The sequence below is a fragment of the Saimiri boliviensis genome, chromosome 7 (genome assembly GCF_048565385.1).
Source record: "Saimiri boliviensis isolate mSaiBol1 chromosome 7, mSaiBol1.pri, whole genome shotgun sequence".
Lineage (NCBI taxonomy): Eukaryota > Metazoa > Chordata > Mammalia > Primates > Cebidae > Saimiri > Saimiri boliviensis.
Genome location: NC_133455.1, coordinates 757,109 through 879,004, shown reverse-complemented (window position 1 = coordinate 879,004; position 121,896 = coordinate 757,109). Strand labels below are relative to the sequence as shown.

The 121,896-nt window shown below is 62.3% G+C and overlaps 1 protein-coding gene across 12 annotated transcripts; it reads right to left on the bottom strand.

Moving 5' to 3' along the window:
- Nucleotides 1–300: 300 nt before the first annotated feature.
- On the bottom strand, nucleotides 301–82,964 carry FBRSL1 (fibrosin like 1). Of its 12 annotated transcripts, none has more exons than XM_074401992.1 (20): nucleotides 82,258–82,914; nucleotides 66,895–67,092; nucleotides 55,494–55,598; nucleotides 53,421–53,456; nucleotides 32,522–32,551; nucleotides 17,009–17,054; nucleotides 14,591–14,918; nucleotides 14,099–14,313; nucleotides 13,565–13,633; nucleotides 13,177–13,394; nucleotides 12,390–12,440; nucleotides 12,097–12,192; nucleotides 10,127–10,195; nucleotides 9,966–9,995; nucleotides 9,791–9,862; nucleotides 7,812–7,944; nucleotides 3,499–3,594; nucleotides 3,199–3,282; nucleotides 2,772–2,979; nucleotides 301–2,171 (listed from the first exon to the last, which is right to left on the bottom strand). In XM_074401992.1, the coding sequence occupies exons 1-20, from the start codon at nucleotides 82,546–82,548 to the stop codon at nucleotides 1,580–1,582; spliced, it is 2,967 nt and encodes a 988-aa protein (XP_074258093.1). In that variant the 5' UTR covers nucleotides 82,549–82,914; the 3' UTR covers nucleotides 301–1,579. The 12 variants fall into 12 exon arrangements, with proteins under 12 accessions (XP_074258093.1, XP_039327719.1, XP_074258092.1 ...); XM_039471785.2 differs by having other exon boundaries at nucleotides 12,384–12,440; nucleotides 82,258–82,913; XM_074401991.1 differs by having other exon boundaries at nucleotides 7,812–7,941; nucleotides 12,384–12,440; nucleotides 82,258–82,913.
- Between the last annotated feature and the right edge of the window lie 38,932 nt (nucleotides 82,965–121,896).

Sequence of the window (121,896 nt, the reverse complement as noted above, 5' to 3'; positions counted from 1 at the left end):
GGCGCGGGGGGGGAGAGGGGGCACGGGGGGGGAGAGGGGGCGTGGGGGGGACAGGTTGCATTGGTGGGGAGGGGGCGCTGAGGGGAAGAGGTGGCGCTGGGGGGAGGGGCTTCGGCAGAGCCGGGGTGGCAGCGGGGCCAGGGAGCCAGGACCTGTTCACCTCCGGGGCGATAGCACCCACCATCGTGGGGCCGCTGAGGCGCCTGGCATCCCAAGGCACCCGCAGGAGGAACCTACGGCTGTCAGGGTCAGCCTGGGAGAGTCCAGCGCCCCAACGCCACACAGAACACACGACCACAGTTTCATCCAAATCAAGGCTGTATTTACATAGTTACTGATCGACACGGGGACAGAATTAAACGAGCGGGGTCCACTGTGGAAACGTAGCTGAGACACAGAACTGAACAAAGCGAGTGGCCCAGAGGCCGACGCTGGGTGCTGGGAACGCCGGCGGGGACACCAGCCCGACGCGGGGGATACAGAAGGCCTCGGGGAGGGCAGGACGTGGGGGCTCACGTGGGTGAGGGCGAAACCCAAACCGAGAGGCGGCCAGGCCAAGGGCCTGGGAGGCGGGGGCCGCGCTGAGGCGACGCTGACGCCTCAGATGGGAGAAGACACAACAGCAGGTTTGTTTGTTTGTTTGTTTGTTTTTGTCATCAGCCTTTAGACTCCTGCACTTCTAAAACTCCACCAGTCTGGTCTGCAGATTTTGAGAACACTGCACCATCCACACAAACGTCCACGGAATCGCCCTTGTGGCTGGAGCCAGCCAGTCCTGAAGCCCACGCGAGCCACCCAGGAGTGCTGCTCTCCGATGGCCCAGGGGCCCTGCTGGGGGGACCCAACCCCTCCACGGACCCAGGGGCTGGGGGGTCGCAGGAGGAAGGTTCCTCTGCCACCAACAGAGCCGCCGCCCACCGAGGAGCGCTTGCATAGTTGACGGAAAGCCGCTGCCAGTTAGCTTCTGAGCACGCTGACGACTGGCAGCGCCTGGGTTTTTGTGACCATGTTTGTTAGACAAACAACCAGAGGGGTTTCTGGAAACCGTTTTTATAAAGCCTATCTACGTTAAGAATTTAATAACGTCATACATTTGTATCAACAGACTATTTACACGTTCCGGTTGCTTTTTAAAAAACAAACCCAAAACTCCTCTTACACTTCTGCATAATAGAATAAGGCAAAAAGCAAAGTTGTGTACACCGTTATTATTATTTTAATATAGATCTGTAACTTCGGTTCCAAGTACCAGGGGGCCAGGGCGGGCCTGGGCGGGGCCTCACAGTGCGCTGGACAAAGTGACCGGTTTTTCTCCATAAATAAGACAAAGAGACCCTGGGGACGTGGAGGAGGAGCGGAGGCCGTCGGACTGCAAATCCCAACCGAAAACGAAGAAGCCAAAGTTTCTTTTTTGGTTCTTTTAAATGTCTAAAGAGCATAAAATTAAGAAAAATACAAATCCATTAAAAACACTTCTCATCTGTGGGGGAAAAGGTACAAACACATTTTTTCCGCCGAACCCCGGAGGGCGGCGGGGCGCGGAGCTGTGCTGAGTCCTGGGATCGAATCCGGCCCGGGACTACCGCGCCTCCACCTCCGGGGGGTTCCGGGACGGCGAGTAGTCGCCCCCCAGCGGCGTAGTCCGGCTCCGCGGCGGCCCGGGGGGCGTGGGGGGCGCGGCCGCGGTCACCAGCGGGGGCGGCGCGTTGTGCAGCGCGAGGCGCGGGAAGTGCAGGGCGTCCGGGGCGGGGGGCGGCCGCAGGCGGTCGGGGCTGAAGCCGCGAGGCTCGCGGTCGCGGTAGGGGCGCTCCGGGGGCTCGAACCCAGCGGCGGGGAAGGCGCGGCGGGGCAGCTCCAGGCCGCGGAACGGCTCCCACGCGAAGCGGCCCGGGCCGGGCTGCAGGGGCGCGGGGTGCGGGGCGCCCCCCGGGGGCTCGGGCGCCTCGTCCTCCCCGCGCTCCTCCTTGACCCTCACGCCGTGGGGCGTCCTGGCGCCGTCCTCCCTGGCGGGCGAGCGGCTCTCCTTGACCCGAGGCTCGGCCTCGCGCTCCGCGGGGACCCCGGCCCGGCCCGGCTCGCCCTGGCCGCGGAGCAGGAGGCCGCCGACCGCGTGGCCGGCGTGGGTGGCGGGCGAGGCCCGGCTCGGCAGGCGCGTCTTCTCCGGCAGGTCCCTGGGGCGGCGAGGCGGGACCGTCACTCCCGAGACCCCACCCGGCGGCGCCCACCCCGCCGGCACCCAGGACCCCCCCAGACCTCAGCCCGGGGGAGACAGAGGCAGGACGAGCCGCTGCAGCGACCTCGGCCCCCTCGGCCCCTCGCTGTCCCCCCGGAAGGACGGGGGCCTCCCGCAGAGCCCCCCCCACAGCCCGTGGTGGGACGTGGTGGGACCGCAGCCACCTGGAGGCCCCCTGACGGCAGGTGTGGGCTGCCTGTGGGGGGTCTTTCACCCCCTCACCCTTCCCCGGGGCCTGGCCGCCCCACCCCAGGGAGACGCGGGAGCAGAGCTTTGGCCCTGTCGGGGCTCAGCACTCAGCTGGACAGCGGGTGGGTGGGGAGGGAGCGGGGAGGGAAGCGGGGATCCGGAGAGGGGGAGACTGGAAGAGGAGAGGAAACGGGGATGGGGAGGGTGAGAGGGGCTGGGGGAGAGGGAACTGGGGGAGGGGGAGAGGGAACTGGGGGGGAAGGTAACGAGGGGGAGGGAGAGGGAACTGGGGAGGGGAGGGTAACGGGGGGAGAGGGAACTGGGGGCGGGGGTCACCGGGGACACTCACCGTTCCTGCTCCTCCTTGCCGTTGCTGTCCAGCTCTCGGTCGTGGTTGGTCAGGGCTGACACCCGCTCGGCATCCACAGACTTGGGCCACGGAGGCGGTGCAGGGAAGGAAGGCGGGGCCCGGTGCAGGCGGTTCCAGGCGTCATGGGGGCTGGGCAGGCCGTGCACGGAGGAGCCCTCCTTCGGGGCAAAGATGCTGCCGCCGGGAGCTGGGGACAGAGGCCAGGGAGCAGGTCAGGTCTGTCCCCTCCCCAGAAGAATCCAGCAGGGGTTTCAGGTGGGCTGACACTGAGAAGGGGTACCCCAAGGAGGCCCAGCCCAGAGAGGAGGGAGGTCAGCCAGACACCAGGGTTCCTGCAGAACACACAGGTGTGGGGGAGGGGCGTGGGCAGCAGGGAGGGGGAGGGGGCACAGGCCGGGTCACTCACCCAGTGCGTGGCTGCCCAGGCCCCCAAAGGCGTGGCTGCTCAGGCTCCCGAGGCCCCCGAAGGTACTTGGTCTGCTGAAAGGGTCTGTGGGGGTAACCGCGGACTCAGGTCTGTGAGGCCTGGGCTGTGGCTTCACCTGGCTGGGTGGGGCTCCTGCAGAGGCTTTGGGGCTGGCAGGTGCTGCCCACACGACCCAAGGGGCTCCCCGCCGGGGCTCGGGGCCACCTTTCCTCCCACCTACTTCCCCCACCCCGAGGCCACTGAGGAACCAGCCAGGCTGCATTGGTATGAGGCACCCACCTGTCAGGGGGCCAGTGGGCAGGAAGCTGCTGGGATGGGCTGAGGGTCCAAATGGGTTGGAGACAGGATGGGCGGCACCTAGGGGTGGCAGCCAGTCTTCACAGAGGCCAGGAGAGAGCACCAGGGCCTCTCGTCTACAGCCCTGCTCACAGGGGAACCCCAATTTCCTCTGTGAACCTCCACCCCCCACCCACCGTTGTCTCGCATGCCCTGAGGGGTGAAATGTGTCCAGTCAGAGTCAAGAGGTGGAATCTACCCCACGATCTGGGGCTTTGACTTCGGGCTGCAGCGGCAGCCACCCTGGGACCTCAAGGGGGGAAGGAAAGAGGGGCTGAGTGCGGCCCTTGGAGCAAAAGAGCCCCAACTTGGGCAGAGACAAAGTCCACAAGTAAGACGCACCTGGATCGGACTGCTCCTGAAGCTCTTATCCCAGAGTTTTCACCTGGGAGCAGATAAAGGGTCCTCACTTCTTACTGTGGTGCTGGGCCTCAGGCCCGGATGCACATGATTCTGTCTTGGGTGCTGCACATGGCAGCTCCTCATGGCATTCCTGGGCACAGGCCCGGCCCACAGCGCCATGGCAACATTGGCCCTGGCCCCCCAACAACCCTCTGAAAGCCCTGGAATCCAGTGGAGAGCAACCACGTGCGGCCCCGGCCTTGGGAGGAGACTCTGCTGTTGGGTCAGGGGCTGCCCTGCGCCTGGGGGCGGGCCTCCCTCACCGCAGAGGGCAGGTTTCTGGTAAAGACCACGAGGGTGTCGTCTCTAGGTTACTGCAGCTCCCTCCCAGCCCTGATCCTGGGGACCCCACAGCAGGGTGCTCACACCTCCCACGTGGGGTGCTGCAGGTGTGGCCACAGCTTCTGGTCACCACCCAGCTCTGGTGGTGCCCGAACGCTAATGGCACTCTTCTAAACTAACAAAGACGACAGCCCGCCCCACGCCGTGAAAACACGGCGGTCGAAGCGAGTGTGGCAGGTGGGGGAGGAAGTCAATCGCCTCAAATGCCTGCGCTGTGCGAAGCTCAGGAGTTAATACTGTCACCCTCCAGATCGAGCTAGAAAAGGCAGGACCCAGAACACACACAGAGAGGGCAGCATGGCCAGGCTGCTCCTTTATAATGCGGCTGACGCTGGCCGGGCAGCGTGGCTCCCGCCTGTAATCCCAGCACTTTGGGAGGCTGAGGCGGATCACAAGGTCAGGGGTTTGAGACCAGCCCTGCCAACATAGTGAAACCTCGTCTCTGCTAAAAAACAAAAATTAGCCGGGCGTGGCGGCACACGCCTGTTAATCCCAGCTCCTTGGGAGGCCGAGGCAGGAGAATGGCTGGAACCCAGGGGGCGGAGGTTGCAGTGAGCTGAGATCATGCCACTGCACCCCAGCCTGGGTGACAGAGTGGGACTCTATCTCAAAAATAAAATGAAATAAAATAAAATAAGGGTGAAACAGACCAACTGCTGGTGAGATTAATGAAGAGAAACAGAGACGGCCAGCCAAGCAGTGTTAAGAATGACTGGGGCCTGCAGGTTCGGGCGTGACAGGTGAACAGCGACAGAGCCGGCCCAAAATCCACTCACTAGAAACACTCAGATCACTAAAACGGACTCAAGAAGAAACAGAACGCTGCGGAGTACCATACCCCAGGGGAAAATCAGTCCTTCAGACTAGAAATGAGCCTGCCAAGCCTTCAAAGCAGTGAGGACAGGATCTCTCACGAGCTCCTCCGGACAACAGAAGAGGAAACTCCCTAACTCACTGAGGAGGGCTAATGCGGCCTCCCTGGCAGTGCAGGAAAGGAGGCTCATCTGAACAAAGGGCAGGGCGACTCCAGCCAGGGAGCAAACGGTCCACTCCTACACGTGGCTTTCCACACACAAAGTGTACGGGAATTGACACACTTCTTTGCATTGGTAAGAATTTAGCAAGACTGCCAGTCACAAAATCAGGAGATGGCACACACATCTGCAAAACGGACATGCCCTTCTATTTTCTAGCAACAGCTTGAGCAATGTAACTTCAAGATTCCAATCACAGTATTGTAAAATATAAAGCATCGAAGAATAACTCTACTAAGACCTAAATAAATGATACGGCATGTTCAGGAATAGGAACATGACACCAGAGAGATACGGATTCCCCTCAGGTTCACGTATGCACCTTTAACCCAGCTCCAGCAAAAGCTGGAACCCAACAGGCAGGTTTAAAGTTTACACAGAAGGGAAAAAAGAGCAACAAGGAATGACCCTGCCCCCGCCAGCCAGACATCGAGACCTGCCATGCACGTGGAGGCAGATGTGGCACTGGTCTGCAGGACGGAGGAGGCCCCACCTTGCAGGACAAATGGCAGGACACTGAGGGACAGCCACCAGGGGTCCAGAGGAGGGAAGGGAGGCGGGGAAGGAGCAGAGTCAAGTGTGGTGGGCAGTTTTTGGGGAGGGCCCCAAACTGGACACTGAGCAGGTGTCCTGGGGGCTTGAGCCACACTGCGGAGAGCCGGGAACTGCAGCCCGGACGTCCGCTTTCTGAGAAACCCAGACTAGTGGGATGCCACTGCTGTCTACACCACTGTGTACACGTGGGTGCTGGGGAAGGTTCTGGCAGGACAGGCAGCACAGAGCCCACGTGCACCCGTGTGTGTGTGTGTACGTACACGTGTGCATGCAGCTGACCCTTGAACAACACGGGTTTGAACTGCGCGGGTCCCACTTGGACACGGATTCTCCCCCATCCCTGCTGCCCGAGACAGCAAGACCAGCCCTTCCTCCCCCTCAGCCCACGCAGCGTGAGGATGAGGATAAAGGTCTTTATCCTCTTCCACGCAATGAGTGGCACATCTATTTTCTCTTCCCTGTGATTTTTTTTTTTGAGACGGTCTTGCTCTGTTGCCTAGGCTGGAGTGCAATGGTGCCATCACGGCCCACTGCAACCTTGGCCTCCTGGGCTCCAGTGACCCTCCCGCCTCACCTCCAGAGTCGCTGGGACCTTGGGTGAGCACCATGCCTGCTCGTGCTGTTCCGTGAGGTTCTCTTGTCTTTAGTTTACTGTGTTGTAAGAATACAGTCCATTGTACGTGAAACACACGGTCGGTACTCATCAACTGTTTATGCCATTGGTGAGGCTTCCTGCCAACAGCGGCCTGAGTTAAGGTTTTGGGGAGTCAAAGTTATACCTGGATTTTCAACCGCATGGTGGGGACTGCCCCAGCCTCTGTGTGGTTCAAGGGTCAACTGTATATGGAGGAGCATGCTTCACATGTGCACACCCATGCACGTACGTGTGTAACCATGCCTGCATGTGGGTGCCTCACGTGTGCACACGTGTATGTAACCATGTCTGCACATGGATGGAGATGCCTCACATGTGCACACGTGTGCATGTAGCCATGCCTGCATGTGGATGCGGATGCCTCATGTGTGCACGCGTATGTAGCCGCGTCTGCACGTGGATGTGGATGCTTCATGTGTGCACACGTGTGTTATGTAACCGTGCGTGTATGTGGATGGGGGTACTTCATGTGTGTGCACACCTGTGTGTAGCCGTTTGTATGTGGATGGGGGTACTTCATGTGTGTGCACACAGATGTATATGTAACTGCATCTGTATGTGGATGCTTAATGTGTGCGCACACACGTGTGTTATGTACGCGGCTGTCAGACGACACGTGTGGTCACATGCGCTGCTGGGGGGCTGGGGTCTTAGAAGAGCAGGGAAGCCCCCACTGCTTCCCACAGACCCCACCCCGGCCGAGCCACAGAGGACAGCATATGCCAAGTCCTGGGACTCTTCCCCAGAAATCATCGCAGCTGGACCAGTCCTGGGACCCCTGGAGCAGCCGTGCACGTGAGAAAGGCACGCTGCGGGGTGGGCCCGGCCATCAGAGCAGCTTCCTGCTGTTCAGCAAGAAGCCAGACTCCTCCAGGGAAAGCTAGGCTGGGTGACGGAAGGGGGCAGCCTGGCACGGGCCTGGGTCCTTGCCACCCGCTCCTTTGCCTCTGGTGCAGCCGGGTGGTCAGAACAGGGAGCTGCAGAGAGGAGGGGCACCCAGGACCAGCCACCTCAGAGCCACGTGGAGTGGGCTGAAGGCCCACCAGGACACACTGGGCGGGACGTGGTGGGGAGGAGCACCAGTCCCAGGCCCCCATCTGCTCTGTGGAGGCTGGTGGGGAGCAGAGGTGGGCTAGTGGTCAGGCTCTGACCTGGCATCAGTGCCGAGGTCCAGAGCACCATCACTCCGGCACGGGAAGGCGGGCTCGGCCGGGCGGCAACGGGAGGTTTCTGTCCCCGCTCCCTACGTGGCTCCGACCCAGTCTCACCTGTGCTGGGGAAGAGGGGCCGGGCCAGGTCCTGCGGGTAGTGGAGCCCGGCAAACACGCCCGGGGCGGGGGCTCTGCCAAACAGGTCCAGCTTCGCACCCACCTCCAGCTTGTGGGGCTCCAGTTGCATCTGCTGGGAGGAGAGCGTGTCACGGCCGCCTGCCTGGGACCAGGCCTGACCACAGCGCCCAGGCCTGGGGGCGCCGCAGGGACTGGGTGTGAGCCACAGTCCAGAGGGGAACCAGGTGGAATCAATTGCAAGGGTGTGTTTTCTAACTCAGGCTGACCGAAATGTGACACATGATCAGCAAAAAGGGTTAAGTCTCTGAACACATCTCAACTGGGATGCCGCAACGTCATGGAAAATAACTTCCTTTTTCTGGCCGGGGGTGGTGGCTCACACCTGTAATCCTAGCACTTTGGGAGGCTGAGGCAGGTAGATCACGAGATCAGGAGTTTGAGAACAGCCTGGCCAAGATGGAGAAACTCTGTCTCTACTAAAAATGCAAAAATTAGCCGAGCGTGGTAGTGGGCGCCTGTAGTCCCAGCTACCTGGGAGGCTGAGGCAGGAGAACTGCTTGAACCTGGGAGGTGGAGGTTGCCGTGAGCCGAGATGACGCCACCGTACTCCAGCCTGGGAGACAGAGTCATCAAAAGAAAAAAAAGCTGAAAAAGCGTACTCACACGCGCAAGTTGTTCCAAATATGCTTAAGAGTTTCTCAGTGACAGAATCTGGTTTCAGTTTTCAAAGTTAAATTTGTTAAAATTACACAAAACTAAAGTGTGTGCCCCTCACTTGCACTGGCCACACCTCGGGGGCCCCGTGGCTACCAGGCTGTGGCCACTGCACTGGCCGGGCAGCTCCAGCAGCTGTGGGAGGCAGGGCCAGGCTTGGGGGCAGCCCAGGGCCACCTGTGCCCTCCTCTGGGAGCAGAGGGGCCCAGAGCCAGGAGGGGCGTGGCCAAGCAAGACCCCGTTGGGTCCTGGCGACTCTGCTGCCTGCGTCTGTCCTGCCTCTGACCCGCACTCGGGCCAGCCTGGCCCGGCCCCTCCTGGTCCCTGTCACTTATTCTGGCACTGCCGTGCTTTTGCTGGCTGTGGTGATGTTGGGGAGCTCTGGCCCTAGGTGGGGGCAGGGCCGACCGCGCGCGCCCTCTCCCTGGACCTCTCATGGGATCTGACCTCCGCGGAGGAACAACTGCACCCCAAGTTCCCGAGGACGCAGCAGGTGTGATGTCTCCCAGCAGTGCTGCAGGCAGCCCCCCGGGAGCACCTGAGTCCTCCGCTTCACCCTCCAGAGGCCCCCCAGACATGCAGTTATAAAGACAGAAGATTCCGCTCTGACATCTCCTGCTGAGGCCTCTCCCAAAAGGTACCGAGGATGTAACGGACCTTAACGCGCGGAGGTACGTGAGTCTTCGGAACAGTGCAAGCCCCACGTGGCTGAGGCCACCGTCCCGCTGTCTTGTCCTCCCAAGACCCTTTCCCGCCCTGAAGCTCCCAGCCCCGTGGGGCCTTCACAAGCTGCCCATGGGGCCACCTCCTTCCTCAGCCTTCCCAGGAGCACAGCAGCCGTGAGTGTCCAGGGTCTACCGGCATCACTGCTGAGGACCCAGGAGCACGGCAGGCACTCAGTCACGTAGGGAGCAGAGGAGGGGCAGGGCAGAGGACCCCGGTGCACCCCAGTGACGTGGGGAGCTGGTGCGCCATCCCCATGCCCCTGCTCTGCTCCCCGCAACCCAGCCAGCATCCCTCACTACAGGAAGGGCCTGCGGCCCCAGGCACTCACACCGCCCCGCGGCCTCACTGACTCGTGTAAAGCAGAGGAAGGGACAGGCACCTCGCTCGAGGGTCACATCCACGCACCGCGTGCACACACACAGCCTCACACCTGGCCTAGGCCCCACCCAGGCTGGCGAGGGCTCCACACTCGTCCACACACGCGCGGCACCAGCCTGGGCGGCGCCCTCGGGCCTCACCTTCATCTTCTGCTGGTGGCGGTGGATCTGCCAGGCGATCTGCACGTGGACGGCGCACCACCTCCCCGGCTTCTGCAACGGGACGGCGGCTCAGCGGGCACACGCCACCCCCACCCGCGGCCACCCCGGGGCACCGGGGTCCTCCCCTGCCATAGGCCTTCCCGCCCACACTCACCCTGACCACCGCCCGGTACGGGTCGGACACCTGTGGAGACAGGATGGGAGCGTTAGCTGCGGGCCCCTCGGGAGGCTGAGTCCTGGGGTGCAGGGGACACACGGGGCTGGGCCGGGGCATGACATCGCCTGGGGCGGGGCCCGGGCGCCGCGGACACCTACCCCAGGCGCTTTCTGCAGGAGTGTGTGAACCGCACCAGCCCGGCCGGCCGCCTCAATGGGGCTTGAAGTCTGAAGGGAGAAAGCGAGCTTGTGTGCGTGTGAGGCTGCCCAGGCACGAGGCCTCAGGGGCTCCTGGTTCTGGCAGGGCCTGTGCCCCGCTTTTCCTTGCTGTGGGGCCCCCCATGCTGTCACCCAGGAAGACCGCACCCTCAGCCCGCCAGTTTCCACCATGGTGAGAGGGTGCTCCTGCCAGGGTGAACGGGCAACCTTCCCTGGGAAGCCACTTGCTGCCAGGGGTCAAGTCAGGTGACCCCCACCTCCAGCCCAGAGGAGCTGCTGTGAGCCTGGGCGGGCTGAGGGGAGACGAGCCACGTTCCCCACCAGGGACTCCAGGGAAAGGAGGTCCCACGGCAAAGACTGGCCGCCACGCCTCGCACCTCTCCTGCTCGGACTGGCTCATCCGCCCCTTCCCTCCGGGCACCGCCTTCCCCAGGAGCAGCTGTGCTGGGGCATGGCCGGGATGCCCCCTCTCCCAGACTCAGGGCCTCAGCATCCTGGCTTCCCGGGCTCAGCGTAGTGCCCCTCAGAGTCCCAGTTCGGGGACCCCTGCTTGACACCTGCAGTTGAACCACGTGTCCCTTCTCCATTCGTCCTCTCAATCCCTCAACCGCGGTGGCCTGAGGGCCCCAGCCCCTCTGATGCCCAGGGCTGCCTCGTCCTTGGAAGCTCTATCTGCCCATCCATGACGTGGGCATTCCAGGTGAGCCCGGGTGTGCGTGCTGGGCTCTTCAGGGCAGCTGTGGGCAGTGACTGGGAGGCTGCAGCATCCCGTGAGGCCAAGGGCTTGGCAGGCACTGGGGATGGCCCCAGCCGTCTTCAGAACCCAAGGCCCACAGGTGAGGAGACTTCAGGGCTAAGGGCTGTGCACCCCTCCACGGGGGATGGGTTACAACACAAGGCCCGGGACAGTGATGAGGGCCACAGGGTTCCCTCTCTCCTGGTGGACATGGCACATGACCTCCTGCTGCTCGGGTTCCCTGTGGTGTGGACGGCCCTGTAACATCAGGGGCCCCTGCAGTGTGGACGACCCTGTAACATCAGGGGCCCCTGCGGTGTGGATAACCCTGTAGGGCCTGGGTCTCCTTGTGTTGTGGATGGTCCTGTAAGACCTGTGTCCCCTGCAGCAGTGTGGGAGGCCCCGTAAGGCCCAGGTTTCCTGCGGTGTGGACAGCCCTGGTCTCCTGTACGTGCGAAGCATAAAAGATCCAGGACCGGCCAGGCACGGTGGCTCACGCCTGTAATCCCAGCACTTTGGGAGATTGATTCGGTCAGATCATGAGGGTCAGGAGATTGAGACCATCCTGGCCAACATGGTGAAACCCCATCTCTACTAAAAGTACAAAAAATTAGCCAGGCTTGGTAGCTCGAGCCTGTCGTCCCAACTACTTGGGAGGCTGTGACAGGAGAATAGCTGGAACCCAGGAGGCAGAGATTACAGTGAGCCGAGATCACACCACTGCACTCCAGCCTGGCGACAGAGCAAGACTCTATCTCAAAAGAAAAAAAAAAAAAAGATCCAGGACCTTTGCAGCCTAGATGGTCCTATAAGAACCAGGTCCCTTGCAGTGTGGACAGCTGGGGAGGCTGCTGTCCACGCTGGGACCTCCTGCCGAGAACCGGTGTCTTCTGTGTGGAGGCTGCAGCCCCTCGTGGGCGACCACCACCTCCTGGGGCTGCTCCCAGTCCGGACCCCTGCCCCTCCCATGGTGGCCACATAGAGAGCAGAGCCCCTCACCCCAGCAGAGGCTACTCATGCCAGCGCTCAGATTACAGCGGGCACAGGGAGTGGGGCACAGGGAGGGGGCACAGGGAGGGGGGTTGTGGGCAGAGAGTTTGCTGAGGTTGTCGTGCACTCCCCCAAAATCCCACCCACCTGCTGTGCCCGCCCCACCTGCCAAGGGCAGCGGTACCTTGGGCTGAAAAGCGCCCTGCAGTGACCCGAAGGGGCCGGGGTGTGGGAGCAGGGTGGGCAGTCCCGGGATGGCAGGAGGGAAGGACGGGAAGAACTGAAAGAGAAGGAGCGCAGATGGAGGGGCTGGCCCCATCACCGGGGTGACGACCCGGATCCCCAAATCACCCTCTGCCTGTAACCAGGAGGTGGCACCCACGCAGCAGGGACCAGGCCAGGCGAGGAGCAGCCCCACCCTCTGTGGCCTGGGCCCATGTACTCAGCAACGGACCTCTCAGGGACACTCACACTCACGCTGGAATGTCGGAAGTAGGGGCTGTCCAGCTTGGGCGCATACTTGTCAAACTGGAAGGGAAGGAGGGGAGGGTGAGGCCCCCCACACACACACGACACCCTCGCTGGGCCCTGGCCCCCGCCCACCTGGCCGGGCTGGGCAGTGACCAGGATGGCACTGTGCTTCCCGAGGCGGCGGCCAGCTGTCCCAGGCTCCTCTAGAGCGCCAGCCCCACAGCTCTGACCTCAGTCTCGGACCAGGGTCCTCCCCCATTCTAAGGGTCCCCTTGCAGGGGATGGGAGCTTAGCTGTGTGTGCCTGGCTGAGGCTGGAGGCATGAAGCCTGGGCTGCTGGGTCAGGCTGGGGATTCAACGGGTTACTGACAAACCGGCCAGTTTCCAAACAAAACCCAAGAGTGGAGGAGACCTGAGCCCCCAGCAGCTCCCTCCTTAGACCAGCCTCCAGGGCGGGGGAAGTGGGAGGCACCCTGACTCCTGGTCCCTGTGCCCCCCAGGCCTGTCTGGGCCTCCAGCGCTGGCACTGGGGACCGAGTACAGGTGTAAGGGTGTCCCACGCACGTGGGCACAAGGTGCCTGCCTAAGCCCAGGAACACAGCCCAGGGTGGGACCTCAGGGCATGACTTGGGGTGGGGACGCCAGAGGGTGTGCTGGGGATCGGACAGACAGAGGTGCTGCCGGCCCCTGCCTTCTCCGGGGCTGGTGTGCGTGCGAGCGTGTCTGCGTGTGCCTGCTGCGTGTGCCCGCCCCACACCCACCCCGCCCCCTGCCAGCACGCGGGCCTACGCACCGGCGGGGGTGCGGCGGGCGGCGTCGGGGGCAGCCCCGCGGGGAACGGGGCGAATGTGTGTTGGTGCTGGTGTGTGTGTTGGTGCGTGTGCTGGTGTGTGTGCTGGTGCTGATGGAACTCCGCCCGCAGCAGAGCCCCCGGGCCCAGGGAGGCGCCAGGCCGCTCGGCGCTCTGCACCAGAAACCGCGTGTTCAGCTCTTGCCTGAGCAGCTCGTGATCTACAAGAGAAAAAGAGAGAGAGACAGAGAGGCACGTCGGCCGCGGGCTCCCGGTGGGGCGAGGCGGATAGTCACCTGGCACTCCCGGGGTCGGCAGGCCAAGCCGGGGTGGCCGCTCGCCACGTGCGGGCCCAGGGGTGCAGGTAAGAGAGGAGCCTGTGACCAAGTACCAATCAGAATCCCCGAATGAGGCTGGCAATACATGATTGGCTGGCTGAATGAGACCGACAGGCTGGCATCTAGAGGCAAGAGAGAACACGGTGAGCCCCTCCCCGGGAGCCAGCGTCCTGGTCCCATCCCGGGACACGGGGCTGTCCCCAGCCTGGGCAGGGTTGACTCGGAGCCTGAGGAAGCGCCTGGGGCCGAGGAGGAGGAGGCGGCCTTCGCGGTAGGGGTTCCACTGAGATGGCGCCTGTTTGCCGTGCGCCCCCTCCTCCCCCACCAGAGGCCACCTGGGCGCACATCTCATGGCGAACTCGCGTCTGTCCGTGTGCGCGCACCTGTGTCCTGCCCGTCCCTGCACTCATACGGCCCGTGGACCAGCGGGGACCCCTGGGGAAAGGCCCACCGGTGAGGCCAGAGAAGCGCCCAGGGTTCGCCGAGCCCGCAGCAGGTGGAGGACCAAGCTGTGTGCCCCCTCCCCGGTGGCCGCGTCCCCTCACCCCCATCTCTGCCCCGGGGGAGAGCGCGGCCAAGACACCTACCGGCCGGGTGTCCTGGGAGGACCAGGCTGCTGGCCGGCAGCGCCGGGGGCGGGGGCAGTGTCGGGGGCGCGGCGAACATGGCCGCGTGGTGCTGGTGCTGCGCCTGGGACCGGAGCGCCAGGTGTGAGGTAGACAGGTGGGGGCCCGGCCCGTGTGGTGACAGCGACACGTGCTTCCCCAGGCCCAGATGGGCGTTGCTGCCCACGCTGCTGCTCCTGCGGCGGGACACGGGGCTCAGCGCCTGCCGGCCCGACCCTGCGGAGCCCCCCAACCTAAGGCTGCGCAGGCCCCATCCCCGTAGGCCCCGCCCCCGCGAGGACCCACCCGAGGCCGCACCAGCTCTTCCCCCGTAGGCCCCGCCCCTCTGGGTCCTGCCTCCCGCGGCGGTTCCACCCGGGGCCGCACAGGCCCCGCCCCACCCAGGGACCCCACCCGAGGCCGCGCAGGCCCCTGCCCCGCAGGTAGGTCCCGCCTCCCGCGGGGACCCCCCACCTGAAGCTGTGCAGGCCGCCGGCAGCCGCCTGGCCGAGGCCGTGGCCCGCGAAGGCGCCCAGGGACGCAGGCACGTGTGTCGGGAGCGGACCGCGGGGCTGCGGGGGCGCGGGCAGCGGCTGCGGGGTGTGGCGGGGCGGGGCGGGGGGCTCCTTCTTCACCAGGGGGCTGGCGCGGGCGCCGGGAGGGGGCCCTGGGCGGGGCGCGGCAGGGGCCGCGGGGCTGCCCGCGGGCAGGAAACACTCGGCGCTGAGCTCACGGCTGCGCTCCAGGCCCGACACCTTGGGCACCGCCACGGCCTTGGCCTCCGACTTCGAAAGCGCTGGGGCTGCGGAGAGAGGGCGGCTGCGTTCAGGTCCGCAGGGCCTCGTCCCTGCCCCTCCTGCAGTCCAAAGAGCTCCGGAAGGTGCCCCGAAGGTGCCCCGGCAATGTCCGGGTTCCCGCTGTGCCCCCACTTAGGATGCGGGGGCAGGCCCGGAGGCCACACAGCCAGCGGAACCTCACTCGAGGCTCCAGGCCGACCCAGCAGAGGGAGCTGGCCCGGGAGTCTGGGGAACCGGCAGCCCACCTGCCCGGAGGCACCTCACTTGCAGGGACAGGGACAGGCCTTGCAGGAATCAGTCCCAGGGTGGGCGCTATGACCTCATTTTACAGACAAAACTAAGGTGCATCAAGGACTTGGCATGAGAGAGGAGAGATTTGAACGCAGGAACCAGAGCCCGTGTGCCCTCGCCTCACGTCCATGGCCCCTGGATGTGCCCCTGCCCAGGGTGTGTCCACCCCACCCAATAGCAGCGCTCACAGCTGGTGCCCACCTTTTCTTAATGGAACCCCCTGGTGTAAGGCTTGACCACTTCCCAGAAACCTGGGCAGGGGCTGGGTGGGAGGCTGCCCCCACTGTGACCGCCCGTCACAGCCCTCAGCCCTGCTCCCTGCCCACCCTCTGCCTATCTAGGCATGCCCGCCCAACAGGTCCTGTGGACCCTTCTGCGCCCCTGGGGCCTGGTTCCCCCGAAGCACGCCTTTTCAGGCCCCTGCAGGCAGGTCTCAGATCAAGTCCCCAGAAGCAAGGAGAAGGCAGTGTCCACACCAAGGGGCCCCTGTTGCCTGGGGGGCGGGGGAGGGGGACTGCCGTGGCTAGGGGTCCCAGTTCTGCAGGAGGAGCAAAACCAGGCTCCAAGCGTCGCATCTCCTATTCACGTCCCTGGCAGCCCCTGCTTCCTTCCTGGGGCCTCAGGATGGCGGAGCCAAGGCCACAGGGACAGCTGCTGCCGTGCCTGCCCATGTGGCCGTGGGGCCTGGTCTGCCGGGGCCTCAGGGAGCTCCTCCCAGGCAAAAACGGGCAGCAGGAAGCAGCCCCAGTTTCACTCTTCATCTGGGGCCAGGCCTTCCACAGCAGCCACCACCCAGCGACGGCAGAGGGGCCACACGGAGGACACAGGAGAGAGGGTGTGAGCAGCGCTGTCTCCCCGGCTTTCCCAGCGCCCGGCGTCGCCCACCGGGACCTCCCGCTCCCGCATCTCCAGGCCAGTCCTGTGCAGTCACAGCAGCGCTCAGGACGCAGGGAGGCTCGGGCCACGCAGACCGGGACCAGACCCCACGTGCGGGGCCTCCTGTGCCTTCTAGCGCCTGCAGCCCGCACTGGACAGCGTCTGTGCAGATGCAACAGCCGTGAGCCGAGTATTCAACAGCCCCGGGATGCCAGCTGCCGCTCCTGCTGGGGCCCGTCGCACACACGCCCCTTCCGACACCACCCCAGCTGTACCTGCTTTGCTGCGATGCTCTGATGTGAGCAGGCTTCCATCTTGAAGGTAACGGCCACGCCTGCTACAGGGCAGCAGGGCCCATCCCTGCCAGCAAGGCCTGTCCTGTTCAACCACATTTGGCGGAAGCCACCCCAGCAAAAGGGCAGTTCCAGCTGGAAACCCAGGGAGGCGAGGAGCTGAGGCCCCATGGCTCCTGGCTTGGGAATGCCGGGATCCCAGAGCCAGGAGGCCCTAAGAAGACGCTGGGCTCCCCGATCTGGGATCTGCTGGCCTGTGGACACCTCGCCCCACAGCTCAGACATGGGTCATGAAGGCCTGGCCAGGAAAGGCCAAGGAAGTGTCTGAGTCCTGTTTCTCTTCAACTCAGAAGCCACAGTGGTGGGTGGCCCTTCAGTGCCAGCTGCTCCCCTGAGGGTCAGACCCCACGAGCCTGGGGAGGGGCCTGAGAACATGCATTCCTAATGGTTCCACTTTGGGAACCAATGCTGTGAGGCGAGCCAAGGCCATGCCGATGGCTCAGCACTGTCCTCTCCTCTCCCCTGCTCCTGGCAATCACAGCATTCTAGTCCCACCCAGAGGTACATCTGCCACCAAGACCCAGGCACACCATGTCCCTTGAGAGGCCCAGGAATTGAGCTGAGGAGACACTTACCTCTGTCGGTTTCTGGGGCAAAGAGCTTCTCGGAGCCCACCGATGCCTGGAGAGAGAGAAGCAGGTCAGAGGCGGGCCGGTCAGGGGGCTCCTGGTCGTCGCGGCCCCTGCACCCGATGCCTACACACAAGTCTGGGTGTCTCCAGCAGGGCCAGGCGGGATGTGCCCTTCTGGACGCCCCCGTGTACTAGGTGAACACGCCTGGTCTTGAGCTCCGTGCATGTCTGCACGTGTGCTCACACTGGCGGCACACAGCCCCTCTCTGCTCAGAGCTGCAGGCTTCAGAGGGGTCTGAGTGAAGATGGGGTTTGGGGGTGTTGGGAACCAAGGCTGCTGCTGGCATGGCCTGGGGGAGCACTGGCATCTGGCACATCTGCCCTCCTCCAGACGGAACCAGAACCAGGAGCTGTGGCCCCTTCTGGGCCCCCACCCATCAGGCCAGAGGCAGATGACGAGAGCCCCAGGACACACCACCTGCTTCCAACCAGGGCCCAGTGGAGGTGCCCTGGCAAAAGGGAGACCCAGGACACCAACTGGGCTGGAGATGTGGCTCCACAAGGCCACGGGACACCTCGCTACGCGCCTGGGGCCAGCGGAGCTCCAGGCCTGGTGCCGAGTTCCACAGGACGTTGCATTATGTGCCTGGGGCCAGCCGAGCTCTAGGCCTGGTGTCCAGTGCCCATGGGACACAGTGCTAGGTGCCTGGTGCCCAGTGCTGCTGAGGCAGCTGAGGGTCCCAGGCAGTGTGGGGCGCCCTCGGAGGGGCCGAGTGTCCGGGCGGTGTGGGGCGCCCACAGATCACAGCAGCTGCGCAGCCCCACTACTCCGTCTCTTCCAGAGAAACTCACTCAGTATTCGTGGGGGTGTGAATGGGCAGCAGCCACATGCAGGTGGCCAGGGTGAGAACGTGGCCTGTGGCCACTGATGGGGAGGGGTGGATGGAGGGGCCCATGCTCTGAAGGGCTTCACAGCAGTTTACAGGAATGAACTTGGTAAGAATGACCTTAAATAGATATTTTCCTCCCAGCTCCTTCTTTGTTTTTGTTAGACAGCTTCACTGAGTTGTGGACTGAATGTTTCTGTCTGCCTGGAATTCACATGTTGCAGTCCTTACCCCCCAGGTGATGGCATCAGGAGGTGAAGGCTGATGAGCTCCTGAGCAGGACCAGGGCCTTACAAAGGTCCCAGAGAGCCGCCCCGCCCCTTCCACCATGTGAGCCAGGAAGGCCTTGCCATGCCCTGACCTTGGACCTGTGGCCTCTAGCACCACGAGCTGTGACTGTCTACTGTGGACGAGGCACCGTCTGGGGTGGGTACTGGGCCAGAGCAACGGCCACGGACTCAGACTTGAGATACAATTCACGTACCATACAACTCACCCACTTAACACAACTCAAGAGTGTTTAGTACATTCACAGTGATGCATCTATCACCACGATCAATTAGAGAACATTTTCATCACCCCCAAAAGAAACCCTGAGCTCCAGCCATCACCCCCAACCCTGGGAAACCACAAATCCCTTTGTCTCTACAGAGCTGTCCTTTCTGAACTTCCCCATGAACTGTCAGGCAGCAGGGACCTTCCGTGATGGCTACTCTCATGGCATGGCTTCTGAGCTTCACCCACACTGCAGTGTGCACCCTGGAGAGATGGAGGCACTGCGTGGAGGAAGCCACTGCAGAGGTACCGTGGCGTCTGGACACACGTGCCTGTGTCTGGGGGCACACTCTCAGCTACGTGTGCGCGTGCTCTTGGTTATGTGCACCTGCGCACACCCTCAGGTGCGGGCACACTCGGGCACATGTACATGGGTGCACTCAGGTATGTGGGCGCATGCACTCGGGGGTGTGTACCTGGGTTGCTGTGTGTGCGTGGGCATGTATGTACTTGAGTATCACGTGTGCTTATGTAGGTGTCCATGTGTCGGCGTCTATGTTGGTTAAAACTCTGAAAGGGTTGGAGGTCACGTGTCCACCAGGAGATGGCAGTCCCCTCTGGGGATGGTGAGGGTGGGGGACACAGAAGACGTGGCTTAAACTCTGATATTTTAAGTTCTTAACAAAGGAGACCGAATTCTGGTAATACTTACATAACTGAACTGTAACAATGACAAAGGTAATAGAATAAACAGCTTTGCTGTGACAGGGAGGGATGGGCCCGGCTTGCCTCAAGGGAGTGTGGCTGTGAGTGGCCAGGGCATGGGAACATCTGACTCAGAGGAGACGGGGGCCCTGTGCCTGTCTGTCCCCCAATCTGTGACTCTGAGGGTTAAAACAATAAAAGGGGCTTAGGAAGTCAGCTGCTGATAGGCACGCAAGACTCATAGCTCTCTAACCTGCTAAAACCTGCGGGGGCGAGGGCAGAGGCTTCCCAGGCAGGAGCCAGCCTGGAGGGGCACTTGGTGCTGGGAAAAGACCTGCTGCCCCTATGCCACAGCAAAGGGTTCCTGTCACCTCAATCAAAATCCCAAGCAGGTGTCTGGAACACACACCTTACTAGGTCCTCCCGGGGGGCTGCTTCCCCTGAATCCCACACAGCCAGCCAACGGAGCTGCATGCTGTCCAGGGCGGAGAGGAGGTGGCTCGGGGTCCACTGGGACCTGGGATGAAGCCAGATCCAGCTGCCCAGAGGGCGGGGATACCTGTGCCAGCAACTGGCCGACGGTCAATGGTGGGTGTGTGACCAGGCAGTGCCCGCCTCAGCCCCACACGCAGTAGCAGCTGTCGGCACGAGCTCCTCAAGGCTCACAAACCTCACACCACAAAGAGCACGCACCCGAGTGACCATGAGCGCGGCTCCAGCTACAGCAGCCGGAGGGATGCAGGGGTCGCAGGACAGGTGCTTGGGGGTCTAGGGGCAACAGTGGTGGGTGTGCAGTCACAGCTGTGTGTCAGAAAGCAAACTGCACACTGAAAATAGGTGCATTTTACCGAAAGTAAATGACAGCACCGGAAACCAATGAGAAGATGTGACACTGATCCCGGGACGGGGTGGCAGGGGAGACCCGAAGAGTGGAGTGAGGGGCCCGAAGCCCCCCATTGTGCGGGACAGACAGAGATCCGCAGGGGGAGTAAGGAGCCCCAGATGTGGTGCGGGCTGCGGAGCGGGTCGTGGGGGGCCGGGCGTGGGGTAGGCCCTTCAGAGCAGGCTCCTGTTTCACTTCCTGTCTCAAAGTAACTCCAGAAAGATCGCAGACATGGAAGTGAAAAACCATCAACATATCCCAGAAGGCAGGGTGTGGGTCCCACCGCCTCACTGGAATGGGAAGCCCTTCCTAGTCAAATGGCAAGAACGTGAACCAGAGACCGGTGGCCCCACACCTGTAAGACGGCAGGAGCCCAGGAGGCCCTGCCACGGCCACACGTGCCCAAGGTGCCTTCGGAGGGAGCTGGGCCTGTGAGGGTAGCGGTCTGGCCGCATGCAGGGCAGCTGGTCTGAGGGGATGCCAAGCTCCTGGCACTGACGCCACACCGCCTGCTCACCCCGTGCGGTTCCTAGGCTGAGCAAGGGGTGCGTCCACCTGCTGAAGGATGGTGGGGGTGGGGTCCTGCAGCCCATCCTCCTGCTGGGTGAAACATCAACTCTGTGTCCAGTCCCCCAGCCACTAGCCTCCAGGGAGTGACGTGGGACCTGCTTCTGAGAGGAGGAGCTTCTGCTCAGACCCAGCTAAGCCATGCAGGGGCCGGGTCCCATGGAAGCTGGGAGACTCCGGCACCCCATGCAGGGACCCTCCCAGCCCCCTCCCAGCCCAGGGCCCCCAGGACCCTCTCCCTCCCCCAGCCTTGCAGCTGCCACCCCTGGAATCCTGGCTTGTTACAAAGAGAGAGGACAGGAACCCCTCACCCCTGGGAAGCCAGGGGTCTGGGAGGTTGGGGCGTGTGGCTTTCTCCCCTCTGCTCGCCTCAGTATCGTCCCCCAGAAGTGTGGCCTCCCTGGAGTCAGCCTCCACCTCCCTGCTCCGTTCTGCTGTTCCTGGTCACCCAGGCCTCACAGCAACCGTCCCAGCGTCAGAAACAGGAACGGTGAAGGGGCCCACTCGGGTGGGCAGGGGGGAGTCCAGCTCAGGCTTTGGGTTCGCAGGGGGCACTGGGGCTCCCCAGAAAGGCCTCAGCACCTCTTTGGCCGTGCCTACCTCCTGGCAGTGCCAGCACCCAGCGCTCCCTGGAGCCAGGCCCCCAAATCTGGGCCCCTCACACAGGACAGTGATGACACACGGTATGAACCAGGCACTGAGGGGCCCAGCCTGCCACGACCCCCAAAGCAACTGCCACCCTCCATCCTGTCTGCCAGCGCCCGCCCAGAACCCCCAGGCCTTCAGGACGCTGCCTGGGTCTACAGAAAGCTGGGCCTGGGGTCCGGGCTGTGTCCCAGGGCCTTCTCCTGTGTCCCCATGACTGGGGCTGGCTTTATCGCTCACAAACAATTGTGCAGATTGGCGGGAGCGTCTCTGACACCAGGACACAGGAGCCACCGCCACCCCAGCATGCCATCAGCTGCCTCAGCCCCGAGGCCCCCGCTTCCATCCAGGGCTCCTCAGCCCGCCATCCCCCTCCCCTGGGGCCGTTCCATCCTCCCGGGAGACCTTCCGGACCCTCGTCTAAGGGGCTGCCCCGGCTACGGCACCCACGTGAGCCTTCTTCTCGGCTGGCATCCCAGGTGTGAGTGGCCTCTTCACCGGGTGGCCCACCTGTTAGCTGCCCCCTCTGCGGTTCGGGGAGCAGGCCCCACCATGCTGCCAGGACCCTCCACGGGCCGGAAAGCAGGCAGGTGCTGAGGCTTCCCAGATGGGCAGGGAGAGGAAGAAGCCAGCCTGGCCGGTAATTTGACAGCCAACCCAAAAGGCAGACCCCAAAGCACAGCCCCCAAAGCCAGCCCACGCCTCTAGGGTAACCACAGGTTGGAGGGCTCTTTCGAGGATGGGTAACCTGGGCTGCACCCTGCCCTGTCTGGGCCCCGCTGCCCTCACCCCAACTGGAGTGGCGGGTTCCGCTCCACGGCCTGGGCTGGAGCACAGGTTCCCAGGGGCTCCCCAGATACCGGCGAAGCCACAGGGACTGCGGGGACGTCCTGCTCACGGGGTGGGCGCGCGCGCCGCCATGCGGCACCCATTCTGCTCACGCCACGGTGGGGCCTACCCTTAGCAGACAGGTTTGCTCAGGGAAGTTGCAGATGGATGACTGAGGGGCCTCGACCCTAGCAGACGCCCCAGAGCGCAGCTGGCCTCCACCTCGCAGTGAGAGTCTGGACACCTGGCCAGGTGCAGCTACGCCCATCCGGGAGGGCTCGGGGGTCTCCGGGGGCCTGGCCCAGGCTCCAGCCCCTTCCTAGACCAGACACAGGAGCTGCGCCTTCTGGGGCTCGTTCCCCTAGGACAGGGCTGCTGGGGCGTCTGGCGGACCCGAACGGGTTGCAGCCCCAGGGGCACCAGACCCGCGTTAACTTCCCAGCCACGGTCTCCAGGGGCGTGACCCCAGCGCGAGCAGCCGCACCCGCCTCCTATCCCGGCGCTGAGCCCGCGTGGGTGGGAGGCTCAGGGTCTCTGCGGAGGGACGGGCGTCAGCCCCGCGAGGAAAACAATCCTGGCCGCGGGCGAAGGTCCGGGGGCGCTTTGTCTTCGAGGACCCGACCCGCGTGCAGCCCCGGCCAACCGCGCCCCGCCCCAGACAAAGAACTCCAAGTCGGGGCAGGTGAGCGCGGCGCCGGGAGCCTGGGGGGCCGATTCCGCACCCGGGCGCAGACAAAGGCGCGCGCCCCCCACGACGCTCGGGCCCTGGACCCTCGGCCGCGCCGCGCCCCCGCCCGCCCGCCACGGGCGCCCCCGGGAGGACGCTGTCTCCGCGCTCGGCTCCGAAAGAGACGGGGTGGGCAGAAGGCCCCGGGCCTCGGAGGCGTCCCGCGCTTCTGGGGGGCGGTTTCTCGCCCGCCCCGCGTCCCCCAAAGTCCCGATTCCCTTTCTGGAGCCCGCAGTGCACACTCACCTCGCCGGCGCCCCAGGTCCCGCGCGCCCCGCAGGCGATCGCCCCCCGTCCTGGGGCCAGAGCCGGGCTGCATGGACGCGGGCGCGGAGCGCGGGCCCCGGCAGGCCCCGGAGACCCCTCTTCCCGCGCGCCCTGCTCAGCCGGAGCTCCGGCCGAGGACGCGCATGCCCGCTGCGCCGGCTCTGCGCGCTCTGGGTGCGTTTGGGCCCTGGGTGCGTTTGGGCCCCGGGTGCCGTCGGGCTCCGCGTGAGCCCCGAAGCGGCGGCGGCAGGCGCGGAGCTGGGCGCGCGGGCGGCGGGAGCGCGGCGGGCGGTGGCGAGGGCGGGGGCGGGGCGCGGGCAGGCCCGACTAATCCAGCCCCGAGGCGCGGATCCGCCCGCCCCGCCGCTGGTCCGGGGTCCGAGCGCGCGGTCTCCGATCGCGGCCACCCCGGGCAGGGCGCACAGCGCCGGCCGCACTGAGCGCTTGGTGGGCGCCGCTCCTCGGAGCCTCACAGCCACAAGTGGCGGACAGCTGCCGCCCCACTCCCAGAAGGGGAAACTGAGTCAGAGAAGGCGACGGCGGGGCGCGGTGGCCGGCGCCTGTAATTCCAGCACTTTGGGAGACCAAGGTGGGTGGATCACTTGAGTCCAGGAGTTCCAGACCAGCCTGGCCAACATAGGGAGACCCCGTCTCTACAAAATAGAATTAGCCGCAGGTGGTGGTGCCGCCTGTGGCCCCAGCTACTGGGAGGCTGAGGTGGGAGGATCAATTCAGCCTGAGCGGTGGAGACTGCAGTGAGCCGAGATGGCGCCGCCGCACTCGCCTGGCTGACAGAGCAAGACCCCGTCTCCAAAAAACAGCGACATCATTGCCACTGCGGAGAGGGGGACTTGAAGGGAGGAGGAACCCCCCCACCCCCAGCTCCGCCCAGACGCTGCCAGCCCGGCCCCTCCTGAGCCTCGGTTTCTCCCTCTGTGAAACGGGTGCAAAGTTGCAGTCAGCTCTGACTCTGCTGTAGCTGCAAACAGCTGTGTGGTGTGACCCCCGAGACCACCACTCCGAAGCTACCATGAGTTTACACGCAGGTGGCCGGGAGGTGCAGGAAGCGCCTGGCTCTCCCTTAGGGTGGGGCGCTTGAATTCGGATCCAGGCCCAACCACAGCTTCACACGCCGACCCAGTGGGACCTTCCCTCCCAGCCCACTCAGACAGAAAACCAGGACCCCAGCAGCAGAACTCAGATCTCGACAGGAAAACGCCCTGAGTGAGGGGGGGTGGGGCACAGCTCTGGATCTGGCAGGAGGCATTTAAGGACAGGTTCTTCTAAGCTTCGGTGTGGCTGGGGACACACGGGGAGGCCAGGGCAAGACAACTCCAGCGCGTTTCAGGACTGAGGTGGGGGCTGGGGCCACGTTTCTGTTTCTGGACTTGAAAGGCCTGGCTGGGCAGGGCCCACAGGTGGCCAGGTCTAGTGGAGCCTGCGGCCATTCAAATCCCAGGAGCAGCTCCAAGACCCGGCAGGGTAGAGCCCTCTGCAAGCTGGACCAGCACCTTCTGCTCCCAAGGGTGCTGACGGGCACAGGACATCTCCAACGGTGCAGGAGGGATCACCAAGGTCAGCCTCAGCCAGGGAGTCCAAGGTCTCCAGTTCGATTTGAATGATTTACCAAATGCACGTCCTCCCTTTAGCAGCGAGTCACCTGCAGAGTGCTGCTATTTCCTGCCACAAAAACACACCCGCTGGTCTCCACTTGGGCACATCCAGGCTCACCATGCCATGGCCACAGCACCCTGAGGCTGTGCTCTGAGGGCTTGGACAAGCCACCGCTCACCTCACTGACGAGGAAACAGACATGCTGTTGGTGTGGCTGGTCTGCGGCTGAGCTGGACTGAACCGGCGGGCTGGCTGTGGGGCCCTTAGCTCAGCAGGAACACCTCCTCCAGGAAGGCAGTAGGCTGCTCCTGAGATGGGTACAGGGCCACTCCATTTGATATGTGGAGCCCTCAGGGAGATGCCAGGGTCAGGGTCAGGCCTGGGGTGCTGGCCTGGCGAAGCCAGCCAGGAGGGGCCCCACGCCGAGGCCATTTCTGTCCACTGGGGATTCAGAGGGTGAGGCCCACAGAAAGGGAATGGGCAGGGGGCGGGGAGGAGAGAAGGCAGACTCAGGCACAACCCGAGCTCAGCCCTCCCTGCGTGCCTGGCCCTGGGGAGGATGCCACCCCCACCCCCGCCCCTGGGCCCTGCTCTGGGGCCCTGCACAAGCTGGGCCGAGGCATCTTCAGCCCCCGAGAGGTTGTACTGTCACCATCTCCTTCTCCGGGTAAGAGTGCAGGGGAGGTGGGCACAGGAGCGGGCACCCAGCAGGCCAGGGTCCTGCCAAGCTGTGCCCACTCTCCCCACTTACTGGAGACCCCAGGGGGGCTGGAAAGCGGGGAGCAGGAAGAAGGAAGTGGGGCAGCAAGTGGCCAGCTGCGATTGGGCCACGGCCACAGTCCACACGGCCGGCTGCTCTCCTGGGACCTCACCACTAGAACCACGGGAGAAGCCATCTTCCTCCCACGAACAAGGCTCCAACCTCGCTTCCGAGGCCACCTTCAGCACTGACCATACTCCTGCAGGCTGAGATCCCGGCCCGGATTCATGGGGCCAAAGAGCCAGCACTGAGCCCCGCCCCACAGCCCCGCATCCTGATTTGGGGTGAAATTAGACTTTGAGAACCTGGGGCAGGTCCAGGTTTGATTTTGTTTAGGATGGAAGGTAGCGCCGCTGTGAAGGATGTCATGAGGTTAGAAGGCTACGAGGAAGCGTAGTGGGGACAGGCTATCCAGAGAAAAGAGGCGTGTTCCCTGGAGAGTGCACTGGTATTAAATGTCAGGCTTCCAGACCAAACAGGCATAAGCCACTTAGAGGCTGCACGGAGGTGCTCAGAGGCACATTTATCCAAAGCTGTGGTTCGGCAGCCAGCGTTGTAACCATGTCTGTCATCGTTCAGAAGTGGGGGTGTGGGGAGTGTGTCACCACAGGAAGGTGCTGGAGGCCCCAGCCATTACCAGGGAGGGCAGGGTACACAGGGTCCTCTCAGCCTGGCTGCCCCAGCCACCCCGGGACAGCAGCCCACCCTGGGAGCAGCCCCAGGGGCACCCAGCCTCCATATACCCACGGCTAGCCAAGTTCCCTCAAGGCCGCCACTCTGCGGGCAGTGTGGCCCAGTGACTGCGTAGCTGCAGGTCCGAGGACAGGTGGGCAGCACGCAGGGCCTGAGAGGAGCTCCCACAGGACGAACACTCAGACGCGCCGGGCACCCGCAGGCCTGGAGTCAGGGCCTGGGGGGTGGTTGGGCCTGCGCCTGCTGCTGCCCAGCCTGTGCAGGCCACGGCCACGTAAAGAGTATGGCTTTGCCATCAAATCACTCTGAGGTCCTGTGTGTCCCCATCCAGAATGTGGGGAGCAGAAGCCAGAACCACCTAGAAATGCTCAGAGCGGCTCAGCATCCTGGAGGCTGCCAGCCTAGAAATGCAAATTCAGTGTGAATTTCAGCTCCATGGGGAAAGTGAAGAAGGAGCTGGAACTCTGAGAAACAGAGAAACCCAGGGAAAGCCTCTGAGGAGAGAGGACCCCAGGGGCTGGGGGAAGAGCCGAGGGACGTGGTGCCGGAGACCCTGGATGGCAGCGCCTCCTCGAACCCCGAGCCACAACCACTGTTGCAGTTCGCATGCACGAGTGCCCGTGGGGAGAAAGGAGCGGCCGATGCAGGCCCCAGGCCCAGCCCGTCCTGACCCTCGGATGGGGCCCTCCCAGCCTACCCAGGCAGACCCTAAATCCCAGGAGTGGCGTCATTTTGAGGAGAGGAGACACAAAGACACATGAGGAGGGGCGCTGTGAGGACGGACGGAGGCAGAGACGGGAGCAAGCAGCCACGAGCCAGGGATGCTGGGGTCACCAGGAGCGGGAAGAGGCACGAAGGATGTTCCTCTGAGGCCTCCAGAGGGAGCGGGAACCCGACACTGTCAGGCCAGCCTTGTGGGTGCGGCCTCCATGCGCATGCTGGGTGGGGATCCCACACCCCGTGCTGCCCGCTGGAGAAAGCTGTGACCCCTCCAGAGATACACGCTGGCTGCACTCCCACCCCTGGGGAAGCGTCATGCACAGCGGGCGTTTAACATTCGTTAAATATTAAATCACAGGAAACGCATACCTCCCCCAGATGCATTTCACCACAGAGCTGCCCAGGCAGGCCCTGTTATACCCCATTTTAGAGGCGAGGAAACCGGGACTCAGAAGGTCTTCAGGGAGATCGTCCCCAGCGGGGGGCAGGATTTTAGGCCACACAGGCTTGTCTTCAGAATGTTTGGTTTTCAATTTCAAGATATACTTCCAACTGCACATTTCATTTTTTGGAGACAGAGCCTCCCTTGTTGCCCAGGCGGGAGTGCCGTGGCGCAATCTCCACTCACTGCAGCCTCCACCTTTCCGGCTGAGGTGATCCTCCCTCCTCAGCCTCCTGAGTGGCTGGGATTACAGGTGTGCACCACCACACCCGGCTAATTCTGTACTTTTTGTAGAGATGGGGCTTCACCATGTTGGCCAGGCTGGTCTCCTGAGCTCAAGCCATCTGCCCGCATTAACCTCCCAAAGTGCTGGGACTACAGGCATGAGCCACCGCACCGGCCCAATTACCCATTTTAGAAAAGTATTAGGATGCATGTTTAACATCAATTAAGTTACATTTGTGTGACCATACTCGTGAAGACCCACCTTACAAAGCGTTGTTTCTGACACCCTGGTCTGTTCAAAATCCACTCGGGGCCGCAGTGAGGGTCTGAACGGGGGACCTGTGTTGCTGTTCCCTGCCACCACCCAGGGTCCTCTGCTAACTGCTGACCCCTCCCAAGGCTCCAAGGCCCTTCCCAACACTCCAAGGGCCTGACGTCTGCAGCAGTGTGTGTGGGACCCCCAGGTGCCCCGTGACGGCCGATAGCTCTGAGCCCCTTCTCTGGACTTCTGGGCTTCCAGTGCATCCTAAATCTTCCTCTGCTGTGACAGGGACACCACGGGGCCCCCGGAATGACCCAGGCTCTGTTCTCGGAGCCCTGTAAGCAAGCACAGGCTGTGGGGTGGAGCAGCTGCCCAGGAACAGCCATGTGGGGCCTCTTGAGCTGGGAAAGGCAGGAAACAGATTCCCCTGAGGTCAGCACCTTGACTTCAGCCCGGTGAGACCCATCCGGGACCTCCGGCTCCATGATTTCCACCTGCCCGGTGAGACCCATCCTGGACCTCCGGCTCCACGATTTCCACCTGCCCGGTAAGACCCATCCTGGACCTCCGGCTCCACGATTTCCACCTGCCCGGCGAGACCCATCCTGGACCTGTGGCTCCATGACTTCCACCTCCCCGATGACACCCATCCTGGACCTCCGGCTCCATGATCCGGCTCCATGACTTCCACCAGCCCGGTGAGACCTATCCTGGACCTCCAGCTCCATGATCCGGCTCCATGACTTCCACCAGCCCGGTGAGACCTATCCTGGACCTCCAGCTCCATGATCCGGTTCCATGACTTCCACCAGCCCGGTGAGACCCATCCTGGACCTCTGGCTCCATGACTTCCACCTGCCCGGTGAGACCCATCCTGAACATCAGCCTCCACCATAACCACCTGCCCGGTGAGACCCATCCTGGACGTCCTGCTTCACGACTTCCACCAGCGTGGTGAGGACCGTGCTCAGGGTGGTGGGCAGCTCTCCCCTCTGCCCAGGCCCCACTGTGGCGCCACTGTGCAGACAGAACACGGAGACCGTGGATGGTGGGCTGCTGGTGGGGTCTGCCCCACGTCATAGCTGACCCCGTGTCGCTGTCCGAGCCCTGCCCCTTCCAGGCTGGTGCTTACTTCCTGGTGGGCTCCTGGAGGCAGCCGCAGTGGCCACTGGTGGCAGGAGGAGAGAAGCCGCCACCACCTGGTGAGACCCAGAGGCTGCTTAGTGAGCCCCAGGCCATTCTTCACCCCAAGCTTTTCCAGTAAAAAACCAGTTGGACACAAACCACAGACTTGCAGAGGGGCCGTGTGGCCGCTGCTCCTGAGCCTTCCGCCCGCTGCCAAGGGCCAGGAGGGGCTTTGCAGGGCGGGCAGCCTCTGGGGAGGGCAGCACTGAGCTATGCTGTGTGAGGGAGGTGGTGGGGGTGTCAGCCTGTCCATGTCGAGGAGGGTGGTCCTGGTGTCTGCACCTTGAGCGGCAGCAGAGCCCAGGGTGAGTCCCCAAGGGGCGGCTGGCCTGGTGGGAGCTGGCACCCCAGACGGAGCTCAAACCCGAGATGGGCCCCGCACCTCCGCACACCCCGTCCAGGAGGCCCTCCTCCCGTGCCGTCCCCACTGTCCATCTGAGGCCCTCATCCTGCACCTTCTGTCCCAGAGGTCTTCCTTGGGGTTTACTGCCCCCTGCCCAGGCATCCACTTCCGTAGGGAGGGCTGTGACCGTTCCCTGCACATCTGCTGGGTCAGCACCCACAGACCCCACCCGGGACGCTGTCTGTGGCTTCTCCATCTCCCGCCCACCAGGAGCGGCCAGGCCACGTCGGCCATCAGCTCCCCAGTTCTGAGTGAAGGTCTCCAAGGATCCCTGTGAACGTGGGCATTCGGGGGCCTTCTTTCTGCATCCAGTTCCAGATGGGTTCTGCACAAGTTGGGCTGCTGAGGGGCTCAGGGCATTGCTGGCAGCGAAGCGCTCATGTTCCCATCTCAGACACAGGAATCCTGCCATCCAGACCTGCAGGTTCCATCCCTCCTGCCTCCCCAGCTGCTCCCTGGCAGGGGGGCCTGGCTCACAGAGCGGCACCCAAGGACGAAGGTCTGGGTGCCTCTGCTTTCGGTGGGTAGGGTGGAGGGCTGGGGACACGCAGTGGGCGCCAGCAGAGCTGCCACCCCTGCTTCAGCCTCTGTGTGCGTCCGCGTGGGCTCCGCACAGCCTCTCCTGACCGTCTGAACCCGACACTGGTTGCCGAAGACCAGGAGGGACCTGAGGCCTCCTGCCCTCCTGCCTCTCCCAAACTCAGGAAGCAAACTTCCGAGCCCAGGGTGTGGATGCCACGGAGAAGCGGAGAGGCCTGGACGAAGGTGCCATGCGGGGCGCCATCACACACGCTCAGAAGGAAATGGAAACGCCGGCCTTGGCCCCGGGCTCCTCCCTCTCACCGCAGCCTGGGATGTGCTGCCGGCTCCCGGAACGCACCAGGGTTGTCCCCACCTCTGACTTCCGTCTCAGTCAGCCTGGGACACACAGCTCAGAGCCCACCCCAGGGTCACACAGAGGACAGGCTGACGGACCAACAGGAGAGGCTCCCTTGGTTTTCCTGGCCCACCCCACCCCAGGGGGCTTTTTAAAGCATGGCTCCTCTGCCCAGCCCGGGAGCTTCCCCCCAACAGCAGCACCTGGGGCAGCAGGCGGGCCTGCTCACTGCCAGCACTGTGCCCCTTGTGCGCCAGCCCTCAGACTCTGCCACCGGCAGAAGGAGCTGCCTTCCCCCCCCGGCCCCCGACTAGGCCCCTCTGCTCTCCCGAGTGACCGTGGCCTGAAACGCTGCCCAGGACACAGGCTGGCAGCCCCTCTCCCGGGCCCCTGCCGTCCTCCGCAGGCCCCATGGCCGCGACGCCCCGGAGAAGCCCCAGCACCGCCGGCACTGCACGCGGACCCCGTCCCGCCAGGACCTGTGTGCGCAGCCCTGGCCTGGGCCCCGGCCTCCCGGCCTCAGAGCGGGCCTCCTCCCCGCGGCTGCTCGGGTGTCTCAGAGACAAATGCCCAGGGTGCAGACACCATCTGACCCCGTCCTAGAGCCCTCTTCAGCCCGTGCTCTCCCATGGACCCCTGTCCCCCAGCCGAGGCAGGGGTCGAATTACCGTGGGCACAGCCCACAGGCACCTGTGGGGTCCCGGAGGCTGGCGTTGCCCTTGGTTGCTGGATGTGGGCGTGTGCGGTTATGGGGCAGCTGTCAGCTTCTCCGCCAGCACCACCTCCTCCAGCGAGACCTGCTCTCATCTCTGCAAAGCAGGTGGGAGACGAGAGGGAGCCCCCAGCAGCCCCCAGGCTCCCGAATCCCCTCCTTCCTGCCTCTTTTGGAGCAGCCCTTGGCTGAGGAGAGTCTTCCCCTACAACTGCTTTTAAATGAAAGGAGGTAGGGGGTGGGGTAAGTGCCCGCGACCTCATTTCACTGCTGAGATCAGGATGAATGTCACTCCTGTGAAACGCTGGGCTGTCGGAGTTGGGCGAAGGAGCAGTGAGCTGGGGCTGAGGACGAATCAAGGCCACGCGGGGTCCAGGTGAGGCCACTCCTGTGGGCTTAGTGACCCTCCCCGGACAGGCGAGGGGAAAAGGGACACTGTGGCTGGAAGCAGCCCAGGAAGCCAGATCCCAGACACGGCTGAGCCCACACGGTGCCTTTGCCAGGACCCAGGCCACGGCCACCAAAGGAGCCGGCCCAGGCCGGCCTCTGGCTTCCACGTGACTTACCTTGACTTCCTGGAGCCTCACAACCAAATGGCCCAGCTCTTCCTCCCCCGGCCACTGCCACTCTGGCTCCAACATCTGGACCCCCACCAGGCCCTCAGCTGTGAGACCCCACAGAGCCCAGACAGCTCCTGCCAGGACATGGGCCACCAGGGTGCCCCCCCTGCGCAGACCCCTGTGGAGCCATCCCATTCATAAAAACCTGCCTGGAAGCCTGGGGCTGCGGCGCCCTGCCCCAGGGCAGAGAATCACTGCGCACGTGTGGTCCGACTTGGGCCTCTGCAGGGCCGTCCCCAAGGCTGGGACGTCCATTCCCCAGCACATCTGGCAGGGCCCTCACCCCCATCCAGGTGCCCCCAGGGGACCCTTGGCAGTCACGAGAGACAGTGAGGTGAGTGGTCACAGGCCAGGGCCTGGTGCCGCCTGCCCCTCCTCACCCTCCCCGGCCTGGGCTCCTCGGCCATAGCACGTGACAGCTTTGGGACAAGTGGGAGGGCCTGGACCCGGAGCTGTCTGGGATGAGAGCCCCATGGAGGCTGCCTCTAGGCCCTGAGAGGGCACGGCCTGGGGCTGCTCCAGGCTTCCTTCCTGGCTCAGGCTGCAGAAATCTGCACTAGCGGGGGCTTTGCTGCTCCTGAATGCTGCGGGGCACCGTGGCATGGTAATGGGCCGGGCATCGACCTCACGGTTCTGGGGGCTACAGGGTTCAGGGTGGGGGCTAGGCTCTGCCCACGTTCCCTCAGGGCAGGTGGGGCCAGTCTCAGGGCACAGGCCCAGCTGCCCTCTGCTCCCCAGGAGCTGGAGTGCCCGACCTCACAGCGGCCCTGCCCAGGGCACCTCCCAGCTGGGGCAGCACTGACGACCTGGGCCTGCGTCCCACCAGCCATGGTACCAGCCCCAGCCCTGGGCAGGCTCTTCCACAGCCGGGAGAGGCCGGTGCCCCACGCCTGGGAGGCCCCTGCACCCCACCAGGCGGGAGAATCCCACCAATGCCTGGTCTCCAGGGCCCACCTCGCAGAGCCAAGGTCAGCAGGGGAGGGCAGGATGCTGGGCTTACCTTGTCATCCGGGCCGCTCTCGCTGTCACACTGCAAGGACAGAGAGAGAGAAGTGAGTCAGGGCCCCACACCCACCAGTGTCACTGCCAGGGCACAGTGGCAGCCAGGCTGCAGGGGCATGGGAGGGGCAGCCCTGGCTGCTGTGGGAGAGGGAGGTGCCAGCAGGTCCAGGTCCAGGGCGGTCAGGAGGAAGCTGGGCCTGGGCCCGGGGCTGCACCAGGTGCCAGGGGATGGACAGAGGGGCACTGGCAGGCCGATTCCCCAGCAGCAGGGGCAAGACCGGCCCTGTAGCCCAAGAGGAGGCCTCACCGGCCAGACCCTCAGAGCAGTCATGGGGTCCCAGGGCAACCATGAAGACCCCCATCACAGGCCAGCCAGAACCTTCCCTGTACCAGGAAGGAGGCAGCCTCCTACCCAGGCCAGCCCTGCTGTCCCCTGTGACCCTTAGGGGATCGATGGCGCCACATGGGCTGGGAGACCCGGGACCCCCAGTGCCTCATGGTGGTGGAGCCTGGGAGCCCCTGGGGTCAGAACAGCCCGGGGGCCAGCGGCACAGGGAGGGCCTAGCCGCTCAGGGTTGGACACAGGAGACCAGCACCCTCGGTCAGCTCAGCTGGTTCGGGTGGGGGTGTGATAATCCCGAAAACAAATTTCTGTTTTCCACGTTCAGTAGGCAGAGCTTTACTGAGGACACAAAACTATCGGAAACCCAGCCGTTTCCCCTAAGAAAGTAAAAAAGGGGAAAAACCCCTTGCTAGCAACTGCAGTTATGATGCATTCACGTCATATGAATGGCATGGGGGGAAGTATCTGCCCAGCGCTCAGGAGGGGCGAGCTCCGGTCAGACATGCGTGCAGCACTCTCTCGTGGGGGTCCACACAAACGCGTGGCCACCCACCATGCCTGGCACGGCTGCAGTTTTCAGTGATCACGTTCCTGGCACTGTGTGAAACGCTTTAGCTGCAGACACTCTGCAGCCATAAAGTGCCACTGCCCGAGAGTGGCGAGTGACACCCCAGGTCCTGGCCTGGGACCCCTGGGTGAGCCGGGCAGCTGGGGTGGGCCCCTGGGGGGGTCCTGAGGCTGACAGGCTCCCCCAGGCTGTCTGTCCCCGCTGTGTGCTGCTCTGGTGGGCCAGGCTGAGACTCCCAGGGTGGGCGTCCTTTCCCACACAGGAGGAAGGTGGGAGCCTCTTCTGGCTGCACAGCCATGGCTAAGCCCTTTCTGAGGGTCCCCCCAGTCTGGCCTTTAGGGTGACAGACAGAGAAGAGCCTCAGCCCCTCCTGCACCCACACAGCCAAGCCCACCACACAGGCACTGAGGAGTCTGAGTCAGAAGTGGGCCCACCCTGCCCCGGAGGCCAAAGGTGTGGAGCTCACCAAGGGCTGGGCCACAGACCCCAACATGCAGACCAGCCTTGCTGGCAGCTCTGGGCCCCTGGAGGCCTCCATCTCTGTGCTGTGATATGGGACAGCCTTGGTGTTTAAGAGGGAAAGTATGGAACGAACTGCCCAGGCTCAGCCAGGAGCAAAGGAAGCCAAGACCAGGATGTGGGGCCAGGGAGGGCCCAGGCTAGGCACGCAGCTGCGTGCAGGGAACAGAGGAGGAGAGAAACACGCCAGGACGGAGGGGACCGCCAGGGCTGGAAGAGGGCAAAGCAGGAGCTGTGACTGAGCTGAGGGTGCCCTCTGCGCACGGGGAGGCTGGCAGGGCAGAGCGGGGGCACACCCTAGAGGCAGGCTAGGAGGTGGCCCTGCCGGCACCCGGAGGCCTGCAGGGGCATCAGGTGCCAGTCTGACCTCAGCGTGGGACTTCTGGGGACCCCAGTAAGGCCTCTTGCAGCTCAATTTGCACTGCAGAGCCCTCAAGTTGGGAACTGCAAACCCACCAGACCATCAGCGTATTGGCCAACCAGACCTCGAGAGTGGCCTGACACATGGGGCCACCTGGGTGCACTGGCGACCTGTGGGCACCTGACCAGTTCAGCCCCTGCTGCTGTCCCTGCACCCAGATCCCTGCTTGAGCCTCAGTTGGCCCCAAGACCCATGAGCCAGAGCCAGTGGCTCCCACAAGCCCAGACCTGGTTACAAATCTCCCCACAGCTTTCAGGTCTTTGGCTGGACCCAGCCAGGCGGGTCACGCAGGCCAAGGTTTAATGTATCCAACAGCACGGAGGCAGTGAGGGGTGCTGTCCAGCAAGAGGATGCTGCGGGGACCCTCCAATTAACCAGAGGCACGGCACTGTCAGCCAGGCGCAGGCAGGGGCAGGAACGAATTCACGTTATTAGGTCCTACTGAATTAATGTGTAACTGCAGTGGAGTCGGCGTTGAATGAGGCAATTAATCAGGGTGAGGAGGAAAAGGAGACTCGTCTGCCCTCGGGAGCTGCCGGCGTGAGGCAACCTCCCCGGGGCTGGGGCTGGGCTCGGTGGCCAGGGAATGCTACCCTGGTGTGGGTACGGGATAGGCGGGGATGCCCAGGAGCAAGGACAGACCCAGGCCCCAAAGGGACACGCTGGGCACAGCCGGGAGGAAGACCCAGGCTCCAAAGAAGATGCCTGTTCCGGGCCGCACTGCACCTACACTGGGCAAGTCCCTGGACCTCTCTGTGTCTCAGCTGATGCTTCTGCAAACAGGAATAACTTCCAGGGTTGCCACTGACAGCTCATTGGATTATCGTGTGGCTTAAATAAGCGAGCGTGTGCAGGGCACTAAAGCAATGCTTGATGCAGTGTATTAAACACACACGACGGTGTCACCACCACCATTCTCATCGTCACCATTCTCGTCACCACCACCATCCTCATCGTCACCATCCTCATCGTCACCATCCTCATCGTCACCACCATTCTCATCACCACCACCATCCTCGTCACCATCCTCGTCACCATCCTCGTCACCACCACCATCCTCATCGTCACCACCATCCTCATCGTCACCACCACCATCCTCATCGTCACCATCCTCATCGTCACCATCCTCGTCACCACCATTCTCATCACCACCACCATCCTCATCGTCACCATCCTCGTCACCACCATCCTCGTCACCACCACCATCCTCATTGTCACCACCATCCTCATCGTCACCACCACCATCCTCGTCACCATCCTCATCACCACCACCATCCTCATCGTCACCACCATCCTCATCGTCACCACCACCATCCTCATCGTCACCATCCTCGTCCCCATCACCATCCTCGTCCCCATCACCATCCTCGTCCCCACCACCATCCTCGTCCCCACCACCATCCTCGTCCCCACCACCATCCTCGTCCCCACCACCATCCTCGTCCCCACCACCATCCTCATCGTCACCACCATCCTCGTCACCACCATCCTCGTCACCACCACCATCCTCATCGTCACCATCCTCATCGTCACCACCATCCTCATCACCACCACCATCCTCGTCACCACCACCCTCGTCACCACCACCACCGTCACCATCGTCACCACCACCATCCTCGTCATCACCACCATCCTTGTCACCACCACCTTCATCGTCACCACCACCACCGTCACCATCGTCACCACCATCCTCATCACCATCCTCATCGTCACCCTCCTCCTCAATGGCACTATCATCACAACCATCTTCACTGTCCCCACAATCACCATCAGTCCATCACCATATTATCCTCACCGTCACCATCATGTCACCTTCATCTTCACCACCGTCATCATCACCATCATGAATGTCTGCTCACAAAACCCAGAATGAGACACCATCTACCCTGGATTAGGGGCCCCCTCGCCCGGGGGTTTTAGAGGTGACTCCGTGGATTAGGGGCCCCCTCGTCTGGGGGTTTTAGTGGTGACTCCGTGGATTAGGGGCCCCCTCATCTGGGGGTTTCAGAGATGACTCCGTGGATTAGGGGCCCCCTCGTCTGGGGGTTTTAGAGGTGACTCCGTGGATTAGGGGCCCCCTCGCCTGGGGGTTTTAGAGGTGACTCCGTGGATTAGGGGCCCCCTCGCCTGGGGGTTTTAGAGGTGACTCCGTGGATTAGGGGCCCCCTCGCCTGGGGGTTTTAGAGGTGACTCCGTGGATTAGGGGCCCCCTCGCCTGGGGGTTTTAGAGGTGACTCGGTGGATTAGGGGCCCCCTCGTCTGGGGGTTTTAGAGGTGACTCCGTGGATTAGGGGCCCCCTCATCTGGGGGTTTTAGAGGTGACTCCGTGGATTAGGGGCCCCCTCGCCTGGGAGTTTTAGAGGTGACTCCGTGGATTAGGGGCCCCTTGCCTGGGAGTTTTAGTGGTGACTCCGTGGAGTAGGGGCCCCTCGCCTGGGGGTTTTAGTGGTGACTCCGTGGAGTAGGGGCCCCGTCGTCTGGGGGTTTTAGAGGTGACTCCATGGATTAGGGGCCCCCTCGTCTGGGGGTTTTAGAGGTGACTCCGTGGATTAGGGGCCCCTCACCTGGGGGTTTTAGTGGTGACTCCGTGGAGTAGGGGCCCCGTCGTCTGGGGGTTTTAGAGGTGACTCCATGGATTAGGGGCCCCCTCGTCTGGGGGTTTTAGTGGTGACTCTGTGGATTAGGGGCCCCCTCGTCTGGGGGTTTTAGTGGTGACTCCGTGGATTAGGGGCCCCCTCGTCTGGGGGTTTTAGAGGTGTCTCCGTGGAGTAGGGGCCCCCTCGTCTGGGGGTTTTAGTGGTGACTCTGTGGAGTAGGGGCCCCCTCGTCTGGGGGTTTTAGAGGTGTCTCCGTGGAGTAGGGGCCCCCTCATCTGGGGGTTTTAGTGGTGACTCTGTGGATTAGGGGCCCCCTCGCCTGGGGGTTTTAGAGGTGTCTCTGTGGAGTAGGGGCCCTGTCGTCTGGGGGTTTTAGAGGTGACTCCATGGAGTAGGGGCCCCGTCGTCTGGGGGTTTTAGAGGTGACTCTGTGGATTAGGGGCCCCCTCATCTGGGGGTTTTAGAGATGACTCTGTGGATTAGGGGCCCCCTCGCCTGGGGGTTTTAGAGGTGACTCCGTGGATTAGGGGCCCCCTCGTCTGGGGGTTTTAGAGGTGACTCCGTGGATTAGGGGCCCCCTCGCCTGGGGGTTTTAGAGGTGACTCCGTGGAGTAGGTGACTTCCTTGTCTGGGGGTGTTAGAGGTGTCTCTGTCTTTCAGCCCTGGAAGTGCCCACTCGTCTATGACCCTGATGGCCAAGGCTGGAAAGGTGAGCCCTCCTGCAGCCCCAGTGAGACTCACCCTGACATCAAGTCTTCCCTCCGCCTGTCCTGAGCTCCAGTGGCAGCCAGGAGGCAGCACCCCTGTATTGTGGTCTGCTGGCCCAGGGCTACTCTGAGTCTGTCTGGCCCGGAGCCCAATACTGGCCCGAGAGACCACCTCTCAGCACCCGTTCTCTCCACCCATGCCCTCAGTCGGTGCAGAAGATCCCACCAGGTTGGGGGTTAGTCCGCACAGAGACTCAGGACCCCTAGACCACCTCACCTGAATGCCTGGGGTGGGGAGTGGGAGCCAGATGACGCCGACCACTGGCCACGGGAGGAGGTCCTGCCCCCAAACCACTGGGCTCAGTTCCTTCCTCCTGCCCAGGGCCCCAGCCCTCACTCCTAAGGTGTGGGGTAGCTACATGGAGGAAACTGCCAGGCGTTCCACGCCACTGAGCAGCCAGAGTCAGAGGCCAGATGTGAGCCAGGGCTCCCACCGCAAGCCCCAAAGCTCAGCTCCCCCAGGCCCTGGGCAGCAGTCTGTCTCAGGCTGCCCCACCTCCATCCCGGGCCGAGTGTGCGTGCCATGGTGGGGCTTGGGAGCACAGGCTCTGTCTGTGCACCTTAGTTTCTTCCTCCATGACCATCCCAGGGTCACTGTGTGTTGCTGTGTTCACAGATGTGGCTGTGCGGTGGGGACGCCTCCCACCTCCAGGCTCCATGAGCGGCCTTCCCGGACCCTCATCATGGGCAAACGATGGCCCCAAGACTCAGCTTTTAAAGCCACAAGCTGGGCAGGGAGCACCTGGGCTTGGTTTGCCCTAATTTATTTATTTTTTATTTATTTATTTTGAGACAGAGTCTTGACATCACCGGGCTGGAGTGCAGTGGAACAAATTCATCTCACTGCAGCCTCCACCTCCCAGGTTCAAGTGATTCTCCGGCCTCAGCCTCCCAAGTAGCTGGGATTACAGGCATGTGCCACCACACCCAGCTAATTTTTGTATTTTTAGTAGAGACGGGGCTTCACCATGTTGGCCAGGCTGGTCTTGAACTCCTGACCTCAGATGATCCTCCCACCTCCACCTCCCAAAGTGCTGGGATTACAAGCGTGAGCCACTGCACCCGGCCCTCATTTATTTTTTAAAAATTGGCCACCAACATTTAAACACCTGGAGACATCTCAGGAGCAGCCACGGCGGCCTGCTGAGAACAGGAAATTCATCCCCACGTGGCAGCTGCCTGCTGGCTCATGCCATTTGCCCCAGTTCTGGGCCCTGGCCCTGAGGCCTGCCACATGCTGGGCACAGCCCAGAGCTAACGTGCACCCTGGAGCCCGGTCTGGGCCTGATCCTGGCTCCACTGCTTCCAGGGACACCGTGCACAGCGGTCACTTCACTTCTCTGAGCCTCAGTTTCCTCATCTGCAGAGACAGCAGTGCCTTCATGTGGCTTCTGAGTTGGAGGCGGCCACGTGAGTGGCGTGCGTGAGACAGCAGGTTCCCTACATGGGAGCTGCCATCAGTATCATCATCACTGTCAGCGCCACTCCCACCTGCCCCCCTTCCCCCATCCCTGAGGCATCTGAACCCGCCCGTAGCCCGGCATGTGCCATGCCAGCTGGCAGTGCAATCTTCCTCCCTGAGATGCCCGGGGTAGGTTGGTCCCCATCACCCAGGCCCACCCGTGCCCGCTCCAGATCCTGGGTGGCTTCAGGCTGGAGTGGGGGCAGCCTGTCAGCCCCACACACGGCCGGAGGGTGGGGGAGACACTAATCAGCACAGCTGTTAAGCAGCAAAGGACACACACCTTCCCTTCTCGGCGGTGTTAATTACGGCATTGCCGCACTCAGGGGCCGCCTGCTCCCACTGCTCAAACAAAGGCATGAAAAATTCATGAGCAGGGACCCTGCACTGAGGTCACTGCTCTCATCTGCTTCCTCGGCGTCTGGGCCCCGACCAGGCAGGGTCGGAGGGGGGCAGGAGACAAAGGGGCCAAGGGGCTGTCCTGGGGAGGGTCTGGGCGCAACACTGCAGGACGGTGCTGGAAACCCTACGGGCCTCTGCTTCCACCTCCCCAGCTTCCCACCCAGGTGAGCTGCCTGGCTCTGGCAGGTGGGAGGGTGGAGAGGACTGAGGCAGGGCCAGTGAGGGCTGGGTTCCCCCCCAGGCAGCCACATGAGCCGCAGAGCTGCCCAGGAAGGTTCCCAAGCAGAACTACCTGGGGTTGGGGCCGCCTCCTCACAGCAGAAAAAACGCCTCAACCACACAGGTGCTGAGGAAGCTCAAATGGTGGCCGGGCGTGGGCTGGACGTAGTGGAAAGGCCCGGCCTGGGCATCGGGTGAGGGGAGGCCCCCCCTGGCTGAACGCGTGTGGCCGAGTGGGCTGTGTCCTGCATGGGCCCTGCTGTGCCTCGTGTGACGCCAGGTGGGAGAAGCTCTGGGCAGGTGCGGGTTTGCTGGGCAGCGTTCCCGAGTCCACGCGTCTGCACGTGCACACTTGCGTGGCATGTCCCTGCAGTGCCCATTCCTGGCCCTCCCAGTGCCATCCGGGCCCTCAGTGGCTTCTACCCTCAGGGTCCTGCCACATGGTGCCTAAGGACCTGCCACGGAGTCACATGCCGCCGGGGGGAAAAGGGCCACCTGTGCTGGGCCCCTGGCCTCCCTTGGCCCTCGTGGGGCAGACAGCAGCTCAGCTGCTTGACCGCTTCTGTCTGAACCTGCAGCCCCAAACCTCCAGCTCCCCAAAGGCTCGCGGCAGTACGGTGAGCAGCTCTGGAAGGGACGGGCGTGCAGGCCGCGTGCCCCGCCCTGCAGGACCCCATCTTCCCAGACGGCAGCGCCAAGGGGCCCGCCTTCATGCGGGCTGCACACTCAGCGGATACAGAATGCATTCCAGTCGAGCGGTATGGCGGACGGCACCAGAGACCCCGGAGGCTGAGAGCAGCTGGGGAGGTTTCGAGCTGAGCTTCGCACTGTGGGGAATGGCTCGTGACTGGAAAGGTCACTCGCATCCTGCTGATCCACACACTCCACGGTGCGGCTCAGCCCAGGCCCCACCTCCCTTCCCCTCCACAGGCAGAAGCGACCTGCCTGGGGGGGCAAGTGGGAGCCGTATGTGTACTCACCCCATGCAGCCTGGCACTTGTTGGGGGGCGGTGACCACTGGGCGACTGCTGGCCCCTGGGGGCAGAGGGCTAGGGGTGGGGGTGCTAGAACCGCAGAGCCCACGGGTTTGTACCCAACATGCCTGGGGGTAGGGGTGTGGTGGGAGGCTGCAACCCCAGGGTTAGGATTAGGGTCAGGGTTAGGGTTTAGAGTTAGGGTTAGGGTTAGGGTTTAGGTTTAGGGTTAGGGTCAGGGTCTAGGGTTAGGGTTAGAGTATCAGCCCATCTCACAGGGTAGGAAGTAGAGGTTCAGATAGAAAGGACTTTCTTCCGCCACGTGGGCACTTGGCAGGGGTCTGGAGCTGAGCCTGGGACTCAGAGCTGCGGATCTGAGCCTGCGGGGCCAGGAAGCCCCCTGACACTGGGTGAAGCAGGTGCAATGGGCAGCGGGCTTGCCCTGAGCCTGGTTCCAGGGGCTGACGTGGTGAGCCCAGAGCAGGCTCCACATAAGACAGAGGCAGCTGGGAAGCCCACCAGACAGCCGATAGGGGCTGGGTGTGGTGTGCGGGTGGGGACCTGTGGAGCCCACTGAGAGGGGACGTCTGGCCGCCGCTCTGACAGGGCTGGTTGCGGGAGACGGTGTGGGCTGGGCTCTGCTGCTGCAGCAGGCAGGATGAAGGTGCGCCAGGGACCAGGGCGGGCAGGTGAGTGGGGCCAGCTGGACGCACTCTCGGGGGACCCAAAGGGAATGGGGCCCGAGGTGGGGGGGGCACCTGGTTGGAGGAGGCTGGGTCAAATGAGGGCTGGGGAACAGGACTGGGTGGGCACATAGGCCTGGGGGGGCAGGGCTGGGTGGGTGAGGAAATAGGGCTGGGGGCTGTGTTGGGTGGGTAGGGGCTGGGCTGGGGGCTGGGCTGGGTGGGTGAGGAAATAGGGCTGGGGCTGGGCTGGGAGGGCGGGGGCTGGGCTGGGGGCTGGGCTGGGAGGGTGAGGAAATAGGGCTGGGGGCTGGGCTGAGCTGCTGCCTCCTGGCCCACGTGATGCTCAGCTCCTCCCTCCCTGACCTCAGGCCTGGAGGAGATGCTCCCTGCCTACCCACCAGGCTTTTCTTTTCTGGACACTAGAAGAGTAGGTGCCCAAGAGGAGCTGCCATGGAGCCTGAGGCGTGGGGGAGCGTGGTGTGTGGGATACAGCACACGCTGGGGTAACTCACATGCTGCCACAGACCCACCTGCTGCCTGATGGGGAAACTGAAGCTCAAGTGCATGGGAGCCCACCAGGCACGGCCAGAGGGTGGCTGGGTGGGTTCTGAATCCTGAGTCCAGGCTCCGGAAGCTGTGGTAGAAGCCCTGGAGGCCTTGCCCTCTCATCAGGGCTCCACTGAGGCCCAGCCTCGCCCCACAGGGCCTCGCCCACCTTCCTCTCGCTGTCCTGGGAGGGGAGGCACCCTTGTGCCTGGTTAACCACCCGAGATCATGGTGGCGGGTCCTGAAAAGTCCATGACTGTTTACTCAGCAAATTCAGTTTTTATAAGCATTTAGACTTCAAAGCACTAATTACCCAATTAATCAGCAATTAACAAGTAATTAGGTCACTGCAACCAACGCCAGAGCCTCTAGGAGCTGCAGGTGAGTGAGGCCCTGAGCAGACACCGAGCTGGAGCCGGACTTGCCCTCGCCCCCTCCCACGGTGCCAAAACCCCACCGCCACCCCCACGGCGCTGAGACGACGAAAACCCCTCCCATGGCGCCAAGACCCCACAACCCTTCCCACAGCACTAAGACCCTACTGCCCCCTCCCATGGTGCTGAGACCCCGAAAACCCCTATCGTGGCGCCAAGACCCCACAAACCTTCCCACAGCACTGAGGCCCAGCTGCCCCTTGAGCCGTGTGCCACGCCTGCACGGTGCTTCCCAGTGGGGGTCCAAGCCCTCAGGAGAGGCTATGCCATACAGCAGCCCTGTGGCCGTCACTGCCAGGGAAAGCTCTGGGCTTGGTGTCGCCGGAAGGCGCCCCAACTCTGCAGCCGGCATGCACTCGCCCCGGGCAGCCTCTGACCTCCAGGCCAGACCCTGAAGACAGCTCTGCAGCGGACAGCAGGCTTCCTGGGGCTGGGGATGGGAAAGGGGAGCCCTGTGCGGCTGGCACCACTGCCTCTGGCCCCAGGACCTAACGAGCATTTCTGAACGTTTCCTGAGAGCTGCTGAGAGAACCCAACTGAGGGGCCTGGAAAGCCCCCGCCGTCGGCGAGAATGTGGGTCAGGAGGAGGAGCGGCTGGAGAACCACCCTCCTAGGCCCCTTCCGGGTCTCCCAGACTCACCCCTCCCGGGCCTCTGGGTCACAGGGCCTCAGCCCAGCACCCAAGCTCACTCTGACCAGTGATCGGGGGGAGGCTGGTGCCCCAACACTCTTGCCCAGTCCCAGCCAGCCTGGCTCACCCCCGGCACTCAGGGCCACCCCCCACAGCCTGGCTCACCCCCGGCACTCAGGGCTCTGTGCCTGAGCCCCCCCAGCCCCCAGCTCAGCACTGGGCTCTGCAGCCCCTCCCTGGAGCTCTCTGTGCAGCGGCAGCCCCTGCGTCTGCATGCCTGTGGCCAGCTCCTGCTCAGGGCCCTGATCCCGCCCTGCAATCATCTCCCATCGGCCACCTGTTTGCTTCCCATGGTCTCATCTGCTGAGAACACGGATCCTGTTCCCGAGGGCACACAGGGTCTACTTAGCCTGAGACTTGGCAGGCAAACACGTGGGCGGCCTGGGCTCCCAAGTCCGCAGAGCCCACAGCCCCAGGCTGTGGTTGGAGGGGACAAAACTGTCCTCATGGGGTTCCCAATTGTCACACAATTGGGGCACTAGGTGCAGGGGACAGTCCCCAGGGGAGCACTGCCCTGCCCCAGTGCAATTCCAGAATGTTCCCGTGGACATTTGCAGAACTAGAAACCTGCTTAGCATCACCTGTGACGAGCCTAAATGCTCTAAAATGCACGAAATCACCTTTAATTTCCTCAAGTCTCAACTGCCACAAATAGCAGAAAACGTCGGAACCTGCATTTTCACCGCAACGCCCAGAGACGCCGGCTGGGGAGCACCCATCTCAGGCAACCTTGCCCCCCTTGCCCTCCTCACCCCCTCGCCCGCCTCACCCACCTCAGCTGCTTCAGCCGCTCTGGGCTCAGCCCAACTCACACACCAGACAGGAACCACCTCACTCAGAACAGTTTTCCATTTTCCGCCCGAGGGCACCTCTTCCCGTAAACTACGTGTCCTTGCTCCGGTGGCTTCATACCCGCAGCAGAGGGCACCCACCACACAACAGGCAGCAACGGGCGCATCCCTAACCCTCTGCCCTCACATCCCATCAAGCGTGGCCGCCTGGGGCCCCAAGCTCTCACCCTCCAGCTGTCTCCACACAGCAAGGAGTTCCTGGTGACAAGAGCCAGCCACCAGCCTCTTCCTCCACACTCCACCCCACACCAGCCTGCAGATCCCCGAGTGCCCACCAGAGCCCCTGGCCTCACCGGCATCACTGCCACCATTACCACAGGCACATGCGCAACCTGGTCATATACTCACATGCAAAGGCACCGTTACATACACATGTGCACAGCCACACACATTTATGTGCACATGTACACTCAGCCATACATGCACACGCAGTTATATATATACATACATGCACACAGCAACGCACCTCATGTACACGCACAGAGTCATGGACACACATGCACTCACCCAGTCATGTACACATGTGCACTCACCATCATGTACATACATACACTCACACCATCACATACACCATCATGGACACACGTGCACACAGTCATGGATACACGTGCACTCACCTAGTTATGTACACACGTACTCACCATCATGTACATACACTCACACCATCACATACACCATCATGGACACACGTGCACACAGTCATGGACACATGTGCACTCACCCAGTCATGTACACATGTGCACTCACCATCATGTACATACATACATATGCCATCACATACACCGTCATGGACACACGTGCACACAGTCATGGACACACGTGCACTCACCCACAGTCATGTACACATGTGCACTCACCATCATGTACATACACTCACACCATCACATACACCATCATGGACACACGTGCACCCACCCAATAGTTATGTAAACATGTGCACTCACTATCATGTACATACACTCACACCATCACATACACCATCATGGACACACGTGCACACAGTCATGGATAGATGTGCACTCACAGCCGTGGACACCTGTGCATTCATGATCATGTACACGCATGCACTCACACCATCACACATAGGTGCACTCATGTACATATGTGCATACACCATCACATACACACGTGCAGTCATGAACACATGCGCACTGACCATGTACACACATGCACTCACACCATCACATACACACATGCAGTCATGAACACCTGTGCACAGATCATCATGTACACACATGCACTCACACCATCACGCACACACGTGCAGAGTCAACACACGTGCACTCACCATGGACACATGCACTGTCATGTACACACATGCACTCACACCATCATGTACACACATGCGCACAAGTGCACTTACCCACAATCATGTACACATGCACTCACACTGTCGTGGACATGTGCACAGACACACATGCACAATCACATACACATGCACTCACATTATCGTGGACATGCATGCACAAACGCAAGACCCCTAACCGCTGGCCCTTCCAGCCTCCCCTCTGGGTCTCTGCTCAGCTGCTTCTCTGGGGGGTCCTGCACCCCCTGGGCCTAGAGACCCTGGGGCAACCCCCGCTGAGCCTAACCTCCCTGTGTGTCTCCCACACGCTGATACTGGCTGTATTTCGCTCCTGGGAGAGCTGGGGTCTGGCAGCCAGTGCCCACACACCTGTGGATCAGCTCCGCGGCCTCTTCACACCTGACCCAGCACCTCGGGAACCCCACAGGCCAGCACCAGGCTGCAGCCCCGTCCCGCCTCAGAGACCCTGTGGGCATTCCTCCTGTCTCTGCTGTTGCATCACTGCGTCCAACGGTGTGTGGATCTCACATCAACTCTCCTTCCTCTCATTCGTGTCCCTCCCAGCACAGCCATGGCTGGGGCCAGAATAATTAATGAGGCTGTGTCAAGGAATGAATAAAGGGTGCTCCCCTACCCCGGCCCCAAGCACACGGCTGACCTTTCCCGGAGCAGAGGGTATTAATATAGTCTCATGTTGTCAGGCTCAAAGTGCTAACTGCCTCATGAATTATTCATCGACACAAAAAGTCTTAACCGCAAACAGTGTTAACATTCATTCCTGACCCCGGTGTCACAGCGGCCTGGCCTGTTCCACATAACTGGATTTCAGCTCGACAGGCGGCACGGGCTCCAGCCTAGCCCCCTCCACCGGGACTGCACGCCACCACCTTCGCCCTGGAGCGTGCCACCCATGCTGCCCTCCTCGGTCAGGCACCTCCCTGCATGTGGGGCTGTCCTGCCTGGAGGCCGCTGCAGCCCCTGGAGTAGAGGGGCCGTCCCCGTCAGCGCTGTGGGGAGCTGTGGGTGGGGCCAGAGGCAGCACAATGACCTTCCCAGGCCAGGGCCCAACCCCTCCTGGAACCTTGGCTGGGCTGGGGGCTTGAACCTGCAGAAAGTGCTGGCAATGGTGCCTGCCAGCCTGGCTAAGGCTCCGGGAGGGCCATCCAGTTGCCAAGACCTCAGGCCACCCACACCCAGCAGCCCAGGCGTGCGACAGAAGCTACCCTGAACCCTCCACCCAGCCAGCCACAGTCCCCGGGAGACCCCAGTGAGCACTGTGCAGCACAGAGGAGCCACCGGGCTGTGTCTCGCTCAATTCTGACCCACACAACGGGAGACAACAGAGGGTGTGCCCGCTGCAGGGAGTGAGCCCTCCATGGACACGTGGGGCAGGGAGGCGGTGGGGGTGGAAGGGGCGGACAGAACGGGAACCAAATCCATCGACCCCGTCCGGACCCCGCCCTGGCAGAGGATGCCACACGTGCAGCTGACATCTGGGTCTCAGCTTCCACACCTGCAGACGGGCCAGGGCCTCGGCTTCTGCACCTGCAGACGGGCCAGGGCCTCGGCTTCCGAACCTGCAGACGGGCCAGGGCCTCGGCTTCTGCACCTGCAGACGGACCAGGGCCTCGGCTTCTGCACCTGCAGACGGGCCAGGGCCTCGGCTTCTGCACCTGCAGACGGGCCAGGGCCTCGGCTTCCGAACCTGCAGACGGGGTCAGGGCCTCGGCTTCCGCACCTGCAGACGGGGTCAGGGCCTCGGCTTCCGAACCTGCAGACGGGGTCAGGGCCTCGGCTTCCGCACCTGCAGACGGACCAGGGCCTCGGCTTCCGCACCTGCAGACGGGCCAGGGCCTCGGCTTCTGCACCTGCAGACGGGGTCAGGGCCTCGGCTTCCGCACCTGCAGACGGGCCAGGGCCTCGGCTTCCGAACCTGCAGACGGGCCAGGGCCTCGGCTTCTGCACCTGCAGACGGGCCAGGGCCTCGGCTTCCACACCTGCAGACGGGGTCAGGGCCTCGGCTTCCGAACCTGCAGACGGGGTCAGGGCCTCGGCTTCCGAACCTGCAGACGGGCCAGGGCCTCGGCTTCCACACCTGCAGACGGGCCAGGGCCTCGGCTTCCACACCTGCAGACGGGCCAGGCCTCTTCACTGATGATGTGGCCTAATGGGAACTGCCTCGGCTTCCACACCTGCAGACGGGCCAGGCCTCTTCATGGACATCATTTGTTGGCAATCAAATACCACAGGTGGAGGAATCAGATGACTGAAGTACCACGGAGGTGAAGGTGTCTTCACTCAAACACTCCCTTCATGTGAAGCCCGACAGCATGACATGTGACATCTGGCCCCTCCCTGCAGCCCACAGATGCCAGGCCCCAAGTGTGGGTAGATGGCCGGACAGCCACCTCCCAGGACCCCGAGTCCCTGCTGCCCCTGTGCTGACCTCCCAGGCTGAGGGGTGCTGCTTGGGCTGCTGGAACGAGCCTGCCCCTCTCAGCACCAAGGCAGGGGTCCAGCCCCTTTGTCATTTAGCCTGGGGTACACAGCCTCCCGGCCCCCACGGCCCAGCGCTCCCGCATCCCTCCCTGCTCACCCGCACACCTCTTCACAGCCCAGCTCCGCCACTCTCCCTGCTCCCTCACGCAGGGGTGCCTGCCCGCCTCAGGCCCTGAACACACAGGCTTTCCCCTGCCCAGACGCCCCTGTCTGGCCCCTTCTGAGATGCTGCTCCAACTCGGGGCCCCGTTTTCCTTCCGACCTGGCAGGGGCTGCTCTCTGCAGTCACGGCCGTTTACGGAACATTTCTCTCCCCCTTGGAACGGCAGCTCCCCGAGGGCAGGGCTCTTGTGTGACATGCTCCTCATGCCCCAGGGCCTGGCATAGTGCCCAGCCCAGAGTCAAGCTGTGCTGAGGCCACTGCCCTCGGGCGCATGATCGTCATGGTGTGGATGGACAGATGGGTGGGCGCATGGGCACAGCCTGTGGCCACCACAGGCAAGGACACAACCCCACTGTCCCCTCACGGCAGCTGTGCCCCCAGCAGCGAGGCTTAGAGACTCTCCTATGCTCAGTGGTTGGGAGGAGACCGCCGCTCTTTGACTCCAGGGAGAGGCTGATGGGTTTTTATTGCTTTTGTACAAATAACGGCTGCCAAGAAGGCCCAAGGAGCCGCGTAATGAATGTCATAAACCTGCCTGGTAAAGACACTGCTGGTATCAGCCCTGGCACAGAGGGGGGTGGTGGGATCCCAGCGGCTGGCGGGCATACACAGTGCCCACCTGGCTGGGTCTCTGCCCCCCTCCTGCCCGCGTCCTGGCCTCCCTGTCCCAGGCCTGCTCCCAAGCATGCAGGCAGGCTCCCTCCTCAGGGGCCTCAGGGCCTCTCACTTGCCCCTCTGTTCAAACCTGTGCCCTATTCGGCCAGCCTGGCGCCTCATCCTGCCCACCTCCCGGGCTCCCCGTCCAGGGTCTGCCCCTGCCGCCGACCTGGCCCCGCCTCCTGCCCTTCTATACTGAGCTTAACACCCCGAAGGGAGCAGTAACTCCCGGTTTCCCCTCTTCCTCCCCGATGCACCCACCCTAGCTGTGGTCACGCTCAGCACACACCGGCTAGAGAGAAGGCGAGGGTGGATCTCTGTACAGCTCAGTGTGTGCAGGGCGGGCGTCAGCAGGGTCAGGAAGGGCCTGGGGGGCTGCGGCCAAGTTGGCGCTACCGGAGGCAGAGGGCACGTGGGCACTGGCACACTGGGCTCTTCTCAGCGGGACAAGGGCTGGTGGCTGCATGGAGGACAACACTGGGAGGCTGAGGCTCTCAGCTCCCGGTCGCTGAGGTGGGCACCCACGGGCGGCCCACTGGCATCTCTGGGCCTGTGTCCCTGTCCGGAGAATGGGATGATGTGGTAACTAAATGCTGCCATGCAGGGTGAGACGGGTCCCTGAGGTCTGGCCCAACCATAGGCTGTGGCCAAGACCCTGTCACTTGCCCGGCCCCTCACCCCAGCCCCTGCACCACCACACCTGCTGGCCATGGGGCCTTCCAGAACACTCTGTGTATGGGTGTGGGAGGACGGGCCGGGGTCCTGCGCCAGCAGGAAGAGCTCCAAGCCCAGCAGGCCCTTGTGAATCCTCATTCGTCTAATGACCTCGCCAGCCACCTGCCAAGCTGGAGTCGGTTGCCGCACGTGTCTTACAGTGATAATGGTGGCCAGGAAGGCCACACCACACGCGCGGTACAGAAGCTACTGAGGACGAGCACGGGCTGCGGCTTTGCTGGCCACCAACGTGGGCAAAATCAAACCACTTTAAGGGCAGTTCATAAAATCAGACCAGGTGACAAATGCCCGAGCTGTTCAGCAGCACAGGACGCTGCTGGCCCGGCCGTAGCTGCTCCTGAGGCCACAGTCACAGACATGCAGGCAGCAAGGGGCACACACGCGCAAACATGCAACGCCACGTGGCCACAGACAGGCAGCGGGCATGCAGGGTGTCCTGAGAAGCCTGCAGCACACGTGAAAACACAAGTCTCTCTCTCTCTCTCTCTCTCTCTCTCACACACACACACACACACACATACACAGAAGCCCAGAGAGGCACGCATGACCCTGCTCGACAAGGCAATGCATAGACCCACACAGCTAACCACAAGGAATGCCGTGGACACAAGCTGCACACAGGACAGGCACAGATCCGCCTAGACACTCACGCATGCTGTGCACACACATGCACACACGTGCACACGCACACACAAACACATGGACACATGCACACACATGCAGACAAGCACGCATGCAAACACGTGTGCACATACATGCACACCCACATGCATACACAAGCACACACATACACATGCAGACAAGCACACACACAAACATGTGCACACACATACATGTGCACCCACATGCATACACACCTACATGCACACACACACAATACGTGTATACGCACACATGCACGAACACACGCACACATGCGGGCACACATGCATACACAAGCACACGTGCACACACATGCACGCATGCACAAGCACACACACACATGCACACACATGCACACACGCGGGCACACGTGCACACAAATGCACACAAGCACGAACACCCTCATGCACAAACGTGCACATGCACACATGCACACATGCATGAACACATGCACACACGCGGGCACACATGCACACACATGCACACACACAAGCTCATGCACATACATGCACACATGCACACGCACAAGCACATACACACATGCACGAACACATGCACACATGCGTAACGCACACACACATGCACCCACACATGCACAAACGTGTACACACATGCACGAACACACATACATGCACATACACACACACAGCAGCCCCACCCTAGTGCTGAACCCCAACGGGTAGGCCCCAGACCCCAGCATGATCCAGACCCTCACCCGGGGCCCTCCTGCTCCCAGCCCCTGCCCTGCTCCTGGGCATGCACCCCCAGGCCGGTTCTGGGTCCTCCACCCCGGGGGGGGTTTGACCTGAACCTGCCTCCAGCCTGGGGAACGTGTCAGAGCACTTCCGAGGAGGCCGGGCGTCTCCCTGCTGCCTGCCTGAAGCCTGGGCTCTCCCCTGCAGCCCCCCACATGCCAGACACAAGTGGCCCCCGGGGCTGACAGCATGGGAGTCCGAGGACGCTGCTGGGCCAGGGCCCTGTTCACACACTGGCACACGCAGGGCCCATCTGCACGTGCCAGCGTATGAAACAGGCTTGTGTGCCAGGTTCCAGCACACACACAGGACCAGCTGCAAGCCTCGGGGTCCTCCTGGCTCCTGTGGCTTGGAGGGGACCGCATCCCCCATGTGGCAGGCCAGCCCCACTCCCTGGCCACCGCCATCTGTCACTTCGGCAGCGGGGGTTAAGCTGCAAGCAGCTGACAAGGTAACGATGGGCTTTCTCAGAAGACACTAAGAGAGCTTTACGGAGAAGACCTGAATAACGAATGGAGACTCAGAAGCAGAAGGGCGCCTCGGGGCTCAGGGTAGAGACACCCAGGTGCCCTGGGGCCACAGACCCGCTGGGGTGGCCACAGGAATTGACACGCGCACACCTCACCCGCAACGGGGCACAGCCCTCTCTCCAGCACATAGGACCCGGCCCCCATTCTGATCCATTCTGATCCACAGTGAGCTGGCACTCAGAGATGCTACGAACACCCTCGTCTGGCACCTCCGCCAGCCACAGCCCTCCTCTGCCCATGGAGTCTGCATGGCGGGATGGGCTCAGGGCACCCCCACTTGGCCAGGTGGCCTCGGCCCTTTTCCACACTCGGACCCCAAGCACGCACTATAGGAGCCCGGCTGTGAGAATGTGGCTGATGACCTGCCCAGGACACCACAGGGAGAAGGGCAGGGCTACGTCATCGTAATCATGACAACAGCTGTCAGGACACCCACAGCTCCTCTGAGGGGCTGCCCTCCACGCACAGACGACAAAGCAAGGCTGCCCAAGGCCCCGAGCTGCACGGGAGGAAGGAAAGCCCCAGGAGGAGGCCCCTTGGGCAGGCGGCTGCTCCAGGAACCCTTGCCCAGAAGTGAGCTCCGGCCACCCCAGGTCAACAACTCATGGACTCTGGGCCAAACCAGGTGAGAGGCCAAAGGCAGAGCCCACAGTGGCAGAGTCCAGCCCAGAGTGGCAGAGCCGAGCCCAGGGTGGCAGAGCCCAGGGTGGCAGAGCTGGGCACAGGGTGGCAGAGCCCATGGTGGTAGAGCCCAGGGTGGCAGAGCCAAGCCCAGGGTGGTAGAGCCCACAGTGGTAGAGCCAAGCCCAGGGTGGCAGAGCCCAGGATGGTAGAGCCAGAAACAGGGTGGCAGAGCCCAGGGTGGCAGAGCAGAGCCCTGGGCTTTAGACAGACCCTCAGGCAAGAGGGCAGCCTCGGGAAAGCTGGGGTGGGGTGTGGAGGGCCCAGCTGAGCCCCTGCTGTGACCCAGCCATGTGGCCAATTCCTCCCCTGGACGCCCAAGGGTCCAGGGATCGTGGGATCCACTCCCAGCCTGTGGCCACACCACATGTGGCTCCCTCACCACCTCCTGTTCTGCCACCAGCAGAAGCCACGGGACGGAGGGAGTGGGGGACTGTCCCCCTGGGCCTGGCCACACCAGGTCACTAATGGGCTAATTACAGGCCCTGTAAAGCTGCTGTGGTTTAGTGAGGGAGCCTCTCCAGCCCTGGATCATGCAGGGGCTGCATGGATGATGTGTGCGGAGTCCGCCCCCACCCCCACAATGAGCTGAGCAGGCCGTCAATCTGCAGAAACGGCTCTTACCGAGCTCTGGGTTTTATGATGTCATTAACGTTCCTCCCGATACTTAAAAGGAAATAAAATCGAGAAATAAAATCCCTGAGGAGGGGCAGGGCTGCTCCTTGGGGAACAGTGGCGCTGGGGGCCAGGGAGGTGGGGCTGGGCCTCCAAGTCCAGGGCAGGGGTCGGCACCCAGCCTCCCAGTCCAGGCACACCTGCAAGGAGCCCTCCACCATGCCACGCGCACCCACATGGAGGCAGGCACACCCATGCTCTTCCCCCACCCCCTGCACACACGAGTCGCGTAGGCTGCATGCAGGTCTCCCTGCTGGCCACGGGGTACCAGCTCCCTGGGCACTGCCCTGCAGTGCCCGGCCGGGGCCCAGGCCTCTCTGTCCAGGGTGAGGCATGTGCCGGTCAGGGCGTTGGAGGCAGCTGCTCACACACGGCACCTCCCACACGAAATGTCCCAGGCCCCAAACAGGACTCCAGGCAGCAACCCGGCCCTGGCCCCGCGGATCCCGGCATCCGTAGCCTTGGCTGGGGTCTGTGCAGGCTGACCACTCTGAGGCTCCTGGCGGGGCCACAGCCACAGGGCCAGCCTGTTCCCCCAGGGCAGCATGTCAGCCTGGGGGGCCCCGGCAGACCCTGAGCAGGGTCTGCTCCCCCGAATCTTCGCTCTGGAACTTGTCCACCCACCGCTGGCCCCATGGTGGTTGAGGCCAGAACCAGTCTGGGGCTCCAGAGGGAAGTGGGCATGGGACAAGGGCGAGCCAGCTTGCGGAGCCTCGGACAGGTGAGACGGGGCCCCAGGGGGACAAAGATGGTGGGGGGTGCTGGGGGACTTACGGAGTAGCCTCTCCCCGAGACCGCCTGCGCAGAGCTCTGCAGAAGGAAGGAAGGACAGTCAGTGGCGCCGCGGCTCGGACCCCAACTCCTGGGGACGCGCCTGGCCGCCTGCCCTGCAGCCCATAACCCAGCTGAGTGCTTGTCCCAGGTGGGGCAGGTCCAGATGCCCAGACCCACGATCACCAGGGAGACGTCCTCCCAGGCAGGGGCCGCCAGGGCTGAGGCCTTGGGGGGGGAGGACAGAGCTGGGCGGCGTGGCGGGGTCCTCCCTAGGAGCTGCTGTCCTCCTGGCCCAGTCAGTGGGAGGCTCCCCTGCTCCGGGGTCCAAACCCGAGGAGGCTCCCATGGAGACACCCTTGGCCAGTTCCTTGCCCCCAAGAGGGAAGGCCCTGCCAGAAACGCTCCTCAGAGGAGGCAGGAAACCCTGCGGGAGGCCAGCCTGGGGCCCCAGCTTCTGCTGACCTCCTTCCATGCCCACCCACCAGAGGGGTCTGCAACTGCAGGACTTCAGGGAGGGCGTCCTGGCTGGTCAGGGAAGGCTTCCTGGAGGAGGTACCAGGTGGACCCCTCCAAGGAGGGTTCACCACAGGGGCCTGACCTGACGGGGAGCGGGTATGGCAGCCGGGGGCCCCTCAGACAGCAGGAACGCTTTGGTCTGGAGGGCTGCTGGAGGACCCCAATAACCCTTGGTGGGGCTCCCTCTGTTTCGAGCAGGTATTGTGAGGCCTTCAGGATAGAGCTGTGGGTCACATCAGCTCCACACCAGGGTCTCCCTCAGCAGGAGGGTGGGGAAGCAGGCTCAGAGCTGCTGCAGTGGATGGGGCGGCTCACGGAGCTGGGCAGGGTGGGGCTGAGGACTTGGCATGGCTGGGGCACACAGAGAGGGTCCAGAGCAGCCTGGGGAATGGGGGGCAGGTGTAAAGATCCAACACCCCCTCTGAGGGGCAGGGGCAGAGGAGGAAAATGGGGTTCTGGGGCCAGCTGAGGGCAGCCCCCCACTCTCCCGAATGGATCCATGACCCCCACTGCAGTCAGAGAAGACATCCCCTCCCCTTCCCCAGACAGCTCGAGGGGCCCCGGGTGTCAGAGGACAGAGCCCAAGGCCCTGGGTCCTGATGGCCCACCTGCCAGTTCCTGGCTGCCAGAGGGTGGGGGGGCCTTGGTCGCCCTGAGTTTCCAGCTCAGCCCCAGCTGCTGTGTCGTGCTCAGAATGTGACCTCGTTCACCCGGGGCAGCGACGGCCCAGATAGTTCTCGGCCTGTGTCCTATCTCGTGGCGACAAGCCAGGAGGCTGGGCAGTGAGGCCTCGGCTTAAATGATACCGAGACACCTTGGGTTCCACTCAGGCCCACAGGAAACCCGTCCACTGCCCCTCACCTGCAGGAGCTGGGAAAGGGGTGCCAATGGCCTCCTCCTGGGGTGGGCTGCTCCAGCTTCACCACAGCCACGGCCCGATGCTCCCACGGCCACGCTCTCAGGGGAGAGCTCCGTGACTGGCCAAATCCTGCCTGTGACCCCACGTGTGGGGGTCCCGGACCCCTGGGGACCTGGTGCCCAGAGACTTCTCTCAGGGACACGGAAGGTGTGTCTTCTTGACCCTGGTCAGCGTGTACCCTGCCTGGCACAGGCACACCGACAGCCAGGCTGGATGCTCGGCCCAGACTCGCTCGGGGTGAGAGAAGCACCTTCCACTGACGTGGAACAAACCCCGGCTCCTGCCGCCCGCCACACTCCGCCCGTCTCCTGTCCCAGCCCACGAGGTGAGTGGGTGTCCCCGGCAGCAGGACAGGAGCCACTGCGACCCAGGCAACCCCAGTGGCAGCCCGGGGATGCCTGTTTCGAGGAGCAGCCACCATCTGCCTGCCCTCCAGCCCCAGGGCCAGCTCATCGTGTTCCTCATTTAAATCCCTCCTAACAGGGAAAGTCCTAATGAGTCGAAGATGCTGCTTTAACGAAGGCAAGATGCTAACGGCTAAAACACAGCCTCCATGGGAAATCAGGCCCCCGACCAGGGGCTTCTGGACAGGTGACCCAGGCTAAGGCAGCTCCGAGCACGGGCAGCTGGGTACTCACATCGCTGAGTGGGTCTCGGGAGCTGCTCCACCGGGAGCTGGTGGCTTCGAGGACGCTGTCATCATCACTGTCCCGGTCGCCCCCTTTGGACACGGTGACCTTCATCTGGGACAGAGAGAGACACCGTCTCAGACAAACCCCCACTTCACCACATCCGCATTGAGGCCCCTGGCACAGAGCCCCGAGCCCCGACAGCCACTTGGCGCTCTGGGACAGGACGCGTTGCAGAGGGTGAGCCGGGTCCTGGTCTGGGGGCGGGGACAGTGGCAGGGCAGAGCTCTGCAGAGCCAGGAAAGCCAACCAGGATGCAGACGACCCGCCCAGGAAGCACCCCGTGCTCAGAGCACCCCCTTCTGCAAGCCGCTGACTCTGAAGACATCCTGGGGGTGCTGGGGACCACGGGCAGGGCCTCCACCACACCTGGGCCTCTTCTCAGCCCCAGTGGCCAGGCCACTCCCCGGTTGGGTGGCACCACCACCTCATCCAGCTGCACAGGGCTTGAGGCCTCCAGGCTGAGCCTCGGTGCCACCCCCTGCCTCTGGCTGTGCCCACACCACCTCCTTTGGGCAGCGCCATCCCAGGGCAAGCAGCAAGGTGGGTGGTGGGACCTGCCCATCCCTGGCTGCGTGAGCCTTGAGCCACTGGTTTGCTCACCTGCAGAGGAAGTGGCCACACTCCCTGACCCCCGCCACCACCTCTGGTGCCAGCCAGCACCGCCGCTGCTGCATGCCAGGCTCCGGCCACGGCGCTTTGCACGCACTCACACACATTTGCTCACACGGCAGCCCCGAGCAGAAACTATTTTCCTTTACATTTCACAGATGAGAAGCCCGAGGCACAGGCAGGTTCAGTGGCCAGGCAGGAACCAGACCCAGAGTCCTGCATGTATTTCATTTTTTTACTTGGAAATAAATTCAGACCTGCACAAAGCTGAGGGAGGGTGAGAGGCCAGAGGTCCTGCTGACCAGCGTGCCTTAGGGACGCCCTGCACGGCCGCTTCCAGCCTCCCTTGGAGGCCCCCCCATCTCCCTCTCTGGCCACCTTGACCTGGAACAATTCTGCACCTGGTGGTGACCTGCCCCAACGCATCTGGGCCCCCAGACCTTGCATCTGGGGCCTCTGGTGAGCCCCTTCACATTGAGTCATCCAAGTCAGAGCACACCCGGCCCCGGGCACCTGTCCAAGTCAGGAGTGTCCCCTGAAAGCACCCCGGCCCAGGGGCGCTCATTGGACTGGCTGGTGTGGCTGGGTGCAGCCACGAGCCTGGGGTCAGCCAGGCCCACCCCTCGCGCCCCCGATGCCGCCGGCCTGAGTCCTGCACCACCTTCCCTTTGTGGCTGGCAGGGTGCACACAAGGCAGACGGTGCTGGTGACGATGAAGGATGTCGCCCAGGCCCCTGGGGTCAAATGCATGCGGCCCATGAGGTCAGTCCAGCCTCAAGGAGCAGAAGCCCAGACCAGAGGAGGAGGAGGCCCCGGCAGGGCAGGGTGGCAGCCCCCAGGGAGTCTGGGCCTTACCGTGCAGGTGCCAGTGGCAGACAGTGGGCTAGTGGCCAGCTCAGTGGCGCAGTGGCCCTCACAGGCCCTGGCCAGGCTGCCCGGCTCTTCCCAGCAGTGTGGCCTCAGGCACGTGACTGCCCCCTCCCCCCGCCCACCCCAGTTTCCGCATCTGTAAACGGCCCCTCCGCGCAATGAGGCTGCTGTGCTCTGGGCCCGGGGCTGGCACCTTCCAGGCCACCAGGTGTCACTGTTGTCACCGGCTGGACTCTTGCCGCCCCTCCTTCCTCAGCCCCAGACCTGGCACTGTGGTCTCAGTCTGGCCGCCATGCCCACTGGGCCCCACACCTGCTGCCCTGCTGGGGCTGTCAAGGGTTCCGTCCACCCCCAAAAGCAGCGAAGGTTCTCGATCCTGAGCCAGTTTCTCCACACAGGGTCTGTCCCCCAGAGCCCGTCAGGAATGAATTTCCAGGCTGGCTCCTGGAACCATGTGTCACCGGCCCCCTGGGGAGTCCAACCATTGGGAACGGCCCCATGAGCCCCGCACGCGATGCAGGGGCAGCACCTGCCGTGATGGAAAGGCAGCCGCAGGGCCGCCGAGTACAGCGGTGCGGGAAGCTCACTGCCCAAGGACACCCAGCTGACGGGAGGAGGCACGGCTAAGATCCGCCCACAGCAGAGCCGTGAAAAGCAGGGCTCAGGGCACCTCTCTGCACTGCTCACAAAAGCTACCTCCGGTCAGGGCTGCGAGCAAAGGGAACACCTCGCCCCCAAGCCACAGAGTGACCCTGCGGGGTGCCTTGCGTCTGCTCCTCCCAAACCCGGAGGCCCTGTGAGGCGGCCAGGCAGGCCATGGGGAAGGGTCTCTCCCCTTCCTTGGGTGGCCAGATTTAGCTCTGAAAGCCTCCTGCCTTGAAAAACCCTGCAGAACTGGGTCCTGGACCCACAACCCGCTGTGTGGCCAGCAAGACCCCAGACAGCCAAGGTGGCCGCCCTCAGCCCTGCGCTTCACAGCAGCTTCTCGGAGCTGCCCGCCAGCCAAGCAAGGGGCTGGGGAGGCCACACGTCCACTCCCAGCAGGAACTCGGAGACAAGATCACAGTCCCTGGACTCCCAAGCCCACATCTGGGGCCAAAGGGTGCCCCGCACATCCAGGAGAGTGGGTGGGAGCTACCGTGTGGGTAGAAAGTCTCCTAAGTGCTGAGGCAGGAGACTGAGGCCTCAGCCAGTTCCTGTTTAATAAACAGAATATAGAAAGAAGAATCTGGTTAGGAGTAAGTGTCCTGAGTGATTAGACCACGGTCTTATTGAATATTAAGCCTTGACTGAAGCCTTCTTATACTTTATGCGCAATCATCTATGAACTCCGGGTTGCTGTGGTCAGAGACTGATAAGGGACACTATAAAATGTGGCCACAAGGCAAGGGCAGGAATACCTGCCGGGCATCACCGGCCGGTGCGCCCAGCAGAGGCGACCTGCTCAACGCCGAAGCCCAGCCCTCCGTCACGGCCGCAGCACCGCTGCTGGAGGGCATCTCAATCTCTGCGGCAGCACCAGTGCTGGGGAAGCACCCGAGACTCAGCAGGCCTGGGAAGGGCACAGCCCCTGTCCCTGGGTGAGCCGGAGAGCACGCCACTCCCCACCAGCTTGAGGAGGGACTGAGACCGGCCAGCCCGACGCAGCTACCCGGGGCCTCGCTGTCTCTGCGTGGCGCTGTGCTATGCCGGGTGCAGTGTGTCTGCTTTCCCTCCCTACTTCTGCACCTGGTTCTTTAAGAAGCAGCATCGTCCTTGGAGCTTTTGTTCTTACTTGGCAGGTATACCACAAGGTGCTGAGGCGTCTCACTGCCCCCCGCTTCGGATACTTGCAAGCCCGGGGCCCCTGGTTCCTTAGACACGTGAGCTGTCTGAAATTCACCCCACTCACCCTGCCGCCGTTTTGTACCTAATAAAAGCCAGAGTGTCCAGGCACTCGGGGCCATGCCGGCCTCCCTGAGCACTGGTGGCGGCGGACCCCTGCGCCCAAACTCTTTCTCCTCCATCTCAGCGTCCCACGTCTTTATTTCTACAGGCTCTCATCGTCGCACCGTGGAGAACACCCTCCAGACCCAGCAGGGCTGGACCCCGCTCTACCGCACCTGTGCCCACCGGGCTGTGGTTGGTCCACCCGTCCGTCCACCCATCCAACCAACGCTTATGAAAGCCCCACCAGCTGGGCACCATGCTGAGCAGTGAACAGAGCAGACCCAAGCCCCTGCCCTCCCGGGGTGACGAAGGAGCGGCCGTTCCCGGTGCACACAGAAGGCGACTCCGGCTGCCAGGCGGCAGGTGCTGGGGGAAGGCGCACTCGCCAGGATGCAGTGGTGTGATCTCGACTCACTGCAGCCTCCACCTCCAGGGTTCAAGCCGTGAGTCTTCTGCCTCAGCCTCCCAAGCAGCTGGGATTACAGGCGCGCACCACCACGCTCGGCCACTTTTTTGTATTTTTAGTAGAGACAGGGTTTTATCATGTTGGCCAGGCTGGTCTTGAACTCCTGACCTCAAGTGATCCGCCCACCTTGGTGTCCCAAAGTGCTGAGATTACAGGTGTGAGCCGCCTCGCCTGGCCTGCCTCATTCATTTCTGTTCTTGTCTATACTACGGCCTTCCTTTAGAGGGTTCCTTGCTTTTTTTGTTTGTTTGTTTCTTAAGGTAAAAACCTCAGGTTTTAAACCCTTCTTTTCTAATACAAGCATTCAAGCTGGTTTTCCTCTAAGCATTGCTTCAGCTGCGTCCCATCAATTCCGACTCCAGATTCCTGATTTTCTAATGAAGTTCAGTTCAGAGGGAGATTTAGGAGGTGGAGCTGAGGGCCTGCCTGGCTGGGTGTGCTGGGTGTGCTAGGTGGGAGGGTAGGAGAATGACTGTCAACTTCTAGCTCAGTCACCTGGGTGGATGCTAGGTTCACCCACCGAAATGGGGCAAAGGCAGAAGCTGCGTGTCTGGTTTGTCTGTGCCAATTGAGAGGGGCATCCTGTGTCCCGGCTGGACTCTGAGAGGAGGCAAGACGGTGCTCAAACCGCAGAGCCAGCGAGGTGGAGGACGAGGAGACAGACGCAGACACCGGGAACAGCACGGGCATGGGACAAGAACGCACGAAGGGCACACTGCTCTGCCCTCCCCCACCCCCCCACTCCCCCACCCCCCCGCCGTCAGCCCTGTGGTCACTGGGCACGTCAGCCAACAGTCTGAACTCAGAAGTGCTGTAAATAAATGTAAGGCACCTACAGCTTTCCTAGACTCACTACAAAAAATAAAGTAAAAAATAACTGATAGTTTCTACATTCGCTACATTATTGAGATACTATTTTCAAAGTACATGCAGTGAAATGCAATATTTTATTAAGATGAATTTTACTTATTTCTCCCTACTTTTTAAATACGCAGCTCACACACTATTCCTACCGAACAGCGCTGGCCTAGGAGAGTCCAAGGCCCTACCCACCCCTGCTGGATGAGAAGCCACACTCCACCGGGTCCCAGGGTGTCTGTCCCCAGGGAGCCCTGCAGGGTGTGTGCCGGCCCTAGGAGAGGCTTCCTGCCAAATCCTCGCACGCAGGCAGACCCTGTGGCTCAGCATGGAAACCGCTCTCCCTCAGACTCCCCACAGCTTGGACAACTGCTAAGGATGCCCCTACCACTGCAGCTTCTGGCTGAAGGACAGCCAGTGGCCTCTGCCCAGTGAATGCCAGTCCAGCTCACTCTGGCACTGCAGAACTGGGCCACCTGGAAAGGTGCCAGGGTGGCTCGAGATCCTGGACCACACCACAGCCCTCCTGAGATCCCTCTGAGGCCCCAGGCCTCCCCCGGGACCTCTGGGCAGCCCTGGGTCTCCCCTGGCACCTGTGGGTGGTCCTGCCTCCCAGCCTCCACACTTCCAGGTGCCCCCCACCCGCCCCTCCCTTGTGCCCTTTTCGTCTCTGCCACAGTGGCCGCACATGCTGTCACAGCCTGCCTACACATGGCAGAGCCGAGCCCTGTCACTAGAACAGAGACGGAGCTCATTGTCCCCGGTGCCCAGACAAGAGTCCGGAACAAGGAAACGGGGAAGGCCCAGAGGGCAGGGCCTGCAGATGGAACCATGGCTATTCACCTAAAGTGCGGGGCCCAGCCAGAGACACAGGGCCTCGGAGGCGGCTCGACTGGCAGAGGCACACACGCCACCCGTGGATGCTGCACCGGCTGCTGAGGCCACCCGCGCCCGCGCCCGCGCCCCTCCCTGGGGAAGCCACCCACACCACTCCTCCCCCAGGGGCTGCTTGCAGACTTGGCCAGACCTGGGGGGCCCTCTAGGGCTCTTAGGGCTCCAGGCCCCTGGTGGGGTTGTCCCTGCTGCCAGTCTCAGTGTCGTCCCTCTCCCAGGAATCCACCCGCTGCTCTGCCCCTAACAACCAACCATCCGCTGCCTTCATCTGCCACGGCGCCGCAGGAACAGGCCTGGCCTCGCCCAGAAGGCTCACGCCCTCCCGCGGCCCGTTCAGCAGACAGAAAGGGGCCAGCCTGCCTGTGCCAGCAACAGCAAGGGGGGCAGAGGATCACACAGACGTGACCCGCGGGCTGATGGTCACTAGGGCACTGCGCCCCGGACCCAGTCTCCAGAAGGGCCCCCAGGCAGCAACAGGGTCTCTGTGGTCAGGTAGGGGGCAGCTTCCCCCAGATCCCCAGTCACCCCCACTGTCACCCCCCCACCGTCACTCCATCCTCAACCTTCAGGCTGGGCTGTACCCACCCTCCCCACAGCCACAAGACCCAAGCCCACCTTCCTGGGCAGGCTCAGCTCCACTGAGCACCACTCCAGAAACAAGGGAACAGGCGGGTCCCACCCAGGCCTCAGGCTCTAATCTGCTGCCTATGACGGGAGCCGAATACCACTCGCAGGGCCCCGCAGGCCCATGGCGGTGTCTTCTGGTCAGTAAAGTGAGTCATAAACACTAGAGCTGACCACCAAATTTCAACATTGCCGAATCCAGAAAAACCAGGATTTCCAGCTCTTCAGAAACATCCAAGATCCGGCCACACAGAATCTGCACTTCCCAGGGCAGTGCCTGGCAGCGGCCCCAACAGGCTGTGGGCCCAGGACACAGGGCACATGTCCACCCCACAGGGTCCCACAGCTCCGCCCTCCCCACAGGACACAGGGCACATGTCCACCCCACAGCTCTGCCCTCCCCACAGGACACAGGGCACATGTCCACCCCACAGGGTCCCACAGCTCCGCCCTCCCCACAGGACACAGGGCACATGTCCACCCCACAGCTCTGCCCTCCCCACAGGACACAGGGCACATGTCCACCCCACAGGGTCCCACAGCTCTGCCCTCCCCACAGCAGCCCCCACCAGGCCATGCAGACACTGGGTTCCAACGGAGGCTACAGGGTCATGGCCAGGACTTGTGAGGCCCCTCTGGGTCCCGAGGGTTTCCTCCGCTGGTGTCCTCTGCATCCTCAGCTGCTGGCCACGTGGACCCAGGCTGCAGTACCCCCTCCTCAGGCCTCCCCACCAGCCTGGACTTCCCCATTATGGGGCAGCCGCTGCTCAGCTCAGAGGCTCCGGCACAGACGGCCCCTCCCCACTCCCTCAGGCCACTGAGGTCAGACCCCGACACAGCTCTGTACTCACGGCCCCCTCAGTAACCGCGGTTCGGGGGAGGAGGGGGGCTGAATGTGGAAGTGGGCAGGAGCCTATTTACATCATTACCGTCCCCCACGCATGACAGCGGAGATGTCTGAAGGCAATTCAGCCAGGTGCTGCAGCCAGGACTCAGCTGCTCGATGCCCTGGCCTCCCATGAGCAGAACACAAGCACCTGACAGCCACGCGGAGGACTCTGGGCTGACCCACGCTCCCTCACGGGTCCCCAGGCCACGCAGAGAACCCTGGGCTGACCCACGCTCCCTCGCGGGTCCCCAGGCCACGCTGAGAACCCTGGGCTGACCCACGCTCCCTTACGGGTCCCCAGGCCACGCAGAGAACCCTGGGCTGACCCACGCTCCCTCATGGGTCCCCAGGCTGTGCAGAGGACGCTGGGCTGAACCACTCAGCCTCACAGGTCCCCAGGCCACACAGAAGACGCTGGGCTGATCCAGGCTCCCTCATGGGTCCCCAGGATGCCTATCCTGAGGATGGGTGCCCCCCAGGAATGAGCCGAGGGAGGTCTTGACCCCTCCCGCGCTGGCCCACACAGTAGCCTTGTGTGGGGGGATCTGGAGGCCAGCACCCCCCATGCTGAGCACAGGCAGGCCCCTCCGTCCAGGCCTCAGACGGGTGGACAGGAAGCTCAGGAACAGACGCCCGGGTCTCCCGTCAGGTCAGAGAGCAACAAATCCTGAGCGGAGCCTAGCACAAACCCCGTTTGCAGAATAAATCACGTAAGACACACGCTCATCTGTTTAAATTACCAAGGCTGATACTGTTATAAAAAATAGTGGCATGGCACTTTTTATTTTCTTTAATCATAAAAATAAACCCTGTGCTTCTGGGATGGAGGCCCCAGGTGAGCACCGGAGGAAGGGGCCTGGGTGGGCGGGGAGTGAGGGGCCTTGGGACCAGAGCGGGTGCTGCCCCAGAGCCTGGCCGGGACCCAGGAGGGCCTGTGGGGGACGCATCCTCGTGAGCAAGCGCGGGGGCCAGAGGTCCGCAGCTGCCTGCTGGAAGCCAGGGACTCCCACCCGCCTTCCTGACACCTGCAGCTGCCCAGCTGGGAGTGACCAGGCCTTCAGGACCAGGGCCTCCCGTCACTTGGCGCAGGGGTGCATAGGGCCAACACTGCTCTCTGGAAGGCCCCTGGCTGCAGCCGCCCAGCTCCCCTGTGGTCTGGAGAAAGTCAGAGGCCCCTCCAAACGCCCCTTTCCTTTTGGGCCAGTGGCGTGCCTCGGGCTCCAGAAGACTCGAGTGGGGCTGCCTTGAGACCAAGACCAGGGGGTGGCAGCCCCTGACCACTGGTGGGGGCTGTGGAAGGGCGGGGATGGGCCAGGAAGAGCCTTGTAGTGTGAGGTCTGCTGACTGCACACAGGTCAGCAGCTGGACAGGACGCTGCAGGGCACTCTGGGAAGCCGGGAGAAGGGGCTGCCTCCCCTTTGGACTCCCCCTCGCCTGGAGACCCCGCAAGCACCCCTTCAGTGTGCACCCACGGGGCAGGGAAGGCAGAGTCCTGAGAGGTGGGGGTGGGAGCCTCCGGGCCCCCTGCAGCTCCTGACCCATCCGATGGGTCCGTGCGGCCCCTGCCGCCTGGGGACCCTGGAGGTGGGCAGCAGCACCACCTGACTGCAGGGGAAGGGGCTAGACTGAAACCCACAACTTCAGCATTCATCACCGGGATTCGCCTGAGGGCTGATGAACTGCACTCTGGCCGATGGGGTGCGGCCCATGAAGAGCCTGCAGCCAGCACTCCACATCCTCCCGCCCAGCACAGCACTCGGGCTGGCACCCACTCCACGCACACACCACGCTCACGCTCTGCACGCTGGCACACCCGGGACAAGCGTGCAGGCAAGGACAGTACTGGCATGGAGAGGCACAGAAAGACACTGAGGGGCCCCAGCAAGCTCCCGGCCCTCCCAGGGCACACAGCACAGGCAGCACACGCGGGTGGGGGCTCTGTGACACCAGTGGGGGGACGTGGCGGGGCGGCAGGAAGACGCCAGGTCCCTCTCTCCTCCCGGCGTGGCGGGCCTCGGCCTGATCACAGCACTGCAGGGCTCCCACTTCCAGCTGAGCCTCAACTTCCAACAGCAAACAGCCCGGCCCTGTCTGAAGGCCTAGGGCTAATCCAGCAAAGCATCTCTGGCCCGAAGGGCGAGGCGGCCTTGGCCCCGGGGGCCCTGCCAGGGTGCAGCTCACACGGGGGTGGCCTGGAAAATTCATCCGGGGAGGTGCCCACAGGCATCAGGCTCCAGGGCTCACAGATGGGGCCTGGCGGGCCACCCCGGGGGCACAGGATCGGGTCCACCGTGACCTCAGGGGCCGGCAGGGATGGCCCAGGGCCAGGAGTGAGAGCCGGGGCTGCCAGGCTGGCACCAGATCCAACAGGGAGCGCCGCGGCTGGCACAGGGGCCCCAGGAGAGGCCGGCAGGGTGGGCCTGGCTGCCCCAGGAGTGGAGGGCGGTCGGGAATGGGGAGCAGCGGCTGGGGCTTGCAGGGCTTGCTGGGGCCCATGAGCGGCCGCGGGGGCTGGCAGGGCTGCTCCGGGCCCATGAGCGGTCGCTTGGGTGGGCAGGGCTGCTCCAGGCCCATGAGCGGCTGCTTCTGCTGCCTCGGCCGTCTGGGGCCCAGGAGCGAAGGCGTGAGTGGGCCGGGCTGCTCTGGGGCTTCCACTAACTGCTGGGGCTGCCTGAGGCGTGGCAGTAACCGCCGCGGGCGACCGGGCTGGCCCAGCAGGGACCTTCGGGGTTGGCCGTACTGACACGGCACTAGGAAGGCCCGCCGGGGGCGGCAGCACTGTCCCGGTAGGAAGCCGGAGGGCCGGCGACGAGGTCGGAGGGTGAGGAGCGGCCGTGGGGGCTGGTACCGCTGGCACTGGGCCAGCAGGGAGCGCAGGCGCCGGCAGCGGTGCCGCGGGGCCAGGAGGAAGCGCAGGCGCCGGCAGTAGAGGCAGGGGACCAGCAGGGAGCGCGGGGCCAGCAGGGAGCGCGGGCGCCGGCGGTGCTGGCACGGGGCCAGCAGGGAGCGCGGGCGCCGGCAGCACGGCCTGGGGCCTGGCAGTGCCCAATGCGGCCGGCAGGGCGGAGCCAGGCAGGACCGCTGGGGCTGGCAGAGCTGATCTGGGGCTGGAAGGAGCCGCTGGGGCCGGCAGGGCTGCCCGGGGCCCAGAAGTGACCGCCGGGGATGGCCGGGCTGTTTCGGGCCCAGAAGTGACCGCTGGGGCCAGCTGCGCTGACCCAGGAGTGGCCGCTGGGAGGGCTGGCAGGGCTGCCCGGGGTCCGGGAGTGCCGACAGGGCTGGGAGGGACCCCTGGGGCTGGCTGGGCTGGCTGGGCTGGAGCTGTTGCTGGCGCTGGGCCGGGCCGTTCTGGTCCCAGTGGCTGGCTGGGAGCGGCCCCCCTTCTGGGGAGCACACCTGCATGGAAGAAAGAGCACGTGTCCACCTGGGCAGGTGTGCCCACAACCCCGTCCAGCCCAGGCCCAGGAGGCATGCTGCCCTTCTCCAGCAGCCCTATTCCCAAGGGGGTCGAGGGGAGCCTAGGACACCGCACCGAGCCCACCCCAGAAGGAAGGCGCACACCAGCGGACCCCTGCGGAGGAAGCAGCTGCAGGCTGAGCCGCACCCAGGACAGAGCCCCACTTGCTGGGGAGGCCCCAGGCCAGCACCCACCTGCTCTGACAGCCCCTCCTGGGCAGGAAGGCCCCCGGGCAGGGCAGGTAGGGCCCTGTTCCCAGCTGGGCCACGCACCTGACCACTGACCACAGTCATGTGCCTGCGGCCACCGCCGGAACCAAGCATTGCCCTCCCCATGCCACACGCGTTAGCGGATGGCGCTACGTGTGAGCAGAACAGCCTCGGCAATGAGTCTGGACCCCTCCTGAGAGACACGCTGGACACCTGTAGTCGGCGGAGCCTGATGGACACAGCAGGGAAACGGGGCCGGCCTATCAGCTTGGCGCCCCAGCCCCGCACGCGCGCCTCGATGCCCCCAGACAGGCACCTCTCCCACTGTGGCCCTGGGCCAGTCACGGCCCCTCAGCGGCCTGGCCGGCTCCTCTGCTCGGCCCCAGCCCCATCCACGAGACCCGAGCCCCAGGCCTGACAATGACGGGGCGCTGCCAGGCAGGCCCAGGGGCTACGTGGGGGGTGCCCAGGTGCTGGGGTGACCCCGGGGCGGTGAGCACTGACCCAGTGAGAAGCTCCCGGTGGAGGAGGGGCCTGCTCACCTGCTTGGAGGCCTGCAGCAGGACCTTCCTGGCTCCATCGCAGGCGGGCTCCAGGTCCTGCCCGGGGCTGCCGGCCTCCAGGGGTCGCCTGTTCTCACTGGGCTCCGCCGCGGGGCAGTTCTCCGACTCCCGGGGCTTCTTGACCAGGCGACGTTCCCACTTCTCCTTCCGCTCATGTGGCTTCAGGGCCATATCCTTCTGCACGGAAACATGGAGAGGCCGGTTAATTGGCTAGACCCCAGGACCCCGGGCCCAGGACAGCCCCGGGCCGCACCCCACCTGAGCAGCTCTCAGGGGAAGGCGCCTCCAGCCTGGGGAGAAGCACCTCAGAGGGAAAGGACGACAAACAGGTGGGACGGCTGCTGCGGGTGGGAGGACGGGAGCGTTTCTCAGGACTCAGCCAGCAAAGGACCAGACAAAAAGTTCAGCCCAGCAGAGAATCTCCAGCAAGCTCCAAAGAAGGCTGGCCTGGGGCTACCCAGGACTATGTCTCTGAGCGCACTGACTCCAGGGCTGCCTTTCAACACTGCGAGCACACTCTATAGCAGGGGCCAGTTACCACAGGAGCCTCTCCAGGTGACACCCACGCCCCACAAGAAGTGCTCCCACAGGCAACACCCCACAGGAAAAGCTCCCCTAGGAGACTCCCCTCGGGAAATGCTGCCCCAAGAGACTCCCCACGGGAAAGGCTGCCCCAGGAGACTCCCCACGGGAAAGGCTGCCCCAGGAGACTCCCCACGGGAAATGCTGAACCAGGAGACTCCCCACAGGAAATGCTGAACCAGGAGACTCCCCTCGGGAAATGCTGAAGCAGGAGACTCCCCACGGGAAATGCTGAACCAGGCAACGCTGTATTCCAGACGGCCTGAGGGGATGCAGCCAGTGCTCCAGGATAGGTCTGTGGATTTGGGCCAGAGATGCTTCCTCATGCTCACCTTTGGGCTATGAGACCCTGGGGACACCCCCAGGCCCCCCGTAAACCTGCTGGCTTCCCCTGGTTCCCTAGTCACCCTCTCAGCCCATCTGGACTCCTTCAGAGCACCAGACTGTATAGTCTTCAAGCAGCCTCCAGGACATTGCAGGCCCCTGCCCTGCTGGTGGGCATCGGGCAGCCCCAGGTTCTGGGGTCCCTACCTCTGCACTCAATAAACCAGTAATAAGCACCTTCAGGATGCTGGCTTGGCTCCTGGCACCAGGGCTGGCACAGACTGATATAGCACATCAAATTTAGGGTCCAGAGGAGCCAGCTGGCTAGACAGAAGTGTCCACAAAAGGACAGAATCCTCTCGGGGAGGGCGCAGCTGTGAGGAAAACAGCAGCAGCAATGCCCAGGGACAGGACCCACGTCAGAGCTGCTGGCAAGGACCAGGGGACACCACTAGGGAGGACCTGTACTGGCACAGGGCCATGGGTGTCCCTGGGGAGGAGGATCCGCCCCCACATAGAGACACAGGCGTCCCTGGGGAGGAGGACCCGCCCCCGAGTAGAGACACGGGTGTCCCTGGGGAGGAGGACCCGCCCCCGAGTAGAGACACAGGCGTCCCTGGGGAGGAGGACCCGCCCCCGAGTAGAGACACGGGTGTTCCTGGGGGGAAGGACCCGCCCCCACATAGAGACACAGGCGTCCCTGGGGAGGAGGACCCGCCCCCGAGTAGAGACACGGGTGTCCCTGGGGAGGAGGACCCGCCCCCGAGTAGAGACACGGGTGTCCCTGGGGGGAAGGACCTGCCCCCACATAGACACAGGCGTCCCTGGGGAGGAGGACCCGCCCCCAAGTAGAGACACAGGTGTCCCTGGGGGGAAGGACCTGCCCCCACATAGAGACACAGGCGTCCCTGGGGAGGAGGACCCGCCCCCGAGTAGAGACACGGGTGTTCCTGGGGGGAAGGACCCGCCCCCACACAGAGACACGGGCGTCCCTGGGGAGGAGGACCCGCCCCCGAGTAGAGACACGGGTGTCCCTGGGGGGAAGGACCCGCCCCCACACAGAGACACAGGCGTCCCTGGGGAGAATGACATACCCCTGCATAGGACCACAGGCGTCCCTGGGGGGGAGGATCCACCCCCCGAGTAGAGACACAGGTGTCCCTGGGGAGGACGACCTTGGCTGACCCTCCAGTAAGAACAGAGGACAGTGACAAGGACCATGGTGGTACTGGCCGCCCCCTCCCCAGCCACACCCTCCCCTGCTGGGTGCCCTCTCCGCGACCCAAGTGCCATCCCCACCAGTCAGAGCTGGAGGCCCTGAGAGGCCCAGCAGCGTTCCCGGGCCCTGCCTACAACGCTTGGTCCTGGTGCTCCAGCTCCAGGCAGCCTCGTGGGCTGAGCCAAGGCCTCCCTGACTTCCGGAGGGCCAGCTCCCCCAGTGCTCTGCACAGAGCTGCCACTCAAGGCCCGGGGTCCTGCTGCAAGCAGCCTGTTCCGGCACAAGCCTGAGAGCCCAAGGCCGCCAGAGCTCCTGCCTGTTCACCCGGGGTCTCTCAGGGTCTCTGGTCCCAGGCGCTGTGCACCCAACAGTTCCCAGTCCTGCTGGGCTCTGAGAGTCTGATCCTGGCTCAGACTGCAGCTGAGAGAACAGCTGTTTGCAGCACTGGATCAAAAGTAGGAACAAATCAAGGAGTGACCTCTCACAGCAACTACGAAACGTGCAAGGGTGGTGTGCCACATGGAGACCACGGAGCTGGAATCTGCCTTTCTGGTGGGGGGAAGAGTCAGAGGGGATGGGCGAGGGCAGCTCTGAGGGCCACAGCAGCAACCTCAGTGCCGGGCACTTTGCTAAGAGGAAGGTCAGGCCCCGATTCTCTCCCTTTTTTTTTTTTTTTTTTTTTGAGATAGAGTCTCACTGTGGTTCCCAGGCTGGAGTGCACTGGCATGATCTTGGCTCACCGCAACCTCCACCTCCCAGGTTCAAGCAATTCTCCTGCCTCAGCCTCCCGAGTAACTGGGACTACAGGCACACACCACCACACCCAGTTAATTTTTTGTACTTTTAGTACAGATGGGGTTTCACCATGTTGGCCAGGCTGGTCTCGAACTCCTGACCTCATGTGATCCACCCACCTCGACCTCCCAAGTGCTGGAATTACAGGCATGAGCCACTGCGCCCGGCCTGGGCCTTGCTTATCTGATCCACACACACAGGACCCCACGAGTTGGTCGCAGAGACCACCCCAGTGTCAAATGACACACAGAAACGGAGAGGTCTGGAAAGGCTCCAAGAGCTGTGTCCCCAGCACCACCACCACGCAGCTCAGCCCCTGGGCGCCAGCCAAGGCCTCCTCAGGCCACGCCCCAACTGCAGGAAGCCCGCTGGGCTGAGGCAGTGGAGGCCTGAACCCCCCCGGACGGGTCTTCGGTGCACGCCTGGGTCAGCACACATGGCACCAAGTCTGCACACTCAGGGGCCCTCCCTGAAGGCGCCTCTACCCTGCGGGGGCGCCAGCACCCCCAGGAGTGGCCAGGCCCCCAGACCTCCGCACTCCCCTCCCGGGAGGACCACCAGGGCTGGGAGCAGGTTGTCATGACATGGCTGGTTAGACAGATTTTCCTGACTCATTTTTATGTGCCTGCTTTTGGCTCTCAGTATCATCACTACACAGCAACGCTAACGTTTCTAACTGCACTACAGCAAACCAGCCTCGGAGAGAGAAAGTGATTCCACCTCAGCACACAGAGCCCTGCAGCCAGGGGCCGCCTCCTGCTCCTGGAACCACACCTGGGGCCTCTCCTCTCCTTGTCCCCAGGCAGGAGGCTCTAGAGAACCGCTCACCCAAGACCTCACCCCTGGCAAGCCCCTCTGCTTCCTTCCCACCCTGACTGATGACCACATCCCCTGGGCAAAGCCAGGCCTGCAGTCCGCCCCGGGAGGGGGGGGGGGGCGCGGTTTCTGGGATAGGACAAAAGCCGCTCTCCTTCGAGGGAGGAGGCCATGGGAGCCCCCCAGGATCTTCTGGGATGAGATGGAAGCCGCTCTCCATTAGGAGAGGAGGCTGTGGGGGCCTCCGCAAGGGTCTTCTGGGATGGGATGGAAGCCGCTCTCCATCGGGGGAGGAGGCTGTGGGGGCCCCCACAAGCATCTTCTGGGATGGGATGGAAGCCGCTCTCCATCGGGGGAGGAGGCTGTGGGGGCAGCCCCAAGAGTCTTCTGGGATTAAATGGAAGCCACTCTCCATTAGGGGAGGAGGCTGTGGGGGCTGCAGCTGCTCGGCTCCCAGAAGCTTGCTGGCTCCACCTTCATTAGGACTGTCTCTGTCATTCCAAGAGCCCAGGCCCAAACCTCAGAGTCTCTGCCTCTCAACCGTGTCCAGTCTGGGTGTGAACCCCACAGCTGTCCCTGCAGAACACCTGAGCATCTAGCACCCAGCTGGGACAGCTGCCTCCCATACCTGGGGCCCACAGTGGCCTGTACCCCGCCATCCCCTCTGCCGTGGGTTAAAAGCTAAACAGAAGCCGGTGCATGAGGCCCTACAGGCAGCCCCACCGACGGCCCCGTGTTGGGACTGTGTCTATTTGTCCCTCCAGCTGAGAAGGTGGGAAGGGGCTTCTCCCACCATGACCCGTCTGCCCCTTGGCTCACACCCACCTGGTGAGCAACAGCCCCCACGTCTGCCCCTTAGTCCAGGGCATCCCACATCCAATGTCACCTTGGCCAGTTTTTTCTCATGGGGACCCCATGTCATGCACCTGAGCGACGGCCCTGGCAAGCCTTGCTGACACCTCGCTTGTTCCAGAGGCCTCCGGACCCTGCCTGGCTGCTCCCATGGCCTCCAGGCAGGATGTGGTCCCACAGGCTTTCGGGATGTGGTCCTGCAGTGACCAGGAGCCGGGCTGCCCCTGCAGGGCCCCCACCAGCACGATGGCTGCCACCGCCTCTCAGTGGCAGCTGAGATTGCCAACCACCCGGTGACAGCTGGTGGCTGCACTCCAGAGGCAGGGAGGCACGGTCAGGACCCCCGGGGTGGGGTGAGAGGCAGGGCAGTGTGAAGCCACCCCGGGGAGCTGTGGAGGCTGTGACCTGGCCCTGGAGACAAGTCAGAGACCAAGGCCACCGGTGACGGTGCCATAGAGAACAGCAGGGCTGCTCAGGAAGAAGCGGTGAATACAGGGGGGCGAGGCAGGTGGACAAGAGGAGGTGGGGACGGGGGGGCAGGCGGGAACAGCAGGGTCCTGCACATCGAGCCCCTCAGGGCCCTGCTGTATGGCCACTGCTGCTAGGACAAGGAGTCCACTGCTGAGCCACCCTCTCCAGAGGCCCGTCCCTGCCCATCCTCTCACTGGCCCCTGCACAGAGGTGAGCCAGAGTCTCTCTGCCCACAGCAGTGCCTCTCGCTCCCGACCAAGGCCCTGGGCCCCAAGGGGAAGGCAGGCTCGGGCCTCACCTCCAGCCCCGCTCCAGCCCCCATGAACTCAACGACTGGGAGGATGCCCGGCGCACCAATCCCCGGGACCGGGCTTTGTCAGCCCACGCTGGCCTCGAAGGCTCCCAGCCCCAGTCACCCACTCCCGCTGACAGCTGCCACGGGCGATCCCACGCAGCGCCTGCGACACACAGAGCCTCTTCCACAGCCACGGGGAGGGCGGCCCCAGGAGGCTCCACATCAGCCAGGTGTCACTAAAGCCGCAGGCCTGGGGCCCAAAGACCACAGTGGCAGTGGGCCCTAACCCACTTCTGACCTTGGGACCTCAGGGAGGAGAGTCACAAGGGGACCAAGGTAGCCCTACCCGTCCAGCCCAGTCCCCGTTGGAGGGCCCGGTCCACATCAGGGTCCCCCCTCCCTGGGAAGTCACTGCAGGCTCCCTGGGCTCCTTCCACCACGTGGTCCTTGGGTAGAGGCACGCAGCCATGCTGGCCACAGGACGGGGTGCAGGGCAGGCAAGGGGGGCATGGGATGAGGGTCTGGCTGAGGACAGCCAGAGGCCCGCTGGGGTATGAGCAGTAGCGCCGGGGCCGGGGCCGGGGAGGACAGTGCGGCCGGAGGCTAGCGAGGCAGGGGCCTGCAGCAGGCCCGGGCTCCCTGTGAGGGCATGAACAGGCTGTCCGGGTGGACGGAGGGACCAGAACTCCCCGGAGGCTAGTCTAGACGCGCAGTAGGACCAGGTGGCCCTACAGGGGACAGAGGACAGGGAGCAGAGAGGCGGGCCCCATGAGCCCAGGCCAGAGAGGGGGATCCCCAGCCCCCAGCCTGTGACTGAGTTCTGACCCCGCTGGGCCATTCGCCGGGAGTGTAGACGTGAGATGAGCCTGCACGGCTCTGAGCCTCAGGCTCCTCCTCTGTAGCAAGGGGACAGCGCAGCACCCACAGGTGCTGACAGGAAGAGAGGGCACAACGCACAGAAGCCACGCCTGGGCCTGGAGCTGAGCCCGCTCCTGGAGCGGGGCACCTCGGCCCTTTCTGTCCCTGTCCTGGCCGCTCGGCAGCAAGGCTTGGGGGTGAGGCTGGGGCTCCTGGAGGCGGCTGCTGGGGGGCCCTGAGTAAGTCCCCGGGAGGACACACTCGGCTGCTCTGCTTCCTCCAGCTTCCGAGCCAGGACCAAGTTCTCCCAGAGGGAATGTGGCCGTCACAGACCAGGCAGGCGCCCCTCTGGCCTCGGGGGGGCAGGGTCACGGCGAGCAGGTCCCAGCCCCGGACCCTTGACGGCGTCCTGCAGAGTCCAGAGGGCAGCGCCAGCCGCTCCTGAGCCAGACACCATGGAGTCCAGCCAGGGAGTCCCCGGCGCATCACGTAGTACACACGTGGGCTGGGCAGACGGACATGGAGACCACAGCGGCCCAGCCGCCCACCCAGCCGCCTCCCTGATGCCAGCCCCATCCGCCCTTGCCCCCCAGGCCAGCTTTCCACAGAAACCAGATGGGCACAGCTCTGCTGCACCAACGGAGCTGGGGCTCGGCGGTCGCTCTGCGCCTCAGCCTCCTCAGGGCGTCTGCTGTCCTTCACAGGCTCGTGGAACCAAGTCCCCAGAGCCCCTGACCTCACGGAGTTCACACCCTGCTCAGCGCCCCACCCCCAGCCCTGCAGCCCCCAGCCACAGCCCCCATCCGTCTCCAGAAAGACCCCAACCCGGCACCCCAAACCCGTAACACCTGCTCCACACAGCCTTCCTGACGGGCTCTCGGGAACCGTCACACCACCATGCGGCCCCACTCAGAGCCTGCACTCTTTCCCCAGAAGCCCTCCTGGCCTCCTCCATGACCCCTCGCCTCCAACGACAGCCCCTTTACTGCTGTCACAACACTCGCTAGCAACACAGCCCATGGGTGCATCTTGGGGGCTGGCACGGGGCCTGGCACACAGCTTGTGCTTGATAAATACTTGTAGAAGCTCAGAGCCCTTCCCTGCTGGCCGGCAGCACACCCGGCTTCTCCCAGGGGCCTGGCTGCCCCAGAGAGGTGTGGCTGCTGAGGCCCTATGAGGTCCCCCAGTCCCAGGAACCAGTCTGAACACCCAGGTTCCTAGAGGCCTCACAGAGTGCTGCCCCAGGGGACAGCAAAGGTGGCAGGTACTCTCGGTCACATACACAGACAGGAGGAGCCCAGCCTTCCAGGGTGGGGGCAGAGGAAGCCCTCTGAGCCGAGGGGAGCGTGGGCAGGTGGCCATGGAGCCTGGCTGCAGTCACCAGCCTCTCTGCCCAGCCCTCAGTGGGCTCAGTACCTCAGCCAAACCTCCGTTTCCAGCTACCAGGCAGGGCAGCCGCGACTGTGCCTGCAGCTGTCTCAGCCCATGGGGACACCAGCACCTGATGGTTCTTCAGCCTCCACCTCCCTCCTCCAGAACGCCCACTCAGCTCTGCAAGGCCCACCAGGGAGGGGCACCCAGGGGACCTGGAAGTTCCAGGCTGTAGAGCAGGAGACTCCAGACTTCCACGAGCCACATCCCCACGTGGGTGCGGTGGGGCAGCCCAGGACATGTGTGTGGGGACAGCCCATCCTCCCCCTTCCCCTGGAGGGGCTGTGGAAGGATGAGAGTGAAGGGCTAGGGGCCAGGAGGGGTGGGCAGCCACAGAGCCACTCTGCTCTGGCCCTCAACAGCCTGCAGGCCCTGGAGCAGGGACCTCCAGAGATTAGCAGAAAGGTGTTTGACAGGCAGGCAGGTGCGGTGGCACCTCTGTGAAGGTGGCTGGGGTCCTGTGGTGGGGGGGGTAGTGCCGTTGGTCGCTGTGGCATCTATGTGAAGGTGGCTGAGGGCCCGTGAGCAGGGGTCCCGTGAGGAGTCCTGGGGCGGGGGTCCTATGGGTGGGGGTTGTGCAAGTGGCCACTGTGGAGCCCGTGTGAGGGCGGCTGGGATCCTGTAGGCCTCCCCACTGGAATATTCCGGCTGCCGTCACATCCCAACACAGCTCCCGACCCCATGTCCCCTGCACAGGCCTTACTGTGAGGCTTGACAGATCTGTGCGGCTGGCTCTCCCCCATGCTACCTCCCCAGGTTCCCAAACAGCAGGCACCCTCCCTGAGGCCCTGCAGGCCAGCTCTCCCCAGGGTACAGGCCAGGCTCAGTGACGGCCTCCCCCGGCCGCTGCCACACAACCACCTCAGATGTCACATGCTCCTGGGGTGGGGCCAGGGAGGATATCAAGGCTCGAGGGGTCTCTGGGGGAGGCACAGGAGGGGCACCAACACGCACATCGCACACCACAAGCCCTGGCCCTCCCTCAGGGACCTGGGGGCTGCCTACGCGCTGGCCTTTGTTTAGGGACAATGACTTTGTTGTGGTGGACCACATGGGCGAGTCAGGGCCTGATTCCGGGCTGCTGAAAAGGTGAGATTCCCCAGGCCAGGGCTGCCTCAGCAGGTGGGAGGCGCCCTAGGGGTCCCGAGGGCCAGAGCCTGGATTCTAGCCTGGGGCCACCCACTCAGCTCACTTCAGCAAGAAGAGGGGGGGCCTGGGGGCCCTGAAGGGTGCTCAGGCTGGGGGCTCCTGAAAGAATACAGGAGCTGAGACCAGAGGAGGTCCTGGCACCATCTGGGTAGAGGGGCATGGAGGGGGATCCCGGAGCGAGGGGGCGGCCTGGAACTCCTGGGGACTCAGGTAGGCTGGGTTCCTCCTGCGGCTGCCTGTGACTCAGGGCAGCCGGGCTGGGTCTGCCCCACGACCTTGGCTCAGCTCCATGGTCCTCCTCCTGAGAGGCCACCTGACCTGGCCGGACCACCCCGGGCCACTCTCCTCCAGCCTCCACTCGTAGCCACGGCCCCTCCCTCATGACCGGTGTCCCCACCCCAAACCACGCGGACCTGTGGTCTCTAACTGGTCACCAGTAAATGGGCTGGAGTGCTGGGACCTGAGTGTTGTGTCCAGGTGCCGAAAATGGGTAATCCCTACGCCGTTTTGATGTTACAGAAAAAGATGGAGACGTTCCCAACCAAAACGCAGCAGTACCAGCTGAAGCAAAACGACCAAACTTTACAGTGGCAGAAATACAGTGGCAAAAACCCCAACCATCGGCAAAGCAACCTGAAACGAAGACTCCACCAACACGGCCAAGCCAGGCCGTTCCCGGAGTGTAAGAGCCCGCCAGCAACAGCAGGAATGCCGCCAGGCCTGGGCAGGAAACGCGGGGCGGCGGCACGCGCTGGGTAAGGGCTACCCTCCCTGACGCCAGACCAGGAGCGCGCCCTGTGCAGCACAGGGCGTCTGTGTGAAACCCTGTGCCCACCAGAGTGTGGGGAAACGGAAAAGGAGGGAGGGACACGGATGTCCACAAGCAGCGCCACCCGTCCTCACGCTCCTGACGTGCTCACAGCGCAGCGTGGCGCGGGAAGAGCACCACAGCACAGCAGCGGGGAAGCAGCCACACGCGGATGCCAGCAGCCCCGACAGGAACCCCCCCGTCCACTGGAAACAAAGTGCGCAGGTAGAGGCATCAGGCGGGAAGATGGAGACGGCTTTCTCAGACACACAGCAGAACGAGGGCTCCAGAGGAACAAAGCACAGTGGGTAAACACGCAGGGTGGCCCTGTGGCCCTGTGGCAGGAACAGACCCTCACAACCATCAGGATCCTTGACCTGCCACCCGCAGACAGCAAGGCCAGTTCCAGGGATTTCTCTTTCTCTACAGAAGCAACCACAGGAAGGCGGGAGGGGGGAGACAGGGAGTCGTCTGCTGACAGACCCCCCGTGAGGACAGCTGGGGCACGAGAGCCCAGAAGGAATGAGAGGGTGGGGCCGGGCTGCAGGGGGTCTGGTGTGGGTACGGGGACCCCTGGGGAGACCCCTCCAGGCAGAGGACCAGCCAGCACCAAGGCCGCAGCTCGAACTGCAGGCAGGCGGCGTAGCCCCAGCAAGGACAGTAAGGCCTTGGAAACCTGAGCCCAGACGCGACAGCCCCAGCAGCCGAGAGAGGGCCGGGATGGGAAATAGGGCGGGTGCCGGGCCTGCAGTGACAGTCCCAACCCCAAGGCCAGCAAACCACTATGCAGGGCAGGGGCCGTGCGGGGCAGCCCCACAGGCGGAGGCAGGGCCCTTCCCAGTGCCAAAGCGGCCCAGATGCAGGCCCTCTCCAGCCACAGAACAGGGCAGGACCCCAGGAGCTGCTGGCCCCAGACAGGGCCTGGACAGGTGGGCGGGCACCCACGTGGACGGAGAGGGGCCAGTGACTGCTCTCACAGCTTCTGCATCCACCTTTCCTGAGGGAGCAGCCCCCTGCCCACCACCGTGGGACCCTCTGGGAGGAATTCGCATCCCACAGCTTCCAGGCAGCCCACATTGTCACAGGGTGGCCTCTGGCTCAGCTCCACACCCCTGCCCCATGACTGTGGGTAAAGCACTTCCCCTCTCTGGGTCTCAGTTTCCCCATGTGGAGACCAGGAAGCAGCCACAAGGAGTTCTCTGGGCTGGAGCCTCCCCTCTCCCTGGCTCTTTTCACTGAACCCAAATGTCTGTGGTCTCAGTCCCTGTCCCCATCTGTCTGAGAAATGGGCCAGGCAGAGACACACAGTGTCCCTGGCACAAACTCAGCCCCCACTGGCACCACCAACAGTGTGGCCTCGGCGGCCCCCAGAGGTCCAAGTGACACTGTCAGGCCCTACACGTAGTACTTGGTGGGCAGGGCTCACCCCACGTGGCCGGGTCACACTTGCAGCCCGGATCTGAGGCTGGGCCCTTGGTCCTGGAACCCTGGCTATGCTGTGAAGCCCACCAGGCCCACTAGGGGCTCACAGAGAGACCACCTGGCTCAGCCTCCAGGATGCAGGGCAGCCCCCCACCCCCTCCCACTCCCCACCAAGGGCTGTGTCCAAAACCCTGCACCCTCCCCTTGGCCAAGGCCCCCCAGCGCTCTGGGCCATTTCCAGCAGGGGTCACAGCTCACCCCTGGACAGCCCTGGAAGGCCGGGGTCTGCACACCACCGGTAGCCTGGGGTTTCTCCAGCACCACCTGCTGCAGGACAGGTGAAGCTGAGTTTGCGTGCTCATCCTGTGCTTTATGCTCGGCAGAGAATGCGGAAGCACAGGCGTTAGAGGAGGCCGCAGGCCACGGAACCGGGATGCCGGCTGCTTTCCTTCCACCTGTATTCCCGGAACACACGGGGACCTTCTGAGGGGCCTGTGTGCCGGTCAGGGCACAACTCAAGCTTCAGCACACACCTCACAAAGCTAGAGGTGTGAACCAGGTGAAAGTGACTTGCTGTTTGAAAAATGCAAATTAACCAAAAATTACAGACACCAAACCAGGTGGGGTCCGCCTGGAGCTGGTGGCCGGTGTGCTCCCGGGTACTCTGCCACCTCCCTGAGGCCCAGGCTACAGTACCGTGGCCAGCACTGCTGGGGGTCACGGGGCCAGCGCGTAGGAGGGGTGGCACAGCCCACTGGGCTGAGCAGGCCTGGCCTATCTCCTGGGATATACAGGGACCGGCACAACCTGTTCTGTGGCCTGAGGTCAGATAAGGATGTCCCGTGCTATCTGGGAAGATGAGGTCTGCCACGGCCCTGACAGGCCTCTCAGACCTCAGCCTTCTTGGGAGGACCCCAGGCAGAGAACAGCAGCACAGACAGGAAGGTCTGGCCACAGCACTGCCCCAAGGGCAGATGGCATTTTATGTCTTCTGATCAGTACGACCAGGGGTCAGAGCCGTCACAGGAAACAAGAGGGACAGCAAGAGCCACGTTCCCAATCACCCAGCGTCCCCAGTCAGAGCAAGAGCAGGGGAGAGGCCAGCGGGGCTTCCTCAGGTCCCCTGTCCCCACAAACCACTGCCCCTGGCTAGAGATCAGAGAGTCAAGAGGGCTGGCTCGGACCTGCCACGCCGCCCCACCCACCCCGGCACACCTGGTCCAGAACACCCCTTCGCGGGTCCTCAGCCCTGCTACAGGACTCGCGTCTCCATCTGCGGTTAATCATTGACGCTGTCTTCAGGGCTGTAGACACACCCTGAGCCAGACCAACCCCTGGGCCTCCTCAGCTAACAACCACCACCGCCAACATTTAGGGAGTGCCTGCTGTGTTCACAGCACACACAGACACAGACACAGGACAAGCAGGGACTCCTCTTCCCCACAGGAACACGTACAGATGTGCGGGTGAAGGGGTGAAGGGGGCCTGTCCTGGGCACAGAACAGCCAGGACACAGCCCCACCCAGGACACAGAAAGGGGGTGGGGACCTGCCTGGTGCACAGAAGAGGTAGAGACCTGCCCCAGGCATGGGGTGAGGGGAGCCTGCCGGGGCACAGAGGGTGAAAAAGGCCTGTTGGGACGGGTAGGCAGGGTGGCCTGCCTGGGGCAGAAGAGACTGTGAGTGGGGGGCCTGCCGCAGGGGATGGGGCAGGGGCTGGGCGTTGGTCCGGCACACGTGGGGTCTTGCGGGGGCTTGCTCAGACACCCTCAGGACCGGGTAACAGGACATCAGCAGGCAGCTACACCCCCCTGGCAAGTCTACACCTGCGTTTGGCTGTTTACACCACTGCAGTGTCCCGAGGGCATGAGCCAGCCTCGGGGGTTCCAGGGGCTTCCTCTGACTCCTGAGTGTCTCGTCCTCCAGCATCCCAGAGTAGGAAGGGCCCCCAAGACTTGGGTGGGGGCAGAGGGACTGTGGGCAGAGGCGGCAGAGTCGAGGGCAGGCTGCGCCGCTGAGTGGGTCCTGGTGGCCACATCTCCCTCGGTGCCCAGTGTGGGCGGCCTGGCAGGGCAGCACCCGCGCTCTCCAAGGCCGGACGGGCATGTCGATCAGTGCTCCTTACGGTGCCTCCTCGTCCCCATCTGTGGAATGGGGGCATCCACCCTCCTGAGGGGTCATTTGAGGAGTAAACCAGAACACTACCAGGTGGAATGAACGCTCACCTCCTCAGTCACTACTGCTGGTATGATTACGAATGACCTGAACTTTGGGGAAAAACCACGACACTTGAGCAAAAAATGTGGCCAAGAAACGCGCCTGGGACAATGGTGAGGTTGCGACTCGTGCAGAAGCCCTGTACTTTCCCAGGCAAGCTCCAAAGGGCAAAGGAAGGTACATGAACACCCCCCCACACCCGGGGACCGTGGCTATGTGAACACCGCACAGAAGCAGGCTCGTCTCACTGTGACTGGAGGGCCGGCTGGCCTGAGCTGAAGTTCCCAAAACCCACTGACCACTGCCTGCAGGCTGGGAGCCCACGACCCTGCTGAGGTGGACAGCCAGTCCGCGCCACTGCAGGCAAAGCCCGTGGGTCCAGACAGGCTTGGATCAGCACGTGCCGTGACCCAGGCCCAAGACCTGGCTTTCCTGAACATGGTTCCTCTCTTCACTCACTCACTCATTCCTGACAGACACGTCTGAAGCACTTTCCACACACCGACCTCCTCCGAGCACCAGACCCTGTTGAAGACACACAGGACAGTGTCTGCTGTCCTCCAGTTTATAAGTTCTCATGAGAGAGATGAAAATGGAGAGCTAAGACATTCTGAAACAGCTTCGAAGAGTAGGGATGACAGGAAGGAGGGTGGCTCCCATCGACGGGGTGGGGATGGGGGCACCACTTCAGAGGGGGTCGGAGCTGGCATTCTTGCTGGGACACTAAGGCACCAAACATCAACAAAGCAGAGACCAGCAGGCTACTAGGACTGACTCGCTCGGAGCAGCGAGGAGGCTGCAGTGAGGGACCCAGGAGGGGCCAGTGAGGTGGTGACAGCTCAGGAAGGTGGGCATCCTCATGGGTCTCACAGCTGCAGTGCAGGAGCCGGGCGAAGGGCCTGGCTTGCACCAGGCTTGTGGTAAGTGGTCAGGAAACGTGCAGTCCATGTCATTATCCCCTGGGGCCATCCTGTCCCAGCACAGAGCAAAGGCGTGTGCCAGCCCTGGAGCCATCCCACGTGCACAGCAGAGGATGGCCAGGCTGTGTGGCAAGCCCAGCCACCACTCCCATGTCCTGGGCCCATGGCAGCCCCAGCTCTGTCCATGCACTCCAGACCCACAGCGGTGCGCCTGTTCTGAGGCTGCCCGCCCTAACCCGAGGCTCTCCCAGCAGCGCCCAGAGCTTGGACTTGCTTCAAGGACCTGCAGTGGGCATCTCCCCTCTCCCCAAAGCTCAGTTTCTCAGACTGGGGGATCCCAGGCCATGGGCTCCCAAGACTCAAGAAAAGTGAGAGGGGCCGGAAATGGAGTGATCCTTGGGAATCAAGGTCCAGCAGATGAGGGTCCCCCAAAGTAAGTGCTGCAGAGCCACACCTCGATGGGGGTCTCTACCCTGTGGAGGGCGCCTGGCTGGCACTCCTGGCCATACCAGGCCGGGGAGACAGTGCCTGCCCCAACTCTCTGACAGCATTTCATTTCCTTCTCTGTTCAGCTGGCTTCAGGCAAGAGGGGCGATATTTGCTCAGCAAATATTGTCTATCAGGCAGACAAGCAATATTTTTTGCCAACCTATTAAGCGTGCAGCAGGCAGCGGTCACCCAGAGGGGTCTCGGGATTAACCTTCCTTCTCCCCGTCTGAGCACAGCCCTCGAGCAGACGGGGAAAGGGCTGGTCCGCAGAGTATCCATCTTATCGCCACCTCCCTGAGATCCAGCAGTGCCCAGCTCCCTAGCACGTCCTGAACCAAACAGAGCGATATTTTGGCAACAGAAACACAACTGATAAGAGGCCGGCGGTGCTTCCAGACAGCCCCGATTTCCAAGCGTGGATTTCTTTTGGCCCCTGCAGCTCAAATCGTCCCTAAACCCACCCGACACCGCTGGGCCTTCCGGACACGACGGTCTGGGCGCGCGGGGGGCACCCAGGGTCCCTAGGACAGGGCCCGAGTGGCCGGGGCTTCCCTCGGGGGGGCCCACGCGCGGGCGGCCCCTCCAGGAAGCCATGGGCGGTCGCAAGTCCAGGAGTCCCGGGGACCGCCCCCCCCGCGGGTCACCCCGGGCCGCGTCCTCGCCCGACGCTGGCGAAGCCGTGCCCGCCCACCTACCTCCAGGGCCTCCAGGGTGCTGAAGCTGGCGATGGCGAAGCCGTCGATGACCTCCTCCTCCTGCGAGCTGGACTCGCGGCGGCGGCGACGCGGGGGACGCGCGGCGCGGGGCGCGGGGGCGGCGCCTCGGGGGGGCGCGCCGCGGAGGCCCGCGTTCTCCTTGCCGGGGCTGGGCTCGGGCTCGTCGCCCGACGACGGGCTCTGGGCGCGGGCGTCGCGGGAGGCCTCCCGGCGCCGGCCACGGTCCCGCTGCGCGCGCGAGCGCCGACTCGGGCGGACCTTGGCCTCCATGGCGGTGCGTGCGCCCCGTCGGGCCGGTGACCTTGACGCCCCGCGCCTGGCTCGCGGCGGCCGGGCTCCCTCGGCTACGCGGCGCCGCCGGCCTGAGTGTGCGCCGCGCGGGCTCGGGCCCTGGGCGGCGGCGGGCGGCGGGCCGGGCCGGGCATGCCTGGCGAAGGGGGCGGCTCAGCCCCGGGCCCGGCGCGGCCTGGGACCCCCGGCGCGGGCGGCAGGGAGCATCGGCGGAGGCGGGCCCGGCGCTCAGCGGCCCTCGGCCGCCCCCCCGGGGGCGCGCCCCATGCGCGCAGCGCTGCGATCGGGCCGGGCGAGCAGGGCGGGCGGCGGGCGGCGGGCGGCGGGCGGACGGGCTCCTGGGCACCGGGCTCGTGAGGCGGCGGCGGCGGCGCCCCGAACAGATAACAACTGACGCACTTCCGCCCGGCTGCGCTCGCCAGAGGAAGTGAGCTCCGCCGCGGCGCCCGCGCGCCCCGCCCCGGCCCCGCCCCGGCCCCGCCCCTCTCGTGTAGGCCCCGCCCCCACACCGCCCCGCTCATGTGGGCCCCGCCCCCGCCGGCCGTCTTCGCGCCTTCAGGCCCCGCCCCGCCCGCAGGTGCCCGCCCTCGGCCCCGCCCCTCGGCCGCGCCCCGCCCCGGCGCCCCCCACCCCCCGATCCCCGCTGCAGCCCGCGGCGGTCGGCGCGGCCCCTCCTGCCCGTTCGCGGGCACCTGCGGGCAGCGCTCTCCTCTGCGGGGCGGGGGTCCCCGGCCAAAGGCGGCTTCCGAGGAGGACGAGGGGGCTCCGGTCCTGCGGAGCCGAAGGGGCGCGGTGGGACCCGAGAACCCTGGGCCAGGCGGTGCCCGCGTCCCCTCCCTGCGCCACGTGCCCCCAGGTCCCACGAGAGGGCGGCTCCAGCCACTGAGACCCCGGGCACGCTCCCGGCGGGGCGGGGCTGCTGCTGGCGCGGAGCGCGGCCGGAAGCGGACGGGGGCGCTGCGGTGCGAGCGGGGCGCGGGCGGGCTCCCTCCTTTTCCCCAGAGGGGGCCGCGCTCCGGGGACCGCCCGGCGGGGCTTCCCGCGTGGGCACTGAGGTCACCGGTCTGTGCAGCGTCCGGGCGGGGGCTGAGGCCGGAGACCCCCTGAGGAGCGGGGGAGACCCCGGACACAGGGCCCGGTAGAGTCACCGCGGAGAGAACACTGAATGGGGGTATCGGAGAGCGGGCACTGCGTGGTCCGGAGAGCGGGCACTGCGTGGTCCGGAGGGCCTCCCCGAGGCGTGGCGACGCCGGGCCCCACGCAGTCACGGGACCCTGCTTCAGGCTGGGGCCCCGCGGGGGGAGTCGTGCTTCGCTGGAGGGCGGAGGGGAGGGCGCGGGAGGCAGCAGTGGGACCCTGCCCTGGGCTGCGCTCAGTGGGTCTGCGGGGTCCACATCACCCTGCTTCTGGGAGAGCCCACTGCGGCCTGCAGCGCAGGACAGGAAGGGTGCGGTCGGGCACCGGGGGCTGTTGGCTGGGCCCGTTGGGAAAGTGGCTCACTGGGGTGCGGGGACTTCCTGTTAGCTCAGCTTCCTCCCGCGCACGCTGGATCCCCGTTGGAGCCTTCCCCGTGGGGGCGGGGAGGGGACAGGAACCCCTCCCCCTCTTCCCATTCCGGGTTCGCTTAGCCAAGCTTTCACTAGTTAAGCCGCACTTTCACCCTGTAGCATCCTCCCTTTGGATTTTTAAAAACCTCGTTAGGAGCGGGAGCCCCAATGCACCTGCTCCCGAATTCCCCTCCAAGGACTGAAGGCCAGGAAGTGCGGACGAGGGTCACAGGGCTGGCATTTCAGGCCCCTTCTTGAGCAACCTGGGAGTCCTCACCTGCTCCCGACGCCCCCAGAGGCCGGCCCACCCCAGGCTGGGCCGAGAGGTCAGTCAGACTGCAGGAGACATCCTGTGGGCACCCCCCACCCCTCCAAGAACACTTGTTTCGGAAGGTCTTGAGTTTCTGGTTTTGAAATTTTTTTTTCTTTTTCTTTTCTTTCTCTTGTTCTTTCCTTTTTTTTTGAGACAGGGTCTCACTCTGTTGCCTAGACTGGAGTTCAATGGCATGATCTTGGCTCATTGCAACCTCTGCCTTCCGGGTTCAAGCGATTTTCGTGCCTCAGCCTCCCGAGTACCTGGGACTACAGGCCCGCCCCACCACACCTGGCTAATTTTTTTGTATTTTTAGTAGAGTCTGGGTTTCACCACATTGGCCAGGCTGCTCCCAAACTCCTGACCCCAAGGGATCCACCCGCCTCAGCCTCCCAAAGTGCTGGGGTGACCGGTGTGAGCCGCTGTGCCCAACCTGAAGTTTCTGTAACTAGGAATACACTTTCTCCTTCTGGTCTCAGAAGACGCTCAGATGGGTGACCCCAGTGAAGGGTGGGAGCTCTGCAGACCCCTCAGGGGCTGCTTATTTTGGGGCTCCCACCTGGTTTCCCTGGCTGTCCTGGAGGACGCGTCCCCTGGTGCCTTCTCTCCTTTGATCCATTTCCACGTGTCCAGGTGGCCGACCAGGGACCAGCCGGCATCTCTGGAGTTCTGGGCTCAGGAGGGCTTGCTTTGGGAACCTTCTCTGCCAGGAGAAGCAGCTGGGCTGATGTGCTGGATGGGAAGCCCTTGGAAGGGAGGCCAGCGGGGGCAGGGTTCCTCATAGACCCGGCTGTGTGTCTCCAGGAGCACGGATCGTAGTGACCACACGCCCCACCCAGGGCTCTGAACCTCCCCGGGGCTTGCCGGGGCCCTGCCGGAGCCTGCGCCACAAACCCCGGCACTCAGGCTGACTTCTCTGTGCAGAGCAGGGCAGACCTCCTGGCTTGTTTGGTGATTCCATTCGTGTGCTCACTCCGCTGCCCTCCCCTGCCCCAGGGAGGGTGGGGTGCTTGGAAGGTGGAGACGTCGGGGGCCAGCAGCCCGCAGAGCGCAGAAGTGGCGGGAACGGCCGGGCCGTGGACAGTGGCCGCCAGCCACAGGAGGCTCTAGCTTTGCCGTGTGGCCAGTCAGCTGCAGAACTGGATTGTGTGTTTGATGTACAGACTTTGATCTAGAATGTAATAGCCCCATGGGGTGGGTGGCTTCCACAGTGGACAGGGAGGTTCTAAAGCTGGCCCACCGGGCCCCGGCCTGAGCACTGCCACCCACTCAGTACCTCGGGGAAATGATTTACCGTCTGCGTGCTTCAGTCGTCCATCTATAAAGCGGGAGTGGACTGGGACAAGGCGACCCGCCCCAGGGTGTCTAAAGGCCCCTGAGCCAGCGCGAGTGAGTCAGTGGAGGCCTGGGACCCCAGGCAGGAGGGATGTGTGAACACATGAAGCCGAGTCCACCCCAGGGTTCCCCACCCCTCACGTCTGAGGTTCTCTGAGGCTGTCGGTCTGGGACTGCACTTGGGGAGCCATGGATGGTTTAAGCATGGGTTTAAGTGCACCATAGTGCCATAGGTGAGTGCCAGGGAGGCCCCCGCCACACCATCACCCATCAAGGCCTCCAGCCTCCTCCTCACCCTCCCTTCCCCAGCTCTTGCCAGCAAAGCCCCTTCTCTCTGCCTCTGCTGGAGGCCCACAGCCCCATCCCGGCCCTCGGGGCACCCCAGGTCCCTTTCCTGCTCACGTCATACCCCTTGGCACTCATCCTTCCAGTCACCAGAAAGAAGGGGGTTCATCCTCCACACACAGGGACCGGCAGGCAGGGAGTCTGCAGAGCAGAGCCTTGCGTCCCACCGCGGCCGCCAGGAAGCACAGACTCACTCAGGCACGGCCCTGGCCCCCAGCCTGGGCCCTCGCCCAGCCACGGCCACAGCCCCCAGCCCAGGCTATGCCACGGCCATGGCCCCCAGCCCAGACCCTCACCCCGGCCCAGGCCTCACACAGCCACAGCCACAGCCCCCAGCCCAGGCTCTGCCACGGCCACGGCCTCCAGCCCGGACCCTCACGCCAGCCCAGGCCTCACCCAACCACGGCTCTGCCATGGCCATGGCCCCCAGCCCAGACCCTCACCCAGTCCAGGCCCCACCCGGCCACAGCCCCCAGCCCAGGCTTGGCCATGGCCACATCCCCCAGCCTGGACCCTCACTGCAGCCCAGGCCTCACCCAGCCATGGCCACGGCCCCCAGCCCAGACCTTCACCCCAGCCTAGGCCTCACCCAGCCACAGCCACAGCCCCCAGCCAGGACCCACACCCCAGCCCAGGCCCTCGCCCATCCATGGCCCCTGCTTCCTGGCACAGCATCCTCTGGCCGAGCCCCAGGTGGTGCTGTGAGTATTGGTGGGCTCTGGGATGACGCATCAGCTCCTCCGCCCTAGCCACTGGTCTTTGCTTTAGAGAGTACTTCACTGTGCTTTGTAAGGCTTTGTGCAAAGTTAATTGACATGAACTTGTATTCAAAATTCAGTTTGCTCCAAGAGATCCAAATTAGGCCCTATAAATCAGCTAAGCCATTTTTTCTTTGGGGTTCAAACTTGCTTGTGGGGTGACGGCCAGAAAGTAGGTTCCATTGCTCACAGCCCCCAGCTCCAGCGCCCCATCTATGAGCCAGCTGTCGCCTCCAGCCCTCGGCATCTGCCCTCGTCCTTCCCATAATGGCACCTCAGTGTATTTTGGATACGTAGCCGGCTCTCGTGGGTGCCGCCTGGTGAGACAGCAGGTCCCAAGGCCCCACGTTTCCCTAGAAAAGGAACGAAGGAACGTCAGTCAGCTCCTGCTTCGAGAACGCTGTGTAACAAACAGCCCTGGCCCTCCATGACACTGCCTTGGTCAGAGGGCTGCAGGGTGACAGGAGGGCCTTTGCTTCTTCCTTCCGACTTTTGTCCGGCCCAGCTGTCATCCACAGGTCTCTCTCTCTGTGGGACGCAGGTGTTCCTTCTCCCTCCATGGCTCGGGAGGCCAAACAGAACAAGGAGACTGGCAGAAGCCCCTGCTTCAAGGCTCACTTGTGTCTGCCAGGATGTCTTGAGGCTGGGACCGGCCTCCATTGGCAGAGGAGCCCCTCCCGCTTTGGTGGGGCTTGGTGGCCCAGTTTGTCACACAGGTGACCCGGGTGACACCAGATCAGGTGGACTCTTTCTAGAATTGCAGTTAGAATGTGCCTTGAACCAAGAGTCACGGCAATTGAGAATCTGGGGTCCCCAGTGTGGCCCCTTCCAGTCCCCCCGCTCCTGAAGATGTGCCATCGCCTGGTTCTGAGCCTGCTGCCACCCCGCGGGCCGCCCCTCCCTGTTCACCCAGCACAGAGTCTCCCTGAGGAAGTCGGTTCCACAGGACGTGGGGTCACCACCATCTCCGTGAGTTCCCGCGAGTCTGGCTGTCCCCATCAGCATACCCGCCGTCCCCCCCCGCCCCCCCCAGTCCTGCCTCGCGCCCTCCCTGGCTCTCTTCCGAGAGTGTTTCAGCTGGCCACGCCCCGTGTGCAGTGTGAGAGCGTGCATGGCTTGCGCAACCTCACACCAGAAAGGGACGTCACAGGTGGGGAGGAGGGTCCCCGTGCCAGGCCTTGGCCCCTGAGTCTGCCCCTTGGGGTTGGGCACCCGGCCTGGGTGTGGGGTCAGGCTGCGGGAGGGGGGAGACGCCAGGACAAGCAGCTGGGATCGGCCGGGCTCTTTCCCTCCAAGGAGGCAGAAATGCAAACCCAGGCACGCCCCCCACCCCCGCCCGGGCTTCAGGCAGGGCTGGATTCCAGGACTGGGGTTCCAGTAGCCTCAGCTTTAAGTGGCGAGCTAAAGGGTTCAAGGTCGACAGGAAAGAGAGTTTTATGAATGCTCGGACCCTGGGCCTCTCTGCTCTGAATGGGCTCATCTCAGGCCGCTGAGCCAGGGGCTGGGGCTGTCACGCTGTGACCGGCAGGCCTGGGTCTACCCAGACCCCAGAGAGTGAGGAGGCAGAGGCAGGTGCTAACACTAACCGGGAACGGACACTGTGGGGGGTCAGGGCCCCACCCAGGCCTCACTGGGCCAGCGCCAGAGCTCCAGCCTGCACCCCCACCTGCCCACCTTCCCTGCAGGAGTCCTGGCCGCCCTGCGCTGGTCTCCACCCCGTGTCCCGGTCGCCCTGCAAAGGTCTCTGGGACCCGGGGAGCTCTCTGGACGCCTTTCTCCTGCTGGGGCTGCTCTCTTGGTCCCTGGGCCAGGCAACAGAACCAGGAAAGGGCTGCCGGGACGTCTCGTCTGAGAAGTGGCTCGTCTGTACCGCTGAGCGGCGCTTAGCTGGATGTTCTGTTACCTGCATCCTAATATCTACGTCCCATCACGGCGGGTTCGGCCTCTGGTGCAATCTGACAGCATCAGTTTGGGAAACCCTGTCTGTGTTCAGGCCGAGAGGCATTTAACATGGGGGTCAGGCGCACAAACGTCGGAAGGGCTGTGCGGCCGTGCTGGACGGGAGGGCGTGCGAGGCTCTGGGTGCCGGCAGTGTGCGTCGAGGTAAAGAGAGTCTGCCCTCAGTGTGGCCGGGTCCTGGAGAGAACAGAAACAGAAAAGGGGGATGTGTCTCTCCCTGTGGCCGCTGGGTGCATGCACCCCTCCTCTCCTGCCCTTGGACGAGAACTCCAGGCGCCTTTGGGCTCCAGGACCGATGCCGGCAGCCCCCAGGTCTCAAGGCCGTGGCCTCGGGCTGAGGTGCACCATCAGCTTCCCCGGTTCTGACGTGGACTGAGCCACGCTCCGGGCCTCCAGAGTCCTCCAGCCGGCAGACAGCCGTGGGACTGCCAGCCTCCACCATCTAGTTCCCCTAACAGACCCCGCTCGCATCTCTGTCTCTCTGGAGCTCCCCAACTCAGATGCACTGGGGGTGAAGGAAGTGGGGAGGCTGTGTTATGGGTCACCTTGTGTCCTCGGTATCATTCACTGAAGTCCCCACTAATGGCGGGCTTTCTCCCCTCCCTTCCCCTTCCTGTTCCCCTCCCCTCCCCCTTCCTCTTCCCCTCCCCTCCCCTCCTGTGGAATAACATTCCTGTGTGTGTGTCCACGTGTGTGCATGGTCTGTGTGTGTACCTGTGTGTATATGTGCCTGCGTGTGCGTGTCCATGTGTGTGTGCATGGCCTGTGTGTGCACGTGTGTGTGTATTTCTCACATATTTTCACCCATGCATCTGCTGGGGCACACCTGGGTTGATCCCGTATCCTGGCTGCCGGGACAGTGCCGTGATGGACACGAGGTGTGCTCACCTCTTCCACACGCTAATCTCAACCCAGTGGATAAACACCCAGCAGTGGGATTGCTGGATCATCTGGGAGGAGCCTCCCTGCTGTCTTCCATGGTGGCTGTCATAATGACATTCCCAGGAACAGACTGCAACAGCCCCCTTTCCTCCAGGTCCCGGCCGGCCACAGCCCCCTTTCCTCCAGGTCCCGGCCGGCCACAGCCCCCTTTCCTCCAGGTCCTTGCCAGCACTCGCTCGCTTTGCGTTTTGATGACAGTCATCCTAACAGGGCCTGCCGATACCTCATGTGGTTTTGATTTTCCGGAGGATTAGTGACGTTGGACATTTTTCATACACACGTCGGCCACTTACATGTTTGCCTTTGAGACACGCAGATTCAGGTCCCTTGCGCATTTTTTTTTTCCTTGCGCATTTTAAAATGGAGTTGTTTTCTTGTTACTGAGTTGTTTGACTTCCTTCTACAATTCGCAAATTAACTCCTCATTAGATACACGATTTGTAAGTACTGCTCCTCACCATGGATTGCCTTTTCACTCCGTGGATTCCCCCCCGTGTCGCCTTCTCACTCCGTGGATTCCCCCCCGTGTCGCCTTCTCACTCCGTGGATTCCCCCCGTGTCGCCTTTTCACTCCGTGGATTCCCCCCGTGTCGCCTTTTCACTCCGTGGATTCCCCCCGTGTCGCCTTTTCACTCCGTGGATTCACCCCGTGTCGCCTTTTCACTCCGTGGATGTTCCTCACTCCGTGGATGTTCCCCCTGAGGCTCACCTTTTCACTCCGTGGATTCCTCCCCATGTCTCCTTTTCACTCCGTAGATTCCCCCCCGTGTCGCCTTTTCACTCCGTGGATTCCCCCCCGTGTCGCCTTTTCACTCCGTGGATTCACCCCGTGTCGCCTTTTCACTCCGTGGATTCACCCCGTGTTGCCTTTTCACTCCGTGGATGTTCCTCACTCCGTGGATGTTCCCCCCGAGGCTCACCTTTTCACTCCGTGGATTCCCCCCCGTGTCGCCTTTTCACTCCGTGGATTCCCCCCCGTGTCGCCTTCTCACTCCGTGGATTCCCCCCCGTGTCACCTTCTCACTCCGTGGATTCCCCCCCGTGTCGCCTTTTCACTCCGTGGATGTTCCTCACTCCGTGGATGTTCCCCCTGAGGCTCACCTTTTCACTCCGTGGATTCCTCCCCATGTCGCCTTTTCACTCCGTAGATTCCCCCCCGTGTCGCCTTTTCACTCCGTGGATTCCCCCCCGTGTCGCCTTTTCACTCCGTGGATTCCCCCCCGTGTTGCCTTTTCACTCCGTGGATGTTCCTCACTCCGTGGATGTTCCCCCTGAGGGTCGCCTTTTCACTCCGTGGATTCCCCCCATGTCGCCTTTTCACTCCGTGGATTCACCCCGTGTCGCCTTTTCACTCCGTGGATTCACCCCGTGTCGCCTTTTCACTCCGTGGATTCACCCCGTGTCGCCTTTTCACTCCGTGGATTCCCCCCGTGTCGCCTTTTCACTCCGTGGATTCACCCCGTGTCGCCTTTTCACTCCGTGGATGTTCCTCACTCCGTGGATGTTCCCCCTGAGGCTCACCTTTTCACTCCGTGGATTCCCCCCATGTCGCCTTTTCACTCCGTAGATTCCCCCCCGTGTCGCCTTTTCACTCCGTGGATTCCCCCCCGTGTCGCCTTTTCACTCCGTGGATTCCCCCCCGTGTTGCCTTTTCACTCCGTGGATGTTCCTCACTCCGTGGATGTTCCCCCTGAGGGTCGCCTTTTCACTCCGTGGATTCCCCCCATGTCGCCTTTTCACTCCGTGGATTCACCCCGTGTCGCCTTTTCACTCCGTGGATTCACCCCGTGTCGCCTTTTCACTCTGTGGATTCACCCCGTGTCGCCTTTTCACTCCGTGGATTCACCCCGTGTCGCCTTTTCACTCCGTGGATTCACCCCGTGTCGCCTTTTCACTCCGTGGATGTTCCTCACTCCGTGGATGTTCCCCCTGAGGCTCACCTTTTCACTCCGTGGATTCCCCCCATGTCGCCTTTTCACTCCGTAGATTCCCCCCCGTGTCGCCTTTTCACTCCGTGGATTCCCCCCCGTGTCGCCTTTTCACTCCGTGGATTCCCCCCCGTGTTGCCTTTTCACTCCGTGGATGTTCCTCACTCCGTGGATGTTCCCCCTGAGGGTCGCCTTTTCACTCCGTGGATTCCCCCCATGTCGCCTTTTCACTCCGTGGATTCACCCCGTGTCGCCTTTTCACTCCGTGGATTCACCCCGTGTCGCCTTTTCACTCCGTGGATTCACCCCGTGTCGCCTTTTCACTCCGTGGATTCACCCCGTGTCGCCTTTTCACTCCGTAGATTCCCCCCCGTGTCGCCTTTTCACTCCGTGGATTCCCCCCCGTGTCGCCTTTTCACTCCATGGATGTTCCTCACTCCGTGGATGTTCCCCCTGAGGGTCGCCTTTTCACTCCGTGGATTCCCCCCATGTCGCCTTTTCACTCCGTGGATTCACCCCGTGTCGCCTTTTCACTCCGTGGATTCACCCCGTGTCGCCTTTTCACTCCGTGGATTCCCCCCCGTGTCGCCTTTTCACTCCGTGGATTCACCCCGTGTCGCCTTTTCACTCCGTGGATTCCCCCCGTGTCGCCTTTTCACTCCGTGGATTCCCCCCGTGTCGCCTTTTCACTCCGTGGATTCACCCCGTGTCGCCTTTTCACTCCGTAGATTCCCCCCGTGTCGCCTTTTTACTCCGTGGATGTTCCCCCCGTGTCGCCTTTTCACTCCGTGGATGTTTCGTCTGCTGCGCAGAAGCTTTCTGGTTTGCTGCACTCTCACCTGTCTCTGCTTTTGTTGCCTGTGCTTTTGGGGTCATGTTTTATTTTATTTTATTTTTTATTATTATTTTTTAAAGATGGGGTTTCACCATGAAGGGCCAGGCTGGTCTTGAACTCCTGACCTCAGGTGATCCACCCACCTCAGCCTCCTAATGTGCTAGGATTATGGGCGTGAGCCACCGCGTCCGGCCATGGGGTCATATTCTTTAAAAAATCACTGCCCAGACCAATGTCAAGAAGCCTTCCTCCTACGTTTTCTTCTAAGAGTTTTATGGTGTCGGATCTTACATTTAAGTCTTTAATCTGTTGAGTTGGTTTTTGTAGGTGGTGTGGGATGGGGGCCCTCTCATTCTCCTCCACGTTTCCCAGCGCCACCTGCTGAGGACCCCCTTCCCCGTCGTGTGTCCCTGGCACCTTTGCCGGAGGTCGCTTGGCTGTGACTGTACTCAGGGACCCTTCCTGCCCCACCTCTGTGCCCCACGCCTGCTTACCCACCCCCTCCTTACTGTGTCTCCATAGCATGAGTCACCCCGACTTACCGTATATATTGTATTTTATTTATTTAACTTTCTGAGATGGAGTTTCACTCTTGTTGCCCAGGCTGGAGTGCAACGGCACAATCTCAGCTCATCACAACCTCTGCCTCCCGGGTTCAAATGATTCTCCTGCCTCAACCTCCCAGGTAGCTGGGATTATAGGCGTGTGCCACTATGCCGGGTTAATTTTTGTATTTTTAGTAGAGACAGGGTTTCATCATGCTGCTCAGGCTGGTCTCGAACTCCTGACCTAGTGATGCTCCCGCCTCGGCCTCCCACAGTGCTGGGATTACAGGCGTGAGCCACCGGTCCTGGCCGTGGACATTTTAAATGTTCTCGTCTGTTGTCTGTTTTCCTCACTGCCCTGCACACTCCTGGGAGCAGGAGTCTGCCTTATTCTTTGAAGCTGGGTCCGTTGTGTCTGGGACAGTGTATGCACACAGCAGGTGCATAATCAGTGCTGACTGGAAGGGTGAGGGAGTCAACACACACTGCAGGCATCGGGCTATGATGTCTGAGAAGCACAGCTCGTTTACCCTTTTTCTTAACCCCACTGAGATCTAATTTACATACCATGAAGTTCACTTCTGGTTTCAAAGTGTGCAGCTTCGTGGCTTTTAGAATATTTACAAACATATTTACTCTGGGGGTTACACACCCCCCAGAGTTGTGTAACCATCACCTCCATCTAATTTTACATCATTTTCATCCTCCGACCCTCAGACCCCCGAAACCTCAGACCCTCAGACCCCCGACTCCTCCCACCAAGCCCCAGCCCCGGCCCCAGCCCTGGTCGCTCACCTGCGTCTCTCTGTGGCTCTGCCTGTTGTGGACATTTCACACACCCACGTGAGGGCTTCTGTGCCTGCTTTTTTCACTCAGTGTGATGTTGTCGTCTGTATCAGTTCTTCATTTTTATTTTTATTTTTGAGACGGAGTCTTGCTTCAATTGTCACCCAGACTGGAGTGCAGTGGCGTGATCTCGGCTCACCGCAACCTCTGCCTCCCAGATTCAAGCAATTCTCCTGCCTCAGCCTCCCAAGTAGCTGGGATTACAGGTTTGTGCTATCATGCCTGGCTAATTTTTTTTTTTTTTTTTTTTTTTTTTTTTTTTTTGTATTTTTAGTAGAGATGGAGTTTTGCTGTGTTGGCCAGGCTGGTCTTGAACTCCTGACCTCGGACGATCCACCAGCCTTGGCCTCCCCAAGCCTTGGCCTCCCTCTTGAGCCACTGTGCCCAGCCATTATTCCTTTTCATCACTGGATAATAGTCTGTTGTATGAATGCACCTCTAAAAAGCCCATTCATCAGTTGACGGTCATTTGGGTTGCTTCTGCTATTTGGTTATTACGAATAATGCCGGATAAATGTTCCTGTGCACTCTGGAGCATATGCCAAGGAGCGGAATTGTTGGGTCCACATGATGACTTTACGTTTAACTTGCTGCGGAGCCACCAGGCTGTTTAACACAGTGACTGCACCATTTCACATTCTTGCTAGCAATGTGCAAGAATTCCGATTTCTCTGCATCCTCACCAACACTTTCCTACAAAACGGAAATTGCAGGTGGATGCGGAGGGGCTCTCCCTCTCTCTCCCTCGGGTTTGGGTTTGCGCCGCTTTTATGGCTAACAATGTCTGCCTCTCCATGTGCTCACGGCTGTTTGCGTATCGACTTTGGGAAATGTTGATTCAAGTCCTTGCCCATATTTGGCTGGGTTGGTTGTCTTTTTATTTCATTGACTACGGTGACAGCCCCTGTGTGGAAGGATTTGTTTTGTAATCGCATTACTCCGAGGTGAGAATGAATTGCCAGCTGCTCAAGCCTTGCAGCTCTTAGGGAGGAGCCTGGGCCTGGAGCTGCTCTGGGCTCTGGCAAAGCTCCAATCCCAGCCTTGGTCCTGGGGCCTGGTCCCCACCCAGCTTTCTCCTTCCACTGTGCCATGGAGGAAGCCCCGACCTTCCTGCATGGCTGGCCTGGAGGTGCTCACGACTGGGTCAGGGTGTCCCCAGGCACAGGCAGCCCCAGGAAACCGACGCAGGGAGCAGAGAGGAACAGAGACACAAAGAAAAGAGAGTGAGAGACAGAAGAGATGGGAAAGAAAAATAAATGGTTGCAGAAAAGCATCCAGTAGCGATGGAGAGAGAGGAAGAGGAGGAGGCCGGGGTGGGCAGCAGAGACCCCGGGAGGCTGCGGTACTGGACCCCACACCACACTTTCCATCTGTCCTCCCTGGGGAGACTCCTAGAGGGGTGGGCAGATGAGGGGACGATGAGGACACAGAGGCCCAGGGGACAGAGGGCAGAGTGGGCGCCTGGAGGGGCTGTGGTGAGCTCAAAGCCTCGGGAGCTGGGGATGAGGCCCCTGACCTCCGACCTCCCTCTCCTTGGCTCCAGGCTCCCCACACAGCCTTCTATGACCAGATCCTACAGGAAGCTGGAGGGTGGCCCTCGAGGGTCTGTGAGTCACCGCCAGGGCATGGAACGGAGGTTGGCATGGGGAGGAAAGACCCCCGGGCGGCCCTCTGCCTCCGCCCTGCACACCAGGCCGTTGGTGGGGGTGTCAGTGCCCTTCACTCCCTGGCATCTGATCCAAGATGACGCCTGGCAGGGTCTCTCCTCCGGGCTCAGCTCCAAGAAAGCTCCCACCAGTGAAGGGAGGGTTCAGGCTCTATACACACAGGGGTGCCCCTGCCAGGGAGGGAGCAGCTCTCCCATACGACGGAACATGCATTTCCTGTCACAACACTCATCTCCTGAGCACGGAGCAGCCAGCTCCCCGGGGACCCGGAGGATGGGCCCTGCCCCTGCGAGCCAGGTGTGCAGGCTCTTCTGTGGGCTCCCTCTCCCTGGCCTGTCCCCAGAACAGCCTGCATTGTCCCTCCCCAACCGGCACCCAGACATGGCTGCTCCCCACCCCTACCCCCAGACATGCAGGTCCGCGCTGGGGCTGGGCCCCTCAGGCTGCCTCGGCGCCGCTTCTGTGAGTGCTGGCTACACACACAGCTGCTTCCCATCCCGGGATGTTGGGGCACCCCTGCCTCTGTGAGCACCTGCAGGGGCCGCCGCTCTGGGCTCCCTGGAGATGCAGCCCGGGCCTGCCTGTTCTGTGTATTCACTAAGCCAGTTCTAGTGGAGGTCTCTGCAGGACACAGGCACAGGCCGTGAAGGGCTCATGAGGCCTGACTTCCTCAGGGCCGGCAGGGCAGGAGCCCGGGAGGGATGTGCACTGTGCGGAGCCAGCACCACCCAGGAGCCAGGAAGGGCAGGGGGGAGGTCAGTGGTGCCAGGACATGGCGGAGAGAGGCAGCCACGGAAAGGGAGGCCGCCGGGAAGTGGAGAGGAGGCGGTTCTCCAGGGAGAGGGACTGCAGGGCCGGAACCCACTCCGGGGCTTCTGCTGCTGAGCCCAACTGGGAACAGGGCGCAGGATAATGGTGACACTGGTGATGATGGCGATGATGAAGACGGTTGTGATGGTGGTGATGGTCATGGTAGCAGTGGGCTGGGAGATGGACATGGTGGTGGTGGTGATGGTGATGATTGCGTTATTTAATCCCGTTCCAATTCCTGGTTCAGCTCCCCTGTTTCTTCCCGGGAGCACTGTGGGTCACCAGCTGGTATTTATGGGTGATCAGAATGCCTATATCCAATCTTTGTTGCATCCCCTTTCTCAAAGAGAACTCACCCATGCTTTCGCAAGCAGGGGGTTGTGTGGGAGGAAGAGTCCCTCAGGAGAGAAACTGGATGAGCTGGCACCAGGGAAGGACCTTGCCGTTGCTGTTCCCAGGCAGCATCTCCATGCACAGCTCACCTTCTAGTACTTGGCCAGAGGGCCTTTTGCATCTCAGCCTCTCCGGAAAAAGACTAAGGCTGAGAGACATCTGGAGTGGAGTTTCTGTCCAGCAAGAGCACGTCCTCGCTGAAGCTGGAGGTGGAGAAGGCAGGGCTCCCAGGGCTGTGCCCTTGTGCTGGGCAGTGCGCCCGTCAGCGGGAAGTGAGAGGGTACTTTGCTCTTCAGGGTCAGCCTTGGGGCGTGGGGGCTTCCTGACGAGCACACCTTGGTATTTTGCCACTCAGCTTCCAGTCATTCTTTGGGTTAATCAAGAGTGTATTCAGCTGCAAGTATTAGAAAACCTACTAATTAAGCAACAAAGACCTTTGAGTATATTAATCAGAAGCTCGGAGTTCCAGTATTTGAGGCTGGTAAGCCAGTTCACTCATGTTCTCAGGGGTTTGCACTGCCATCCTCGGGGTGTTAGATTTTTACTTAGCTGTTTTGAGGAAGTGTAACACACTTATAGAAAACCACAAGCTCCCTGAATTCTCACAGAATGTTGTGTATGACATATTACGAACATACAATCAGGAAGTGGAATATTACCGGCAGTGCTGGCTTTTGCCTCTCCTACTTGATGTCTTACTGACACAACAAGGCTGCTGCAGCTCCAGGCATCATGTCCCCATTCCAGAACCCTGTCAGAGGCAAGCAAACAGTGGCATAGCAGCCAGGAGCTCCCGCCTGGCTTCTCAAATCTCATTGACCAGAAGAGTGTCTCACGGCATTGCCTGTCGGGAAGGAGGCTGGGAAAGTGGAAGTCAGCCAAGGGGGATGGATTCACCGTGACCATCTCAGCCCAGATAGAGCCCATCACAAGGCTGGGCACGGAGCCTATTTCTCCTGAAACCAAGAGGTTTCTGCCTCTTGTGGGAACAAAACGGGTTCTCTGGGCAGGACAGCGGAGGCGTGGGTGGCTGCATGGTGGGCAGCAGCACTGTGACCATGCCCTGGCGTTGGCAGCGGTGCCCAGTTTTCCTCCAGGAAACGCTGCTCTCCTGCGCTCAGTCCCCGAAGTCAGGGGGGTTCGACTCCATCTCGGCTCCAGGTGTGAGTGTGTCACTCAGGCGTTGCCGGCGGGAACACCCCATTCCTCTTTGCCCTGCGATCAGCCCAGTCTGGGGGCATTACCCAGGACCTGGACAGCAGTCAGTGGAATAAAGCTCCCTCCTCCTCACAGGTCTTGGGGCAGGAGGTGTCGGCCTGGGTTTCTGGATGCTCACAAGGGGGACAGTGGGAAGGACACACAGACAGCACCCCGAGGACGCCGGCAGCCTCTGGATGCAGCCGCACTGAAGCCGGCGCCGCCCCGGACCTCACAGACGACTGGTTCTTTGCATTCCCTTCCCACGTAAAACGAGTTTTCCACTGCAGACCACGTCTTGCTGGAGGAATGCTGTCTGGAACGCCGCCATCACCTGCCAGAAGCCCGAGGGAGCCACAGAAGGGGGACACGGCTAGTTCTCCAGCTCCTCCGCCTCAAGCCTGATGCTCCCTCCCCAGGCTCCTGGCTGCCCCTCAGTCAGGGCTGAGGCCACGAACTGCCTGCTCGGGGCCGGAGATGGAGCTGAGGGGCCTGGCACCCACAGCTGTCAGGAACCAAGCTGTCCTTTCCTTTGTTTATACGTTAAACAGTTCCTGAGCTGCCCTGAACTCAGAATTTGTCTCAGGTGATGGAGAATCCACAGGTGAGCAAGCTTCTAGGCACCCGTATCTCTGAATGTCCCTTTTTTTTTTTTTTTTTTTTTTGGTGTTGGTGCAAATGGCAGACATCCAACCTTAACTTCAACTGGCTTTGGCAGAAAAAGGGCCAAATTGAAGGACCCTGGAGGCTGTCCAGTTGGAGGAAGGCTCCTCGGGAGGTCAGGTGTGGGTCAGCCTCAGGAGCAGCCGGTCGCGGGGTGCAAACACGCTCCATGCGGTTAGGACTTGTTTCTTCTGTTTTTTTGAAACAGCCTCTCTGTCGCCCAGGCCGGAGTGCAGTGGCGTGATCTCTGCTCTCTGCAGCCTCCGCGTCCCGGGTTCAAGCGATTCTCCTTCCTCAGACTCCCGAGTAGCTGGGACTACAGGCACGCACCGCCACGCCCAGCTAATCTTTGTCTTTAGTAGAGACGGGGTTTCACTGTGTTGGCCAAGCTGGTCTTGAACTCGCGACCTCAGGTGATCCGCCTGCCTCGGCGTCTGAAAGTGCTGGGATGATAGGCGTGAGCCTCCGCGCCCGGCTTGCGGCTGGGACTTGTCACAGCGTTCGCTGCGGCCAGACTCTCCCTCTCCCAGGGGAGGGAAATGTGGACACGTGCCCCACGGCACCCCTGTTGGAGAGGGGTGAGCCTTCTTCCTCAACCTGGTTCCAAAGTCCCAGGGAAGGGCTCTGATTGGCTTTAACGACTTTTATTGAGATGCGTACAATGTACGCATACAACTCACCCATTTAAAGTGTAAGATCCAGAGGTTTTGGGGATCATTTTTAAGAGTTGTAAAATTGGCCGGGTGACATGGCTCATGCCTGTCATCCCAGCACTTTGGGAGGCTGAGGTGGGAGGATCACAAGGTCAGGAGTTCAAGACCAGCCTGAACGTGATGAAACCCCGTCTCTACTAAAAATACAAAAATCAGCCGGGCGTGGTGGCGGACGCCTGTAGTCCCAGCTACTCAGGAGGCTGAGGCACAAGAATTGCTTGAACCCCGGAGGCGGAGGTTGCAGTGAGCTCAGATCACACCACTGCACTTCAGCCTGGGCCACTACAAACAGTTGTAAAATATACGCAGCATAAAACGTGCTGTTGCAGCAACAGTGAATGTGCCTGGAGTGGCCCTACCCCCAGTCGCACTTTGACTGTCACGGCCGCCACTGTTTCTGAACCTTTTCACTGCCCCAGAGAGAGACCTGCCACTGTCCAGCAACAACTCTCCATCCCTTCTCCTCAGCCCCGCCAACGACGGATACTTTTTCAGTTTCCAGCACTCTTCGGGACGAGCTCATGCCGAAAATCACCGAGTTTCTCTGGCGTTCTAATTTAATTGGTCCTCCTGTATTTCATCTGGCAACTCCGCCTAGCGGGAGTGGGGGTCGTGAGCCACCAAGTCCGCCTCAAGACAGGCCGCGGCTCTGACCAGCTCAGGGGCTGCGAAATGAGACCCGGGTGAGCACAGGGTCCACACGGTGGTCCAGTGTAGGGGGGCAGGCTCTGGGAGGGTCCTCCTGGGATGGGGGTGAGACAGTGGACCAGCGTGGGGTGGGGGGCAGGGCCGGGGAGGGTCCTCCTGGAATGGGGGTGAGTCAGGGGGCCAGCTCGGGAGGCAGGGCCAGGGAGGGTCCCCCTGGCAGGGCGGTAGGAAGGGGGTACAGCCGGGTGAAGAACACTCCTGTCTCAGCCCTCGGCTCTTTGCTGGAGACTCGGTTTTCTCTGGTTGGCTTTTGTGCTCACGAGTGTTGTGGGCACTGGTGCCCCCTAGACCCTCCTCACTGTTGGGAACACTGGGGTGTAGCCGCTGGTGTCCCCGGCTGCCCTCCACAGCCGACAGCTGCCCGGCACACACACTGGGAACTGCGGCAGCCTGGGCGGTGCTGACAGTGTCTTGGCCCCGGGCATCCCGTGGGTTGGCCGGGCTGGTGGGTGGGCTGCACTCTGCACGCCCCGCCCTCCTCACCTCCAAGGCCGTCTCCTGGGATCACGCATCAGTAACCCGCACTCAGCCCAGCTCCTTCGAGGGGTGGGTCTCCAGGCCCGAAGCACAGCGGCGGCCTCTGAGGCTTCCCCGCAGCTGCCACAGCGCCCGGCCGTGACGGGCTGGCTGCCGCCTCTGCCTTTCCCTGTGTCTGCTGCTGTCCCATCTGCTTTTCAAACATACATAGGCTCATGCTTTGAGTTTATAAATGAACAGCAAGGTCCTGTCCCTTCCAAAGGTCCAGCAGACACAGGCTTTTGGGTGCTGAGCAGTGCAAAATAGAACTAGACCACACGGAACTGCAGTCACAGGCTAGGCGTGATGGTGGCGTGTGGGGTCCCAGCTCCTCCGGAGGCTGAGCCAGGAGGATGGCTTGAGCCCAGGAATTCCAGAGTCCGGTGAGCTAAGATTGCACCGCTACACTCCAGCCAGTGTGACAGAGCAAGACCCTGTCCCTGAAAAAAAAGCCTCAGCTTTCAGGAACCACCACCCCGAATGATGAGCTGGGAGCTGGCGCCATGCAGGGTCACTGTGGAGGGGTGAACCCAGGGCAGCGTGGCTGGGGCCTGAGGCCAGTGCAGGGCTGAGGTGGGGCCGGCGGCATTCATGTCTGCCCTCAGCCACTGACCCCGGCAGACCTCTCTGCCTCAGTCTCCTCATCTGTAAAGGGGGACAATAGCAGCACCTCCCTCATGGACACTGCAAAGGTCGGATGAGTTAAAATTAAATAAGCATGGAGCAGAGCACGGGACACGGTGATGCCGTGTGTTCGGGAATGATCACTGAAGGAGCAGTAACCAGATTCCGTCCGAGCCAGTATCCATGGGGCTGGGATTTAAATACACAACTGCACCTCCCTCTACTTAGATTCGAAGCTTTGCAGCCATCTGTCCACCCGCCTGCCCACCCATCCGTGCACCCACCCACCTGCCCACCCATCCCTGCCCCCACCCGCCTGCCCATTCACCCGCCTGCCCACCCATCCGTGCGCCCACTCGCCTGTCTGTCCATCTGTGCGCCCACCCGCCTGCCCATTCACCCACCTGCCCACACATCCGTGCACCCACCTGCCCACCCATCCGTGTGCCCACCCGCCTGTCCATCCATCAGCCCACCCGCCCCCCTCATGTCTGTGTTCCCACCACCTCCCCCCTTCCCGCATCTGTTTCTCCGTCTTCCGTCTGGATGCTGCCTGGGGACACCCATCCTGCTGGTCCCCGCCCCTGTCTCTTGCTTCACATTGCTGACCTTTGACACGCGGCTCTGGAACATTCTCCTTCTGTTCCTCCTGATGTTTATTCTCACATCTTTGTCCGTTTCGGTCCTGTCCCTGTCAAGGGACACAGTCCCACTCTGAAGACACAGATTGGTCTATTTTGAGCCTTCCCTGCAGGCTCAGGGTCCCTTCTGCAGGGTGCCCCGCTGTGCCTTCCACCAGGGAGGCCAGGTGGCTGTGGCCGCTGTGTGCGCCTCCCATGGAGTCCTGGACTCCTGCCTCCTCTGGGGAGGGGAGCCCCACACGGTGCTGTGGGGACCCCGTCAGACCAGGGCGGTCTCCAGGGCAGTGCTCCTGCCCCAGGGGACACCTGGTGGTGCCTGGACCCGCCTCTGGCTGCAGGGTCTGGGGCCGTGGTTTATCGACACCTGCGGGGTGGGGATGTCACCTTCCGGGGCTGAAGCCACAAAGTCCCTGGGCTTAAAACAACACGGTTTTCTCTCGAGTTTCTGAGTGCAGAAGCCTGAAACCCAGGTGAGACTCTCAGGGCCACACTCCCTCTGAGGCTCCGGGGCAGGCTCTTCCTGCCTCTCCCGCTCCTGGGGCTCCCGGCACCCTTGGCCTCTGGCTGGCTCGCTGGGTCCTGGCCTCTGAGCTCACAGCTTGGCCGCCTCCTCCCTCTGTGTCCCCTCTTCTTGCAGAGACACCGGCCCTTGGATTCAGGGCCACACAGGTCGGCGCAACCTCAGCTCGTTTATACCCGATGATAAGGCCGCTTGCACGGGTACCTGGGTCAGGATGCGAGTGTGTCTTCCGGGGGAGACGCAGTCCGGGCACCGTACCAGGCACCCAGCCAACTTTCCCACACAGGACGGCTCCACAACTCTTCCCTCCAAAACGCAACAGCACCAGGCTCACCCAAACCAGCAGGAAGAGCCCCCCCTGCTGCTCCAGGGGAGAGGCAGCCTGCGAGTGGGTCTGTGGGTGCCGGGAGCCTTCCAAGCTCAGCCCCCTGGGCCCAAAGCACCGCCCCGTGTGAGACCCACTGGCCCTCCCAGCCCTTCCCAGTGGAGAAATGGGCTCAGGAAGGCGCAAGGACTGAGTGGGTGTGGAAGCTGACGCAGCCCTGTCTCCCAGCACCTCGCCACGTGACAGCTTCCTGTGGCCGCTGAACAAGGGACTTCATCGCAGCACAGATTTACCACCTCACAGCTCTGGAGGCAGGAAGCCTGGGGTGGGGGACCGGAGCCCGTTCCGCTGGGGCCTGGGGAGGACCCGCCGCCCGCTTTGCCTCGTCAGCCCCGGCTGTTGCCCGCCGGGCCAGGCCGTCCCTCCGTCGTCGGAGCCGAGGCTGTGGCGAGGTCTCCCTGCAGTGTCTGCTGCCTCCTCCCCCTTCAAGGACCCTTGTGATTACGCTGGACCCACGGATAATCCGGGGAATTGTGTTTGAAGGTCAGCTGATTAGCAGCTTTTTCGTCTGCAAACGTAACTCCCCCGCCCAGTAATCCCACATAGGCACAGGCTCTGGGGATTGGCAGGGTGGCCACGCCCCCCCTCCACCTGGCACCAGCTCCCTTCTCTACCAGGGGCAACTGCTTGGGTGCTGAGGCCAAGGCGAGGCAGGTCTGGGGCACGATTCAGCCTCACCACGTTCCCGGGACAGCACGGGCACCAGGAGCTCCCCTCGCCCTGGCCAGGTGGTCTTGCTCAGCCCAGGGAAGGCCAGGAGCCTGCTCCTCACTCCCACAGGACCCTCGGCCGCACCAGGCTTCCTGCCCTCATAGACCCCTCACCCCATGGGGCCCTCACCCCATCTCTGGCAGGTGAGTGCACTGGGGCCCCTCATCTGCACCTCACATCTGCTGCGTCTGCTCGAGGGCCTGGGAGCTCAGGCACAAGGAGTGGCTGTCCAGGCCCCTCTGCTGGGCTCCCCGGGGCACCTCTGCGGCCGTCATCGGCTGCTCAGCCGGGCAGAGGGTCTCACATGGCCTCGCTCACACGTCAGGGCTATCACCGCAGTTGCTCGGCTCCCCTCCTGTGCCCTGCACCCCCAGGGCCTCCACAGCGAGGGGAGAGCCAATGGCCACCCGAGGTCACACCCCATCCTAAGGTCAAAGCCAGATGCCAGAGTGGCTCTGATTGCTGGGGTGTGGGGAAGATGACCCCACACTGAACTCACATGTTCATATACACACACCAATATGCACATACCCCACGTCCACACGCACACCTGCACACACACACCCACGTTCTCACACACACACACGTCCACACATGCACACCCACATACACAGACATGTCCACACTCATACCCTCACATGCACACACCCATGTCCACATGCACACATGCACACACACCCACATCCTCACACGCACACACGTCCACACGTGCACACTCACATCCACACACGTCCACACTTGCACACACATAACACACGTGCACACACCCATGTCCCCCCCCACACACACATTCTCACACACATGCCCACATGCAAACACATCCACATCCACACCCTCACACGCACAACGCCACATTCTCACAGGCACACACATCCACATGCGCACACATCCACACACACGTGCACACATGTCCACACGCTCACATTCACATACACACACGTTCACACACAAGTCTACATGCACACCCACTCAAGTCGACACAGGGTCTGTGGTGGGTGGGCATAGCCCGTGGGTCTGGACCTCTCCATGGTCCTCTGCCAGTGTGTGTCCAGGCGCTGTGAGGTGGGGGCTGCCCTGGCTGCTCCTGGTGACCCCAAGCCCAGCCTCCCTGGCCGGACTCACACTTGCCTCAGCCTGGGCCTCTGAGCAGGGAGCCAGGAGGCTGTACTGTCAACACCACTGCCCACCAGCAGTGTCTGCTCCTTGGAAACCAGGGGTCTCCCTGACCTGCCGCCTCTCCTGGGATCCTGCTCAGATCCACGTCGTCCTCACTGGACTCTGCTCTCAGAGGGTGATGGACCCCCACATTTACCCAGGATCCGCCGGGGCCCCCTTCGCCTTGGGGAACACAGGTGGTCGGTAACCCTGGCTCCCACCCTTCTGCAGCCGGCTCCCGCTGGCCTTCCAGATGCTGGTTTGGCATGGAGGAGAGCCCAGGATGGCCGCAGCCTCCCCCAGAGGTCTCCTGTATGGCCTCTGAGCCGCCTCTGGTCTCGGACTCCCTGGGAAAGGCAGAACTTGCTTCCTCACCCTGCCCGTCCTCCAAGCCACCTGCCTGGAGGCCACACGGCAGCTCTCACCCTCACCCCAGAGAACAGCAAACTCAGGGAGGGGTGCAGGGTGGAGGGAGGGGCTCCCAAGGACACCGGGGTGGGGGGCAGGGGTCTAAATGCCATCCAGGCAATGTGAGGTCAGAAGAGGAGGCCAGTGCTGGGGCCCCGTTCAGTCCAGAGCAGCACCTCCCCAGAACGAAAGCCAAATCCTTCTGTGACCACCTCCCCAACACCCATCACATCTAACCCTAACCCTGACCCTAATCCTAGCGCTAACCCTAACTCCCCACACACACACTCATCACATCCAACCCTAACCCCTAACCCTGACCCTCCCCCTCCCCCCATCACCTCTAACCCTAACCCTAACACTAACCCTAACCCACCCCTCCCTCCTTGGGATCTGTGACCTGCTGCCCCTTGGCACCAAGAGCTATTCTCCCTGACTCCAACCAGCTCTCTCCTTCTGGCCCAGGAACTCAGAAGGGGCCTTTCCAGGAGGCCTGGGTGGGCAGAGCCAGCCACAGCTGTCCCATGTCCCCGAGCTCTGAGCAGACATCTCGCCCCATCACTGCTGACCAAGCTGGTCAGGGGGTTCCCCTGCCCTTCACATGATCACTGCTGCTCGATTCCCAGTGGGGTGCAGGCCAAGCACCCAGAGTGAGCGGCAGGGGTGTGGGGTGCTCCCCACCTCCGGGCCTGATGCCTGCAGGCTGAGCCCGGTACCGATGCCAGCAGCCCCCAACCCTAAGGCTCGGCTCCCCAGGGCCAGAGAGGTCCCCTGGAGCTCAGTGCCCACCAGGGCGGCCAGCCCGGAGCCACTGCAGGGCTCCCGGCTCCAATCAGCCTCCCCTGTGTGGGGTGACAAAGTCCCAAAGGCGTCAGCCCGGTCAGCCCAGCCAGCTCAGCCCCGCGAACTGCAGGCCTGTTTCCTGGCTCAGGACAGGGATTCTAGAATTCAATGACATCAGCCGTCCTCTGGCTCCTGGGTGCGTGGAGAGGCTGGCCCAGGAAGGTGACCAGGAGCCCCACTGGCGATCCTGCCCTGAGAACAGCCGGGAGACCCTGGGCCGTGAAGGCTGCCCCTCCCCCGGCAGGACCCTGGCCTCCCTCAAGCTGGGAGGTGCTGCAGACACATGGGACATTGCTGTGAACCACAGAGGAGCCCTGGCGGGGGCGGGGGGCTTGCCATCTGGTCGGGAGGCACAGCGGGCAGAGGCACGGGCAGTCAGTGCCGGTCAAAGGTGCGGGGAGGAGGATGAGGAGGTGCGGGGCGATCCTAGTATATTGGGGTGCAGGGAGAATGAAGTGTGGGGTGATCCTAGTGTACTGGGGTACAGGGAGGGGTACAGGCGGAGGGGCACAGGCAGAGGAGCAGCCAACTCCAGGCCTGAGGATGGAGGGCTGCGGCGTTTGCAGCCCCTGGAGGCGCAGTGGCCAGGGTATGTGGTGGGGCCAGCGGGGTCAAAACCGCAAAGGCTGCCCCATGAGGACGTTGTCTTGCTCTCTGGGGTACGGCGCACCAGGGTGAAGAGCGTCCCCAAAATTCACCGGGAGGAACTCAGCACGTGGCTCATTTGGAGACAGGGTCTTTGTGGATGGGACTGAGGAAGGGAGGTGAGAGCGCGGCAGGGTCCACGTGCACACCCTGGCGGCCTCTGGGGCGGCTTCCAAAACTGGGCCAGAGGAACAAAGTGGCTGTTCAAAGGTGCCGGAGGCAACCGAGGCAGGGACTTGAGGGGCGGTGGCCCCAGGGAGGAGACCTCGTGTTTCCCTGAGGCAGCTTCAGGGTGCCTGGGGGTCAGATCTTGGGGGAAGAACTTGATGACCTTGAACGCTGCAGCCTGGGGGGAGGGGAACCAGGGGAGGGCGGAGGGGAGGGCGGCCTCATAGAGACAGGCAGCGTCCTCCGGGGTCTCCACCCTCACAGAACCCAGCTAGATTCGTCACAGGCAGTGACAGCAGGAGGGAGGCCAGGAGGACGCCCCCAGCCACGCAGAGGGTGCCCCAGCACCTCCTCGATGCCCTGAGCTGGTCGGGGTCTCCGAAAAGTCCAGTTGCTCCTCCTTGGCCCCTGGGGCTCAGCTGGGCTCTGACCTCCCCCGGGCTCTTGGGCTTGTTCCCGGGAAGGTTCCCCACAGGCCTGGACTGGCACACCCGGCACAGCCAGGGCAAGACTGACCCCTCCCTGCAGGAGCTGGGCGGGCCTGCTGGGCTCGGCATGGGCGGCTCCTGACACTGGCCCTGGGGGCCTCCCTGAGGGGCATTCCAGGCTGTGTCACTCCTAGGAGCTGCCATGGGCGGGCTGAGGAGGGGCAGGAGGAGGGGTCCCACCTGTGCCGAAGCCGCCTGGGCCTCCCCTCTGGGGCGTGACCCTCATCAAGAAGGGGTCCAGCCTCCAGGACTGAGACGACTGAGCCCCTACGTCCGCCCAGGGGGCCCTGGGAGAAGCCGCCCCCGTTCAGATGGCCCCGCTTGGAAAATCAGCAGCTGCAGGTTCAGGCCAAGGGCTCCCAGGCTCCCAGGCACTTCACCAACTCCTCCGGGGCTTCTCATCACCTTTCCAGGCCGAGCAGAAGCAGCTGTGTTTGGTTTGGAGGATCTGACAGCCCGTGCGCCTCTCCTGGAGCGCAGCGAGCAGGCCAGCAGCTGATTACGAGCCCCCGGGCTGGGGGGCCAGGCCCACCGCCCGCCCACGGCTCAGCTTGCTCCCGGCAGGTCTGTGTGCCCTCGGTCGCCCCAGCCCGCCCAGGCCCAGGCAGCTTGGGGCGGGGACTCCGGGACAGGTCCGGGAAGATCCTCTGTATGAACTGGGGCCTCCCGCTGGCTTGGAGCAGCTCCGAACACCCCCCATGGGTTACCACTTCATTATCAAGGAAATCCATCTTCCTCCTCAGAGCTGCTGGCAGAAAAGCACTTCTCCCAGGCAGCTTAGGGGGGCTCAGCCGGCAACTCCGCCCTGAGCGTTCACGGCCCCCGCCTCCAGCTGGCCATTTCCGGGACCAGGGCTGCGGGACGTTGGAGGAGCCGGGCCGGGGCCCTGCCTGGGCTCCTCGGGCTGCCAGAGGGACAGGCAGGGACTGTGGAAATCAGACAGGCTCAGGGACGCCCAGGGCATGCCCTCTGGACTCTCAGTCAGAAAGATGGGGGCCTTTTGAGGAATCTGAACCACAGGAACCGGTTATCAAAGTGTCAGGAGGAGGAGAGAACATGAGGGGCTGGCCCCAAGATTGTAACGCAGAGGCAGCCTGGCCCCAGGACCTGGGTCAAACACTCCCAGATTCCAGGGGAGGGACGTGGGCCCCGCCTCTGCTGGGAAGGCGGCCTGCTCAATACCACCCAGCAGGGTCCCCAGAAAGGCCCCGGCACAGGGCTGCGTCTCCAGCAGCAGCTGGCTCAGACCACTGCTCCCCTGAACCTCCCGCAGCCCTGGGCAGGCTGGGTGGGCTCCCCGCTACGCGCCCTGCCTGGCTCAGCCACCCTGGGGGCCGCCGAGTGGAAATCCATCTACTCTCCCCGGGTGTGGGAAGAAACGGCCGGAAGCTCCTCGGGACAGGAGAGGCCTTCATCAGGGAGCGGGGGTGCCGGCTGCTTCTCGCCGGAGGTCTCTTCCCTCCAGAAACTGGGTCCCTGCTCTCAGCCGGAGATCTCTTCCCTCTGGTCGCTGGTCCCTCCCGTGTGGCCCTGGTCCCCTCTGCTTTCTGTCTCTGCTGCTTACAATTCCTCCCCGGGAGAGGTGAGCGTGAGGTGAGTGATGGGCCTGCCAGGGAAGAAGCTGCCTGCGGAGACCCCGGGCTCCCCTCCTCCGGCTCCCAGAGCCTCCCCTGCACCTCCCAACCAGCCAGCAGCCCCAGGTGGATGCGGTGACCAGGTCCATGGTGACAAAGTGGCCTCGTTCAGCGGTGGCCGACTCTGACTGCAGTGGCCACGAAGCCCGGCCCTCCCCTCCCTGCCTCTCCCTGCTCTGTCCACGTGGGCGGCCTCCAGCGTCACCGGCCTGGGGACCGCTGTTCCACTCTCAGTTCTGCTGAGCCACCGATGGCAATTCTGTGCCCCTTGATGGCGATGGCTTTAAAAGGGGGTATCGGACCTGCTTCCGGCCAGCGAGGTGGGAGGGAAGGTCGGCTGTGGGGGCCCGGGGCTCTCCCGGCACAGAGCGGATTCAGGAGAGCCCTCCAGCTGCCCTCCTCCCCCTCCAGGTTTTCGTGCAAAGTCTAATTTTTGGAAGCTCGTGGTGTGGGCATTCCAGGAGGCTGGGGTGCTTGTCTGACTGGCCAGAAGACATCAAGCTGAAGCCCTCCGCCCCAGGAGCCCCAGGAGCGCCTACACACACGAGATCGCCTGGAGTGCGAGTGGCTTCCACGCATTCAGGAGCGGGGCCTTACACGCTCCAGAGTCCACCTGAAATAAGGTGGACGCCAAAGGACAGACTTCATGTGAGTCCAGCCACAGGGTGGCCAGAATCAGCTCATCCACGGGGATGGGCAGCAGAGCAGGGTGGCCGGCAGGTGTGGGAAGGGCGTCGCTGCCCTCTGGGTAGTTTCTGTTTGAGACGCAGTTTTAGAAGGGGATGGAGCTGGTGGCTGCACGATGTCATGAGTGTCATTAGTGCCACTGAATCGCACACTCGAAATGGCCAGCGTGGCACGTTTACCACGAAAGGAATGCAGTCGGCCTCCTGAATCTGCGGGTTCCGCAACCAGGGATTCCACCAAACTTTGATCCAAAACATTTGGGGAAAAGCTGCATCTGTACCAAACCTACACAGACATTTTTCTCGTCGTTATTCACTGAACAACAGAGCATAGCCGGGATTTCCTAAGCATTTGCATCACGCCGGGTACACGCGCCATCCCGAGATGACTGATGGCAGCAGGAAGAGGGGCGTAGGTTCTATGCAGACGCCAGGCCATTTTATACCAGGGACCAGGGGACATGCCAATTTCAGGATCTGAGGGGCATCCCGAGACCGACCGCACTGCATGAGGGTTAAAGGCTTCCATGTGAAAAGCAAAACTGTAAAGAAAAGTGAATTGAGCATTTGCTGTGCACCAGACACAGTCCTTAGCACTTCCAAAGCAACAGTGTACAAAGCACCTGCTGTCTGCCCTCCTGGGGCGCAGGTCTGGAGGTGTGCAGGGGGCATGAGTCGTCATCACAGGGAAGCAAATCGCTCCAGCGAAACTGGTCAAGGGGATGGGATTCGGGGAGGGGGTGTGGGGGGAGGGGCAGCTGCATCCACGCCCGATTTAAAACAAGGTTGCCACGAGTGGGGAAGGTGACAGACCTGCGGGAAGTAGAGACATCGACGGAGGTTTCATCCTGAAATCCGAAACCAGTATGTAAGAAAATACACTTTGTGTGTTTATGAAACTGGGTAGTGTTAGCTACAACACTTCGTTTTTAGAAAGAAACACAATGAATCCACACAGGATTTTTGGAAGCTGCTTTTCAGACGAGGTGGTTGAATACCACAACATAACAGCTTCTATGTGTGACTTTCAAAGCCTGATCCAAAAGGGGCAATTTTTCAACCAAAAAAAAAAAAAGTTTCTTGAATATCCTAAGCATTTCTCTTTCCTTAAAAAAATAAATTTTAGGTGAAGTGTGGTGGCTTATGCCTGTAATCCCTTTGGGAGGTCAAGGCGGGCGAATCACCTGATGTCAGGAGTTAGACCAGCCTGGCCAACACGGTGAAATCCCGTCTCTACTAAAAATACAAAAATTAGCTGGGTGTGGTTGCGGGCGCCTGTAATGCCAGCTACTTGGAGGCTGAGGCAGGAGAATCACTTGAACCTGGGAGGTGGAGATTGCAGTGAGCTGGGACTGTGCCAATGCACTCCAGCCTGGGCAACAAGAGCGAAACTCCATTTTAAAATTAAAAATAAAAATAAATAATAAAATAAAATGTTCAGTCTGTTGTTTTTGTTTTTTTTAAGAGATGAAGTCTCGCTGTGTTGCCCAGGCTGGTCTCTAACTCCTGGGTTCGAGCAAGTGCCCACCTCCTCCTCTGCCTCCCAAAGTGCTGGGATCACAGGCGTGAGCCTCTGCACCTGGCCCTATGCACTTACCTTAATGCCTTGGTATTTAAATCATTTTCTTTTGAGGCCTGTTTTGTCTTTGTGCTTGTCGCAAGGTCCCCAGACCCCAGAGCAGCAGCAGCCGCCGCACTTTGGGGCTTGTTTGAAATGGGAATTCCTGGGCTGTGTCCCAGATCTGCTGAAGGAGACCACCTAAGGATGGGCGCAGAGACCCGAGTCCCGCCACAGTCAGCGACCCCACCTAAGGATGGGCGCAGAGACCCGAGTCCCACCACAGTCAGCGACCCCACCTTCACGAAAGCCAGCATCCTTGGCCGGATTAGCATGTATTCTGTTTTGTTTTGTTTCGTTTTATTTTATTTTAGTAGGGACGGGGTTTTGCCAGGTTGCCCAACTGGTCTTGAACTCCAGCCCTCAAGTGATCCGCCTGCCTCAGCCTTGCAAAGTGCTGGGGTTACAGGTGTGAGCCACAGCACTGGCCTAGCATTTATTTTTGTTGTCATTGTTTTGTTTTGTTGTTTTTTTTTTTTGAGACGGAGTTTCGCTCTTGTTACCCAGGCTGGAGTGCAATGGTGCGATCTCAGCTCACCGCAACCTCTGCCTCCTGGGTTCAGGCAATTCTCCTGCCTCAGCCTCCTGAGTAGCTGGGATTACAGGCACGCGCCACCATGCCCAGCTGATTTTTGTATTTTTAGTAGAGACGGGGTTTCACCATGTTGACCAGGATGGTCTCAATCTCTTGACCTCGTGATCCACCCGCCTCGTCCTCCCAAAGTGCTGGGATTACAGGCTTGAGCCACCGCGCCCGGCCTGTTGTCATTGTTTTCTGGTTCTTTACTGCCTTATGAGAAAACATTCCAAAACTTCGGGGCTTAAAGCAGCGATGTATAATTATCCCCACCAGTCTGTGCGCTGACTGGGCTTGGCGGGGTGGTTTTTGCTGGTGGCTTTTTATGTGGCTTGATTGGACTGGGCATCTGAGATGACTTCTGTGGGTAACCCCCCATATAGGCACCGGGGAATGAGAGCTAAGCAGAACCCTGGTACAGTCAGGGCTTGAGGAATATCTCACTTTATAGTGTTACTACTCAGCTATTTCCTTTTATATAATCTGTTACATAATCATATATTAGCTTATAGAATTAAGGCTTAAAGACTCCCTTTATATAATCCTCTTTATATAATCATATAATAGTTGATAGTATGAGTGCCTAAAGAATATTTCCCTGCATATATACCTATAATTATATCTTAGTTCATAATCAGAGGAATGCCTAGAGTGGACACAGTACAGAGCATGAATTAAGGAATACGCAGCTTATAATCGGAGGAATGTCTGGGGCAGACACAGTGCAGAGCATGGTTTAAGGGAAGACAGTTATACCAGGACAAGAATCCATGGCCCAGGAGGCCGCGTTCAGTATCGTAAAGATACCCGCTGTGTGGCAGGCTTGGGGCGAGAGCCACTCCTCCTGATAAAGGAGCTGTAGGACCCTGCTCCAGTTCTCGTGGAAGGCTGCCCTCAGAACGGCAATCCACCTTGGGGACTGTGAACTTCATCAGCTCTTGCTACTGTGCTGCTCGAAAAGCATCTGCCTATAGAACTAGCAGGTGGTGGTAACCCTGACAGCTCTGTCACTGCTGTGTGACTTAAGCATCCTCCTATAAATCTTCTTAGAACTAGTTTGCCCATAGATAGAGGTATTGCACACTGCACCCTCTTCACTGAGCACGGCCCACCTTCAAGCCTCGGTGACCTGATGGGGGTGGACCCCTTACTGCACACGGCTCTTGCCTTCGTGGGAACGGGCCCCTTGCTGTGCACTGTCCGCCTCCTGGCCTCGGTGACCTCATGGGCGTGGACCCCATGTTTTATTGCTCACGACCCTATCACTATCCTTAAAGATGACTTCACTCACTGCCCTGCCCCTAACCTATGCACAATCAATACTCACGCTTCTGGACATTCGGGGCCTCGCCTGACTCTGCTCATAGGTGGCGTGGCCCCCTGAGCCCAGCTGCGTTTTCCTTGTACTTCTGTGTCCTGTCTCTTTATTTCTCGGATCCTGCGCCTCAGCACAGCACAAGGGACACCCGATGACCCTGTGGGACCCTCAGCCCTACAGCGTCTCAACTCCTACGTCCGTTGTGTCAGCCAGGATGGGAGAACAGGTGCCCTCCCTCTCCGTGAGGCTGCGTTGGGCTTCCTCACAGCATGGTGGTCTGGATCTCCCAGGCCAGCTGGGTTCCCCAGGGGTGCTTTCCTGAAGACAAGGGCTCCTTACTGCCCTGCCTGAGTCGTCAGTCTCACTGGGTCCCTCCCCACCTTCTGCGTTCCGTCAGTGTCATGGGCTGCTCTGTGGGCCTCCCTCCCCAAACTCATGAGCTGAAGTCCTGACCTGTACCCCAGAGTGTCAGCTTATTTAGAAATAGGGTCATCAGTCCGGCCACGGTGGCTCACGCCTGTAATCCCCTCACTTTGGGAGGCCAAGGCAGGCGGATCACGAGGTCAGGACTTCAAGACCAGCCTGACCAACATGGCGAAACTCCGTCTCAACTAAAAGTACACAAATTAGCTGGTCGGGGTGGTGGGCACCTGTAATCGCAGCTACTTGAGACTGAGGCAGGAGAATCACTTGAACTGGGGAGGCGGAAATTGTAGTGAGCCGAGATCACGCCAATTCACTCCAGCCTGGGCGTCAGAGTGAGACTCTGTCTAAAAAAGAAAGAAATAGGGTCACGGGGGTGAGCTTATTTGAAATAGGGCATCGCAGATGTGCTGAGCAAAGATGAGACCACGCTGGACTCACGGTGTCCACACTGATGACTGGGGTCCTTCCAAAAGGGGAGCATCCCGACTCAATCCGCAAGCCAAGGAGCTCTGGGAAGCCGGACAGAGGCTTGCGTAAGTCACCTAGTTTGTGATTCAGCCGGTAGCTTGGGGCCAATCCAGACTCATCGAGGGAGAGGCCAGCACAGGGGCGGCCACCCTCTCGCCCTGATGACTCTCAGCCCCACCTGAAAGCACACGCAGCCCTCCGCAGACCTCATCCTGCTGCACCCTCGGGCCCCGGCGTGGAGTCCCTGATCACATCAGGGGGAGGGCTGAGACGGTGTCTCACCCACTTCTCCGCCTGCAGCTCCTCTCTCTTCATCTGAGGAACTGAACTAAGAAGCCACATTATCTGGGGCCCTAGACCCCGTGTGTGATGACAAGGCAGGGGAGGGACGATCACCACAGACACCCCACCTCTGCCCCCGTTCAGACGGCTGCAGCAGGAGGGGTGGATCAATCACCACAGACTCCCCGCCCCATTCAGACAGCAGGAACAGGAGGAGCAGGACGGTCACCACAGACCCCCACCTGCAGACAGCAGGGACAGGAGGGGCAGACGCAGTCCTCAGAAGCTGAGGTCCGGCAAGGTCCACACTAGCGGCTTCGAGGTGAGCACCATCTGCTCCTGGGAGCTGACCCTTTGTGGGACCTCCAAAGAGGGACCCTTTGTGGCCCCAGGCTGTCTCCTGGGCTCTTGGCTCTGGTCAGAGTTAAGGTCCCTCTTTGGCAAGAGGTGGCCTGTGTCTGCAGCCAGGGGGGCTTCTCAGCTGGCCCCTGGGCATAAAGGACCCTCCTTCCACACTGGACCACCTCTCTCTGATGGCACTTCCCCGGCAGAGCTCTCTGCAGAAATCCTGTGCATCCCCACGAACTGGACTGAGCTAACGCACCCCTTCCAGGACCACCGGGGCAGGCCCTTCTCTGCCTCGGGCTGAGACCGGGGGCTGTGGACGACGTCCTCAGGGTTCTCAGCAGCCCACTGTCTCCCGCTTGTGAATCTTGTAGACCTCCAGAGGTGCAGTCGCCCCAGCGCCCTGCCTGCCCTCAGCAGGGGCCTCCTTTGCACCCTTCTCCCGGCCTCCCCCCACCCCCCGGAGACTCCGGGAGGGCCCTCAGGTTCTGCGTGACTCCAAAGGTGATGGTACATACTTGGGCTCTAATCATGGTGGCACCCCACTTCCAGGTGCCCACTTCTCACTGGTAAGGCAGCCTCTCAGGGGACGGCGCCTCCCGGGACACACGGCCTCGGGTGTTGGTCCTACGTGGACTCTGGGCCTGTATAGCCAGTGGCATGAGCAGGGGGTGCCAGAGTGTGACTCTGCAGCGATTCTCCTGCCTCAGCCTCCCAAGTAGCTGGGATTACAGGCATGCACCACCATGCCCAGCTAACTTTTGTATACCTGCATATATATGTATATATATATATACACATATATATTTGAGATGACGTCTCGTTCTGTTGCCCAGGCTGGAGTGCAGTGGCGCCATCTCAACTCACTGCAACCTCCGCCTCCCGGGTTCAAGCGATTCCCCTGCCTCAGCCTCCCAAGTAGCTGGGACTACAGGTACCCACCACCACGTCCAGCTAATATTTTGTATTTTTAGTAGAGATGGGGTTTCACCCTGTTAGCCAGGATGGTCTCGATCTCCTGACCTCGTGATTTACCCGCCTCGGCCTCCCAAAGAGCTGGGATTCCAGGCGTGAGCCACCACGCGCAGCCCTAATTTTTGCATTTTTAGTAGAGTCGGGGTTTCACCATGTTAGCCAGGCTGGTCTTGAATGCCTGACCTCAGAAACTTGATGACCTCAGTGGCCATGCTGTGTGGGGGTCCAAGCTGGGCATGGAGAGGCTCTCTCGACTCACAGAGAGATGCTGGGCAGGTCCAGCTCCAGCCTCCAGCCTCCAGCCTCCAGCTCCAGCTCCAACTCCAACCTCCAGCCTCCAGCTCCAACCGCAGCTCCAGCCTCCAGCCTCAGCCTCTAGCTCCAACCTCCAGCTCCAACCTCCAGCTCCAGCCTCCAGCTCCAGCCTCCAGCCTCAACCTCTAGCTCCAACCTCCAGCTCCAGCTGCAGCTCCAGCTCCAACCTCCAGCTCCAGCCTCCAGCTCCAACCTCCAACCTCCAGCTCCAGCCTCCAGCTCCAACCTCCAACCTCCAACCTCCAGCTCCAGCCTCCAGCCTCCAGCTCCAGCCTTCATTTGCTGCAACCACTCTGGAGACCCCTGGGAAGGAACCACACACACAGCGCAGCCCAGGTGGCCCCAGAGCCCTGAGCACCCGTGGTACATCGATATTTAGGCCTCAAGTTCCAGGGAGGTTTGTTTACTTCCTTATTTTTGAGACAGGGTTTTGCTCTCGTTGCCCAGGCTGGAGTGCAGCCGCACAGCCTCGGCTCGCCGCAGCCTCCGCTCCCAGGGAGGGTTGTCAGGCAGCAGGAGACAGGCGACGCGAGGTGCATCTTGCTGCGTTTTGTTGGCTGGCGCACGGTCTGTCCGCAGTCTGAGCGGGGAGGGGCCGGGCTGGGGCCTCCTGGGTGAACAGACGCTTAATTCGCAGCTATTTCTGTGACTGCGGCCTTGAACTTGCGACTACCCTGCGGGTTCTCCTCGCCCGGCGGAGCGGATTTATCAGGACGGGAGGATCGCAGCGGCGCGTTTAGTTATCGGGAGCGGACTCGGCGGGAGACTGGAGTGTCGCGGTGACCCGGACCCGCCTCCCCGACGCGGCGGGGCTGCGGGTTAAAGACAGCCCGGCGGGCGGGGCCGGGGCCGAGCGGGTTCCAGGGGGCTCCTGCGCCCCCGCAGCCGAGCTCCGAACCCCGCGGCTTCTGCGTCGGTTTCCCCCGCGGGTCCGGTCCCCAAGCGGGTGGGGGGGGGCTGTTGCCATGTTTGTTTCAAACTTAAACGAAGTTCCGGTCGGTCCGTCTGGCCTCGCCGGCGGGGAGCCGGGGCCGGAGCTGCGGCGCGCGGGGCGGGGCGGGAACTTCCCGCAAAGGCCGTTCGGGAACCGCGAGGCGGAGGCTGGGAGCGCGGTCCGTGCAGGACGCCCGGAGGGGGGGGCGGCGGGGGAGAGCGGGGGGGGGCGGCGGGGGCGAGCGGGGGGGGGCGGGGGCGAGCGGGGGGGGCGGCGGGGGGCGCGGCGGGGGGGGCGACGGGGGGGGCGGCGGGCGGCGGGGGGGCGGAGCTCAGGGCCCGGTGAGGGTGCCGGGCTGCGGCCGCTGGGCGGGGAAGGGGGCGGGGAGCGGGGCGCAGGGGTCGCCTCCCCTCAGGCCGGGGCCCTGGCAGCAGGCGGGTTCGCGGCGTCACCGCGCCGAGGACAGGACGATCCCTCATTGATGACCGTGAGTGACCGGGCGGAGGCGGCCGCGCAGATGCGGGGGGCTGGGGGCTCCGGGGCTGCGGCCGAGCCTGGAGACGGGGCCGGGGCCCTGGGGGAAGGAGGGGGTCCCTGTGACCGGCGGGGCCCGGGCAGCACGCGGTTTTCCAGACGCGTGTCTGATACAACGTCCTCCGTGCCCAGCGGCCGAGGGTGGGAGCCAGGCTCCCTGCTCAGGAAAAGGCGGCCGCACCGGGCCGGGGTGAGAACCGCGCGCGTTCCCGCCTCCTGCTCCCCCCTTCCTGCCTCCTGCGCCCCGTTCCCGCCTCCTGCGCCCCCTTCCCGCCTCCTGCGCCCCCTTCCCGCCTCCTGCGCCCCCCTTCCCGCCTCCTGCGCCCCCCTTCCCGCCTCCTGCTCCCCGTTCCCGCCTCCTGCGCCCCCTTCCAGCCTCCTGCGCCCGGTTCCACCTCCTGCGCCCCCTTCCCGCCTCCTGCGCCCCGTTCCGCCTCCTGCGCCCCTTTCCCGCCTCCTGCGCCCCCTTCCCGCCTCCTGCGCCCCGTTCCGCCTCCTGCGCCCCCTTCCCGCCTCCTGCGAGGCTCGGTGCCCGCCTGCTGTAGGGCCTGTCGGTGATAGATGAGAGAAGCCTCCGAATGCCAAACTGATCCAACTGCCGACGTGGTGGGCGAGACGCAGCCTTGGCAGGTCGGGGGAAGTGATGTGCGCTGGAGAAAGAAGAGACCCTTCCCCACCCCGCGGCGGTTCAGAGACGAGACGGAGGAGAGACGCGGCAGAGCGGCGGGAGGCGGCTCCGGTGTGCCTGCCAAACACCCGCTTTGTGCCCCTTTAAGACTCCAGCAAAAATATAAATCGCGGAGGACTTCTGTTTCTGGGCAAGATAGAGTAATAAGGCCTGGATTCACTCTCCCGTTTGAAAACGAAGCAGCCCCGGACAGAAAGAGGCGCTTCCGGACGTCAGGCAACAGGCTAGAAAGGACAGGAATCCTCGAGAGGGACATGGACAGGGACACGGACCCGGCCACGGCGGGCCCCGCGGTTTCCCAGCCTGGGCCTCCTGCTTGCTCCAGGCTGCAGAGGGAAGGAGGGGGCGGGGGAGCCCAGCAGACCCCCCGGGGCGGGGGAGACAGGCCTCCGGGAGGCCCAGAGGGTTCAGGTTCCCAGGACGGAGTATGGAGGGAAGAGGGCTGCAGGGGACCCTGGTGATCGCCGGGGGCCCACGGTGCGTCGGTACATCCTAACCCGTGCAGGGTGGGAGGAGGCCTCTGGAGCCACAGTGCCCCCCCCAACCTCCCGAGGGTGACGGGCATTTCACAGGGTCTTGCTCACCAAGGGGGATGGTTAGTGTGGACAAAATGGACAGAACCGTCATCCCTGATGACAACTTTTAAAAATGAGACCAGAGAGGTAAAACTTTCTCCAAGTAAGGGCACTGCACACCAGAGAAAGCTGCAAGAATGTTTCCACGTAAACAGAAACATCCACGCCCAATAACAAAGATATGAACCATGCCTGACGCGATCCAAAGATTACATCAGGGAAGTGAGAAAAGGAATCCACACGGGGAGAAAAATCAACCCACGAAATCCTGCTCAGGACAAATGCAATCGTTATAATTGCTAGACGGTGACACTGAGAGTTATCCTAACTGCATTCCATATGTTGAAAGAGCTAAGTAGAAACAGACCACTTAAAAATATGCAAATCAAAACACACACAAAAAAAGACTAAAAAAATGCAAATCAAACTTATAGAAATTAAAGCTACAGTGGATGGGATTAACAGATTAGACGTGGAAGAAAAGATGAATGAGTTTGAAGACAGAACAACAGATATAATACAATATAAAACAGAAAAATTAACAATAAGCTAAAAGAGCATCCTCTGTGAGTTGCAGGTCGCAGTGGCCTGGCACCCCTGTGAGAATGAGAGCCCTCCCCCACAGCTGCAGTCTGTACGGGGGTCCCTGAAGAAGAGCAGACAGCGGAGGCACTGAAAAAGTATGACGAAATCATAGCCCCACAATTTCCAGATCTGATGCAAATTGTGAACCCACAGATGACAGAAACTCAAAATCCCCAACTCAGGGACAATGAAGAAGACGGCACAGAGGTCACAAAAGCCACAGAAGGTTGATTCTGGGTCACCAGCCACAGACAGTCACCTTTCGGGTCACCAGCCACGGTCACCTCCCAGGTCACCAGCCACAGACAGTCACCTCCCAGGTCACCAGCCACAGACGGTCACCTCCCGGGTCACCAGCCACAGACGGTCACCTCCCGGGTCACCAGCCACAGACGGTCACCTCCCGGGTCACCGGAGAAAAACGCGCATCTCATTTCTCCTGAGTAGCAACTGGAGTGAGCACACGTGGGAGCAGCAGCATCCCGGCCCAGAAAGAAGAACCCTGTCAGCCTGAGTCTCCTCTCAGCAAAAACCTCTCTGAGAGACAAGACAGAGCAAGTGCTTCCAGAACTAGCACAAGTGGGTGGTGAGCGGACCCGCTGCGGGCCTAGCTGTGAGCTCCTGTCGGGAGCCGAGCAGATGTGGGACAGGGAGAGATGAGGAGCCCCCAGAACAGCCACAGTGTGGGCAAATTAAATACCAAGGATTTGACAAATTGATTAAGTATCCTTCAAAGATAATTGACTGTTTAAACAAAATATTCACAAGGCACTGTGGGTTTTAAAACATGTATAAGTAGAATGTGGCAGCCACGGCATCCAGGCCACACAGAGACGTGGGCCGCAGGAAGGTCCTCACATGGCCGTGGAGCAGCAGGTTTCACCTGCAGGAGCCTGGGGTCCACGGGAGATGAGCCCTACAGACCCCAAAGCTGCTGCGGCCTGACGTCCTTGCAGGGTGTTGAGAATCCAGAGTGTGGACTCAGGCTCAAAGGCTCATGTGTCAACAGACTGCTTTCTCTCTGTAGCACACGCCAACTCCCTCCCATTTCTGCTCCATTCAGACCAAGTTAAAGTGGAACCGGACCGGCCACAAAGAGCAAGTGGGGTTTGGCGTCTGCTCCTCTGAGGCCGGGGTCGGGGCGTTGCCCTCCTGGGAGCGCAGAGGAAAGGCAGAATGTGTGCCTCAGCCTCAGCCAGAGACAATGGAGCAAACACATGAGCTGCACCTGCCTTCCCCAAAGTCCACAAATACCCTCAAGGATCAGAGAGGATGAAGTCCACCCATGCCCAGGAGAACCAGAGAGGAGATGCGTGATTCTCCTGCCTCAGCCTCCTGGGTAGCTGGAATTACAGGCGCCCCCACCGCACACTGCTGACTTTTTTTTTTTTTTTTTTTTTTTTTTTAAAGAGACAGGGTTTCAGAGCCGGGCGCGGTGGCTCAAGCCTGTAATCCCAGCACTTTGGGAGGCTGAGACGGGTGGATCACGAGGTCAAGAGATCGAGACCATCCTGGTCAACATGGTGAAACCCCGTCTCTACTAAAAATACAAAAAATTAGCTGGGCATGGTGGCGCGTGCCTGTAATCCCAGCTACTCAGGAGGCTGAGGCAGGAGAATTGCCTGAACCCGGGAGGCGGAGGTTGCGGTGAGCCGAGATCGCGCCATTGCACTCCAGCCTGGGTAACAAGAGCGAAACTCCATCTCAAAAAAAAAAAAAAAAAAAAAAAAAAAGAGACAGGGTTTCACCATGTTGGCCAGGCTGATCTTGAACTCCTGACCTTGGGTGATCGTCCCACCTCAGCCTCCCAAAGAGCTGGGATTATAGGCACGAGCCACTGTGCCTTGTTGTAAGACTGATTTTTTAAGCCACATGGATGTATATTTTTGATAAAACTAAAGCCATTAAAAAATAAAGTACATGTGGCCCAATCCACGCTGACAGGTGCTAAGATGGCCTGTGCCCCCGTGCTGTGCTGAGGCCCTCGCTGTGATTGCCTTGCATGGTGGCCACTGGCTTGAGGAGTCAGGCTGTCCGATTCCTGGCAGAGGAGGGTAAAGACAGTGTTCGCCGTCCCCAAATCTGGAAATGCCCGATGAGGCTCAGGGCCTTGTGACCCTGCACCGTGGGAAGGATGGGGAAGGTGATTGGTCTCCGTGGCTGGAAGTGGCAGCTCAGTTTTATATTTTTGCTTGTGTGTCATACTATGAGCTGTCACCTCCAGGACACGGACTTCCCACCACCTTCTCCGTTTCCACAGCAGCTCCAGGAGCTCCTCGGAGCAGGAATCTTGTTACGTTCATGTCAGAATCAGATCCTGAGACACCTCCGCCCGGGTGCGTGGATAGCGGAGAGGGACCTATCCCTGCTCCAGGCTCCAGAGCTGGAGCTCGCCATGGCTCCTCCGCCTTTGAGCTGAGATCACGCTGCTGCACTCCAGCCTGGGTGACAGAGGGACGCCCTGTCTCAAAAAGAGAAAGAAGAAAGGAAGGAAGGGAGGGCGGGGATAAATCAGCACCTGCGAACACACTGCTGCTTTTAGAACAGTTTTGCACCAGGCCCCATGCGTTCTGCAGCCGGCGTGGGCGAGGCTGCACCCGTGTGCTGGTCTGTCGCTGCCTCTCACCTGGACCAGAAGCCACCTGAGCAGAGACCCTGGCTGTCTACTTCACTCCGGTCCCCCAGTGCTGGGCCAGGCCCCACCTGTGGCCCATGCTGAGCCTCTGTCGGTGGCAGGGACGCGCCGGCCGTAGGGCCGT

Bases quoted from the DNA above. Each gene is read 5' to 3' on its own strand.
- FBRSL1 (XM_039471785.2), bottom strand. From the start codon at position 82,548: ATGGAGGCCAAGGTCCGCCCGAGTCGGCGCTCGCGCGCGCAGCGGGAC. The intron at 17,055-32,521 runs GTAAGCCCAGCA...CTCTCTCTCCAG, and splicing joins AGAGCGGCCCGGATGACAAG to GCATCGGTGGGCTCCGAGAA. The intron at 12,441-13,176 runs GTGCGTAGGCCC...CTTCCCTTCCAG, and splicing joins CGCCCGCCGCACCCCCGCCG to TTTGACAAGTATGCGCCCAA.